The 125,921-nt window shown below is 34.5% G+C and overlaps 4 protein-coding genes, 2 long non-coding RNA genes and 3 pseudogenes across 7 annotated transcripts; 3 read left to right on the top strand and 6 right to left on the bottom strand.

Annotated features, from left to right (window-relative positions):
• Nucleotides 1-23,466: 23,466 nt before the first annotated feature.
• On the bottom strand, nt 23,467-26,712 carry LOC140011440 (uncharacterized). Its single transcript, XR_011818595.1, has 3 exons — nt 26,467-26,712; nt 24,420-24,497; nt 23,467-23,671 (listed from the first exon to the last, which is right to left on the bottom strand). It is a non-coding gene; the product is annotated as an uncharacterized lncRNA (long non-coding RNA).
• Nucleotides 26,713-30,247: 3,535 nt separating this feature from the next.
• On the top strand, nt 30,248-42,944 carry LOC140011059 (probable dolichyl-diphosphooligosaccharide--protein glycosyltransferase subunit 3B; annotated as a pseudogene).
• On the bottom strand, nt 42,408-46,349 carry LOC140011369 (putative late blight resistance protein homolog R1B-12). The gene has a single exon (XM_072060160.1). The coding sequence runs from the start codon at nt 46,347-46,349 to the stop codon at nt 42,408-42,410; it is 3,942 nt and encodes a 1,313-aa protein (XP_071916261.1).
• A 15,818-nt stretch (nt 46,350-62,167) lies between these two features.
• On the bottom strand, nt 62,168-65,413 carry LOC140011438 (uncharacterized). The gene is made up of 3 exons (XR_011818593.1): nt 65,168-65,413; nt 63,121-63,198; nt 62,168-62,372 (listed from the first exon to the last, which is right to left on the bottom strand). It is a non-coding gene; the product is annotated as an uncharacterized lncRNA (long non-coding RNA).
• A 3,535-nt stretch (nt 65,414-68,948) lies between these two features.
• Nucleotides 68,949-79,815, top strand: LOC140011164 (probable dolichyl-diphosphooligosaccharide--protein glycosyltransferase subunit 3B; annotated as a pseudogene).
• Nucleotides 76,575-77,113, bottom strand: LOC140011165 (large ribosomal subunit protein uL23-like). The gene has a single exon (XM_072059674.1). It carries the CDS (start codon nt 77,111-77,113, stop codon nt 76,652-76,654), a length of 462 nt encoding a protein of 153 aa, XP_071915775.1. The 3' UTR covers nt 76,575-76,651.
• Nucleotides 79,816-85,142: 5,327 nt separating the features above from the next.
• Nucleotides 85,143-90,469, bottom strand: LOC140011479 (putative late blight resistance protein homolog R1A-3). 2 transcript variants are annotated; one of them, XM_072060423.1, is made up of 3 exons: nt 86,346-90,469; nt 85,447-85,522; nt 85,143-85,318 (listed from the first exon to the last, which is right to left on the bottom strand). In XM_072060423.1, exon 1 carries the CDS (start codon nt 90,294-90,296, stop codon nt 86,478-86,480), a length of 3,819 nt encoding a protein of 1,272 aa, XP_071916524.1. In that variant the 5' UTR covers nt 90,297-90,469; the 3' UTR covers nt 85,143-85,318; nt 85,447-85,522; nt 86,346-86,477. The 2 variants fall into 2 exon arrangements, with proteins under 2 accessions (XP_071916524.1, XP_071916525.1); XM_072060424.1 differs by having other exon boundaries at nt 85,447-85,517.
• Nucleotides 90,470-100,467: 9,998 nt separating this feature from the next.
• Nucleotides 100,468-101,280, top strand: LOC140011368 (uncharacterized). The gene is made up of 2 exons (XM_072060159.1): nt 100,468-101,038; nt 101,102-101,280. The coding sequence occupies exons 1-2, from the start codon at nt 100,468-100,470 to the stop codon at nt 101,278-101,280; spliced, it is 750 nt and encodes a 249-aa protein (XP_071916260.1).
• A 16,492-nt stretch (nt 101,281-117,772) lies between these two features.
• Nucleotides 117,773-121,978, bottom strand: LOC140011367 (uncharacterized; annotated as a pseudogene).
• Nucleotides 121,979-125,921: the final 3,943 nt, after the last annotated feature.

Below are 125,921 nucleotides of genomic sequence, written 5' to 3'. Positions count from 1 at the left end.
AAGAGACATTCGGGAGGCCCCAATTTAAGAGACAGATTTTTGAGAACTGCCAACCGAAAGAGCTAGAGAAGCTTATTTGGACCTCTTTTAGGTTGTTGGGCCTTTTGCTATATCTAATCTTTTTTTTTTTGTATTTTTAGTATTTAGTACTTTAAAACTTATGATTTTGTACTCTTTTCTTTACAGTCAACTTGCCGCTCTTTCACTTGTGGCATAGGTCAATTGGCCAAACAACAAGATTCTTGTATGTTATATTTATTTTTGCTTTATTATTGTATGTTGAAGTTGCCAAAAACTCTTTCATCAATTTTCCAGATGACAACTCAAGATGGAGGCTATTTTTAGTCCTTGCTGGAGTTAATTTAATGCTACAGGGAATTGAGAAAAAGTCCATTGAGGGTTTTGTGGAGAAGATGAAACAAGATTATTGTATTCGTGAATTTTTGTCGCATTTCACTTGTGAAGAAGGTAAGTGATACTTTTAGAACTATAGGGGCGCTAAATGATATTACTAGAAATTCAGGAAGGATTTTTTTTTTAAAATATTCCACATTTGAACAACTTTAACAGTTGAAAATATTTGTGAAACGCAGACTAGTGATAAACAAAATGAGTGATTGGTTTTGACTTTATCAGTTCAAACATCTGAACCATCAATTCAATCATTTTAATGTAGGGAAAATTGCAAAAACTTCTCTTGAGGATTCTGACACTTGCATTGACCTCCCTTGTGATTTGAAAAATTGCACTGACCTCCCCTAACCTTACTAATTCTTTGCAAATTCAGTTCAAACGATTAAAATATTGTTTTAGGGACTGAAATGAGAAGTTTGTACTAGATTTGCTCTTTGTGCTACATGTCAAGTAGTATTAGCAAATGAATGACACAGTACTACAAATCAATTAACAATTAATAAACTTTAAGGAGGTGTAGTTTATGGGCAAATACGCATTACCTATTTAAAGTATCGGTTCTTTATGGGCATTTTACTCTCAAATATTTAATTTATGATAAATATATCAATGTTTGTAAGTAAAATTCAAAAAGTGTTACAGTAATATTCTTACAAAAAGGAAATCGCTAGGTTATCTATTTAATATAAATTAAACATTTCTAAAAAAGAAATGGCCCATAAAGTATTAATTCTTTATGGCTTTCATCCATTACATGAGTAAAGTGTTGGCTCTTTATGAGCATTTTATTTTGAATCATTTAATTTATGTTAAATACATAAATATTTGTACTAAAATTGAAAAAGTGTTACATTAATTAATATTTTTACGAAAGGGAAACTGGTAGATTTTGTATTTAACAAAAATTAAATATTTGAGAGTAAATACAAATTTAATTGCTCTGGCAAGAAGATTATCGCTCTGAGGGCTATCCATTCTAACAACATTTAATTGCAATATTTGGCTTAATTACAAGTTGCCCCTATAATAAGAAGTGAGTAGCAGATTATATCTATAATTTGAAAACTCACAAATTACCCCCCACAAACAAAATGGTCAAACATATGAGTTGGCATTTATATGTATGAAAGGTCTAAAAGACATTCATGTCCTCGGTTATATGATGAAATAAGTTTCTAACTCACAAGTTGCTCTGAAGTTTCTATTGAAGAGCATTGTAGTGTGTAAAAGCTAATGACATAAATTTAGTTGTAATAATTGAAATGAGATAAATTACTTTTATTAAATAAATGTTTTAGTTTTCATAAGAATTCGTGTTAATTAAAAATATTTCATCAGAAAATATCAGTTGATATTTGAACATTAACAGGAATTATTTAGAATGACAAACAATGAAAAACATATAAATATTCAATGTGATATTTATTAAGCTTTTCATGATTTTAATTTCAATGTGTAAAAGAATATGGTGAATCACCAAGCTCATAGTAATTAGATTAAGAAACAGACCCTGCTTTTGGCCCTCATGGGTTTCTTTTTAGTTAGCTTGGAGCATCTACCACTTTCTCGTCCCCTAGTTTGTCCAGCAGCTGCAAGTTTCCGAGGACAGAGAATATGCACTCAATCAAGAATTTTGTGTCCTTTTCCTGAGATTTTTAATTTGTTTGTAATTAATCTCTCTAGAGGACGGAAAGTTGGATTGGGACAGTTATTCACTAAAGCTGGAGAAGAAAAGAGTAAACAGCAAAGAAAAATGTTTAGGGAAAATTACTTTTGTTGGACTTCCAAAAATATTGCTAAGTTGAAGAATGAAAAGTTTGTACTTACTGCGAAACAAGAAAGATGAACATAAAAACAACATTGTGACAGGTTTTCAGATTGTTTCTTTCGGCTGATATATGCAGCTATTTCAAAGTGTCTCTTTCAAATTAAACAGGGACTCAATATAACAACCATCATGCAACATATAAAACTGCTGTGTTTGACATTTAACGTTTGTGCAACTTACTTGGACCGGTATAATGCTTTTAAATTCTTTTCCTAATTCTATCTCTGCTTAGTATTTACTGCATAACAAGTGTTCTATGCAAGTCACAGAGATTTTAACATATCAAACAGTTTAAGTTTATGGTTCTTTACTCAAAAATGAGAGAAGCAGTTAAAATTTCAGTATTAGTCAGACTGATTTATAGAAAAGTCACGAAAAATGTCTAACTAGCACATATGCTGGTTTGAAGGATCATATCAACGCTGTATTAGCAGCATTGGAGAAGATTTCAGAATTGAGATGATATATGACAAGTATTACTTTAACGCATGATAATTACAAACACTTTTTTAAAGCATTATTGATGTATATTCTAAAGAATGATTTTTGAAGCGATCAATAGAATTAGTATCGAAAATCCCTGAGAACAGGGTGAAGATCAAAGCAGTCGCGAAGCCAGAAAAAAAATCTTAGTGCGGGCAAAATAACACTAAAATTTTTTATCTACTCTTTTTCTAGTTTTTTAAGCAAAAAAAATAAATAAATTCACCAACAAGTACTAATAATACGTATATTCCATGAAAAACATAAAAAGACAAACTCAAAATTATTAATGTAATAATAATTTTATTTCAAAAACAAACTAAACTATTTACAATTACGAATTTTCATATTTTGATAATGGGTTATAACTTTCTCATTTTGAATTTAACGAAGTATATTTTTCTCAATATAAGTAACTAAACTAAATTTTGTGACCCATTCTTTCACATCTTTTCTAAAAAAACTCTGAGGACACACTTAAAATTATGTTAAAATTATATAAGTATTATAGGAATTTAAGGGGGGCAGTGGGGGCCCGTGCCCCCACCTTAAATCCGCCCCTGGATCAAAATGCTTTAAGAGGAGGAAAGCTGTGATTGCAAAGTGAACTACTGTAAAGAAACTAAACTTGTGGTTTTCCAAGGATTTCACGTTTTATGTTCCCCCTCCTCCCAAGTAGGGCTGCAAACGAGTTGAGTCGAGTCGAATTTTGGCCTAATTGAGTTGAGTCTTGACTTAGTTTTATTGAACTCGAACTCGAGTTCAAACTCAACGAACTGACAATTTAAAGTTCGAGCTCAAAAAAATAAAAATAATTATTTTATAACTCGAGTCGATCTTGACTCGAGCCGCTCTTCGTTTGCAGTCCTACTCCCAAGGCCGTTTTCGATATTTTTGTGCCTTTTTTGGCTGTAAACTATTACCTCAAAAAAACAAAGATATAAAAAATGGCTAGCAGTTCCATCAGGAAAGAAAGGTTTGGAAATTGGAATTACATTTGATATGCATTAGCAATTCGGCATTAGTACGAAATTAATGTTGCACCATCATGTCTCATTTTGTAATATGACACTTTAAATGTAGACTTTTTTACTTTGGACACTTCATTATTTGTATCTTAAAGTCCTGCCTGCTTCCAAATTTGAATAACTTCAATAACATTGGGGACAATAAGAAGTTCACTTACCTCCCCTAAACTTTTGAAAGTCTTACATGCGTCCATTATCTGGCATTTTTGTACGCCATGTTAACCCAAATCAATAAAGGATAAACAATTTCAAGGGAGAGAATAGAATTTTGTACCATAATGAACTTTTGTGTTGCAACAATTTGTTTTATGATGGATTTGGATTGAGGGATTTGATGAAAATTTGATATCCTCTCTAATTCTTCTAGGTCATTTGAATTACTTCGGAGGCCTTTGGTTTTAAAATCCACCATTTATTTTACTGCTTAAATGCATTCAATGAGTAGTGAATTCCAAAATCATATACAACCTAAGTAATCCAAAAAATTTAGAAGTGTTTGAGAAGATTTCAAATCTTTCTTCAAATCCCTCAATCCAAGCCAACAATTAAGAAATTTTTAATTGTATTAAAAGTTGCAGACCAAAAGCAAAAGACTAGATGTGACACCCTGTATTTTTTTACATTTATTTAGTTATATAAATTTGAGATGTTTCTGTTATTCTTGATTTTGATGATCACAAAACACTTTGAAATGTTTATCTAATTCTCTTCAAATATAAGTGTTTTGCTTTTTAGAGAATCAGGTACAAAGGTGTCAAGGAAAGAAAATCAACCAAAAGAAGAAGCAAAAACAGGGCACTCATGTCGGACGTCCGTAAGGAATATATCGGATGTCCGAAAGGATGAAGAACATCAAGAAGGAAACTCTGTCGGACGCTCGTGAGAAAGCATCGGACGTCCGGAAGGATCGGATGCACTCCTCGGACGCACATCGATCGTGTCGGACGTCCTAAAAATTTCGTAGAGCTTTGATAACTCTCTGACGACGTTCGGATGCAGAAGCTGTCAGACGATAAAATCCCATCGGATGTCGGAACAACAACTTGGCTGATTTTCGGACGATGGGATCGGACGATGACTAAGCTGTCGGATGTCCGACAGCTCCAACGGCTAGCTGACTCTTCATCTACCTTCTATCCGTTGGAAGCATTAATGAAGCCCATTTTTTGTTCCCTTTAAATACAAACGATTCTGAATCAGAGAATGACTTTTGCACACTTTGTTTACAAGATCTCAAGAGATATTTTGGCTAGAAAATAGTCTTCTAAGCAAGATTTGTTCTCCAAGTAGTGTGAAGTTCTTATAAGCACTTCTCTTGTGTTTGAAATTTTCAATAGTGTAGCTTTCTTGAGCGTTATCTGAGTGATAGTAAAACTACCTAGTTTGACTAAGTGAGACTTGGGGTAAGGAGGAAGTGATCCCTCCATTGTACATTGAGTTGATTATTTTTCATCAAAGAGAAGGTGCTCATCTTTGTGATTGGTCTTCAAGTTTGAAGAAAAACTTGGTAGACAATCGGTTTGATACTCTATCCTATTCCTTTTTGTTTAATAAAATTCTCATTGCCTATATACATTCTTATTTCTGATCAACACTGCTCCTTCTTTAAATTTACTTGGCTGATCACTACTTGAAAAGAAGGTAAATTTTTATTAAAGAAAAAGTGCATAAACTCAATAAAGAATTTTTAATTAACCTAATTCACCCCCCTCTTAGGTTGTCTTTGGACCTTACAATTGGTATCAGAGTTTGGTCTCCTAGAGATTAAGCTCAAACGGTTTGGAGTAAAGATGACAACCAATCATGCCATGTTTGTTGAGGGGCAATCTGTCACTAGACCTCCCATATTTACTGGTTCCAATTATGTTAGTTGGAAAGAAAGAATGATTATCTTTTTGCAATCCATTGATATTGAGCTATGATTTATTGTGAATGAAGGACCGTATGATGCTAACATTCTTGATGTAGATACATGTTTGTTTCGGCCAAAAATAAGAGCTGAGTTGAATGCTCAAGATAGAACCAATCTCACATTGAATGCCAAAGTCATGAATGTTCTTTATAGTGCCTTAGACTCAAATGAATCAATTAGAGTAAAAGGATGTAAATCTGCCAAAGAAATGTGGGATAAGTTAAGAGAAATTCATGAGGATAGTGACAACGTGAGAGAACAGAAAAAGTCTATCTTGGTCACAAAGTATGAATCATTTAAAATAGAACCTCTTGAGAATATTGACAAAATATATTGCAGGTTCAATGACTTGATCAAAGATCTCGATGTGTTGGGCAAAGAGTACACCTTGGGAGAGAAAAATAGGAAAATTCTCAATGCGTTGGGCAAAGAATGGGAAAGTAAAGTGACTGCAATAGAGGAGGCTAAGGATTTGAATTTTGTGCCTATTGAATCTCTCATTAACTCACTAACCTCCTATGAGTTGAAGTTGAAAATTAAAGTGCAGGAGGAAAAGGACGCGAGAGCAAAGAGAAACATAGCTCTGAAGGCAGCTCAAGATGAAGATGATCCAGCTCTGTTGGATGATGAAGACTCGGATGGTGATGACAACGATCTTACTCTCATCACAAAAAGTTTCAAGAGAATCTTGAATAAAAGGAAGTTTGGAAGGGGAGGACCTAGCAATCAATTCCAGAATCAGTCTTCAATCGCAAGGAACAAAGGAAAACAAGAATTCAACAAGAAACAATTGGACAAATACTACGAATGTGGACAGCCTGGACACTATGTAAACAAATGCTCCCTAAAGAAAAAGAAAGATGGAAAAGCTGATTGAAAGCCAAGGTTCAACAACTTCCAGATTATATGGAATGAATGTAACTCCGAAGGCGAAATTGAAGAAGAAGAAGAATCAGCTCAAATGGTTTTCATGACTATTGGAGATAATGAGAAAACTTCCATACACTCTCAATCTGAAAATGATTATGAAGATGATGATAATCTTGAATCCTTTGTTGAAAAATTGCACAATACCTTGAAGGAATCTTATGATAAAAACAAGCAGCTAAAACAGAAAATTGTCTTTCTCATTCAAAATAATACAAGTCTTTTTCAACAAAATAAACAACTAAAGACTGACAATGAGTGCCTTGTAAGAGCCGGACTTGATGTTCAAAATGAACTTGATAGAAAGACAAGTGTTTGTGAAATGCTGAAGAAAAGACATTATGATCTGAATAAAAGGATGGACAATTTGGATGAGACTTTAAAAGCTAGAAAACAAGATTATCTCAAAAAGATCATGTCAACCACTTTTCTTACTGCTCATGAAAGAACATTAGCACACAACAAAAATACACATGATTTTACAACATATAGAAGGAGTGGATTGAGATTTATCAAATCATTACATGTTAAAGACTCTTCCATTATGTGTAGTTTTTGCTGTCAAAGAGGGCATTTGAAAGGAGATTGTTATGTGAAAAGAAATCTGAACAGAGGAATGAGATACATGTGGTTAGTTAGACACAATTCTAACTATTGTGGATCCAAAAGTTAAAGGGTACCAAACACTCTCTCTTTTCAGGGAAAAGGCTCAAACAAGTTCAAATGGTTCATTGACAGTGGTTGTTCAAGACATATGATCGGTGATCCTTCTTTGTTCATAAAGCTAAAATCAAAATCAAGTGGAAAGGTGACATTTGATGCTGACGTGAAAGTTAAGACAATTGGAATAGGTAATGTTAGTAAGGATGGTGAAACTTTTGTTCATAATGTGCTTTTAGTTGATAACTTAGGTTATAACTTACTTAGTGTTAGTCAATTATGTGATAAAGACTTGAATGTGTTGTTTAAAAAGCATGAATGCATTGTTCTTGATTCTAAATATAATGTTGTGTTCAAAGGTAAGAGATTTAACGATATTTATATTGTTGTTCTTGATAAACTTGATTCATCTAACTTCCAATTTCTTAAAGCCTCAAATGAAGATCCTTGGTTGTGGCATAGGAGACTTTGTCATTTTAACATGGAATTACTAAAGAAAATCTCAAAAAAGGAGTTGGTTAGGGGCTTGCCAAAAATCAGTTTTGAAAAGGACAAAATTTGTGATGCATGTCAATTTGGGAAGCAAACAAAGATTTTCTTTAAACCAAAGAGGTGTGTATCTACTTCTAAACCTTTGGAACTCTTGCATCTTGATTTATTTGGTCCTACTCAAATTACTAGCTTGGGAGGTAAGAGATATTGTTTTGTGATTGTTGATGATTATTCTAGATATATTTGGGTGATATTCCTTACTCATAAAGATGATACTTTCAAGAATTTTACTTCATTGTTTGCTAAAGTGCAAAACTTGGACGGAATTCAAGTTTTGTGATTTTTCAGAATTTTGTGATCATAATGGCATAACAAATGAGTTTTTTATTGCAAGGATTCCACAGCAAAATGGTGTTGTAGAAATGAAAAATAGGACACTCCAAGAGGCTGCTAGAACTATGTTGAGTGAATGTAATTTGCCAAAATATCTTTGGGTTGAGGCGGTAAACACCGCATGTTATGTGATGAATAGAATTCTCTTGAGACCTATTTTGAATAAAATATCTTATGAACTGATTTTTTATAAGAACCTATGGTTGGATATTTCAAAGTTTTTGGTTGTAAATGTTTTATTTTGAATTTAAAGGAACATCTTGGTAAGTTTGACAAAAAATCTGATGAAGGAATATTTTTGGGGTACTGTGAGAACAAAAGAGGATATAGAATCTTCAATAGAAGAACTCTTGTGATAGAAAAAACTATACACATAACATTTGATGAAACTAATGATGATAATTCCAAAAGTTCGAGTGAGGATAATGATGTAGGTGTTCGTGAAGGAATGAAAAAGCTAACAATTGGAGATGAAGGAACCTCTAAACCGGAAGCAAAGGAAATGGAGGATAAAACTCATGAAGATCAAGAAAAGGAAGATGAAGACAAGAATGATGATTCATTCAAAGACCTTCCCAAAGCTTGGAAATTTAGCCAAAATCATCCAAGAGAGCTTATAATTGGTGATCCATCCGAGAAGGTAAAGATTCGTTCCTCATCTAAGAAATTGATAGACAATTTTGCTTTAGTCTCTCTTTTTGAACCTAAAAATATCAATGATACTTTAAAGGATGAAAACTGGATTTTGGCAATGCAAGAGGAACTTAATCAATTTGAGAGAAATAAGGTGTGGACACTTGTTGATAGACCTCAAAATCAACCTATCATTGGCACGAAGTGGATATTTAGAAATAAGTTGGATGATAAAAGTATAGTTGTAAGAAATAGAGTTAGATTAGTTGCTAAAGGATATGCACAAGAAGAAGGAATTGATTTTGATGAAACATTTGCTCCCGTAGCTAGATTAGAATCGATTAGAATGCTTCTTGCTTTTGCTTGCTTCAAAGGTTTCAAATTGTTTCAAATGGATGTTAAAAGTGTCTTCTTAAATGGTTTTATTGATCAAGAAGTATATGTGGATCAACCCCCCGGTTTTGAAAATACAAAATTTTCAAGTCATGTGTTTAAACTCTCAAAAGCATTATATGGACTAAAACAAGCTCCAAGAGCTTGGTATGAAAGATTGAGTGGTTTCTTGATTGAAAATGGTTTCAAAAGAGGTATTGTGGACACCACACTTTTTACTAAGCAAGTGTTAAATGATTTTCTTATTGTGCAAATATATGTAGATGATATTATTTTTGGTGCTACTAATGAGTATCTATGCAAGGATTTTTCCACCATTATGCAAAGTGAATTTGAAATGAGTTTGATGGGAGAATTAAATTTCTTCCTTGGACTTCAAATACATCAAGCACTAGAGGGAATTTTTATAAATCAAGCAAATACACCAAGGAATTGCTGAAAAGATTTGGCATGGAGGACTCAAAGCAAGTTGGAACTTCAATGTGCACTTCTACAAAATTTGACAAAGATGAAGAAGGTAAACATGTGGATGAAAAGCACTAAAGAGGTATGATTGGAAGCCTACTCTATTTAACCGCAAGTAGACCCGATATTATGTTTGCTGTTTGCTTGTGTGCTAGATTTCAATCTTGTCCAAAAGAATCACATTTGAACGCCGTTAAAAGGATTTTTAGGTATTTGAAAGGTACATTAGACTATGGTCTTTGGTATGCTAGATCTTGTGAATTTGCTCTATATGGATATTCGGATGCGGATTTTGGTGGTTATCATGTGGACAGAAAAAGTACTAGTGGAACTTGTCACTTTCTTGGCAATTGCTTAGTTTCTTGGTTTAGCAAAAAATAAAATGCAATCTCTTTGTCTGCAACCGAAGCGGAATATATTGCCGCTAGTGCATGTTGTGCTCAACTTTTATGAATGAAGCATACCTTGAATGATTTTGGATTATTATATGACTGCATGCCTATATTCTGTGATAATACTAGTACTATCAATTTGACCAAAAATTCAATTCAGCATTCTAGGACAAAACATATAGATATAAAACACCACTTTATTCGCGATCTTGTTCAAAAAGATGAAGTTTGTGTGAATTATGTTTGTTCCAAAGATCAAATTGCTGATATTTTTACAAAAGCTTTGCCATTGAATCAATTCATTCATCTAAGATCAAAATTAGGGATAATTGAAAAATCATCTTGAAAATTTTCTGTTCAAAGCTTTCGGACGTCCGAAAGCAGATGAACGGACGTCCGATAATGTTCTTCAGCTATTTTCCCAGAAAGCACCTATTCGGACAAAATTGTCGGACGCACAACTTCGTTCGGCCGTCCGACAGTACAACGATACACTTTTTAAAGTAACTTCCCTCCTCATTTGCTTTAGACTCTTCTTCTTCTCTTCTCACTCGGACGAAAACTGTCTCCCCTTTCACTCCTAATTCATGCTCTTCTGAAGCACTTATTCCAAAATTGACTCAACCAAAAACTTTTCCGGATCATTGCGAGTTCATTTTCCTGATCTTTTCACCAAATCTCATCACATTTCGACAGTTCCCAAATTTCCCTCAAAATCCTATTTTCTCATAACCATTCTGTTCAATCATCTTCAAGGCTAGTTTACCCCAAAATTCTTGTGTGATTCCCTCCCATACTACTGTGTGCATCATTAGCATCATATATCTCACGCATTTCACACAATGGTGAAACTAAGAGGAGGAAAAGTGTCTGTCGGACGCAAACACACACTCAGGGATGAAGATGCTGATTCTCCTAGGGCCAAAAGATCCTCCAAACGTGTCAAAAAGGGGGCAGTAAAGGCTCAAACTTCACAGCCTTCCGCTCAGCCTGAATCCGGACAGGGGATTACATCTCAACTGCCCTCCCAATCAACCACAGTCTCCCCATTCTTTGATGATGCTGCCAAAGAAAAACACTCCTGGATATCCCAAAAAGGTTTCATTCCTCAACGTACCATAAATCCCTCTGAATTTCGCAAGATAGGTTTAGAATCTATTCTGCATCTATTTGAATTCCAAAAATGGTCACATATCATTTCCATGCCTAACGTTTATTACCCTGAAATGCTATATCAATTCTTTGTCAATCTTAGGAAAGGCACTGACCACACTGAAATTATGTACAGGGTAAATAGGGTAGATTTAGTGTTTGATCCTGAGATTGTGAATGCTGTTTTAAACACTGCTATTGAACCAGAATGCAAAAGTAAAATTGCCAATTTCTTTTCTTATGAAGAGCATCCCACTGCTGATAATCACTTTGATAGTGCTAAGATGTTGTCTTATTTTCAAAAGAAGTTTTCTGCCCCTACTGATGCAAAACTAAATGACCTTGCTCCTGTGAATCTCATTGCTTTCTCAATCATTTCAAATTTGCTTGTGCCTACCGATGGTCATAGGACAGATGCCAATAAAATGGAGCTGTATCTTTTTTATTGTTTTCGAGAAAAAATTCGCATTGACTTTGGCTTTGTCATGTGCAAGTTTTTACTTCGCTTTACCACTGATTCTCGTATAAAACTGTCTTATGAAAAATTTCTTCAGAAAATTTTTGAGTTTTACAAAGTACCCATCCTTGGTGTTTGTCCCAAAGAAATGTTTTCTTCTACCTTTACTAAGGCTTATTTTGAGCGCAAGAATCTTGTCTTTAGGGATAATATGTGGGTTTATAAGGGGGCCACGTCTAATAAACCTAGATTTAAGGCTGCACATGATCCCCTTCACACTTCATCCTCTGTTGCACTGACTTCTATTCATCCTAAGAAAACTGCCACTAAGGTATCTTCTTCTTCAAATTCTGAAGTGGTGGAGCTCCTTCGAGATCTTAAACAACATGTTCTACTTCTTGAACATGGTCTCATGCTCACCATGTCATCTGAGCAACAAGCAGACTTTTTGGATAAAAAGAATCTTCTCTTTCCCCCACTTGTGGTTGAGGAAGTTCCTCATGGCAAAGAACCACGCTCTAATGATCCAAATTCATCTGCTCCTACTCCCGTGGCACCTCATGATCCTTCCACATCTAACAAAGGCAAGAAACCAGTTAGTAAAGATGCTGAAGATGATGAAGACACTGAGGAGGAGGATCTCTCTCAGTATCTGCTTACTCGAAGGACGCTTGGATCCACTTAGTTTACCATTTAGGATCACTAGCCCTATTAGGATCATTTGCATTCTGTTTGACTGTTTTCTATTTGCTGGATGTTTGATGGTTGCCTCGGATTTTTTTGTTGTTTTGTTTCTTTGATTCTGGTGCTTGTAATGTTCAAAACTGGATATGTGGATATAATGGTTGTGATATTTTGCTAAGAATGTTTAGTTCTTTTTCATGATATTGGTTCTTGTAATGTCTCTTTACCCTTTGACTTTTGTGATGACAAAAAGGGGGAGAGATATGAAAATATGAATATGGATATGTTGGTAAAATTGGCTGGACAATTGGTAAAATGTCGGTTGCTGGCTGATTGAATAAATTTGTGAAGTAGCCAAGTGAGGGGGAGTTCTTTTTCTTTCAATTTTGGTTGCTTAACTATTTTTGGATGATTGAATAAATCTGTGAAGTAGCCAAGTGAGGGGGAGTTTTTCATTTTTTGTTCTACGATTGATTGAGAAAGGGGGAGCCTATTTGTAATCATCAAATTTCATTTCAAACCACTGTTTTGTCATCATCAAAAAGGGGGAGAATGTTATTCTTGATTTTGATGATCACAAAGCATTTTGAAATGTTTATCTAATTCTCTTCAAATATAAGTGTTTTGCTTTTTAGAGAATTAGGTACAAAGGTGTTAAGGAAAGAAAATCAACCAAAAGAAGAAGCAAAAATAGGGCACTCATGTCAGACGTCCGTAAGGAATATATCGGACGTCCGAAAGGATGAAGAACATCAAGAAGGAAACTCTGTCGGACGCTCGTGAGGAAGCATCGGACGTCCGGAAGGATCGAACGCACATCGATCGTGTCGAATGTCCTAAAAATTTCGCAGAGCTTTGATAACTCTCTGACGACGTTCGGACGCAGAAGCTGTCGGACGATAAAATCACATCGGATGTGCGAACAATAACTTGGCTGATTTTCGGACGATGGGATCTGATGATGACTAAGCTATCGGACGTCCGACAGCCCCAACGGCTAGCTGACTTTTCATCTGCCTTCTATCCGTTGGAAGCATTAATGAAGCCCATTTTTTGTTCCCTTTAAATACAAACGATTCTGAATCAGAGAATGACTTTTGCACACTTTGTTTACAAGATTTCAAGAGATATTTTGGCTAGAAAATAGTCTCCTAAGCAAGATTTGTTTTCCAAGTAGTGTGAAGTTCTTATAAGCACTTCTCTTGTGTTTGAAATTTTCAATAGTGTAGTTTTCTTGAGGGTTATCTGAGTGATAGTAAAACTATCTAACTTAACTAAGTGAGGTTTGGGGCAAGGAGGAATTGATCCCTCCATTGTACATTGAGTTGATTATTTTTCATCAAAGAGAAGGTGCTCATCTTTGTGATTGGTCTTCAAGTTTGAAGAAAAACTTGGTAGACAATCGGTTTGATACTCTATCCTATTCCTTTTTGTTTAATAAAATTCTCATTGCCTATATACATTCTTATTTATGATCAACACTACTCTCTTCTTTAAATTTATTTGGCTGATCACTACTTGAAAAGAAGGTAAATTTTTATTAAAGAAAAAGTGCATAAACTCAATAAAGAATTTTTAATCAACCTAATTCACCCCCCTCTTAGGTTGTCTTTGGGCCTTACAGTTTCAAGTTTTAAATACAGATTTAATTTTAGCAAAAAATGATATTACTAGAACATTATTTTTTCTAATACCAAAGTTACCATAACTAGAGTGTATTATCAAAGAGTTCCCTCCTAGAATTATAAAAACTAGAGTAACGCAATCATTTGCTAATTGATGAAAAGACCAAATTACGTATGGTAATTGATAAACTTGATTTAATGAATTGCTATATATTAGGAAGAACTAATTCTTATGTTTAAAATTGGAGAAAGAAACTAATCATTAGAATTGCAATAAGTATGACTTGTTTATTAGACTTGGTCTTTTTTTGTTTAATTTTTCTTTTAAAGATTTTCATCATTCTTTGTAATTGATAAGTTGAAGGTTAAACAAACAATGAGTAATAAGTACGAGAGATTCCTAGAACTCAATTATTGAATTAATGTCAATCTTATCCAGAAAAGCAAGAATAAAATGCCGGCAAAGTTGAAGAGCTTTTTTGAAATTTATGTGCTATTGATTATGAGAAAATGGTGATGTTACAAGTTTCTTATTAAAAGCTTGGAAGTTTATACTAAAATATATATGGCTTGACGAGCGTGAATTAAAGCTTAGAAGAGAAAGTAACCATGGAAAATTGGAGAACAGCTTTTTTTTTTCCCTTGTGAAAGGTGCAGTAGAATCATTATCATTGCTAATTTTTGTTTGTTTAATATTTTCTTTTTGCATCGTATTACGAAGTTGTGGAAATAAGACTTGACTTGATTTTTTACAAATTACCTTTGAAGGTGAGAAATTGTTTAGTTAATATCACCAAAGACTAAAGATATAAGTATTTTACTGCGCCTTTCGTCATCAACAGGTCCCACTTGTCTGCTAGGAATATGTGAGATTTCCAAAAGTTGAGGAGAGACAAGTGACAGGTGTCAAACCTGTGCAATAATAATAATAAAACCTAACTACCACTAAAAGCAGTTAATAATCAATTCTAGGTACTGGAGCAGGGACTCTAGGTGTGTAATGGCTTACTTGATTCACCATGTTCTCGAAAAGTTTGCTTAATCCGATATACCAGAATTAATTAACTGATAAAATTCACTAACTAGTAGACAGTGGCGAGTAGGGTCGTCTCCTCAGGGACTGGAGAGAAATTTGTTTCCTTTCGAGTCAAGATAAATGGGAGGTTTTAGAATTAAATGCTAATGAACTAAATAAATCAAATGCGAAAAATAATTAAATGGCAGAAATAAATGGAGAAACTCTAGCCAAGGGTACACTTCAAAAATGGTTCATGCACTGATCATCAATTCACAAATAATTTCAACATTTATTAATAGATTGATTATAGCTGTCATACACGCGATAAACAACCAACTTTTTCTTACTTATTCGATAGTCAAGGTACGACCGTTAACTATTTCTTCAACCCAGAAACAATCCTAGGTACGACCATAGGATTTAATTTCTGGTTTGCATTAAAATTTGTAAAGGTCCAATCCTAACTAACAAACATGCTACGAGGGTTTGTTTAAATTAGATCGTATTTTTTCCTAACATAAACCCAATTATGCCAGTTGCTACCGGGATGAAAGTAATCGAACAATTACAGATTTAAGTACCTCCAATTAGCAAATGGCCTACGTGAATAATTAAATATTGCGCATCTATTCAATTATACACGATAGCTATAACAATAATTAAAAGCAGAAAACATACGAATACCAATAAATGGAGGAAACCGTTAAAATAATTTAGATCTCACAGTAATTGTTGAACCAAATCTTCAGTTGTCCCCTTGACTAGAAGTATAAAATTAGTTCTCCATTAATGGAGAACAAGCCATGCAAAAAATTGTTCCAAGCTTTTCCATCATTTTTCCTCCCAAAAGTCGGCTAAAAAGAAAAAGTAAAAGACAAGAGTAACTATCGCTTTTTTTTTTTTTCTGTAGCCAAAGAGATGATGAATTGATGTCTGCCAAATCTTTTCTCAATTACCTAATTGATTAGTTTCCTAATACCAATCCAACTCTTAAAAAGATTCCTATTACAAATCAATTTCCTCCAACTTTCCTTTTCTTTGAGAATGATCCCCAAAATAAGGAGAGTCCTAGCAGCTAACAAATTAGGAACTTGATTTGGATTGGGAGACTGTCCAATATCAATCCCGACTTTCTGGCCTTGAATGTAGGTTCCGAACGTACCATCATCAAATTAACTGGAAAATTACCACTTTTAATCACGTTTTGCTCCTTTTCCTACAACTAGCACCATTAACCAAATATAAGTAGAATCAATCAATTAAAATAATATTTGGCTAAAATCAAAGGGAAAAATAATTATAAATTTAGCAACAAATTATGACCTATCAACGAGTGAAATTGTCAATAACCTTAGTGGAGATTTCTGAAATTATCCCATAATATTACAAGCTACATGTTCAAGAAACAAAATTCAAATTATACACTACCATTATATCAAGTTCAGGTGGCATTCATTCATTGTTGTTACTATATGCACTATCATTATATGCAAAATTAACTTATGAAATTATCCTAAATCCATGCATGTTGCCATTGCTTTATGTGGAACAGTTATCATTGCTAAAATCAACGAAACCCATGCACGTTTTGACATAGCGTGATGGTCGGAAGAATATGTCTTTTTATTGGCATAATTAAACCAATGTTCCTAATAGTTGATGTTTCCTATTTCTAGTTTAGACGTATTCAAGTATAGCCAAGTTTCAGTAATTTAGTTGTTTAGGGTACGGAGTAATTATGTGGTAGTTTCTTGTTGCAGTAGTTTCTTAATTACTAAGTTATGTTAACTCTATATAGGGTATTTTAGCATTATACTGAGTTGAAAAGGGTGAGAAAAAAATTAAGGAGAGTTGGGGCTGTTGTAAAAGCAATTCTGCCTAGAATTTGTGCCAATCTCAATATGTGAATCAGATGTGCTTTATGCATTTATGGCTATTAAACTCCCCTTCTCCTACATATTTTTACATGTGGCAATATCCTCTTGTACGCATCTTTTATACACTAAAGTGGTATTAGAGCCCTGCCTTTTGATCTTGGGATGCTTGTAAACTTAAGATTACAAGGTTGATGTTGATAGATTTTGAAATGTGAATTTTTTGATGAGTCAGAGTACTCGAACATTAGAAAAAATTGGGCCACTAAATTACTAAATTAATATTGCGGTACTCCAGTTACTTGACTATTAGGAAAAAAATTGAACCTAATTGGATAGACGTTATCGTGTTATTTGTGTTTGACAGTGATTAGAGAAAAAAATCCTACCATAGTTGTTGATATTTAATTTGATAATGTGAAAGAGTTGAAAAAAATGTCGAAAAATTCTTGTCGACATTTTTTTTGTGATGGACTTGCAAAATTGAGAATCTTGATATCAATAATCAGCTAGTGAGGCTAATAAATTGAAAGTGAAGTGATTGGCAAGAATTGATTTATAATGAAAAAATATCTTAGAAGATTTTTTTTTGGTTGGCAATAGTATAGAGCTATATTCGTGAAAAGTTTGGTTTAAAGGAGGCAATGTAGACATAATTAAACCGAACTTCCTAATAATTGATGTTTTCTATTTCTAGTTTAGAAGTATTCAAGTATAGCCAAGTTTTGCCTAGAAACCTCAGTTTAATGGATAAGGTTAAGGCTCTAGAAATTAGAGACCTTAGGTTCAAATCACTCAGTCGCTTCTTCACTTCTTAAGTCCCACCTTTTCCCTACTGGAAAAATTAAAACAAAAGTATAGCCAAGTTTTACCAATTTAGGTATTCAGGCTATGAAGTAATTATATGGTACTTTCTTATTTTAGTAGAATTTTAATTTTCAAGTCATGTTGAGAATATATAAGATATTTCAATATTGTATCCAGTTGAGAAAATTAAGAGAAATACTAAAGAGAGTTGCAGTTGTTATAAAGGCAATTCTGCTAGAATTTATGCAAGTCTAAATATGAGAAACAGATATGCTTTATACGTTTATGGTTAATAAACTCCGCTTCTACCACATGTTTCTATATGTGTCCAACATGCTTAGGGGTGAGTATATTCGGTACATACCGAATTCATAATCGAATTCAAATTCAATTTGGTAATTAGAAATCAGGTTTTGGTAATTTGGTACAAAAGCAGTATTTATCGAATTCACCAAATTCTAAATGTTATGAAATAGGTAATGAGATTATAAATTTGATAATAACCAATTTCGCATTCAAATTCTGTAAAATGAAATAGGGTACTTTATTACCGCATTCGAATACCAAATTAGTTTATAAAATTATATAATATATAGATAAATGCTATTTAGTATTAGTACATACTATTAATATATTATTATATTATATAGGTAAATGCTATTAATAATAGTTAGTATATGGTATTATCATGTACTTATGATAATAATAATATATAGTGATGTACAATATACTATTTTAGTATTTGTTAATTGTTATATGACTATAATAATACAAATATACAATAATACATAACATAACTATAATACCTATTATTTTTACATGACTAGAATTAGATAATAATTAATAAGTAATGTATAATACTAAATATTAAACAATAAACATAATTAGTAATTAGAATTTAGGCTTTAAGCACAGACAAGACAACTACACAATAACATAAGTAAGTAAATAAGCTGTATTTGATTTAAAATAAATTATAAGTTTGTAACTTAGTAACTTATCACTAATTATTGTAAATTATAAGTTTGTAACTAATATAACTTATCACTAATCATTGTAATTTGTAAGTTTGTAACTAATATTACTTATTATTAATCATTGTAAATTATAAATTTGTAAATTTTTTTAATGAATTCGGTTAAACCGAATTCATTACCATTTCCGAATTCAAAATTGGAAATGAAATGAATTCGGTTATATCCAATTTGAATTTGAAAGCGGTTTAAATTTCTATAAATCAAATAACCGAATTTACCGAATTCAACTAACTGATTTACCGAATATGCATCGTTTGCTCACCCTAATGTAACATGCTTCCGTTGTGTGTTTTTATGTGCTGACACTTTCTAATTGGAGGAGTTATTTTTCCAACTACATTGTTATAAGTTAGATAACTCTGAGAAAAGGGTCAACATGGGTTTAAATAATTTCTTCTTCGATAGTATTGTAATACAGGGGTGGATCCACCGTCCATTTTTAGTTTGTTTATTGTGCGGCCCTACGACATTATATAGAAAAAGCCTTACAATGTGAACATTAATAGATTGGAATCTCAAGCTTCGATCCAATTGGAAGACATTAATAAAAATTCATAAGGTTTTTAATTCAACTTTCTAACCTTCCCTTCTTTTCTTTTCCTTTTGTAAGGCTTGAAAAGCCAACTTTAGAAAGAAAATCCTGTAAAGTTTTCCAGCTAAATATTTAATGAGCAAAATGAAACTAAAAGGAATTTTAAGGTGGGCAAGTGTAGTAAACCCTTTACAGCAATCAAAGACCATTTTAGGAACATCAGGTTCTAAGAATTTAAAATTCTAGAAAAAACAAAAAATGGATAGTCATAAACGTCTGACATGGTGTGATGGTTAAATGAATGTGTTTTTTTTTTTTTCAATCAGTACTATGTTTGCTAATTTACTCCTATGCTTACTCTTACACTGTGGGATAGATGGATCTCAGGGGTCTAGGTTGCCTTTGTCTTTTTTTTTGTTTTTTACCAAATATGATATTGGTTAATCTGTACCTATATTATGGAAAAGGAGTTATTAAAAAAGTGCACTCTACTGCTAGTCGTATACTACCGGGACTGGTGTACAAACAATTGTTAGAATAGGAGAGTTCAATTAATATAAAGTTGGCACAGGAGAACTAAAAGTTTGGGGAAGGGATAGTTTAAGTAAAAAATAATTGTTAAGATGACCATTCTTTGATGGATTTTGGTTTTTTTTTCCTTCTAAACTTTTTTGCCTAAAAAGCTGTTAGAATAGCAAGGGCTATTTAATATAAGATTGTCATTAGAGTATTCAACGTGGATCAAAGGGGTGTTTAAGTGAAAATATAATTTTTAGATATCAAATTTTTAGTTTTATAAATTTTTGGTACTTCATCTACTAAATTGTTTTTCAAATAATTGTTAGAGTAGTGAGGGTATTTTAATATAAAGTTGGCATATAAGGACTTTTAAAAAAAATTGGAGTGCAGGAAATGGGGTTTAAGTGCAAAATTAACTCCTAAATGGCAATTATCTTTATTGATCTAAGTTTTTTTTTTTAGATTTTTTTGTCTAAATTATGATTAGAATATTGAGGACCATGTAATATATGGGTGGCATAGAAGGACTAAAAAAGTATGAAGGTTTAAGTGCCAAAAAATTGTTAAGATAGACATTCTAATTTGCCAATTTATATTTTTTTCCTTCCAAAATCTTTTAGAACAAATAATCTTAAGTTGCGAGGGTAATACTTTCACTTTGCATGCTGCGATGGTGAATTTTTGCCACATCACTTGTGGGGAAGGTAAGTGATACTTTTAGAACTATAGGGGCGCTAAATGATATTACTATAAACATCAGGGAGGATTTTTTTTCCAAAGTATTCCACTTTTTGAACAACTTTAGCAGTTAAAAATAGGAAAAATCGTTCAAAACGTTCCTTATATTTATAAAATGACTTTTCATCCCTCACTTTTACAAGTGTATTTTTATGTCCCTTACAAATCTACATTGATCAAATTTGGTCCCTACCTGGGTTTTCAACTAGTTCTTGGTCGGAATTCATCACGTAACTTGTATGAGATCATTTTTTAAGGACAAAATTATCAAATTAAAATTTACATCATCCGATCTATAGTTCCTAACATTTCACAAAATAAATTGTTTCGTTCCTCACATTTCACAAAATAAATTTTTTAATCCCTCACATTTCACAAAATGAATTTTTTCATCCCTCATTGACCATGTGTACACATAGTTTTTTTTTAAATCCATGTATATATTTATTTGATTTCACTTGAACAGTACGAATAGTATGTATTATATCTCTATTTGATTTCACCTAAACAGATTAATTGTAATTGTATACATGCGGTTCAATAGACATATACCTGGGTTTAAATCTAACAATTTTATTTTAAACCCATATTTGTATATTTGATTTCACCATGTGAATCTATTCAATATGTATAGCCTTTCTCGTTTGGTAATAATTCATTTGTTGAATTGTGTAATAAGGTCATCTTGTTAATCGGTCCTAATTCGAATTCTATAGTCATACTAACAAATTGCAATTTAAATCTAAAATTTTTACTTGTCGCCTTTAAAACCAAAAGTTGAATTTATTGTCTTGTGATTGTCTTAAAATTTGAAAGTGTCAATTGACGTGCGCGGGGTATACTTATAACATTTAGCTCATCCACAATCAAGTTTTACATTTATAATTCCTAAATACCCCACACGCGATTTATCGCAAGTATACGAATCGTGAGCGAGTATAGGGTATTAAGGGTCGATCCCACAAGGAAGATTGCAATTACCAATGTTTTCAAACTCCTTTATTATTTAGACTACCACAAATATAAAATTTATGAAAATAATACTAGAAAGCTCCTAGAGATATGAAATTCCTTACTACTCTTGCAAATGAGATTACCGGTTAAGTGAATACTATTATCTTGGCTAGTTATGGCGTAATTTCCTATTGTATGTGAAACCTACTCTCGTAGTGAATCAACCATACTTGTAATTAAGCCATACCTACTCTCGTGGTTATAAATTAATTACAAGTTCATTTCTTCTATGAAATTACATGAAACAAGTCACTAAAACCACAAAGGTGCACCTCTACTCTCATGAGTGTACTCCCTAAGTTTATCACTTCTTTGAACTAGTGTTAAATTCCAATTTTCATTGCAAATTTAATACCTTTACATAATCACAATTAATGGCCAGTTAATTATGATTAGAAAATCAAAAGTGATAAATAACTTGCTCAAAATAATATCACCAAATAACCAAGTAAAGATCATAAACAAGATGTAGAAAGTTCATCCATACTCTAGGCATAAATTTTAACTAAACATGATAAAAACAAACACCAAACTTGTATTATAGTTAAACATGAATTCAAATACAAAAGAGAAAGTGATAGGAGAGAAGTCACCCTTGTCACTTGAGCTGCAAACTCTCCATCTTTGCTCCTCCAATTTTCCTCCAAATCTAACTACAAATACAAGAAGGATAAACTACTCTACCTATACTATACTAATGAACTAAGAAAAACTAGTGAATACTACATTTTTGGTGAGTTTTCCTAGCCTTACAAAGTTATCTTGAATCCTGCAAGTCCATGGCTATATATAGATGAATGCAATCAGGAAATGAGGCTTGAAACATCCCTTTTACAGCTGCTAATTGGTTGTCATACGTTCATCCATAGCTGTAAATTGTTGAAGTAGAAAACAGGTTGTACCAGCAGCTATTTCTGACCAGAATCTGGATACTTCAACTACTATTTTCTCTATGATGACGGCTGAATTAGCTCTTGTGCAAAACATAGAAGTTGTAGTCCATTGAAATAGCTGTCCAATACCTCAAGCATCATCCAATTTGGAGCTGTCTAGACCGAGATATGATAAAAATACCATTGACTGGTCAATTCCGCGTTTTCAGCTCTCAGCAGTAGACTTTTACTTCTGTATTTTGACATTTTGACCAAGAAAACAGCCGAATTGGACTTTGATGTCTTCATATAAAATGTAGATCTGTCTCTTAGCTTCGAAAATAGTTCAATAATCATCTCAATCCAATGCATGTAGCTCAAGATATAGCCAAAATACCAACAGATGCCAAAGCTGACTTTTGTTTGATTCTTTTGTTCTTAAATTGCATTTCTCAGCTTAGTTGAATTTCGGTATTTCAACTTTTGGACAATGAAAACGGCTGAATTAGATTCTGATGTCTTCATACCAAATTTAGATCTATCTCTTAGCTTCAAAATGGTATAAAGATCACCTCAATCTAATCTGTGTAGCTCCAGATATAGTTAAAATACCAAAATGTGTCAGAGTTGTCAAAGCTGACTTTTCTTGATTCAAATTGCATTTCTCCTTTTACACTTCATATTTTATTTTCACCATTTTAATCCATCTTCAATCATCCAAATATTTTCTCAATGCACTTCATTTGATGATTGAATTATTAAACCTACAAAATATGAAATTTTTATCATAAAAATCAATAGAAATGCAATTTTCACACTTTAACCACAAAATGCATATTTTCACTAGAATCTTAGTTAATTATTTATAAAATTAAATAAAACACACCAAAAATATTAATAAAGTACACTAAAAATACATAAAATATACTCTTATCATCAATCACTTACTTCTTTTTGTCATACTTTTTTTGACGCCCCCACTTCTCCCTAAGGCGAACCAAAGGGTATCCGCGGGACGCCTGCCTAGCTCTCGCCAGGACTCAAGCAATTCCATTCAAACTTATTATCGCTCTACCCAACACACATAAATAACTTAAATATAGAAAATGCGAAAGCGTTTAAACTTAACAATAGTCATCCATTATCCAGCCCGCACGTCGGGTGTTCAAAGTACATCTCAAATCCCAAATATACGTCAGGCCCAAAAGTTACATTTCAATTCCAAAAGTACAACCCCAACAAAGGGCATAGCCAAAATATAATAGAAATCCTAAACAAAAGCTCATCAGGAGAGTTTCTCCAGTACGCCTCCGGGTTCAAACCTGTTAAGGGAAACAAATCTATAGGGTGAGCGAAACGCTCGTGAGGCCAAGAACACACATGCATGCACATAGTTCAAGTAACAAGCTGAAGTAACAGTTCAAGTGATAACTTGCAAGTAATTAACAATGCCAACAAAATGTAAACAGAAACAATTCAAGGATATGGTAGCTCTCAGGAGCTAAGTTCCACTTGCTTTGCCAGTTCATTCGTATATCTTCCCGCGATGACTCTCTGTCAATCGGGTTGACATTTCCAAACCGTAGGTCACCACTTACTTCTCATCCGTCCACCATACACCGCTTCGGGCCCGCACGACATTTATGAGGCGATACTCCACGAGTATGCCAAGCAAGATCTCTCCAATAGATCAAGCTTATCATGTGAATCTCATGGCTCACCGAGATTCCCGACCAAGCCCATGCCGGCTCGAGTTTCAAGGTCGGCCTATGAGTTTGGGCGTCCCCCATGTGTCATGTAAGTGTCGAGGAGATTCACTCCAACGACGTATGCAGCCATAGCATACCATGTCATGTATTCAAGCATTTGACAGGTTTAAGCATGTATTCCAGGTCATGTAAATCAGGCAAACCATGTTAAGCATGAGTCATTTGTTTCAAATGAGAACGAGTGCGATAAAGTACACACTCGACTCCATTTTTGAAAACCAAGTAGGCTAAGCATGTAATCAGGTAAGCCAAGCATAAATCAAGTCCATAGAGTTCAAGTAGCCATACACTTGACACTCACCAAGATATGCAAGCAAGTAGGTTGGATTGAGAGTTCAAACTTCCACGGTAGGGTCCTCTTGGAGGTCCTCGTGCGTGCCTGAACATCGAATAGTAGACAATTACTATAGGTCCCCAAGTGGCGAGAAAGATTGAACACGAGTAAGGTTCGGAAATATTTTGAAAATTTCGTTTAAGCCTGTCTTTGAAGTTGGATTCTCAAAAGGGTGCAGGACTCGAGTAAAATTGAATTATTACTCTCGAAATCATTAGACGGAAACGAGTACGTGCGAATAAATCTCGAAACGAGTGACCAAAATTGAAAGTGGACTGGCCACGTCACAATCCGGCCGGAACCTGGCCGGATGTTCGGCCGGATTTCTGGCCGGATTTCTGGCAGTAGCCAACCTCATTTTTTTCAAATCCCAACTACAATCTGGCCGCCTATCCGGCCAGAAACTGGCCGGATTCAAGGCCGGATTCTAGAAAAATGCTTCCTGCGCGGATTTCTTTTGAATTTCCAGAATTCTCGATTTTTGGTCAAATATTTGAAAAATCATAACTTCTTTTCTACTAGTCAAAAATTGATAAACTTGGTACTGTTGGAATCATCTTTGAAAGTACTAAATGTTCTTAGAAGACACTATTCCATGAATCTAAATGGAAGGTATTCAAAAATGAGTTTAAAGTTGCTGTTCCAGATCACCCAGGATTGAGCCAGGGTTGGTTTTTCGCTAACTTTGGAAATTCGGAAGAATTCACTCGTTGCAAACCAGCCCTTGAAATTTATAGCTTAATTAGAGGTGCAAGTAAGGTTTAGGACAGAACAATAGGATCGAGAATCGGAGTTTCGAGTACCAAGATATGGTAGCTCAAAGTTGGGAAAAATTCAAGACTATTAAACAATTTCCAGATTTGGGTTTCCGACTTTGGACCTTTAGTTAAGTATCGAAACGGACTTGGATTGGTACCAAATTTTGCAGTATGGTACTCCTATATGAAGGGTATCTCTCTATCAAATTTTGTGGAAAAATACCTTCGGGAAGGTGGTTAACCAATCAACCAAAGTTTTGAAATTACTAAGGCAAAACTGCCTTTAGCTCCCTTTCTCTCGGTTTCCAAACATTCGGCTAAGGAAAAACCTCCAAACATGGTTCATTTGTGCAAGAAAGGTCTAAGGAACCTATATGGTACTTTTAGTAGGTGTTTAGCACCAAGAAATTCATTTAGTAAGACCACAACAAGTCTCACATCAAATCGGTCCAAATCTAAGGGTTTTCAAGAACAAGGCAGTCACCGTATTTTGATCATAACTTACTCAATTTAACTCGGATTTGAGCATGGTTGATAGTGTTAGAAAATAAATTCATAGGGTTATAATTTCACAGAAGAAATCATTTTAAGATTCAGCATTCAACTGGCTCGAAATTAAGCCTAAAGTTGCAGCATCATCAAATCATTTCAGCAGAACAGAGAAACAGGGCAGCCTTCTTAAAATGATTGGTTTGGCTCACAGACTTGGAACCAAAATGTGAATTTTATACCATTGTAAAGGTGTGGATGTCTAGTTTCAAATGCCACCAATGGCACTTGATTTCGATATCGGAGGACAAAGTTACGGCCGAAATACTATTGCTAGACAATGTTACACGAAAACAGTTTCCCAGTTTGATTAGTTTCACAAAGAAATTCATTTGCCCAACCAAACCTCAATATTTTCCAATGAAAATTTTTACACAACTAATACAACATATAAACATCATATTCAAGCCATTATATCATCAAAAATTGGCCTTAAAATAACCGAACAGGGCAGGGGCAAAATCAGAAATTTCTATCCCATGAATTCCTTGAGGTTTCTACGAATTAAACTCCATTAATCCACCATTTCTAACACTAAATCAGCAGTATATCCAACATCAATCATTTCATCAGCCAACAAACCAAGGGTGGGAGTTCATAGAGCCCACCATCAAAATTTCCAACAATACAAGCTACCCATGTGAAGATTCAAGCTCATATGTATAATTTAACCTCCATAAGACAAGTTTAAGGTATTGGATCATTACCTACTTTGATGGTTGTTCAAGTCAGAATTTTCGGCCCTTTGTAGCCTGAAGAAAACCGTGGAGAGCTCCTTTCTTTTGCAGCTAGATGGACTTCCCAAGTGTTGAGCTAAGTGTAGTTAAATTTTGGTTGAATTTGGTGAAGGTTTGAGCAAGATTTGGAGGTGAAATTTTGCAAAACTTGAAGGTGTTTTGCTTCAGCTGTTGTTCGGCCAGAATGAGAGGAAAAGAGGGATGTTTTGATCTGATTCCTTTGCGTATAAAGAAAGCTTACGTCTAATAGTTTAAGTGCACAAAAGTCATCCACCAATAGTGCGCATACGCGTGCGTTTTGTGCTCGATTTCTCTTAAGTTTGTTGCACTAGTGCACTAAACCTCTAGGGCACTTACATTCATATAAATATTATTCATTCTTAATTGTTCCAAAATAATGGTCCAAAGTCCCTCAATTAAGCGCGCACGTGAAAACACGTATTTCCAATTTATGCGCAATAAAATGAAACTTTCGAGAAATTCTTATAACGATCGTACTACCAACTATCACTTGAATTTTTAAACCTAAAATTGCCTATTTTAGGACCATTGTATATGTCTCAAAATTTTCCGGGCTAATTGTACTCTTAATTGGCAAAATTTTCCAAACGCTCACCTTTTCTCTAAACAAGCTCCTAAGAAAATAATTTTTGAAACGAGACACTTTAAAAATGTACGAAACTATAATACCATGTACTTAGGTCTAATGAGGATAGAAAATAATATTCGGGGCAAAAATCCAAATAGATAATTAATTGAGCCAAAATTAGGGGTTTTAAAAATAATAATTTTATGAGTCCTCACGTGAATTGAGTATTAATTCCTCCATTAACCTTTCTTAATCTATTATTGATCGTTCTTAATTCTCCAATATTAATACACTCCCGATTCAAGTATAGCCTAGAAAAACGTGCACCCGTCGTTCCGGACTAAACAAATTTTCGAAAAGCGAATTTTTCAACAAAACGCTTTAAAAATATAAAGAGGCGTCGTTCCATATAAATGGATTTAAAATGGTCGAAATAAATAATTCGAAGTAAATGAGTGAATAATCATTTAAATATTCCAGTAATATTCTATAAAAATAAGAAAATTTTCGGGTCCTCACACTTTTCCTTTGTTTATTTTTTTTGTCCAAATTTAATTCGATATAAACACTTGATAATGTTTATGATTAAATATCTTCTTTATTTTCAATTTTCGAGTAAAAGGAAATGAACATGAGTGAAAAACTAACAATTTTTTTATACCCCTGTATATATTTATTTAATTTCACCTAAACAGTACGTTCAGACGAAATCAAATAGAGATATATTACATTGCTATTCGTATCGTTCAAGTGAAATCAAATAAATATATACATGAGTTTAAAAAAAAGTTATTTATACACATGATCAATAAGGGATGAAAAAATTTATTTTGTAAAACATGAGGGATGAAAAAATTCATTTTATGAAATATAAGGGACGAAACAATTCATTTTGTAGAATGTGAGGGACTATGATCGGATTATGTAAATTTTGATTTGACAATTTAACCTTCGAAAATGATCACGTGACTAAACTAGTCGAAAACTTAAATAGGGTCTAAATTTGATCAATGTGAATTTATATGGAATGTAAAAGTACACTTTTAAAAGTGAAAATGAAAAAAATCATTTTGCAAAATACGAGGACGTTTTCAACGATTTTTCCTTAAAAATATTTTGAAACACGGACAAGTTATGAACAAAATGAGTGATTGGTTTTGACTTTATCAATTCAAACATCTGAACCTTCAATTCAATCATTTTAATGTATTTTGAGTTTGAAAAAGTTCTGATGTGTCAAAAATCATTACGAAAACCAAAACCTCTTGGAGTTCAGGACTCCTAAAGAAAAAATGGTCCAAAAAGAATAAAAGGTTCATTTTGACTCCTTGAAGAAAAAAATCAGAACTCAAACAAAAATTTGTCTAATACAATGTAAACCGGCCTCAACTGCCAGGAGAGCTTTGAGGTTTTAAACCTGTAATTAAGTTAAATATTTGAATATACTAATGAGCAAAATGGATGTAAATTTAGATTGGTAAAAAGAGGAACAATGATGAAGGATTCGTGGCAAATGGTATACAAGACGAGAATTTGTTCTACTGCTGGTTATTCTGGTAACCTCATCTTCTCTAACTTGCTCTCTTTTTGTGAACAAATCTCATCTTTTATGCCAGGGAGAAGGAGAATGCCAAACGGGATACCTGCAGTGACGGAGCCAAGATTTTTTTTCCAAGGGGCCAAAAATTTTTCTAACAAAATTATTTTAATATGCTATGTTCAAAATAATTTCCATCTATTTAAATATATCACATCTAAAAATATCAAATATTAACTTTAATTATGAAGGTATGTTTATTTTATAAATATGCAACATAGTCAAAACGAAAATTAAAACAAAAAATAAACTTTTCTTAAATATATGATAATATCACAACCAGCCAAATTGCACATTATGAGAAGATGCTCCAATATGTCACCTATGCAAAATATATATGCAATATAAATATAACTATTTTAATTAAAAAAGATAAAAAGTTATGTTAACACACACTAAAATTTCAACCTCTTTTCATAAAAGTAAATTGAGCTTTACGTTCCTGTTAGAAGTAAATTTATCTAGGATTGAATCAGTGCTAAATTTTTCAACAACTTTCTTTTCTATGTACACAATTAGGTAATCATTCAAGAAATTATCTTCCATCTTGTTTCGTAACCATCTTGATTATCAATACAGGAAGAGTGAGAAGTGAGAACGAGTCTAATCAATTGAACTAAATTGTCTATTTATATATGAGCCAATAAAGTAATTGCTTTTGTTTTAGTGTGAGAACCCCAAAAAATTATGTGGATGCCCTGAATTTATTTTATTTTAATTACTTTGATATTAGAAATATTATATATAACAAATAAATGGTTAAATTAAATGTCTAATTGAATCCCTATAAAATTGAGAATTTAGGAAATATCCTAAAATGGTATAGAAAAATTTTACGAATTAAATAAATTATGGCGTGCATATCGTAATTCATGTTATTTGCAAATATTACTAGACACGTAATATATACTGGAAGTTTGGTAAGTACATGTCTAATAAGTTTTTTTTTAAGCTAAATATGTCAAAATCGATTAGATCAACGTAAGAAATTTTCCCCGAAAATACAAACGAGGTTAGGAGCCCATGCATGAAATCATAAAATTTTAGGCCTTAGTGAGCAAATAAACTACAACTAAAAGACCAAACTAACCTTAAATATTAGACTAGTTACCATGCGGCCAAGACATAAACTATCAGAATTCAGAAACCCAAACCGAGAGAAGAATGCATTTGCTTGGAACCGAAGACTAAGCGGTGGAAGTGTAGGACTTAGCTGAGATTGGGGCGGTGAGTAGCTCTTAGTAAGACAGCTGTCAGGAAGGATTATACTACCAAGTCTGCTGGGTAAGCAGTGACCGAAAGAGAGCAGCTTAAAGAAACAAAATTGGCGGTGGCTGAGAGCAAAACAAAAGCTGTCTTCCTTTCTTGCTTTCTTTCTAAAACAGAATCGAGTGAGTGAGACGGAGTGTGAGGAAAAGAATTTGCGAGCTTCACCATCAGCTAACCAAGGAAATTATACAAACGAAGGCAAGGGAAGTGGGAAGTCGAGGGATAGGACCTGAGGAGTTGGAATAGCAATTCTAGCAGCCTGCGACAAGAAACCTTAGGGAAGAAAGGTAACCTTCTCACTGTAACTCGCTGATTAGATAGTATAATTAGCTAAACTTGAGCTGCAGGTAGAGCTAGCTAAGAACTTAGTTTCTGGTGCGAGAAATGTTATGCAGAAACTGTGAAAATTACAGAAACTGGAACTTATAACTGTTCTTAATATTTCTTAGGATGATAATGTTAAGAATCTGCAATAACTTCATGCTGACTCGGTAAAAATGAATGAATGAATACGCTGCATGTAGTGTTTGAGTAGAGAACTGAGCTTCGACCGAGGAAAGAAACCTGGTGCAGGCTGCTATGCATCAGAATTTGCAACCTTGCGCAGACCTGAGACTTAATCCAGTTTTCCTTTTGAATTCTGGTCATAAACCTCTATGCTTTGCTTAGGATAACCTGTAGTAGATTAAGTATCCTCTGCATGATTGATTGAGACAAAAAAACTGAGGAAGTGAAGGTAAGAAAATGTCAAACGATAAATTGTGGTCTTGCTGGAAACTTTGTGACTGCAACCGAGAGAGAAAAAGAAAGAAACTTTGGCGATCCTCTACAACTTTAGCTTCTAAACTAGTATAGTAAGCTGTAACATATCATAAGTCCCTTAACCTCAACAAGTAAAACAGAAACAAGCAGAAACTAAAGTGAGTATAGCAGAGCTAATGAACTCGATGGACTGCCGGTTGCTTGGCCTAGAGAATGAAGCAGAATGTGCTTCTGACCGTCCATTTTTTACTCTGAAAATGCGAGAACTGGGTGTCGATGTCTTCATAGGAAATGTAGGTCATGTCTTAGTTTCAAAACTATAAAATTTGCTTCGATCCGATAAGTGTAGTTTCAGTTGTGATCAAAACACCAGAGGATAACAAAGCTGCCATCTTTATTGTTTCTCATTGACTTTCTTTTATTTCCAGATGCATTCTGCTATGATGCTAGCCGAGAGCAAAACTTTCCACGATCTGTATAAGGCTACTTTCTAGCCTACTAAATGTAGTTAACTTGTCTAGTTGGAACATGAGATTGGAAGAAAGGATTTAGGGGAGACAATGAATGCTAAACTGTGTATATTGCTAAAACTTTTGATTTAACAGATAACATAGTAGTAAAATGAACCCCTATAATATTTTGGAACCCTAATGCAACTTATTATAGTTATATATACAAATTGGCTTCTAATCACTCAATCTTGTCTTCACGAATATTTTAAAGACTAAAATCTAAGGGGCTGGTGTAGTGGAATAAAATTTAATTTCCAAATAACCTAGAGTTTAATTAATTAAAAAGGAATCAATGGAGTCCTCCTAAGCCTTAATCTCAGAATCTTGAGTAGAAAATGATTTAATCCTAATGTAAATATTTTATAAATTATTAACTTGGAAAATACGTATATTTCTTGATGTAAGATAATAAAGTCAATAAGTCCCGAAATAAAATGTGGAATAAATATTGAGTATATTTTATATTTTAAAGTCAAACTTAATTTTAATAGTTTAAATAATAGAATAATAAATAATAGGTGAACATCTATAAATTATATATATATTTACTTTGGAATTATGAACTTGTCTCAAGAAGCAGCTACGAGCCAGGAAACAAACCCGAGACTCGAGAGTAATTTATTTGGGTATTTGGTGAGTGTTTCTAAATTTATGTGTTTAACTGTTTATGTGTACTTGAGTGAAATTATGTGATAAATGTATTTACTATGAAATATTGCTAAGTGATTCATTGTAAAGTATGTCTCAATTGTCCCTCGCCATCTAAGTCAGGAGTGTAATTTATCGCACTCGACTTAGTTGAGCTTGAAGGTTGATAATTGATCAAGTAATATTGTAAGTGTGCATGATTGTAAGCCGTGTGTGTACTTTATCACACTGGCTGAACTGGGCCCCAAAACCTTCTGTTCAACGGACTATTCGAGCCAGCAAAGGGCTTGGTCGGGTAGGACGGTAGCTTTGGGTAAATGTTTCGGTATACTCAAGTATTACTCTGAGATTGGGAGATTATTGAACTTATTATTAAATGTAGGGGATTGTTTATTGTTTTGGAGGACATAAGGAGATGAATTGGTGGAGTGTGTGCAATGATATTGAAATGAGTGTCTCTTGACACTGAAATGAATGTACAATGACATTGAAATGAAGGTGCAATGATATTGAAATTAGTGTATTTTGACACTGAAATGAACGCTCACTACAAGAAAATTGGTCATCAGTGACAACTTTTCTCTGTGACGAAAAAAAGTTGTCACAAAAGTGGATCCTTTATTGACGACTTTCTAACTCGTCACAAACCTCTAATGGGAGCCAACTCATTTGTGACGACTTAGAAAAGTCGTCACTAGTAAATTCCCGCCAAGATTTAGCAAGAGCGTGGGAGTATTTAGAACACACAATAGTGACGACATTAAGAACATTATCACTATTACTTGGCCTATTTACGGACGACTTTTTGTTGTCGTCACTGATCACTAAAAAAAAAGTTATTAGTGACAACATTTTGTAGTGATGACAATAAGTCGTCACAAAAGGAGTTTCTTTAGTCGCGACACCTAAAGTTGTCACAATTGCATCAAAGCAACTAAATGTTTAGTGACGACCCGTTATTTTCGTCACAAACTACACTGCAAGAAATATGGTCATTAGTGACAACATTTTTTAGTGACGACAAAAGTCGTCACAAAACGTGGCTATTTAGTGACGACAAGGAAAGTTGTCATTATTGCTCAAAGCAACTAAGTCTTCAGTGACGACCTTGAAAAAGTTGTCACTAAAATGATCTATATAGTGACAACTTCTAATATTGTCACTGTCACTCTACCGATTCGGATTTAGTGACAAGAATTAATTGTCACTGTTTAAAGTAATTATTTTTAAGTCACTTTCATTAATTCTACTGTGCCACCCTAACTTTTGCGATTTAGCCCCAAATGTTGTAAAAAATTCCATTAATTCCATTATGATACCTTAACTTTTACAATTTAGCCCCATATGTAGTACACCGATTTCTTTAATTCTATTATTACTCCCTAACTTTTGTAATTTAGCCCCATATGTAATTCACCAATTTCATTAATTCTACTATGGCACTCTAACTTTTGCAATTTAACCCCCATATGTAATACACCAATTTTATTATTTCTATTATGGCACCCTAGTTTTTACAATTTAGCCCCTATTTTTTTTATTAGGAAATTGCGAATGGTATCTTGATAAACTATGCATAAATATTTTATAATTTTCTCAAATTTAAGTAATAATTTGTTATAAACTCTAAAGATATATCTTTCATTACAATAGTTATAAGGCAGGCAGGTCTTTTTATCAATGGAATAAGAAATTTATGCCAGATTTATCCTTTGTACTACATGCCAAGTAGTATTAGCAAAGGAATAACAAAGTACTACAAAGTAATTAACAAAATAGCCTTCAGGGAGTGTAGTTTATGGGCAAATGAGCATTATCTATTCAAAGTACCAACTTTTTATGGGTATTTTACTCTCAAACATATAATTTATGATAAATTTATAAATGTTTGTAAGTAAAATTCAAAAAGTGTTACACTGATTTCTTACAAAACGAAAACTGGCAGGTTATCTTTTCAACATAAATTAAATTTTTTTAAAAAAAGAAATGGCCCATAAAGTACCAACTCTTTGTGGGTTTCCTCCATTACATGAACAAATATTCTGCTCTTTATGGGCATTTCACTCTGAATCATTTAATTTATGTTAAATACATAAATGTTTGTAAGTAAAATTCAAAAAGTGTTGCACTAATATTTTTATGAAAGGGAAACTGGTAGGTTTTGTATTTAACATAAATTAAATATGTGAAAGAAAAAAAAAAGAAATTACCCATAAATCTATGTCTTGCAAATCTAAACTAGTAAAATAGTTTCAAACAAAATTAAACATTAAAATAAACTGTAATTTATACACATTAAAATATCTGTAATTTATACACATTTTGCAACTACTACTTTGTGTTTTCTCTGTAATGAATTTTTTAACTATTGAGAACTTAAGTTTTGTCTTGCAAATCTATACTAGTACAATAGTTTTAAACAAAATTAAACATTAAAATAAATGTTTGAAAAAGAACAAAAGTACATTTATCACTTGCAGTAATGTAACAAAATTTTCTCAACCATTATCAATATTTTCACAAAAGTATTAAAAACTAGCAATTGACAATATTAAAAACTAGCAATTTAATTAGTGACGACTTTTCTTGTCATTATAATCTTGAATAAATTAGTGATAACATTATGTCATCACTAAATTTTCTTTGATTTTGACTTAACAATAATGTCTTATTAATAGCATTTGATTATTTTTAATGAAAGTCTGTTATAACCATAGAATTTGACTTTCGTTATTTTCAATTACATGATGTTATTTAGTGCTGCAATTATAAGAAATTAGTATAAAATATTAGCAAATTATAAAAGTACATTTTCAAATATATGAAATTAACAAATTTTGCCACCTATGTTGATGAAAATTTTTATGTTTTGCTAAAAAATAAAGAATAATACTATAGCATTAAAATCTATGGTTCAAACCATATTACAAATCTAGAAAAAAACATGATTTTTGGTATCACTACAAGAATTCTTTAAAAACAGCGGGAATTGAAAATTGGTGGAGGCATTCTTTAAAAAGCAAATTTCAAAATGAAAGAGTACAAGTCTACCACTTTTGGGCTAAGTTTGATACATTTCTAATTCTCACATTTTCACTCGCTGGTCTTCTCACTGTCTCTCTCGGTCTCTCTCTCACTTTGACCCCTCTCAATTTCTTTCTCACTACTGCTCGAGCATTCCTCCTTATTCACTACAAAAAATTATTTTTTTCGTGGCAAATTTTTCATGACAACCAACTTATTTGTCAGAAAAATCATACCTTTTATGACAATTCGTCAGGCAAATATCCTTCAAAAGGCATTGCTACTTTAAACATATTTTTCTACTTTTGCCCGCGTCAATTAATCAGGAAAAGTTTTCGTTTTCCCACCATTTTTTTCCCACCAGTTTTTTTCCTTTTCGACCAAAAAAGAATTTAGACGGACATTAACTTATAGTAGGTCGCAAAATGGCCTTCACAAAAGCCCCAATCTTCATCATCCTCTTCCTCATCACCCTCCTCCCGATCTCCACCAATTCTCAAGACCCCAGTTCGGATTTGCTCTTGCAGCTCGAATCCCTCCAATCCCAGTCCCCCAAAGGCGGCGTTATCCATCTCACTGATTCCCTCCTCAAACGGATTCTATCTATTCCAACTCATCGTCCCTGTACTTTCCTCGTCTTCTTCGACGCCCAACAACTCCACTCCAAACCCGAACTCTCCCTCCCTTCTCTCAAATCCGAGTTCTCCCTCGTCTCTAAATCCTTTTTAGCCAACAACCCTCCAACTTCTCACTCAAAACTCTTCTTCTTCGACATCGAATTTCAAGAATCCCAGTCCTTTTTCGCCCTTTTCGGAGTAAATTCTCTGCCCCACACCGATGTCAAGAAAGACTCCGTCCAGATAAATGCATCAGATTTCTCGAGGCTCGCCGAATCCATGGCTGAATTTGTCGAGGCCAAAACGAAACTGAGCATTGGGCCAATTGATCGCCCCTCTTTGATTTCTAAGAAGCAATTGATGTTTCTCATTGCTGTTATTCTGATTTCGGCTCCATTCTTGGTGAAAAAAGTGATTTATGGGAACACCCTTTTGCACAATAAGAGTATTTGGATGACCGGAGAGATTTTTGTCTACTTTTTCAGTGTCTCCGGTTCAATGCATAACATAATTAGGAAAATACCCATGTTTTTGGTTGATAGGAATGACCCTGGGAAGTTGGTTTTCTTTTATCAGGGGGTCCGGGATGCAATTGGGAGCTAAAGGGTTCGCGGTTGGGTTCTTGTACACTGTGATGGGATTGTTGCTGGCTTTTGTTACTCATGTTCTTGTCTATGTGAGGAATAGGAATGCTCAGAGGTTGGTGATGTTTATTTCCTCCTGGGCTGTTCAGATGATTTTTGTTGGCATTCTTGTCGCATTTCTGGTTTCTTAATTTTAGTTTGTTCTACCGTGTTAGTTTTTGTTAGTGTTTCAGATAAGGAAAATTGACGTTTTATTTTTGGTGTAAATTAACAATGTACCTTTTATTTTGCTTTTGTGCTCATATTCTGTATTTGCAACTGTTGCTAAAAAAATTGAATCATGTAATTGGCAGTGATTTATGTATCTTTTTGGTGTTGTCTTGGTGAAATGCTTGTAATAAGCATAGCAATCACTTGTTTTCTCGTTTTCTATGGTATCTGTTCTAGATCTTCTTTCACATGTAGATATGGCGTTGAGATAAGTTTCCGACTAAATGAGGAAAGGTGCAATTTTGAATGGTAAACCTGCGGCCAAATTGCAAATCACATGCCAAATTATGAACTAGAGCTATAAGTTGGCATTTGCAGTTGGTAGTGGGTGTTTCTTCAGGAGTTGGAAGAATTTGATTCACAATTCCATAACATTGTAAAAGGCTATACTACGTACTCAGTAATTAGACTAGAGAGGATGATGCTTGAGTGCTAGAGCTTAGTGCAAGAGGATACTGCTATATTATTTGTGATATAAGTAATTCTCAATCAACTTGCACAACGGTGATCTTTATGCTAGTTTTCTAGTTCGAGTAAGAATAAGTACTTTGTAAAATTTGTTTTGCTTGCTTTCCTGGAATTTAAGTTTCATGTCTTACATGGTAGTTTGTTCTCCATATAGCATTATTTTATACTATATAATCACAAACTTTTTGCTGGATGTAGGTTGGATTTTCTGTTAACGGAGTAATAATACTAACTTTTATGTGGGTTTTGAAGGCATTCCTTGAGGTAATACCTTTTCTTTTCACATGAATGGTTCCCATTTTTGGTGCCATTCTTGAAGTAAATTTCACTGTGAATGTTTTGCAATGTCCCGCCACTTGCCTAACTTACTAGTTTGATTGGAATACAATATTAAGGGGTGCTGGTTTTCTATGGAATTAATACACCATGACAAACAGCAAAAGTAATTTCAGAGATCTAGAACAAGAAAGTTGTTTTTTGCTTTTAAATGGCAAAGAAACATTCTAGTTATGTTGGTACACATTGCTCCTACTTGACACCTTATATCATGATCGACATTACTTTGGTTATCATACTTGACACCTTGTATCCTCTGTGGTGCATTAGTTTGGATTGTTTTGGTTTAGTTTAGTTTAGTTTATTTGAATGTTTTAGCTAAGCAAGTGAACTGAAGTTGCTTTTCCTTTAGTGTTGTGCTTATCGTCTTATCAACTGGTTATATTGTTCATAGCAGTACTTATATCAGTACTTGTTATAGTAGTGCTTGTTGCCTTATCAACTTGTTATATTATTCCTTTGAGGCTGAAGTTTAATAGCAGTACTTATTTCTTGAGCTAATTTGGTGCATTAGTTTGGGCCTGATTTTGATTTTCTTTGGGGCTGATTTTGAATGTCCAGCTTTAATTATTGAGGTTCTTATTGGATTGCAAATTTTAGCTAAGCAACCGAACTACAAGAGATATAGTGAAATTGGGAAATGGCAAGGTTTAGTGAAATTTTGTCTGATGTTAAAAATTAATAAGTAATGTATAATACTAAATATTAAACAATAAACATAATTAGTAATTAGAATTTAGGCTTTAAGCACAGACAAGACAACTACACAATAACATAAGTAAGTAAATAAGCTGTATTTGATTTAAAATAAATTATAAGTTTGTAACTTAGTAACTTATCACTAATTATTGTAAATTATAAGTTTGTAACTAATATAACTTATCACTAATCATTGTAATTTGTAAGTTTGTAACTAATATTACTTATTATTAATCATTGTAAATTATAAATTTGTAAATTTTTTTAATGAATTCGGTTAAACCGAATTCATTACCATTTCCGAATTCAAAATTGGAAATGAAATGAATTCGGTTATATCCAATTTGAATTTGAAAGCGGTTTAAATTTCTATAAATCAAATAACCGAATTTACCGAATTCAACTAACTGATTTACCGAATATGCATCGTTTGCTCACCCTAATGTAACATGCTTCCGTTGTGTGTTTTTATGTGCTGACACTTTCTAATTGGAGGAGTTATTTTTCCAACTACATTGTTATAAGTTAGATAACTCTGAGAAAAGGGTCAACATGGGTTTAAATAATTTCTTCTTCGATAGTATTGTAATACAGGGGTGGATCCACCGTCCATTTTTAGTTTGTTTATTGTGCGGCCCTACGACATTATATAGAAAAAGCCTTACAATGTGAACATTAATAGATTGGAATCTCAAGCTTCGATCCAATTGGAAGACATTAATAAAAATTCATAAGGTTTTTAATTCAACTTTCTAACCTTCCCTTCTTTTCTTTTCCTTTTGTAAGGCTTGAAAAGCCAACTTTAGAAAGAAAATCCTGTAAAGTTTTCCAGCTAAATATTTAATGAGCAAAATGAAACTAAAAGGAATTTTAAGGTGGGCAAGTGTAGTAAACCCTTTACAGCAATCAAAGACCATTTTAGGAACATCAGGTTCTAAGAATTTAAAATTCTAGAAAAAACAAAAAATGGATAGTCATAAACGTCTGACATGGTGTGATGGTTAAATGAATGTGTTTTTTTTTTTTTCAATCAGTACTATGTTTGCTAATTTACTCCTATGCTTACTCTTACACTGTGGGATAGATGGATCTCAGGGGTCTAGGTTGCCTTTGTCTTTTTTTTTGTTTTTTACCAAATATGATATTGGTTAATCTGTACCTATATTATGGAAAAGGAGTTATTAAAAAAGTGCACTCTACTGCTAGTCGTATACTACCGGGACTGGTGTACAAACAATTGTTAGAATAGGAGAGTTCAATTAATATAAAGTTGGCACAGGAGAACTAAAAGTTTGGGGAAGGGATAGTTTAAGTAAAAAATAATTGTTAAGATGACCATTCTTTGATGGATTTTGGTTTTTTTTTCCTTCTAAACTTTTTTGCCTAAAAAGCTGTTAGAATAGCAAGGGCTATTTAATATAAGATTGTCATTAGAGTATTCAACGTGGATCAAAGGGGTGTTTAAGTGAAAATATAATTTTTAGATATCAAATTTTTAGTTTTATAAATTTTTGGTACTTAATCTACTAAATTTTTTTTCGAATAATTGTTAGAGTAGGGAGGGTATTCTAATATAAAGTTGGCATAGAAGGACTTTAAAAAAAATTGGAGTGTAGGAAAGGGGGTTTAAGTGCAAAATTAACTCCTAAATGGCAATTATCTTTATTGATCTAAGTTTTTGTTTTTAGATTTTTTTGTCTAAATTATTATTAGAATATTGAGGACGATGTAATATATGGGTGGCATAGAAGGACTAAAAAGGTATGAAGGTTTAAGTGTCAAAAATTGTTAAGATAGAAGAGCTTTCAGGTTTTAAACCTGTAATTAAGTTAAATATTTGAATATACTAATGAGCAAAATGGATGTAAAATTAGGATAGATTGGAAAAAAAGAAACTATGATGAAGGATTCGTGGCAAATGGTATACAAGACGAGAATTTGTTCTACTGCTGGTCATTCTGGTAACCTCATCTTCTCCAACTTGATGTCTTTTTGTGAACAAAACTCATCTTTTATGCCAGGGAGAAGGAGAACATCAAATGGGATACATGCAGTGACGAAGCCAAGATTTTTTTTCCAGGCGGTCAAAAATTTTTTTAACAAAATTATTTTAATATACTATGTTCAAAATAATTTCTATCTATTTAAATATATGACATCTAAAAATAACAAATATTAACTTTAATTACAAAGGTATGTTTATTTTATAAATATGCAAAACGAAAATTAAGACAAAAAATAAACTTTTCTTAAATATCTTATAATATCACAAACAACCCAAGTTGCACATTATGAAAAAATGCCTCAATATGTCGCCTATGCAAAATAGATATATATATATATGTAATATAAATATAATATTTTAATTAAAAAGATAAAAGTTATGTTAACATACACTAAAATTTCAACCTCTTTTCTTAAAAGTAAATTGAGTTTTACATTCCTTTTAGAAGTAAATTTATCTATGATTGAATCAACGCTAAATTTTTCAACAACTTTTTTTTCTATGTACACAATTAGGCAATTATTCAAGAAATTATCTTCCATCTTGTTTCGTAACTATCTTGATTATCTTCATAATTGAAAATATCCGTTCTATAGTTACAGTTAATACAACAAAAGTGAGAACGAGTCTAATCAATTGGGCTAAATAGTATATTTACATATTAGCCAAAAGAGTAATTGCTTTTGTTTTAACCCATTGATAATTATGAATTGGGTCATTTATTATAATGTATCAAATTGGGTCAATTTACTATGGGTTATTGATTATATGTTTTCTTTTTTAAAAGTTAAATAACTAGCACAATAAAAAATAAATAACTTTCTTTTGAAGACAAAATTAATTCAAAGGTGGCTAAATCATATATATATATATATATATATATATATATTATAATATAAACTAAAATTATGAAAATTAGGGGGCTAACTTTGTTTTACACCCATATTTACACACTATGAATTAAAACTTTCAAAAAACGGCCTCGCTCATCACCCCTTGGATGCATGGCATTAACAATAATAGATTGTGCTCTCATGCCCTAGCTCAGCTTAGAGTAGTATAACTAGGTGAATATTTGACAAAAAAAAACTAGGTGAATATAAAGTTTTTCATTCAATATTTAAGCCCTTTGTAAGATTTAAAATTTGTTTTGAAAGATAAGATGTAAAGTTTTGTAACTAAGATTAAGCAAAATGAAAATAGAAAGAACTTTAAAGGTGCAAGTGGAGCAAACCCTAAAAGGTTAACGTAGAGTGATTTGATCATTAGAAGTCTTGCCTATGCCGTCTAGTCAATTATACAAGTTACATAGAGGAACTCTATTGTATATAGACAAGAAGAGACCTTTTTTTTTTTCGGCTAATCCTCCCATTTCTTCTCACAGGCATTTTACTTTCTACTGTCAAGTACATAATTCGAACTGCTTGTTAACTTCAATTGTCAGGTACATGATTCGAACCTTGAACTTGGTATGAAAAAGAATCTAAGAACCCTTTCTTGATCATTGGGACGAGATTTGATAAAGTAATTAAATGGCTATTAAAAGAACTAATTATGTTTTGTGAAGCTTCAGTAGTGGTCCATCCATGAGGACTCCGTGAGTTTGTAAACTGCATCTACACATGCGTATGTAGATTAACAAGTTTTGGTTTTTAATATAATGTTCTATTTTGTTAGTTGTGTAGGTTTCTTTTATGGAACCCAAGAAAGGGGAAAAAAGAAAAATAAGGAAAAAAAATAAATCACAGAAACAAATATATAGAGAATACAAAAAATTAAAAATTAAAAAACCAGAAGAAATAATATATATATACCCAGTAAGCTACAGCCCAAATTCAGAAAAGCAAAAATGAAACGACGGCCGAAAGAAAGAAAGTCGGAAAATAAAACAGAGGAAACGATATTTGGAATTTTGGATTACAATCATTTGGATAGAAGAAAGTTAAAGTCAGCTTTCACCTGGCATTCTGTACTTTTTAGGCTCACAAGTCATAGCATCCAAAAAAAATTTCATGTAATAGTTTCCTCATCAACGTTCATCTTAGATGAGTGCCAGCTAATGGTTTTCTCTATTTTCTAAATATTCTTCTATTAAATAAGTTACATGGTATAGAATATCACAATTAGATGTCAAGTTAAATGAAGAAGTACATAGATTGTTCAGCAAAAATGTCAAAATACACATGAATTAACACATCATTGGACTGATTCAACATATAAACAAATGAAAAAGAGACATGAATGGTTTGCCATCGTAAACTGTTGAGAGAAACATGAATCATTATATAATTGAACTGATTCAACATATGCAAATATAGTTTTATCTGACCTGATGAGTGGAATCCCACTGTACATTCACTCTCACAATTGCCAACTGCGTGATGAGAGGATATAGACTCTCTTTCTGAAGAAACCTCCTCTGCTTCTGAGGGAGTTGACTCTGCTTCTGTAGACTCTTCTTCTGAGGAAATGGATGTATCATCATAATTATCAATTTCGATCTCTAGAACCTCATTTCCCATATCTATCTGCTATTGTTGAATTTGCTTTACAGAATCTACAACAGACTCACGACACCTTGTCACCTGAATCATTTCAAGATTCTCACACTCCCCTAAACAGGAAGGGACCTTTTCCAGCTCCTCACACGAGTGCAAGACCAATTTCTCAAGGCGGGAAAAATTATCAGAAAATGCAGTCCAGTTGCGAAATTCCAACTCTGACAATTTTAAGACTCGGAGTTTAGGGAACTCCCCTTCTTTCATTACCCATTCTTCCCCAACAAAGCAGTCCTCAAGTAATTTAAGCACTTCAAGATTGGGCAACTTTCCAATTGTTGAAATTTCACTCCATGGCTGAAGATTACCTGAGAGAGCCAACTTTTTCAAATTCAACGGGAATTTAAATCCACATCCATGAAAACCAAACAAATGAAATGATTCTAGTTGACTCAAACCGTCAAACTCAAGAATCTTGTTGTAATTTCTGGTAGCTTCTCTTGATCTGTTGTAGCATTCCATACATTTTAACCTGCGAATGCTTGGTAACTTTCTCAGTATCTTTTGCAAGCTTTGAGGGGAGGGATCAATTGCAAGATCTAAGTTGTCTAAATGATCTAAATTTGGGGATACTTCAAGACTTCCGACTGGAAAAATAAAACCATCTGGGTCTACTCCAGGATGATTTAAAGCACGTAGATGACTCAATGTCTTAATGAACCAAATGGTACTTGGCAGCTCAATATCAAAATTCGCATCTTTTACGATAAGGGTTTCTAACCTTGAGAGGTTGGCTATGGCAGATGGGATGTATGTTATTCCTGTGAGCGCCAGGTATCTCAAGTGAACAAGCAATACTACTTCCACTGGAAAAGAATAACTAAAGTCCACATTCTCAAAATCCAACACTCTGAGAAGTTTAGGTAACAAAATACCCAAATCCTCCTCTTCATGTTTAAAATCATCTCCTCCAAACAAGATCAAAGAGCGTAAATTGGGAAAAATAAGCGTTAACTCCCAAATCTTCAATTCTCCGGTATTGTGAACACAAACTCGGTGGGGGTTGCTTGGTCCAGTAAGCCCAAGAGGGTTCCAAGTATGAATAGCATATAGAAAACTTTCTTCTTTGGCTTTTTTCACACAAAACTCGTGTACCAAATCATGAAGTAGACAGGCTTTGGCACCACCCACGGTTCTTTGTCCGACACCCATAACTAAACTTCTATTAACTAGAGCCATGAAGTAGTCATAAGCTGCTTCCTCTACTCTCTTTCCTTCAGCCTGTTGCACGAATCTTTCAGAGATCCAAAGCCGTAACAACCTTCGCACATTAATAACCTCATCTTCTTTAAATGCAGCAAAGTACAGAAGGCATGGCTTCAAATAATCTGGTAGATGACTATAACTCAGCTCAAGTGTCTTCATACAGTATTCATCCTCAAGGACAATAGAACTTAGACTTTTTGCAACTTCTTCCCAACTATCTTGTGCAGTAATAGCAAGAATTCCAGCAACAAGGACAACTGCGAGGGGTAAGCCCTGACAAAGTTTTGCTATTTGAGATCCAACTTCACTTAGTGCTGGAGGACAATCTTTCGTGCCAAATAGCTTTCTCTGCAGCAATGTCCAACTCTCTTCGTCAGTAAGATGACGGAGATGGTGAGGCTTGCTATTAGGTTCGAAATGCAAAGATAAATCCTGGCATCTGCTGGTGAAGAGAATTCTGCTTCCATTGGCATCATTCGGCAGTGATTTTTTCAACAAATTCCATGCCTCAACGTCCCACAAGTCATCCAAAAAAAGGAGATACCTACTTCTCAGCAAAACCTGCCTTAGCTTGTTAGCCAAATTATTTTCATCCTCCTTAAGATATTCATCTGGACTCCTAGAATCAACACTACACAAAAGTTGAACTAACAAACTGTGTTTGCTACACGTTTGAGAAACACGACACCAACCATGAACATGGAAATGTGACCTAACTGAAGGAGCATTATAAACTTTGTGGGCTAATGTGGTCTTACCAAGGCCTGGCATACCCACAATGGGAACAACATCCAATTGCTTTGATCCTCTCGTAAGCCGATGAGTAATAGTTTCCACCTCGTCGTCAAGACCTACCAGATCTTCGTCATGCATGGTGATAGTAAATTGTGATGGTATGTGAAGGGAAGTCTTGTTAACTCTTTGGGTTTGACCATTATGGATCTCAGGGGCCTCAATCTTCAAAAGATTGATATCTCTAGAAACGGCATCCAAAGAATCTTCACATTTATCACCAACAAGTGCCAAGTCAATCAGTAACTCTGCCTTGTATGCAGCCTCCATAACATGACTCCAGAAAGCTTGAAGTTTTCCATTCTGATAGCGCTGCTCCTTGATATTTTCCAGGAAAGATCTTAAGAATACGAGATCTTTTTGAATCATTTGGATTCTATCCTGTTGAAAACCAATTGAATCATCAGCCTCATCACACCTTGCTAGTTCCTTGAGATTTTCTAGGAAAGAATCCATACAGCCCAACTCATTAGGTCTTGGATAATTAAATGATGAATATGGTGATTTTAGTGGAAAATTGTGTGCAACCTCTGCCACCATATATTTGAGAACTTTGTGCAAATGAAACAACCCAAGATCTGTTTCCTCGGGCAAGCCTTCTTTGATTTCATTGACAAAAAGGGAGAAGGTCAAAATTCCTACATCAGATACCACAACTCCAATAAGATCCTTTATTTCATCACCTAGTTTCTCCTCCTGTTTAAGAAGGATAGCCAGGCATCTTATTTCCTCATGGAGTCTTAGTATTTGATCCTTGACTGGAACCTGAAAACTGGCATAAGATCCTAGTAGATCCATAAGACAATCACGAAGAGAACCAATAAACTGGCCTACCACTGGATCCTCATTCTTCTGAAGGGCTAAATCATATGATGATCTTGGTTGTTTCTTTGAAGCTGTCAGGACATGGACAAAAGTTTCTCGGACTTGGAGATCAAGAAGATTGATCTTCTCGTGTATCAGCTGATAAATTTCAGATTCCATTTGATTGACCACTCGTTCATTATGAAGCGGACATACAGAAATCAGGCTTCCAGCTGCAACTACAGTGTAAGTCAACAGATCTGTCAGTTGCGAACATTCAAGACCTTGCATTGTCACAAAGCCAATGAGATTCCTCAAGAGTTTTAGCCTATTTCTAATTGTATCCCTTAGCTCCCCAATACGTAAAACCCAAGCCAGAGCCTCTAAAAGGCACATAATAAGATCCATAACTAGTCGTGGATCTCCTGGTGGGTAATAGTCGATGAAGATGGCGGTGCATGATTTCTTGAGATCCGTCTCAAGAAACATTTCGATCTTTTCCCTGTATCTGGTAACCGCACTTTCAATGATGTCAAAATCTAAGTGATAACCAGATTGAATATATTGAAAATAAGCAGGCAGAAGATCAAGAATCATCCTGATAGCCACATCTTGAATTCTGAAGCAAATAATACTGCGTCTCAAACTTTCAGACATAATATTACACCTGCCCTCGTGATCATGCTCCAAAAGTGCTTCGTGGTTCCTCCTCCTCCTACACTTTTTGACATACAGAAAACATGTTTTCATTAATCTTACCTTCTCCTTCAGGTTCTTGAAGTGCCAGCCAAATAGGGTCTCTGTTTCAGGCTTGGCTAGAAAATCTAAAGCAAGATCAAAGCAGCTAGTGCTAGTGCTGGAGGAGATGTGATGCGACTGCAGATAATCATATAAAGCAAAATCAAAGCAATTGGCGTTACTGCTGGGGGGGATCTCCATCTTCAGGTTCTTGAAGTGCCAGCCAAATAGGGTCTCTGTTTCAGGCTTGGCTAGAAAATCTAAAGCAAGATCAAAGCAACTAGTGCTAGTGCTGGAGGAGACGTGATGCGACAGCAGATAATCATAAAAAGCAAAATCAAAGCAATTGGCGTTACTGCTGGAGGGGATCTCCATTATCATATCTTCTTTTCACTCTGATATTAGATTTTTATCTGGTTTAGCAGCTGCTCAATAAAATCAGTTCAGGATCCAAAACTTTCTCATCTAACAATAGCCAACAAACAATAGGCTGGACTTTTTTTTTCCCACTTTTTGTGTAAATATTGCAAGACACTATCTTGTTCACAGAAGATATGGTGCTTCAGAACTTTGCCAGCAACTTCAGTGTAGCGCCAAAGAAAGATACCTCCCAATCTGATGCATTATTGGTGGGCCATGCATGTACCAATTTGGCCGCTTTTTGTTATGACCAAATGCGTGTACCAAACTGGACACTTTTTGCAGTCACATCAGTAATTAGATTACAACATTCATGTAATGGTTTCTGCATTAATTTCAATATTGTTCTTAAACAATTGCTGGCTTATGGCTTTCAAGTTTTCAAACTAATTGTCTAATTTGAATCATATTGTAAATCAATCAAGAAATATTGTGGCTAGCGTGTAGCTCTAATTAAACGCTTATAGAGGTACAACTTATCTATAATATATTAAGAGCAAGAGTCTAAATTAGCGGATTAGTGCATTAGATCTCGTATTCCGATAATGCCCTCTGTATGCAATGTTGTTTTTTTAGCTCTGCATTATTTATGATAATTGTGGCTATTTATGTAATTCAATGTAACAGCAAGAATGAGTTTTTTCTTTAGAAATATAAAATATATTAAACTCAGATTTTGTTAACTTTGTTGGGCAATAGTTGGAAAGAAATTTTTTGTAAAGAAGTTTTAGAAATTTCCCGAATTTTCTTGAGCAATATTGTTAAAAGAAATTGTTCGGAAAGAAGTTTAACAAATTTCTTTGACAATATTTTTGGAAACTAAAGAAGATTAGCATATCAATTTCTTGTTCAACATGATTAATTGTTGCGATATTAAGAAAACTCTCCTGGAGAAACTTTTGGAAACTAAAGAAGAATAGCTAAAAACTTTTAAGGAATAAAATTATGAATGAAGGAAATACTTGAGGAAAGGGATAAAAATAAAAGGAGTAAATCTTATATATACTGACAATATATATCACTATTAGATCTTTGACAAAAATACAAAAATTGAATTTCAAATTCAAATTTTGCATTATTGTCATTCATCTAAGACTAATAGTGTATCACTATCGGTGTTGGACATATTAATCCATACAAAAAAATAAACACTGACAGTATATATTCTATCACTATTGGATCCATGACACATGTGTAAAAGTTGAATTTCAAATTTAAAGTTTGCATGATTGTTATTAATCGAAGCCTGATAATGTATACATCGTCAGTGTATGAAAATTTAATCCATGCAAAAAAAGTAAATCTTATATCTATTGATAGTGTATATACTTTCTAATAATTTTTTTAATTGTAATTCAAATTAATTCCAGTCATTTCAATATAATTACCACCTAATGTTATTAAAAAATAATTGGTAGCTTGCAAGAATTATTAATCAAGCTAATTCCTTTTGGAATATTTTTTCCTTAGTAATCTTGAAAGTAAATCATTTCATGCATTTAACACTAGAAATAATGATATATGGAGGTTAATATGCACGTGTTTAATTGTTTATTCAAGTTCAAACCAACTCTTCAGAAGAATAACAAACACTATTTCAAATCAACTAAATAAGGAGCTAATATCTGTTTAAGAAAAATCACAAGGAATACAGGAAAAAAAATCAATTTTAGCTAACAGGTTCCTTTCAAAATCAATAGGTGGCACTTAAGTTTGCCATTTCATGGGTTTTTATTAGTTTCTCAAATTAAAAAATATGTATTTCAATTGCCAAATTTGCTGTGTTATGATGTTCATTAAATTTGGCTCATTCTATGTGAAAATCTAAAGGAGTTTCAACCGTGATAGAAGTTTTTCTTTTGCCACACCTCTAAGTATGCATAATGCTTATATAAGTATCTAGCCTCTAACTGAGAATTAGCACTAATAAAAACAAGAAAGCTAAGAAAATATAGAGCAAACAATTTATGTGTTTATAAAATTATTAGTCAATTGGTTTGGTTAAATTTTTTTTTTCAGTTTTATATTTTTCCTGTTGATATAAATGTAGGATATCTACGCTTACCATCCATTTCGCTTTCTTGTTCTCTTTCCACAAAAGATAAAGTTAGACCACAGTTTCCAGTAACCAAGACAATGGATGCTACTTTATCAAAGGAACAAAGAAAGGTATAGATCATCTTGGTGTTGCTAACTTTATGACCACTTCCTGATAAAAATTTGTCAAACTTAGGATTCTCACCCATTTGGTCATACATTTGAGTCCATTATCCTATTTCTTCATCTCTTGGTTCCGCTTTCTTTTCCCTTTTAAGTTTGCATCTTGCTGCATACATTTAAGTTTGCATTCTACCAGAGTTCCAAAATAAAAGAAATGGGTTGAAATCAGGAAAGAGGTGGATTCATGGGGGTGTAATAAAGAGAACTTGTTGCAAATGGAAGACCTGATAAGATAGAAAAGGCAAGAAAAGGTCGTGCCAAACTCGTTGTCGGACTTTCTTGTGAAAGGATACTAATAGCAAGCTTGGACCGTCCATTAGTATATCAAGAGAGATTCGAGAGGCCCCAGGCCCCAATTTAAGAGACAGATTTTCGAGAAGTGCCAACCGAAAGAGCTAGAGAAGCTTATTTGGAACTCTTTTAGGTTGTTGAGCCTTTTGTTATATCTAGACTTTTTTGTATTTTTAGTATTTAGTGCTTTAAAACTTATGATTTTGTACTCTCTTCTTCATAGTGAACTTGCCGCTCTTTCACTTGTGGCATAGGTCAATTGGCCAAACAACATGATTCTCGTATGTTATATTTATTTTTACTTTATTATTGTAATTTGAAGTTGCCAAAAACTCTTTCATCAATTTCCCGGATGACAACTCAGGATAGAGGCTATTTTTAGTTCTTGCTGGTGTTAATTTAATGCTATAGGGAATTGAGAAAAAGTCCATTGAGGGTTTTGCAGAGAAGATGAAACAAGATTATTGTATTCGTGAATTTTTGTCACATTTCACTTGTGGGAAGGTATGTGATATTTTTAGAACTATAGGGGCGCTAAATGATATTACTAGAAACTTCAGGGGAGGAATTTTTTTAAAAAAAAGTATTCCACATTTTGAACAACTTTAGCAGTTAAAAATATTTTGAAACTTGGACCAGTGATGAACAGAATGAGTGATTGGTTTTGACTTTATCAGTTCAAACATCTGAACCATCAGTTCAATCATTTCAATGTAGGGAAAATACAGAAAGCTCCCCTGAGGTTTTTGACATTTGCGCTGACCTCCCTTGTGGGTTCGAAAAATTGCACTGACCTCCCCTGAACTTACTAATTCTTTCCAAATTCAATCCAAGCGATTAAAATATTGTTTTAGCGAGTGAAATGAGATGTTTGTACCAGATTTGCCCTTTGTGCTACATGTCAAGTAGTATTAGCAAATGAATGATAAAGTACTACAAATCAATTAACAATTAATAAACTTTAAGGGGTGTAGTTTATGGGCAAATAAACTTACCGGTTCTTTATGAGCATTTTACTCTCAAACATTTAATTTATGATAAATATATCAATGTTTGTAAGTAAAATTCAAAAAGTGTTACAGTAATATTCTTACAAAAAGGAAATCGGTAGGTTATCTATTTAATGTAAATTAAATATTTCTAAAAATAGAAATGGCCCATAAAGTATTAATTCTTTATGGCTTTCATCCATTACATGAGTAATGTATTGGCTCTTTATGGGCATTTTATTCTAAATCATTTAATTTATGTTAAATACATAAATGTTTGTAGCTAAAATTGAAAAAGTGTTAATTAATATTTTTACGGAAGGAAAATCAGTAGATTTTGTATTTAACAAAAATTAAATATTTGAGAGTAAATACAAATTTAATTGCTCTGGCAAGAAGATCATCGCTCTGAGGGCTATCCATTCTAACAACATTTAATTGCAATATTTGGCTTAATTACAAGTTGCCCCTATAATAAGAAGTGAGTAGCAGATTACATCTATAATTTGAAAACTCACAAATTAGCCCCCACAAACAAAATGGTCAAACATATGAGTTGGCATTTATATGTATGAAAGGTCTAAAAGAACATTCATGTCCTCGGTTATATGATGAAATAAGTTTCTAACTCACAAGTTGCTCTGAAGTTTCTATTGAAGAGCATTGTAGTGTGTAAAAGATAATGACATAAATTTAGTTGTAATAATTGAAATGAGATAAATTACTTTTATTAAATAAATGTTTTAGTTTTCATAAGAATTCGTGTTAGTTAAAAATATTTCATCAGAAAACATCAGTTGATATTTGAACATTAACAGGAATTATTCAGAATGACAAACAATGTAAAACATATAAATATTCAATGTGATATTTATTAAGCTTTTCATGATTTTAATTTCAATGTGTAAAAGAATATGGTGAATCACCAAGCTCATAGTAATTAGATTAAGAAACAGACCCTGCTTTTGGCCCTCATGGGTTTCTTTTTAGTTAGCTTGGAGCATCTACCACTCTCTCGTCCCCTAGTTTGTCCAGCAGCTGCAAGTGTCCGTGGACAGAGAACATGCACTCAATCAAGAATTTTGCGTCTTTTTCCTGAGATTTTTAATTTGTTTGTAATTAATCTCTCTAGAGGACGGAAAGTTGGATTGCTTAACAAAACTATACATGCAGTTTCTTTCATTTGTAATTTTCATTAGCTTGGGACAGTTATTCACTAAAGCTGGAGAAGAAAAGAGTAAACAGCAAAGGAAAATGTTTAGGGAAAATTACTTTCGTTGGACTTCCAAAAATATTGCTAAGTTGAAGAATGAAAAGTTTGTACTTACTGCGAAACAAGAAAGATGAACATAAAAACATTTTGACAGGTTTCAAGATTGTTTCTTTCGGCAGCTATTTCAAGGCGTCTCTTTCAAATGAAACAGGGACTCAATATAACAACCTTCATGCAACATATAAAACTGCTGTGTTTGACATTTGACGTTTGTGCAACTTACTTGGACCGGTATAATGCTTTTAAATTCTTTTCCTAATTCTGTCTCTGCATGGTATTTACTGCATAACAAGTGTTTTATATATGACAAGTATTGGAGAAGATTTCAGAATTGAGATGATATATGACAAGTATTACTTTAACGCATGATAATTACAAACACTTATTTTACAGCGTTATTGATGTATATTCTATAGAATGATTTTTTAAGCCATCAATGGAATTAGTATCGGAAATCCCTGAGAACAGGGTGAAGATCAAAGTGCTTTAAGAGGAGGAAAGCTGTGATTGCAAAGCGAACTACCGTAAAGATGCTAAACCTGTGGTTTTCCAAGGATTTCACGTTTTATGTTCCCCCTCCTCCCAAGGCCCTTTTTGATATTTTTGTGCCCTTTTTGGCTGTTAACTATTACCTCAAAAAAACAAAGATATAAAAAATGGCTAGCAGTTCCATCAAGAAAGAAAGGTTTGGAAATTGGAATTACATTTGATATGCATTAGAAATTCAGCATTAGTACGAAATTAATGTTGCACCATCATGTCTCACTTTGTAATATGACACTTTAAATGTAGACTTTTTACTTTGGACACTTCATTATTTGAATCTTAAAGTCTTGCCTGCTTCCAAATTTGAATAACTTCAATAACACTGGGGACAATAAGAAGTTCACTTACCTCCCCTAAACTTTTGAAAGTCTCACATGCGTCCATTATTTGGCATTTTTGTACGCCATGTCAACCCAAATCAATGAAGGATAAACAATTTCAAGAGAGAGAATAGAATTTTGTACCATAATGCCCTTTTGTGTTGCAACAATTTGTTTTATGATGGATTTGAGAGATTTGATGAAAATTTGATATCCTCTCAAATTCTTCTAGGTCATTTGAATTACTTCGGAGGCCTTTTGTTTTAAAATCCACCATTTATTTTACTGCTTGAATGCATTCAATGAGTAGTGAATTCCAAATTCATATACAACCTAAGTAATCCAAAATATTTAGAAGTGTTTGAGAAGATTTCAAATCTTTCTTCAAATCCCTCAATCCAAGCCAATAATTAAGAAATTTTTAATTGCATTAAAAGTTGGAGACCAAAAGCAAAAGACTAGATGTGACACCCTGTATTTTTTTTTACATTTATTTAGTTATATAAATTTAAGATGTTTCAAGTTTTAAATACAAATTTCATTTTTGCAAAAAAATGATATTACTAGTACATTGTTTTTCTAATACCATAGTTACCATAACTAGAGTGTATTATCAAAGAGTTCTCTCCTAGAATTATAAAAACCAGAGTAACGCAATCATTTGCTAATTGATGAAAATACCAAATTAAGTATAGGAATTGACAAACTTGATTTAATGAATTGCTATATATTCGGAAGAACTAATTCTTATGGTTAAAATTGGAGAAGGAAACTAGTCATTCGAATTGCAATAAGTATGACTTGTTTATTAGACTTGGTCTTTTTTTGTTTAATTTTTCTTTTAAAGATTTTCGTCATTCTTTGTAATTGATAAATTGAAGGTTAAACAAAAAATGAGTAATAAGTATGAGGGATTCCTAGAACTCAATTATTGAATTAATGTCAATCTTATCCAGAAAAGCAAGAATAAAATGCGGGCAAAGTTGAAGAGCTTTTTTGAAATTTATGTGCTATTGATTATGAGAAAATGGTGATGTTACAAGTTTCTTATTAAAAGCTTGGAAGTTTATACTAAAATATATAAGGCTTGATGAGTGTCAATTAAAGCTTAGAAGAGAATGTAACCATGGAAAATTAGAGAACAGCTTTTTTTCCCTTGTGAAAGGTGCTGTAGAATCAAGGGTGAGAATAATTTTTGTTTGTTTAATATTTTCTTTTTGCATCGTATTACAAAATTGTGGAAATAAGACTTGACTTGATTTTTTGCAAATTACCTTTGAAGGTGAGAAATTGTTTAGTTAATATCACCAAAGACTAAAGATATAAGTATTTTGCTGCGCCTTTCGACATCAATAGGTCCCAATTGTCTGCTAGAGTATGTGAGATTTCCAAAAGTTGAGGAGAGATAAGTGAAATTGTCTATAACCTTAGTGGAGATTTCTGAAATTATCCCATAATATTGCAAGCTACATGTTCAAGAAACAAAATTCAAATTATACACTACCATTATATCAAGTTTAGGTGGCATTCATTCATTGTTGTTAGTATATGCATTATCATTATATACAAAAATAACTTATGAAATTATCCTAAATCCATGCATGTTGCCATTGCTTTATGTGGAACAGTTATCATTGCTAAAATCAACAAAACCCATGCACGTTTTGACATAGTGTGATGGTCGGAAGAATATGTCTTTTTATTGGCATAATTAAACCAAACTTCCTAATACTAATAGTTGATGTTTCCTATTTCTAGTTTAGACGTATTCAAGTATAGCCAAGTTTCAGTAATTTAGTTGTTTGGGGTACGGAGTAATTATGTGGTAGTTTCTTGGTGCAGTAGTTTCTTAATTACTAAGTTATGTTAACTCTATATAGGGTATTTTAGCATTATACTGAGTTGAATAGGGCGAGAAAAAAATTAAAGAGAGTTGCAGTTGTTAGGTCTGATCCCAGGAAATTGACAAACAAGAATAATAGGGTTCTTGCTAACTCAATGATGACAATAACAAAACAAATAAATCAAACAGAGAAATATGAAATTTACGTGGTTTGATCCAATTGACCTACATCCACGGACGAAGGGGTAGCAGATTTACTATACCAGAAAGAGAGTACAAAAAACAGAGTACAAAATCCTAGGAAATAATTCCTGGACCCAAAAGGCACATAAAACTGAAAATACAAAAGAGCCTAAATAGCATTAAATGCTTAATGGCCCAAAAGCCCATGACTTGCTCTTTTGGTTTGATGTCAATCCAAAACTCCTCTCAGATTGAGACGTAGGCCCCCCAAAACTCTCTTGGACTGGTGCACATGGCAGTTTGGCTGGTGCCCTTAGCACACTTAAACTCACTTAACTTCACTATATTTATAACCACCAAAAAAAGATATTTCTTTATGAAAGTTTCGATGTAGGATACAAAGACACACTCAACAAATCTCCACCTTGACGTGTATCCAACATCGGTAAATAGTAGACAAATAGTAAACAAACTTCACCTTCTCCATAAAAATCTCAACGGATCTCAACGAACCACAAAAGTTCCAACGAAACCAACGAACCAAGATGCAAAAGGCTCAACAAGTCCCAACGGGTCATAACTCAGAAAAGGTTTAACAGATCCCAACGGGTTAAACAAACCACGAACATAATAATCTTACTCCACCTTCTTCTCAAAACCCTTAACGAGTTCCAATGGGTCAAATAACTCTTCTTCAAAACCCAACTGAACTCCAAAGAAAATTTTTTTCTTCACTCTATGTAGCAGCCAAAACCTATTATTGTCATCAAGAATCTGACCATGACCCAAAACTCGAAGCTCTGATACCAATTTATTAGGTCTGGTCCCAAGAAATTGACAAACGAGAATAATAGGGTTCTTGCCAACTCAATGATGACAATAACAAAACAAATAAATCAAACAGAGAAACACGAAATTTACGTGGTTCGATCCAATTGACCTACATCCACGGGCGAAAGAGTAGCAGATTTACTATAATAGAAAGAGAGTACAAAATCCTAAGAAATAATGCCTATATCTAAAAGGCACCTAAAACTGAATACACAAAAGAGCCTAAATAACACTAAATGCTTAATGGCCCAAAGGCTATGACTTGCTCTTTTGGTTTGATGCCAAACCAAAACTCCTCTCAGATTGGGACGCGGGCTCCCAAAACTCTCTTGGACTGATGCACATAGCACTTGGGCTAGTGCCCTTAGCACATTTAAACTCACTTAACTCCACTATATTTACAACCACCAAAAGGAAACATTTCTTTATAAAAGTTTCGATGTGAGATACAAAGACACACTCAACAGCGGTTGTTGTAAAAGCAATTCTGCCTAGAATTTGTGCCAATCTCAATATGTGAATCAGATGTGCTTTTATTTATTTATGGCTATTAAACTCCTCTTCTCCTACATATTTTTACATGTGCCAATATCCTCTTGTACGCATCTTTTCTAAAGTGGTATTAGAACCCTACCTTTTGATCTTGGGATGTTTGTAAACTTAAGATTACGAGGTTGATGTTGATAGATTTTGAAATTTGAATTTTTTGATGAGTCAGAGTACTCGAACATCGGAAAAAATTGGGCCACTAAATTAATCTTGGGGGTACTCGAGTTACTTGACAATTAGAAAAAAAATTGATCCTAATTGGATAGACATGTGAGAAGAAGCATCCTATCGTGTTATTTGTGTTAGACAGTGATTAGTGAAAAAGATCCTACCATAGTTGTTGATATTTAATTTGGTAATGTGAAAGAGTTGAAAAAAATTCTTGTCAACTTTTTTTTTTGTGATGGACTTGCAAAATTGAGAATCTTGAGATTCGTAATCATCTAGTGAGGCTAATAAATTGAAAGTGAAGTGATTGGCAAGAATTGATTTATAACGAAAAAATATCTTAGAAGATTTTTTTTTTTTTTGGTTGGCAATAGTATAGAGCTATATTTGTGAAAAGTTTGGTTTAAAGGAGGCAATGTTGACATAATTAAACCGAACTTCCTAATAGTTGATGTTTTCTACTTCTAGTTTAGAAGTATTCAAGTATAGCCAAGTTTTGTCTAAAAACCTCAGTTTAATGGATAAGGTTAGGGCTCTAGAAATTAGAGACCTTAGGTTTAAATCACTCTGCTTCTTTTTCACTTCTTAAGTTCTTCCTTTTCCCTACTAGAAAAAATTAAAAACAAAAGTATAGCCAAGTGTTACGAATTTAGATATTTAGGGTATGAAGTAATTATATGGTAGTTTCTTATTTAGTAGAATTTTAATTTTCAAGTCATGTTGACTATATATATGATATTTTAGTATTGTATTCAGTTGAGAACATTGAGAGGCAAACTAAAGAGAGTTGTGGTTGTTGTAAAGACAATTCGGCTAGAATTTATGCAAGTCTCAATATGAGAAACAGATATGCTTTATATGTTTATGTTTATTAAACTCCTCTTCTTCCACATATTTCTATACGGGTCCAATATGCTTCCACTGTGTTTTTTTGTGTACCAACACTTTTTTTCAATAGTATTGTAATACAGGGGTGGATCCACCGTCCATTTTTAGTTTGTTTGTTGTGCGACCCTACGACATTATAGAGAAAAGGCCTTATAATGTGAACATTAACAGATTAGAATCTCAAGCTTCGATCCAATTGGAAGACATTAATAAAAATTCATAAGGTTTTTAATTCAACTTTCTAACCTTCCCTTCTTTTCTTTTCCTTTTGTAAGGCTTGAAAAGCCAACTTTAGAAAGAAAAGCCTGTAAAGTTTTCTAGCTAAATATTTAAAGAGCAAAATGAAAATAAAAGGAACTTTAAGGTGGCCAAGTGTAGTAAACCCTTTACAACAATTAAAGACCATTTTAGGAACATCAGATTCTAAGAATTTAAAATTCTAGAAAAAACAAAAAAATGGATAGTCATAAACGTTTGACATGGTGTGATGGTTAAATGAATGTGCTTTTTTTGGGATAATTTCAGAAACCTCCCCTAAAATTTTCAACAATTTCATTGAGTTCCCCTAAAATTTAAAAAATTACACATACCTCCCTTGTCATTTAAAATGACAATACTATCCTTAATATTTTAACGGAATTCCCTTGTTTGTTATGCTTATATTTAGAATGACTTTAAAATTATTTTTCATTATTTTTGCTTCTTATTCCTTTTTATTTTTTCATTGTTTTTGCTTCTTATTCCTTTTTATTTTAATTTTTTGCCAATAAAATTATAAAATTATCACTATTATCTCTAGTTTCTATTGTAATCAAATGTCGAACTAATGATTTCTTTGATGAATTAACTTTATACGTAATCCGATGTTTTTTGCTAATCTTTGTTTTCTATTATTGGTATTAAAATTAATAATAAATTAAAAAGAAATTGTCCAAAATCACTACTAAATTATGATAATCCCACTACTCAAAAAATTCATAAATTCTAAATCAATTATTTCAACATTTTATTTTTAATCTTATAAATCTAAATCCATAATAAAATACCATCAAAAGTATCCTATTATAGTGATAAAATTATTATTATAGTTGTTTATCAAATAGTAGGTAACATGAAAAATTTGGCACATTTTCCTTATAATTACATTAAATAATCAGATAATTTTATAGGAAAGTAAATTAAAACACATTACACAAGAGCATCTATGGGTATTCATTTAAAAATTTGACCAAGTCAATATTATTTTAAAGTTTTGTTACTAAAACTATCAAATCAAGGGAGATATGTGTAATTTTTCAAACTTCAGGGAAGCTCAATGAAATTGTCAGAAATCTCAGGAGAGGTTTTTAAAATTATCCCTTTTTTTTTTCAATCAGTACTATGTTTGTTAATTTACTCCTATGCTTGCTTTTACACTGTGGGATAGATGGATCTCAGGGTCTAGGTTGTCTTTGTCCTTTTTGTTTTTTCACCAAATATGATATTGGTAAATCTGTACCTGTATTATGGAAAAGGAGTTATTGAAAGGTGCACTCTACTCCTAGTCGTATACTACCGGGACTAGTGGATCCAAAGGATCTAGGTTATGTTTAGGTCTTTTTTGTCCTTATTTTTTTCTTTTGTTGATACAATATTACCTAATCTACTCCCAATCCTGACCGAACACTATGTGAAGTAAGGTGTGGCCCAAAAAGTATAGTTGACCACCTTTTAAATTAAACGCAAAGTAGGGGATTAGATCCGCCAAACTGAAGGTTCTATGGGAAATGGGTGGCAAGAAGAGTGCTCTTGAGCAGCTTCTGGATTAAATGCACTACTAATGATACATGTCATTCTATTAGAGTGTGTAATAGTACCTTTAAACTCTTTATTAGTTTGTATTTTAGGTATCGAATCCCTGGATTTGCATTTAATTCAAAAGATTCTTTTTGCGCAAACAATTGTTGGAATAAGAGAGTTCAGTTAATATAAAGTTGGCACAGGAGAACTAAAAGGTGGGGGAAGGGATAGTTTAAGTAAAAAATAATTGTTAAGATGACCATTCTTTGATGGATTTTGGTTTTTTTTTCCTTCTAAACTTTTTTGCCTAAAAAGCTGTTAGAATAGCAAGGGCTATTTAATATAAGATTGTCATTAGAGTATTCAACGTGGATCAAAGGGGTGTTTAAGTGAAAATATAATTTTTAGATATCAAATTTTTAGTTTTATAAATTTTTGGTACTTCATCTACTAAATTGTTTTTCAAATAATTGTTAGAGTAGTGAGGGTATTTTAATATAAAGTTGGCATATAAGGACTTTTAAAAAAAATTGGAGTGCAGGAAATGGGGTTTAAGTGCAAAATTAACTCCTAAATGGCAATTATCTTTATTGATCTAAGTTTTTTTTTTTTAGATTTTTTTGTCTAAATTATGATTAGAATATTGAGGACCATGTAATATATGGGTGGCATAGAAGGACTAAAAAAGTATGAAGGTTTAAGTGCCAAAAAATTGTTAAGATAGACATTCTAATTTGCCAATTTATATTTTTTTCCTTCCAAAATCTTTTAGAACAAATAATCTTAAGTTGCGAGGGTAATACTTTCACTTTGCATGCTGCGATGGTGAATTTTTGCCACATCACTTGTGGGGAAGGTAAGTGATACTTTTAGAACTATAGGGGCGCTAAATGATATTACTATAAACATCAGGGAGGATTTTTTTTCCAAAGTATTCCACTTTTTGAACAACTTTAGCAGTTAAAAATAGGAAAAATCGTTCAAAACGTTCCTTATATTTATAAAATGACTTTTCATCCCTCACTTTTACAAGTGTATTTTTATGTCCCTTACAAATCTACATTGATCAAATTTGGTCCCTACCTGGGTTTTCAACTAGTTCTTGGTCGGAATTCATCACGTAACTTGTATGAGATCATTTTTTAAGGACAAAATTATCAAATTAAAATTTACATCATCCGATCTATAGTTCCTAACATTTCACAAAATAAATTGTTTCGTTCCTCACATTTCACAAAATAAATTTTTTAATCCCTCACATTTCACAAAATGAATTTTTTCATCCCTCATTGACCATGTGTACACATAGTTTTTTTTTAAATCCATGTATATATTTATTTGATTTCACTTGAACAGTACGAATAGTATGTATTATATCTCTATTTGATTTCACCTAAACAGATTAATTGTAATTGTATACATGCGGTTCAATAGACATATACCTGGGTTTAAATCTAACAATTTTATTTTAAACCCATATTTGTATATTTGATTTCACCATGTGAATCTATTCAATATGTATAGCCTTTCTCGTTTGGTAATAATTCATTTGTTGAATTGTGTAATAAGGTCATCTTGTTAATCGGTCCTAATTCGAATTCTATAGTCATACTAACAAATTGCAATTTAAATCTAAAATTTTTACTTGTCGCCTTTAAAACCAAAAGTTGAATTTATTGTCTTGTGATTGTCTTAAAATTTGAAAGTGTCAATTGACGTGCGCGGGGTATACATATAACATTTAGCTCATCCACAATCAAGTTTTACATTTATAATTCCTAAATACCCCACACGTGATTTATCGCAAGTATACGAATCGTGAGCGAGTATAGGGTATTAAGGGTCGATCCCACAAGGAAGATTGCAATTACCAATGTTTTCAAACTCCTTTATTATTTAGACTACCACAAATATAAAATTTATGAAAATAATACTAGAAAGCTCCTAGAGATATGAAATTCCTTACTACTCTTGCAAATGAGATTACCGGTTAAGTGAATACTATTATCTTGGCTAGTTATGGCGTAATTTCCTATTGTATGTGAAACCTACTCTCGTAGTGAATCAACCATACTTGTAATTAAGCCATACCTACTCTCGTGGTTATAAATTAATTACAAGTTCATTTCTTCTATGAAATTACATGAAACAAGTCACTAAAACCACAAAGGTGCACCTCTACTCTCATGAGTGTACTCCCTAAGTTTATCACTTCTTTGAACTAGTGTTAAATTCCAATTTTCATTGCAAATTTAATACCTTTACATAATCACAATTAATGGCCAGTTAATTATGATTAGAAAATCAAAAGTGATAAATAACTTGCTCAAAATAATATCACCAAATAACCAAGTAAAGATCATAAACAAGATGTAGAAAGTTCATCCATACTCTAGGCATAAATTTTAACTAAACATGATAAAAACAAACACCAAACTTGTATTATAGTTAAACATGAATTCAAATACAAAAGAGAAAGTGATAGGAGAGAAGTCACCCTTGTCACTTGAGCTGCAAACTCTCCATCTTTGCTCCTCCAATTTTCCTCCAAATCTAACTACAAATACAAGAAGGATAAACTACTCTACCTATACTATACTAATGAACTAAGAAAAACTAGTGAATACTACATTTTTGGTGAGTTTTCCTAGCCTTACAAAGTTATTTTGAATCCTGCAAGTCCATGGCTATATATAGATGAATGCAATCAGGAAATGAGGCTTGAAACATCCCTTTTACAGCTGCTAATTGGTTGTCATACGTTCATCCATAGCTGTAAATTGTTGAAGGAGAAAACAGGTTGTACCAGCAGCTATTTCTGACCAGAATCTGGATACTTCAACTACTATTTTCTCTATGATGACGGCTGAATTAGCTCTTGTGCAAAACATAGAAGTTGTAGTCCATTGAAATAGCTGTCCAATACCTCAAGCATCATCCAATTTGGAGCTGTCTAGACCGAGATATGATAAAAATACCATTGACTGGTCAATTCCGCGTTTTCAGCTCTCAGCAGTAGACTTTTACTTCTGTATTTTGACATTTTGACCAAGAAAACAGCCGAATTGGACTTTGATGTCTTCATATAAAATGTAGATCTGTCTCTTAGCTTCGAAAATAGTTCAATAATCATCTCAATCCAATGCATGTAGCTCAAGATATAGCCAAAATACCAACAGATGCCAAAGCTGACTTTTGTTTGATTCTTTTGTTCTTAAATTGCATTTCTCAGCTTAGTTGAATTTCGGTATTTCAACTTTTGGACAATGAAAACGGCTGAATTAGATTCTGATGTCTTCATACCAAATTTAGATCTATCTCTTAGCTTCAAAATGGTATAAAGATCACCTCAATCTAATCTGTGTAGCTCCAGATATAGTTAAAATACCAAAATGTGTCAGAGTTGTCAAAGCTGACTTTTCTTGATTCAAATTGCATTTCTCCTTTTACACTTCATATTTTATTTTCACCATTTTAATCCATCTTCAATCATCCAAATATTTTCTCAATGCACTTCATTTGATGATTGAATTATTAAACCTACAAAATATGAAATTTTTATCATAAAAATCAATAGAAATGCAATTTTCACACTTTAACCACAAAATGCATATTTTCACTAGAATCTTAGTTAATTATTTATAAAATTAAATAAAACACACCAAAAATATTAATAAAGTACACTAAAAATACATAAAATATACTCTTATCATCAATCACTTACTTCTTTTTGTCATACTTTTTTTGACGCCCCCACTTCTCCCTAAGGCGAACCAAAGGGTATCCGCGGGACGCCTGCCTAGCTCTCGCCAGGACTCAAGCAATTCCATTCAAACTTATTATCGCTCTACCCAACACACATAAATAACTTAAATATAGAAAATGCGAAAGCGTTTAAACTTAACAATAGTCATCCATTATCCAGCCCGCACGTCGGGTGTTCAAAGTACATCTCAAATCCCAAATATACGTCAGGCCCAAAAGTTACATTTCAATTCCAAAAGTACAACCCCAACAAAGGGCATAGCCAAAATATAATAGAAATCCTAAACAAAAGCTCATCAGGAGAGTTTCTCCAGTACGCCTCCGGGTTCAAACCTGTTAAGGGAAACAAATCTATAGGGTGAGCGAAACGCTCGTGAGGCCAAGAACACACATGCATGCACATAGTTCAAGTAACAAGCTGAAGTAACAGTTCAAGTGATAACTTGCAAGTAATTAACAATGCCAACAAAATGTAAACAGAAACAATTCAAGGATATGGTAGCTCTCAGGAGCTAAGTTCCACTTGCTTTGCCAGTTCATTCGTATATCTTCCCGCGATGACTCTCTGTCAATCGGGTTGACATTTCCAAACCGTAGGTCACCACTTACTTCTCATCCGTCCACCATACACCGCTTCGGGCCCGCACGACATTTATGAGGCGATACTCCACGAGTATGCCAAGCAAGATCTCTCCAATAGATCAAGCTTATCATGTGAATCTCATGGCTCACCGAGATTCCCGACCAAGCCCATGCCGGCTCGAGTTTCAAGGTCGGCCTATGAGTTTGGGCGTCCCCCATGTGTCATGTAAGTGTCGAGGAGATTCACTCCAACGACGTATGCAGCCATAGCATACCATGTCATGTATTCAAGCATTTGACAGGTTTAAGCATGTATTCCAGGTCATGTAAATCAGGCAAACCATGTTAAGCATGAGTCATTTGTTTCAAATGAGAACGAGTGCGATAAAGTACACACTCGACTCCATTTTTGAAAACCAAGTAGGCTAAGCATGTAATCAGGTAAGCCAAGCATAAATCAAGTCCATAGAGTTCAAGTAGCCATACACTTGACACTCACCAAGATATGCAAGCAAGTAGGTTGGATTGAGAGTTCAAACTTCCACGGTAGGGTCCTCTTGGAGGTCCTCGTGCGTGCCTGAACATCGAATAGTAGACAATTACTATAGGTCCCCAAGTGGCGAGAAAGATTGAACACGAGTAAGGTTCGGAAATATTTTGAAAATTTCGTTTAAGCCTGTCTTTGAAGTTGGATTCTCAAAAGGGTGCAGGACTCGAGTAAAATTGAATTATTACTCTCGAAATCATTAGACGGAAACGAGTACGTGCGAATAAATCTCGAAACGAGTGACCAAAATTGAAAGTGGACTGGCCACGTCACAATCCGGCCGGAACCTGGCCGGATGTTCGGCCGGATTTCTGGCCGGATTTCTGGCAGTAGCCAACCTCATTTTTTTCAAATCCCAACTACAATCTGGCCGCCTATCCGGCCAGAAACTGGCCGGATTCAAGGCCGGATTCTAGAAAAATGCTTCCTGCGCGGATTTCTTTTGAATTTCCAGAATTCTCGATTTTTGGTCAAATATTTGAAAAATCATAACTTCTTTTCTACTAGTCAAAAATTGATAAACTTGGTACTGTTGGAATCATCTTTGAAAGTACTAAATGTTCTTAGAAGACACTATTCCATGAATCTAAATGGAAGGTATTCAAAAATGAGTTTAAAGTTGCTGTTCCAGATCACCCAGGATTGAGCCAGGGTTGGTTTTTCGCTAACTTTGGAAATTCGGAAGAATTCACTCGTTGCAAACCAGCCCTTGAAATTTATAGCTTAATTAGAGGTGCAAGTAAGGTTTAGGACAGAACAATAGGATCGAGAATCGGAGTTTCGAGTACCAAGATATGGTAGCTCAAAGTTGGGAAAAATTCAAGACTATTAAACAATTTCCAGATTTGGGTTTCCGACTTTGGACCTTTAGTTAAGTATCGAAACGGACTTGGATTGGTACCAAATTTTGCAGTATGGTACTCCTATATGAAGGGTATCTCTCTATCAAATTTTGTGGAAAAATACCTTCGGGAAGGTGGTTAACCAATCAACCAAAGTTTTGAAATTACTAAGGCAAAACTGCCTTTAGCTCCCTTTCTCTCGGTTTCCAAACATTCGGCTAAGGAAAAACCTCCAAACATGGTTCATTTGTGCAAGAAAGGTCTAAGGAACCTATATGGTACTTTTAGTAGGTGTTTAGCACCAAGAAATTCATTTAGTAAGACCACAACAAGTCTCACATCAAATCGGTCCAAATCTAAGGGTTTTCAAGAACAAGGCAGTCACCGTATTTTGATCATAACTTACTCAATTTAACTCGGATTTGAGCATGGTTGATAGTGTTAGAAAATAAATTCATAGGGTTATAATTTCACAGAAGAAATCATTTTAAGATTCAGCATTCAACTGGCTCGAAATTAAGCCTAAAGTTGCAGCATCATCAAATCATTTCAGCAGAACAGAGAAACAGGGCAGCCTTCTTAAAATGATTGGTTTGGCTCACAGACTTGGAACCAAAATGTGAATTTTATACCATTGTAAAGGTGTGGATGTCTAGTTTCAAATGCCACCAATGGCACTTGATTTCGATATCGGAGGACAAAGTTACGGCCGAAATACTATTGCTAGACAATGTTACACGAAAACAGTTTCCCAGTTTGATTAGTTTCACAAAGAAATTCATTTGCCCAACCAAACCTCAATATTTTCCAATGAAAATTTTTACACAACTAATACAACATATAAACATCATATTCAAGCCATTATATCATCAAAAATTGGCCTTAAAATAACCGAACAGGGCAGGGGCAAAATCAGAAATTTCTATCCCATGAATTCCTTGAGGTTTCTACGAATTAAACTCCATTAATCCACCATTTCTAACACTAAATCAGCAGTATATCCAACATCAATCATTTCATCAGCCAACAAACCAAGGGTGGGAGTTCATAGAGCCCACCATCAAAATTTCCAACAATACAAGCTACCCATGTGAAGATTCAAGCTCATATGTATAATTTAACCTCCATAAGACAAGTTTAAGGTATTGGATCATTACCTACTTTGATGGTTGTTCAAGTCAGAATTTTCGGCCCTTTGTAGCCTGAAGAAAACCGTGGAGAGCTCCTTTCTTTTGCAGCTAGATGGACTTCCCAAGTGTTGAGCTAAGTGTAGTTAAATTTTGGTTGAATTTGGTGAAGGTTTGAGCAAGATTTGGAGGTGAAATTTTGCAAAACTTGAAGGTGTTTTGCTTCAGCTGTTGTTCGGCCAGAATGAGAGGAAAAGAGGGATGTTTTGATCTGATTCCTTTGCGTATAAAGAAAGCTTACGTCTAATAGTTTAAGTGCACAAAAGTCATCCACCAATAGTGCGCATACGCGTGCGTTTTGTGCTCGATTTCTCTTAAGTTTGTTGCACTAGTGCACTAAACCTCTAGGGCACTTACATTCATATAAATATTATTCATTCTTAATTGTTCCAAAATAATGGTCCAAAGTCCCTCAATTAAGCGCGCACGTGAAAACACGTATTTCCAATTTATGCGCAATAAAATGAAACTTTCGAGAAATTCTTATAACGATCGTACTACCAACTATCACTTGAATTTTTAAACCTAAAATTGCCTATTTTAGGACCATTGTATATGTCTCAAAATTTTCCGGGCTAATTGTACTCTTAATTGGCAAAATTTTCCAAACGCTCACCTTTTCTCTAAACAAGCTCCTAAGAAAATAATTTTTGAAACGAGACACTTTAAAAATGTACGAAACTATAATACCATGTACTTAGGTCTAATGAGGATAGAAAATAATATTCGGGGCAAAAATCCAAATAGATAATTAATTGAGCCAAAATTAGGGGTTTTAAAAATAATAATTTTATGAGTCCTCACGTGAATTGAGTATTAATTCCTCCATTAACCTTTCTTAATCTATTATTGATCGTTCTTAATTCTCCAATATTAATACACTCCCGATTCAAGTATAGCCTAGAAAAACGTGCACCCGTCGTTCCGGACTAAACAAATTTTCGAAAAGCGAATTTTTCAACAAAACGCTTTAAAAATATAAAGAGGCGTCGTTCCATATAAATGGATTTAAAATGGTCGAAATAAATAATTCGAAGTAAATGAGTGAATAATCATTTAAATATTCCAGTAATATTCTATAAAAATAAGAAAATTTTCGGGTCCTCACACTTTTCCTTTGTTTATTTTTTTTGTCCAAATTTAATTCGATATAAACACTTGATAATGTTTATGATTAAATATCTTCTTTATTTTCAATTTTCGAGTAAAAGGAAATGAACATGAGTGAAAAACTAACAATTTTTTTATACCCCTGTATATATTTATTTAATTTCACCTAAACAGTACGTTCAGACGAAATCAAATAGAGATATATTACATTGCTATTCGTATCGTTCAAGTGAAATCAAATAAATATATACATGAGTTTAAAAAAAAGTTATTTATACACATGATCAATAAGGGATGAAAAAATTTATTTTGTAAAACATGAGGGATGAAAAAATTCATTTTATGAAATATAAGGGACGAAACAATTCATTTTGTAGAATGTGAGGGACTATGATCGGATTATGTAAATTTTGATTTGACAATTTAACCTTCGAAAATGATCACGTGACTAAACTAGTCGAAAACTTAAATAGGGTCTAAATTTGATCAATGTGAATTTATATGGAATGTAAAAGTACACTTTTAAAAGTGAAAATGAAAAAAATCATTTTGCAAAATACGAGGACGTTTTCAACGATTTTTCCTTAAAAATATTTTGAAACACGGACAAGTTATGAACAAAATGAGTGATTGGTTTTGACTTTATCAATTCAAACATCTGAACCTTCAATTCAATCATTTTAATGTATTTTGAGTTTGAAAAAGTTCTGATGTGTCAAAAATCATTACGAAAACCAAAACCTCTTGGAGTTCAGGACTCCTAAAGAAAAAATGGTCCAAAAAGAATAAAAGGTTCATTTTGACTCCTTGAAGAAAAAAATCAGAACTCAAACAAAAATTTGTCTAATACAATGTAAACCGGCCTCAACTGCCAGGAGAGCTTTGAGGTTTTAAACCTGTAATTAAGTTAAATATTTGAATATACTAATGAGCAAAATGGATGTAAATTTAGATTGGTAAAAAGAGGAACAATGATGAAGGATTCGTGGCAAATGGTATACAAGACGAGAATTTGTTCTACTGCTGGTTATTCTGGTAACCTCATCTTCTCTAACTTGCTCTCTTTTTGTGAACAAATCTCATCTTTTATGCCAGGGAGAAGGAGAATGCCAAACGGGATACCTGCAGTGACGGAGCCAAGATTTTTTTTCCAAGGGGCCAAAAATTTTTCTAACAAAATTATTTTAATATGCTATGTTCAAAATAATTTCCATCTATTTAAATATATCACATCTAAAAATATCAAATATTAACTTTAATTATGAAGGTATGTTTATTTTATAAATATGCAACATAGTCAAAACGAAAATTAAAACAAAAAATAAACTTTTCTTAAATATATGATAATATCACAACCAGCCAAATTGCACATTATGAGAAGATGCTCCAATATGTCACCTATGCAAAATATATATGCAATATAAATATAACTATTTTAATTAAAAAAGATAAAAAGTTATGTTAACACACACTAAAATTTCAACCTCTTTTCATAAAAGTAAATTGAGCTTTACGTTCCTGTTAGAAGTAAATTTATCTAGGATTGAATCAGTGCTAAATTTTTCAACAACTTTCTTTTCTATGTACACAATTAGGTAATCATTCAAGAAATTATCTTCCATCTTGTTTCGTAACCATCTTGATTATCAATACAGGAAGAGTGAGAAGTGAGAACGAGTCTAATCAATTGAACTAAATTGTCTATTTATATATGAGCCAATAAAGTAATTGCTTTTGTTTTAGTGTGAGAACCCCAAAAAATTATGTGGATGCCCTGAATTTATTTTATTTTAATTACTTTGATATTAGAAATATTATATATAACAAATAAATGGTTAAATTAAATGTCTAATTGAATCCCTATAAAATTGAGAATTTAGGAAATATCCTAAAATGGTATAGAAAAATTTTACGAATTAAATAAATTATGGCGTGCATATCGTAATTCATGTTATTTGCAAATATTACTAGACACGTAATATATACTGGAAGTTTGGTAAGTACATGTCTAATAAGTTTTTTTTTAAGCTAAATATGTCAAAATCGATTAGATCAACGTAAGAAATTTTCCCCGAAAATACAAACGAGGTTAGGAGCCCATGCATGAAATCATAAAATTTTAGGCCTTAGTGAGCAAATAAACTACAACTAAAAGACCAAACTAACCTTAAATATTAGACTAGTTACCATGCGGCCAAGACATAAACTATCAGAATTCAGAAACCCAAACCGAGAGAAGAATGCATTTGCTTGGAACCGAAGACTAAGCGGTGGAAGTGTAGGACTTAGCTGAGATTGGGGCGGTGAGTAGCTCTTAGTAAGACAGCTGTCAGGAAGGATTATACTACCAAGTCTGCTGGGTAAGCAGTGACCGAAAGAGAGCAGCTTAAAGAAACAAAATTGGCGGTGGCTGAGAGCAAAACAAAAGCTGTCTTCCTTTCTTGCTTTCTTTCTAAAACAGAATCGAGTGAGTGAGACGGAGTGTGAGGAAAAGAATTTGCGAGCTTCACCATCAGCTAACCAAGGAAATTATACAAACGAAGGCAAGGGAAGTGGGAAGTCGAGGGATAGGACCTGAGGAGTTGGAATAGCAATTCTAGCAGCCTGCGACAAGAAACCTTAGGGAAGAAAGGTAACCTTCTCACTGTAACTCGCTGATTAGATAGTATAATTAGCTAAACTTGAGCTGCAGGTAGAGCTAGCTAAGAACTTAGTTTCTGGTGCGAGAAATGTTATGCAGAAACTGTGAAAATTACAGAAACTGGAACTTATAACTGTTCTTAATATTTCTTAGGATGATAATGTTAAGAATCTGCAATAACTTCATGCTGACTCGGTAAAAATGAATGAATGAATACGCTGCATGTAGTGTTTGAGTAGAGAACTGAGCTTCGACCGAGGAAAGAAACCTGGTGCAGGCTGCTATGCATCAGAATTTGCAACCTTGCGCAGACCTGAGACTTAATCCAGTTTTCCTTTTGAATTCTGGTCATAAACCTCTATGCTTTGCTTAGGATAACCTGTAGTAGATTAAGTATCCTCTGCATGATTGATTGAGACAAAAAAACTGAGGAAGTGAAGGTAAGAAAATGTCAAACGATAAATTGTGGTCTTGCTGGAAACTTTGTGACTGCAACCGAGAGAGAAAAAGAAAGAAACTTTGGCGATCCTCTACAACTTTAGCTTCTAAACTAGTATAGTAAGCTGTAACATATCATAAGTCCCTTAACCTCAACAAGTAAAACAGAAACAAGCAGAAACTAAAGTGAGTATAGCAGAGCTAATGAACTCGATGGACTGCCGGTTGCTTGGCCTAGAGAATGAAGCAGAATGTGCTTCTGACCGTCCATTTTTTACTCTGAAAATGCGAGAACTGGGTGTCGATGTCTTCATAGGAAATGTAGGTCATGTCTTAGTTTCAAAACTATAAAATTTGCTTCGATCCGATAAGTGTAGTTTCAGTTGTGATCAAAACACCAGAGGATAACAAAGCTGCCATCTTTATTGTTTCTCATTGACTTTCTTTTATTTCCAGATGCATTCTGCTATGATGCTAGCCGAGAGCAAAACTTTCCACGATCTGTATAAGGCTACTTTCTAGCCTACTAAATGTAGTTAACTTGTCTAGTTGGAACATGAGATTGGAAGAAAGGATTTAGGGGAGACAATGAATGCTAAACTGTGTATATTGCTAAAACTTTTGATTTAACAGATAAATGAACCCCTATAATATTTTGGAACCCTAATGCAACTTATTATAGTTATATATACAAATTGGCTTCTAATCACTCAATCTTGTCTTCACGAATATTTTAAAGACTAAAATCTAAGGGGCTGGTGTAGTGGAATAAAATTTAATTTCCAAATAACCTAGAGTTTAATTAATTAAAAAGGAATCAATGGAGTCCTCCTAAGCCTTAATCTCAGAATCTTGAGTAGAAAATGATTTAATCCTAATGTAAATATTTTATAAATTATTAACTTGGAAAATACGTATATTTCTTGATGTAAGATAATAAAGTCAATAAGTCCCGAAATAAAATGTGGAATAAATATTGAGTATATTTTATATTTTAAAGTCAAACTTAATTTTAATAGTTTAAATAATAGAATAATAAATAATAGGTGAACATCTATAAATTATATATATATTTACTTTGGAATTATGAACTTGTCTCAAGAAGCAGCTACGAGCCAGGAAACAAACCCGAGACTCGAGAGTAATTTATTTGGGTATTTGGTGAGTGTTTCTAAATTTATGTGTTTAACTGTTTATGTGTACTTGAGTGAAATTATGTGATAAATGTATTTACTATGAAATATTGCTAAGTGATTCATTGTAAAGTATGTCTCAATTGTCCCTCGCCATCTAAGTCAGGAGTGTAATTTATCGCACTCGACTTAGTTGAGCTTGAAGGTTGATAATTGATCAAGTAATATTGTAAGTGTGCATGATTGTAAGCCGTGTGTGTACTTTATCACACTGGCTGAACTGGGCCCCAAAACCTTCTGTTCAACGGACTATTCGAGCCAGCAAAGGGCTTGGTCGGGTAGGACGGTAGCTTTGGGTAAATGTTTCGGTATACTCAAGTATTACTCTGAGATTGGGAGATTATTGAACTTATTATTAAATGTAGGGGATTGTTTATTGTTTTGGAGGACATAAGGAGATGAATTGGTGGAGTGTGTGCAATGATATTGAAATGAGTGTCTCTTGACACTGAAATGAATGTACAATGACATTGAAATGAAGGTGCAATGATATTGAAATTAGTGTATTTTGACACTGAAATGAACGCTCACTACAAGAAAATTGGTCATCAGTGACAACTTTTCTCTGTGACGAAAAAAAGTTGTCACAAAAGTGGATCCTTTATTGACGACTTTCTAACTCGTCACAAACCTCTAATGGGAGCCAACTCATTTGTGACGACTTAGAAAAGTCGTCACTAGTAAATTCCCGCCAAGATTTAGCAAGAGCGTGGGAGTATTTAGAACACACAATAGTGACGACATTAAGAACATTATCACTATTACTTGGCCTATTTACGGACGACTTTTTGTTGTCGTCACTGATCACTAAAAAAAAAGTTATTAGTGACAACATTTTGTAGTGATGACAATAAGTCGTCACAAAAGGAGTTTCTTTAGTCGCGACACCTAAAGTTGTCACAATTGCATCAAAGCAACTAAATGTTTAGTGACGACCCGTTATTTTCGTCACAAACTACACTGCAAGAAATATGGTCATTAGTGACAACATTTTTTAGTGACGACAAAAGTCGTCACAAAACGTGGCTATTTAGTGACGACAAGGAAAGTTGTCATTATTGCTCAAAGCAACTAAGTCTTCAGTGACGACCTTGAAAAAGTTGTCACTAAAATGATCTATATAGTGACAACTTCTAATATTGTCACTGTCACTCTACCGATTCGGATTTAGTGACAAGAATTAATTGTCACTGTTTAAAGTAATTATTTTTAAGTCACTTTCATTAATTCTACTGTGCCACCCTAACTTTTGCGATTTAGCCCCAAATGTTGTAAAAAATTCCATTAATTCCATTATGATACCTTAACTTTTACAATTTAGCCCCATATGTAGTACACCGATTTCTTTAATTCTATTATTACTCCCTAACTTTTGTAATTTAGCCCCATATGTAATTCACCAATTTCATTAATTCTACTATGGCACTCTAACTTTTGCAATTTAACCCCCATATGTAATACACCAATTTTATTATTTCTATTATGGCACCCTAGTTTTTACAATTTAGCCCCTATTTTTTTTATTAGGAAATTGCGAATGGTATCTTGATAAACTATGCATAAATATTTTATAATTTTCTCAAATTTAAGTAATAATTTGTTATAAACTCTAAAGATATATCTTTCATTACAATAGTTATAAGGCAGGCAGGTCTTTTTATCAATGGAATAAGAAATTTATGCCAGATTTATCCTTTGTACTACATGCCAAGTAGTATTAGCAAAGGAATAACAAAGTACTACAAAGTAATTAACAAAATAGCCTTCAGGGAGTGTAGTTTATGGGCAAATGAGCATTATCTATTCAAAGTACCAACTTTTTATGGGTATTTTACTCTCAAACATATAATTTATGATAAATTTATAAATGTTTGTAAGTAAAATTCAAAAAGTGTTACACTGATTTCTTACAAAACGAAAACTGGCAGGTTATCTTTTCAACATAAATTAAATTTTTTTAAAAAAAGAAATGGCCCATAAAGTACCAACTCTTTGTGGGTTTCCTCCATTACATGAACAAATATTCTGCTCTTTATGGGCATTTCACTCTGAATCATTTAATTTATGTTAAATACATAAATGTTTGTAAGTAAAATTCAAAAAGTGTTGCACTAATATTTTTATGAAAGGGAAACTGGTAGGTTTTGTATTTAACATAAATTAAATATGTGAAAGAAAAAAAAAAGAAATTACCCATAAATCTATGTCTTGCAAATCTAAACTAGTAAAATAGTTTCAAACAAAATTAAACATTAAAATAAACTGTAATTTATACACATTAAAATATCTGTAATTTATACACATTTTGCAACTACTACTTTGTGTTTTCTCTGTAATGAATTTTTTAACTATTGAGAACTTAAGTTTTGTCTTGCAAATCTATACTAGTACAATAGTTTTAAACAAAATTAAACATTAAAATAAATGTTTGAAAAAGAACAAAAGTACATTTATCACTTGCAGTAATGTAACAAAATTTTCTCAACCATTATCAATATTTTCACAAAAGTATTAAAAACTAGCAATTGACAATATTAAAAACTAGCAATTTAATTAGTGACGACTTTTCTTGTCATTATAATCTTGAATAAATTAGTGATAACATTATGTCATCACTAAATTTTCTTTGATTTTGACTTAACAATAATGTCTTATTAATAGCATTTGATTATTTTTAATGAAAGTCTGTTATAACCATAGAATTTGACTTTCGTTATTTTCAATTACATGATGTTATTTAGTGCTGCAATTATAAGAAATTAGTATAAAATATTAGCAAATTATAAAAGTACATTTTCAAATATATGAAATTAACAAATTTTGCCACCTATGTTGATGAAAATTTTTATGTTTTGCTAAAAAATAAAGAATAATACTATAGCATTAAAATCTATGGTTCAAACCATATTACAAATCTAGAAAAAAACATGATTTTTGGTATCACTACAAGAATTCTTTAAAAACAGCGGGAATTGAAAATTGGTGGAGGCATTCTTTAAAAAGCAAATTTCAAAATGAAAGAGTACAAGTCTACCACTTTTGGGCTAAGTTTGATACATTTCTAATTCTCACATTTTCACTCGCTGGTCTTCTCACTGTCTCTCTCGGTCTCTCTCTCACTTTGACCCCTCTCAATTTCTTTCTCACTACTGCTCGAGCATTCCTCCTTATTCACTACAAAAAATTATTTTTTTCGTGGCAAATTTTTCATGACAACCAACTTATTTGTCAGAAAAATCATACCTTTTATGACAATTCGTCAGGCAAATATCCTTCAAAAGGCATTGCTACTTTAAACATATTTTTCTACTTTTGCCCGCGTCAATTAATCAGGAAAAGTTTTCGTTTTCCCACCATTTTTTTCCCACCAGTTTTTTTCCTTTTCGACCAAAAAAGAATTTAGACGGACATTAACTTATAGTAGGTCGCAAAATGGCCTTCACAAAAGCCCCAATCTTCATCATCCTCTTCCTCATCACCCTCCTCCCGATCTCCACCAATTCTCAAGACCCCAGTTCGGATTTGCTCTTGCAGCTCGAATCCCTCCAATCCCAGTCCCCCAAAGGCGGCGTTATCCATCTCACTGATTCCCTCCTCAAACGGATTCTATCTATTCCAACTCATCGTCCCTGTACTTTCCTCGTCTTCTTCGACGCCCAACAACTCCACTCCAAACCCGAACTCTCCCTCCCTTCTCTCAAATCCGAGTTCTCCCTCGTCTCTAAATCCTTTTTAGCCAACAACCCTCCAACTTCTCACTCAAAACTCTTCTTCTTCGACATCGAATTTCAAGAATCCCAGTCCTTTTTCGCCCTTTTCGGAGTAAATTCTCTGCCCCACACCGATGTCAAGAAAGACTCCGTCCAGATAAATGCATCAGATTTCTCGAGGCTCGCCGAATCCATGGCTGAATTTGTCGAGGCCAAAACGAAACTGAGCATTGGGCCAATTGATCGCCCCTCTTTGATTTCTAAGAAGCAATTGATGTTTCTCATTGCTGTTATTCTGATTTCGGCTCCATTCTTGGTGAAAAAAGTGATTTATGGGAACACCCTTTTGCACAATAAGAGTATTTGGATGACCGGAGAGATTTTTGTCTACTTTTTCAGTGTCTCCGGTTCAATGCATAACATAATTAGGAAAATACCCATGTTTTTGGTTGATAGGAATGACCCTGGGAAGTTGGTTTTCTTTTATCAGGGGGTCCGGGATGCAATTGGGAGCTAAAGGGTTCGCGGTTGGGTTCTTGTACACTGTGATGGGATTGTTGCTGGCTTTTGTTACTCATGTTCTTGTCTATGTGAGGAATAGGAATGCTCAGAGGTTGGTGATGTTTATTTCCTCCTGGGCTGTTCAGATGATTTTTGTTGGCATTCTTGTCGCATTTCTGGTTTCTTAATTTTAGTTTGTTCTACCGTGTTAGTTTTTGTTAGTGTTTCAGATAAGGAAAATTGACGTTTTATTTTTGGTGTAAATTAACAATGTACCTTTTATTTTGCTTTTGTGCTCATATTCTGTATTTGCAACTGTTGCTAAAAAAATTGAATCATGTAATTGGCAGTGATTTATGTATCTTTTTGGTGTTGTCTTGGTGAAATGCTTGTAATAAGCATAGCAATCACTTGTTTTCTCGTTTTCTATGGTATCTGTTCTAGATCTTCTTTCACATGTAGATATGGCGTTGAGATAAGTTTCCGACTAAATGAGGAAAGGTGCAATTTTGAATGGTAAACCTGCGGCCAAATTGCAAATCACATGCCAAATTATGAACTAGAGCTATAAGTTGGCATTTGCAGTTGGTAGTGGGTGTTTCTTCAGGAGTTGGAAGAATTTGATTCACAATTCCATAACATTGTAAAAGGCTATACTACGTACTCAGTAATTAGACTAGAGAGGATGATGCTTGAGTGCTAGAGCTTAGTGCAAGAGGATACTGCTATATTATTTGTGATATAAGTAATTCTCAATCAACTTGCACAACGGTGATCTTTATGCTAGTTTTCTAGTTCGAGTAAGAATAAGTACTTTGTAAAATTTGTTTTGCTTGCTTTCCTGGAATTTAAGTTTCATGTCTTACATGGTAGTTTGTTCTCCATATAGCATTATTTTATACTATATAATCACAAACTTTTTGCTGGATGTAGGTTGGATTTTCTGTTAACGGAGTAATAATACTAACTTTTATGTGGGTTTTGAAGGCATTCCTTGAGGTAATACCTTTTCTTTTCACATGAATGGTTCCCATTTTTGGTGCCATTCTTGAAGTAAATTTCACTGTGAATGTTTTGCAATGTCCCGCCACTTGCCTAACTTACTAGTTTGATTGGAATACAATATTAAGGGGTGCTGGTTTTCTATGGAATTAATACACCATGACAAACAGCAAAAGTAATTTCAGAGATCTAGAACAAGAAAGTTGTTTTTTGCTTTTAAATGGCAAAGAAACATTCTAGTTATGTTGGTACACATTGCTCCTACTTGACACCTTATATCATGATCGACATTACTTTGGTTATCATACTTGACACCTTGTATCCTCTGTGGTGCATTAGTTTGGATTGTTTTGGTTTAGTTTAGTTTAGTTTATTTGAATGTTTTAGCTAAGCAAGTGAACTGAAGTTGCTTTTCCTTTAGTGTTGTGCTTATCGTCTTATCAACTGGTTATATTGTTCATAGCAGTACTTATATCAGTACTTGTTATAGTAGTGCTTGTTGCCTTATCAACTTGTTATATTATTCCTTTGAGGCTGAAGTTTAATAGCAGTACTTATTTCTTGAGCTAATTTGGTGCATTAGTTTGGGCCTGATTTTGATTTTCTTTGGGGCTGATTTTGAATGTCCAGCTTTAATTATTGAGGTTCTTATTGGATTGCAAATTTTAGCTAAGCAACCGAACTACAAGAGATATAGTGAAATTGGGAAATGGCAAGGTTTAGTGAAATTTTGTCTGATGTTAAAAATTCCCCCTTGTGTTGAAATTTGGTATTTTTTTTTCACGACAAAACAGCCTAGCAAATTGTCACACTTAAAAGACAGTATCTTTTATCGGAACAAAACAATGACTAAATTCGTTTATATTATTCCAATCTTGTTTGCCACATCCAAAGCATCGTAGTCTGGAGTCAACCGAACATATGCTTTCTTTGTTCCATCAGGCCTGATCAAAGTGTTCACTTTCTTGATCTGTATGTCGTACATCTTCTTCACTGCATCTTTGATTTTCTTCTTATCAGCACGGATGTCAACTATGAATACCATGGTATTGTTATCTTCAATCTTTTTCATGGCAGATTCAGTAGTCAAAGGATATTTGAGAATCTGATAATGGTCCAACTTATTCCTAGGAGGAGCACTGATACGTGGGTACTTCGGGTTCCCGTCCTTTTTCAATGTCTTAGGACGATGGAAGGTAACTTTGGTCCGGATCTTCTTGGCTTTCTTCTTAAAAGTTGTCCCAGATTTGACAAATTTGGCAACCTTGGCTTCCTGAGCCTTTGTATCAAGCTTTTTTGTGGTGTCAGCTTTAGGAGCCATTGCTGGAAACTGCCTTACAAATCTTTTACCTGAGGGGAGGAGCCGAGTGTTGAGGGGAGGAGCTGAGTGTTGCTGAAGCGGCTCTGTGTTGAAATTTGGGACTTGGATTTGTTTTGTAAAGCTACCTCGAGTTATATGTGAAATTTAGGCCAAATACCACTTATCAAACTATCTATAGGGTGTTGTTGAACTTCATTATGATATTTGAATGCTTATATGATATTTTGACATTTCGTAATGCAATGGATGCATTCATTTGCAAATTATAAATCATTGTCATTTTTTTCCATTTATAGATATAATTGTTGTAGGAAAATTTTCAATTTTCATGGTGATTAAGAGTTATCATTGAATCAGAATTTTTCATTAATAACAATATATAGTTGCACTTAAATGTTCGCTTTTGTTTATATGCTGATTTTAAGTTTAAGGATGGAGTGTAATTACTTGTAAGATTTTTTTTTTGTTTATTGTACCAGTTGTCACTAGATTTGGTTCAAGAATGGCTAGCAGAGAATGCCAAGGAATCAATATTGGGACAGGACATGAGTATTAGTGGAATAGCAACTTATCAGCCATTTGATGGATTGATGGAGTTGAAAGTGGTAAGTACTTTGACATTACGTCTCATTTCTATCTGTTGTGCAGTTAATACTTGTTGAGTTGCGTAAAAACCTCTGAAGTTTATTGCATTTCCTGCTTCTACTGTGCAAATTTTTCTGAAGCAATTTCTGTTCTGAAGTGCTATTGACTCTATTAAAATTGAAGGAGAAACTTCCCATGCAGCAAGTAATTTGAATGAATGCCTTCTATCTGTTTTATGGTTAATACTTGCTGGGTTGCATAAGAATCTCTAAAGTTTATTGCATTTTCTGCTTCTACTGTGTTAATTTTTCTGAAGCAATATCCATTCTGAAGTGTTATTGACTCTGCTAAAATTGAAGTAGAAACTTCCCATGCGGCAAGTAATTCGATTGAATGGCTGCTTTGATGATGTATATTTAATTCATATGAAGTATCTTTTGGTAAGTGCTTTAGAATGAGTAGAATCTTGGTGAAGAATCTCCACTTGCGATACAGAATTGAGTGTGAAGTTAGTTGATATCCTGATTCTATCTAAACTAAAGACAGAAAAACAAGGGAAAGACATTCGAAATGAAGCAAATATGTCCTGCATGAGTCTAAATCATTCTGTCAATGCACAAAATCGTGTCATGAAGACAATCTTTGGCAGATGTCACAGCACAAATTAGTCATGTACGTTGTACTACTTCTTTGAACTACTGGAATTTGCAATGCGTTCCATTGGTAGCAGAGTACAGGCAAGAAAATGAAAAACTAGATTAAAAAAATTCCAAACGTATTTAAGACTCAGGGCTTGCTTTTGCCTGCCTAAAGTCTCAAAAATCTTGAAAATGATTACTGTTTCATGTTTTTTGGTAATCAATTTGTGGTTTTCAAACAATGAATTACAAGTTTGGACACTACAATTTGTTGTATGTGATTTGTCACTTGTAAATAATGGCTTTGACATTCTTGTGTATCCTAACCAAAGTACTGTGTCTGCATAATTATGATATTGACAAATGTGCTTAATGAACACTAGTTGCTAACTCACTTTAGTTAAAAGATGATAGTTTTGAATATGTTTCTGCTTCTTGTAGTAGCACTTTCTCTCCCCCTGCCACTGTTGGAGTCTTAAAAGTAATTATTCTGGCAATAAGTCCACAGGTTACTATTAACATGGACTCGGATAAAGTTTGACTTTTTGGCTCTAGGTGTAGCTCTTATAGCTTCCAGCTATTAGGATATCCAATTTGTCTCTTCAATTAGCCAACTTGCAATCATGTGTACGGTGCTTGGACTTGCTTTTTATCTTGTTGCTGTATATGCTGATTTCACTAGTCTTGTAGGCAGTAGTTGGATTCATGTCTCAAGTAATGGACAAATTAGTATCCTTCAAAAGTTCTTGGTAGGTGACAATATTAACTTGTAGTATCAAGCCTCAAAAGTGCTTGGTAGGTGATAAGGCTGCTTTTTCTTGTTTATTAGACCTTATGTATAGTTACATATTTTTAGATATATGAAATCCTATGACATTCAAAGCTTCAAAGACTACTTTTGGTCCAAAACACAGTGAAGTTTGCAAAGTTGTTTCTCATAAATGTGGAATCGTTTGTTGCTGTCCTTTGACATCTTAATATTAAAATAAAGAAGTGGAACAATTCTGCCCATATAATCCTTGGCTCTTAATGAATGTTATTAAACTTCCATCCTCTAGTAGACTCTGTTTCCGAACTACCCATATAATGTCTCTTTTTCTACTCTTTGTATAGCCACTATCTAGATGAGACTTAAAACAAATGATTCACTTTATTTTTTGGTGACTCCTTAACTAATTTTCCTTGTTTTAATTTTTCTATCATCTACTAATAACTTTACTATTTTATTGCAGATATATTGCTCATTTTAGAGGTTTGGAAGATTAGCAGTACGGCTTACGTGTCGACTCAAAAACTATGGTTATAGTGCTATCTTAAGTTTAGAAAATGTTTCGGTAGCACGGAAAATGTTTTGGGACTTGGAATTGTTTTTTAGTGTAGCCTTGACTTATATGGCAAAATTTGCTCTATTGAAACTTATCAAACTATTTGTAGTGTGATGTTCCACTTATTTATGACATTTGAATATTTAATATGTTATTATGGCATTTCCTATTGTAACGGGTGTCTACGTTTGTTATTTATTAAACATTGCTGATGTTTTCATTTTTTAGATATTATTGTAGTAGGAAAATCATCAAACTACACATTGCAAGGTGTTGTAAATGAGTAGCATTTCTCAAGCAGGCTGTCTTTATTGACAATTGTTGTTGTCACTCAATCAAAACTATCCATTGATAAGAAGTTGTTGTCACAGTTGATAAGGGGTTTATTGACAATAAAGTTGTCACTAATGAATATATACACTGACTATGTTGCTTCATGCATCATTGACAAGAAAGCATGTCGTCACTAAATTTGTAGCTTTTATTGACAACATATCTTGTCATAAAAAAGTTTCTATTCACTGACAACTTTAAAGTCGTCACTGTATACTTTTACCGACGGAGATTCAGTGACGACCCTGCGACAACCGAAATGTTGTCAATAAAAGTCATCAGTGACGACTTTTTGCTTTTTTGTGACGAAAAGTAGTTGTCATTGAAGACCAAAATTCTTGTAGTGGCTCAATGATATTGAAATGACTCCTAGGAGGAGTGCGTATCCTTTTGAAAGCGATTGTAAAGTGAAATGTGCACTACTTACTTAATTGTATTGATTTAAGTGTTGATTAAATGTTACTTGCTCGGCGAACCTCACTAAGCTTTAGTTCAACCCTTTAGTTTTGTTTTCCTTACAGAAGTTGGTGGTCGGGGAATGAACAAGGGATCTTAGAAAATTAACGTGAAGACTTTTGTGATTGTAAATCCTTTAGTTTCATATTATGGTTGAAACTTTTGTATTGAACTTGGTATTGTAAAAGATTTGAGCCTTTGGTTTTGGTTTATCAAAATGTTATCTCTGGAATTAATGTAAATGAGTGAGCCCTAACGAGAACTAGACAGGCAATCCGCAAACTTTTAGGGTATGCTCTAGGAGAAGGTGGGGTCGTCACATTTAGCCGATTGATAATTTTGAATTGGGTCATTTATTATAATATATCAAATTGGGTCAATTTACTATAGATTATTGATTATATGTTTACTCTTTTAAAAGTTAAATAACTAGAACAATAAAACAATAACTAACTCTTTTTGAAGAAAATATTAATTCAAAGGTGGCTAATTCATATATATATATATATAGCATAATATAAACTAAAATTATGAATATTAGGGGGCTAACAATGTTTTACACCCATATTACACATTGTGAATTAAAAAATTCAACACCCCTTGGATGCATGGCATTAACAATAGTAGATTGTGCTCTCATGCCCTAGTTCAGCTTAGAGCAATGTTAACTCGGTGAATATTTGACAAAAAAAACGGTGAATATAAGGTTTTTCATTCAATATTTAAGCCCTTTGTAAGATTTAGAATTTGTTTTGAAAGACAAGACGTAAAGTTTTGTAACTAAGATTAAGCAAAATGGAAATAGAAAGAACTTTAAGGGTGCAAAGTGGAATAAACCCTAAAAGGTTAATGTAGAGTGATTTGATCATTAGAAGTCTTGCCTTTGCTGTTTAGTCAATTATACAAGCTAAATAGAGGAACACTATTGTGCATAGACAAGAAGAGACTTTTTTTTTTAATCCTCTCATCCCTTCTCACATGCATTTTACTCTTTATTGTCAAGTACATGATTCGAATTGCTTTTTAACTCCAATTGTCAGGTACATAATTCGAACCTTGAACTTGGTATAAAAAAGAATCTAAGAACCCTTTCATGATCATTGGGATGAGATTTGATAGAGTAATTAAATGGCTATTAAAAGAACTAATTATGTTTTGTGATGCTTCAATGGTGGTCCATCCATGAGGTCTCCGTGAGTTTGTAAATTACGTATATACATGCGTATGTAAATTAATAAGTTTTGTTTTTTAATATAATGTTCTATTTTTTTTAAATTGTGTAGGTTTCTTTTAGGGAACCCAAGAAAGGGGGAAAAAGAAAATAAGGAAAAAAATAAATCATAGAAACAAATATATAGAGAATACAAAAAAAAAACTAAAACATAAAAAAAACGAGAAGAAATAATTAACCCAGTAAGCTACAGCCCAAATTCAGAAAAGCAAAAATGAAACAAAGGCCCAAACAAAGAAAGAAAGTCGAAAAATAAAGCAGAGGAAATGATATTTGGAATTTTGGATTACAATCATTTGGATAGAAGAGAGTTAAAGTCAGCTTTCACCTGGCACTCTGTACTTTTTAGGCTCACAAGTCATAGCAACAAAAAAACAAAAAAAATTTCATGTGCCGGTTTCCTCGTGAACGTTAATATTGGTCTTAAATGACTGGCAGCTAAACCACTAGGTCAATGGCTCAGTGGCCACCAGTGAGGGACTTAAGTCCCCCCTTGAATTGTAGGCGAGGGTTTAAATCTCAAAAAAAAATCTAAGAATTGTGTCATAGCACTTCCTTAGTCTAGTTAGGTCTGTATACCCACTAGCCCCTTACAACAGCCTCCTTAGGCTCCCCCGCCCCTCATAGATTAGGATAGAGTAGGTTCTACCGTTTGAAAAAAAAAAAAAAGACTGGCAGCTAATGGTTTTGTCTATTTTCTAAATATTCTTGTATTGAATATGTTACATGGTATAGAATATCACAAAATGAAGAAGTATATATATTGTTCAGCAAAAATGTCATCCAGCTTCTTTAATTTGTCATTTTTACCAGGTTGAACATTGAACAATTAATCACATTGATCAGAAAATAAAAGATGAAATAGCATAGAAAAAAGTTTAAGAAAAGTTACACCCTTTAGACTTTTGCTAAGTTGAAGAATGCAAAGAAATGCGAGTGGCTACTATATAGCCTCCTTTTATTGTATATGTTCGCCAAAATATTATACATGAAAATATAATCATGTTGATGCAAAATTTACCATTTTGTTCCTATGCACTTTCTCTATTGAAAAGTAACACAATTTAGATCTCTTTTTTCTTTTAGTCTATACTAAGTAATTGTTGCATGAGAGTTTTATTGAGGAAAAAACAGAAGTCAAAATCTTTGGTATTACTGAAAGGAAGAGAAAAGTGAATCTCGCATGTATGCTTGTTGTCTGCTGGTTTTAAGGATCATTTGATCATTTTAATCCATAGTAGCAATGAAGTAAGATTTCAAAAATATTCCAGTGATATTTTTAATCCATAGTAGCAATGAAGTAAGATTTAATCCATGGCGAATTTTTGTCACATATCACTTAAAGGGAAAGTAAGTGATATTTTTAGAACTTTAAGGGTACTAAATGATATTACAAGAAGCTTCAAGGGAGGGTTTTTTTAAAAAAAAAATATTCCAGTTTTTACAACTTTAGCAATTAAAAATGTTTTGAAACTTGGACTGGTGATGAACAAAATGAGTGATTGGTTTTGACTTTATAGTTCAAACATCTGGATCACCAATTCAATCATTTTAATGTATTTTGAACTTGAAAAAGTTTCGATGTATGGGAAATCATTACAAAAATCAAAATCTCTTGGAGTATAGGACTCCTAAAGATAAAATGGTCCAAAAAGAGTAAAAAGTTCATTTTGACTCCTTGAAGAAAAAAATTCATATAACTTAAAACAAAAATTTGTCTAATCCAATGCAAACCAGCCACAACTTCCAGAAGAACTTTGAGGTTCAAAACGTGTAATTAAAGTTAAATATTTCAATATACCAGTGAGTAAAATAGATGTGAAATTAGGATCGATTGGAAAAAAGAGAAACAATGGTGAAGGATTGGTGGCAAATGGTGTACAAGACGAGGATTTGTTCTACTGCTTGTTATTGTGGTAATCTCATCTTCTCCAACTTGCTCTCTTTTGTGAACATATCTCATCTTTTATGCCAGGGAGAGGGAGAATGCCAAAATGGGATGCATGGCATTAACAATAGTAGATCGTGCCCTCATGCCCTAGTTCAGCTAAGAGCAGTATTAACTATGTGAATATAAAGTTTTTTATTCAATGCCCTCATGCCCTCTATAGGATTTAGAATTTGCTTTGAAAGATAAGATGTAAAGTTTTGTAACTAAGGGTGCATTTCATAAAATTGAAATCTAAAATCTGAAAACTGAAATTTGAAATTTGAAATTTGAAATTTGAATTTATTAAGTTATTAAATTGTTAAATATTAAATCTAATACATTTGAGTGTATATTACATTCAGTGATAAGTAAATAGCTTATCACTTATTTTTTAGAGCAAGTTTTGCTTAGAAAATTTAGTGCCACTTGATTAATTCAAATGTTCAATTTTTAATTATCAAACGCATTTGAACATATTAAAATCTGAATCCATTAAATTTAAATACTGATTTAGGTTACAGACATGACCTAAGATTTTGAGAAGCAAAATGTAAATAGAAAGAACATTAAAGGTGCAAAGTGGAATAAAACCTAAAAGATTAACGTAGAATTATCTGATCATTCGAAGTGTTACCCTTCACGTCTAGTCAATTATACAAGCTACGTAGAGGAATTCTATTGTATATAGACAAGAGAAGACCTTTTTTTTTTTCAATTTTATCCTCCCATCCCTTCTCACACTCTTTTTTATCCGTACTGTCAGGTATAATATGTACTTCTTTTTAACTCCAATTGCCATATATTGATTTGAATTTGACAATTTGACAATGAAAAAGATTCTAAGAACCCTTTCTTGACCACTGTAATGAGATTTGATAAGGTAATTAAATGGCTATTAAATGAACTAAATATGTTTTTTGATGCTTCAATAGTAGTCCATCCATGAAGATTCCGTGAGTTTCTAAACTGCGTCAATACATGCTTATGTAAATTAATAAGTTTTTTTTTAATATAATGTTCTATTTTGTCAAATTTGTAGGTTTCTTTTGTGGAACCCAAGAAAGGGAAAAAAAGAAAAATAAGGAAAAAATAAATCACAGAAAAAAAATATAGAGAATACAAAAAAATAAAATAAAATAAAAGACTAAAACATAAAAAAGAAACGAGAAGAAATAATAAACCCAGTAAGCCAAAAGCCCAAAATCAGAAAGCAAAAACAAAACAAAGGCCCAAACAAAGAAAGAAGGTCGAAAAATAAAGCAGACGAAACGATATTTGGAATTTTGGATTACAATCATTTGGATGGAAGAAAGTTAAAGTCAGCTTTCACCTGGCATTCTGTACTTCTTAGGCTCACAACAGAAATTTTTTTTTTTTTTTTTCATGTAATGGCTTCCTCGTCAACGTTAATATTGGTCTTAAATGATTGGCAGCTAATGGTTTTGTCTATTTTCTAAATATCCTTGTATTAAATATGTAACATGTTATAGAATATCACAATTAGATGTCAAGTTAAATGAAGAAGAATATATATTGTTCAGCAAAAATATCATCCAGCTTCTTTAACTTGGAGAATATTTTACAAACAGATTGTGATGGATCATAAACACTATTAAACATCAAACCAGAAAAGAACATGGAGAACATTTTACAAACAGATTATGATGGATAATGTTGGCTTGATAGAATGCATGACTGTGCTTGCCCCTGCAATGACAAAGTAATACAGCTGCATCAGGTTCAAACCAAATAATTTGGTACAGATGAAGAAGGGACATGATCAGTTATTATATGTCATTGAACTGAATTAACATACACATACAATTATATCTAACCTGATGAGGGGAATGACCACACCAAATCAAGGAGAGACATAAATGTTTCAGTCTTCACCTTCTGAGGAAACCTGCTCTGGAAGAAGGAAAAATTGCAGTACTACATCAGTTGAATGAAGAGGTATACAGATTACCCAACAAAATTGGTCATCTGGTTTCTTTGATTTGTCATTTTGATCAGTTTGAGCAATTAACCACTTAAAATAGCAAAATAAAACATGAAACCACACACAAAAAAAAGTATAAGAAAAAATTGCTTCCTTTTTTATTTCCGAAAATATTGCCTATTAAAGAATGAAAATGTTTGTATTTCAGCATGTTGTAGTGAAGAAAAACACATATTAAGTCCTATGCCCTTCCTCTGTTGAAAAGTAACACAACCATAGTTTTTTTTTTTTTTTTTTTGGGTTTTTGTCTCCACTTAATATTTGTTGCAAAACTGTGATTGTAGGTTTCAACATATCAGTCAATTGAATTATGGTTTTTATTGAGGAAAAATAGAGTAAGTCACACTTTTCTGTATTACTCTTATTTACATGCACAAATTGGGAACAGATAAGTGTATCTGGTTTGAGCATCATATCAAGTTATGTAGCAACAAGGAAGAAGATTTCGGAAATTGGGACATAAAAATTACTCAACACTGAACCAGAAAATGACAAGAAGAAGATTTTAGAAACCAGAAAATGTGTTTCCTACTGCAATCAGAAATTTATCAGAAAGTTATGCAGCAGAAATTGCTTCAAAATACACATGAATTAACACATCATTGGACTGATTCAACATATAAACAAATGAAAAAGAGACATGAATGGTTTGCCGTCGTAAACTGTTGAGAGAAACATGAATCATTATATAATTGAACTGATTCAACATATGCAAATATAGTTTTATCTGACCTGATGAGTGGAATCCCACTGTACATTCACTCTCACAATTGTCAACTGCGTGATGAGAGGATATAGACTCTCTTTCTGAAGAAACCTCCTCTGCTTCTGAGCGAGTTGACTCTGCTTCTGTAGACCCTTCTTCTAAGGTATGGAATGAATTTCGATCTTTAGAACCTCATTTCCCATGTCCATCTGCTCTTGTTGAATTTGCTTTACAGAATCTCCAACAGACTTGGGACAATAGTTCACCACAATCATTTCAAGAGTCTCACACTCCCCTAAACAGGAAGGGACCTTTTCCAGCTTCTTACATCGGTGCAAGACCAATTTCTCAAGGTGGGAAAAATTATCAGAAAATGCAGTCCATTTGCGAAATTTCAAGCTTGACAATTTTAAGACTCGGAGTTTAGGGAACTCCCCCTCTTTCATTACCCATTCTTCCCCAGCAAAGCAGCGATCAAGTAATTTAAGCACTTCAAGATTGGGCAACTTTCCAATTGTTGAAATTTCACTCCATGGCTGACCATTATAGAAGAGAGTCAACTTTTTCAAATTCGACGGGAATTTGAATCCACATCCATGAAAACGAAACAAGTAAAGTGATTCCAGTTGACTCAAACTGTCAAACTCAAGAATCTCGTTGCAATATCTTCCGAGGCGTTCCATACATTTTAACCTGCGAATGCTTGGTAACTTTCTCAGTATCTTTTGCAAGCTTTGAGGGGAGTCATCAATTGTAAGGTCTAGGCTGTCTAAATGATCTAAATCTGGGGATACTTCAAGATTTTCAACTGGAAAAATAAAACCCATTGGCCAGACTCCATGATAATATAAAACACGTAGATGACTCAATGTCTTAATGTTCCAAATAGTACTTGGCAGCTCAATACCAAAACGCGGATGTTTTACGATAAGAGTTTCTAACCTTGAGAGATTGGCTATCGCAGATGGGATGTATGTTACTCCTTTGAGCGCCAGGTATCTCAAGTGAACAAGCAGTACTACTTCCATTGGAAAAGAATAATGAAAGACCAAATTCCCAAAATCCAACACTCTGAGAAGTTTAGGTAACAAAATACCCAAATCCTCTTCTTCATGTTCAATATGAACATGTCCAAACAAGATCAAAGAGCGTAAATTGGGACATATAAGCGTTAACTCCCAAATCTTCAATTCTCTGGTATTGGAGACACAAACTCGGTGGGGGTTGCTTGGTCCAGTAAGACAAAGAGGGTTCCAACTATGAATAGCATATAGAAAACTTTCTTCTTTGGCTTTTTTCACACAAAACTCATGTACCAAATCGTGAAGTAGACAGGCTTTGGCACCACCCACAGTTCTTTGTCCGACACCCATAACTAAACTTCTATTAACTAGAGCCATGAAGTAGTCATAAGCTGCTTCCTCTACTCTCTTTCCTTCAGCCTGTTGCACGAATCTTTCAGAGATCCAAAGCCGTAACAACCTTCGCACATTAATAACCTCGTCTTCTTTAAATGCAGCAAAGTACAGAAGGCATGGCTTCAAATAATCTGGTAAATGACTATAACTCAGCTCAAGTGCCTTCATGCAGTATTCATCCTCAAGGACAATAGAACTTAGACTTTTTGCAACTTCTTCCCAACTATCTTGTGCAGTAGTAGCAAGAATTCCAGCAACAAGGACAACTGCAAGGGGTAAGCCCTGACAAAGTTTTGCAATTTGAGATCCAACTTCACTTAGTGCTGGAGAACAATCTTTCGTGCCAAATAGCTTTCTCTGCAGCAATGTCCAACTCTCTTCGTCAGTAAGATGACGGAGATGGTGAGGCTTGCTATTAGGTTCGAAATGCAAAGATAAATCCTGGTATCTGCTGGTGAAGATAATTCTGCTTCCATTGGCATCATTCGGCAGTGATTTTTTCAACAAATTCCATGCCTCAACGTCCCATAAGTCATCCAAAAAAAGGAGATACCTACTTCTCAGCAAAACCTGCCTTAGCTTGTTAGCCAAATTATTTTCATCCTCCTTAAGATATTCATCTGGACTCCTAGAATCAACACTACACAAAAGTTGAACTAACAAACTGTGTTTGCTACACGTTTGAGAAACACGACACCAACCATGAACATGGAAATGTGACCTAACTGAAGGAGCATTATAAACTTTGTGGGCTAATGTGGTCTTACCAAGGCCTGGCATACCCACAATGGGAACAACATCCAATTGCTTTGATCCTCTCGTAAGCCGATGAGTAATAGTTTCCACCTCGTCGTCAAGACCTACCAGATCTTCGTCGTGCATGGCGGCAGCAAGTTGTGACGGTATGTGAAGGGAAGTCTTGTTAACTCTTTGGGTTTGACCATTATGGATCTCAGGGGCATCAATCTTCAAAAGATTGATATCTCTAGAAACAGCATCCAAAGAATCTTCACATTTATCACCAACAAGTGCCAAGTCAATCAGTAACTCTGCCTTGTAAGCAGCCTCCATAACATGACTCCAGAAAGCTTGAAGTTTTCCATTGTAATAGCGCTGCTCCTTGATATTTTCCAGGAAAGATCTTAAAAATACGAGATTTTTTTGGATCATTTGGATTCTATCCTTTTGAAAACCAATTGAATCATCAGCCTCATCACACCTTGCTAGTTCCTTGAGATTTTCTAGGAAAGAATCCATACAGCCCAACTCATTGGGTCTAGGATAATTAAATGATGAATATGGTGATTTTAGTGGATAATTGTGTCCAACCTCTGCCACCATATATTTGAGAACTTTGTGCAAATGAAACACCGCAAGATCTATTTCCTTAGGCAAGCCTTCTTTGATTTCATTGACAGAAAGGGAGAAGGTCAAAATTGCTACATCAGAGACCACAGCTCCAATAAGATCCTTCATTTCATCACCTAGTTTCTCCTCCTGTTTAAGAAGGATACCCAGGCATCTTATTTCCTCATGGAGTCTTAGTATTTGATCCTTGACTGGAACCTGAAAACTGGCATAAGATCCTAGTAGATCCATAAGATAATCACGAAGAGAACCAATAAACTGGCCTACCACTGGATCCTCATTCTTCTGAAGGGCTAAATCATATGATGATCTCGGTTGTTTCTTTGAAGCTGTCAGGACATGGACAAAAGTTTCTCGGACTTGGAGATCAAGAAGATTGATCTTCTCGTGTATCAGCTGACAAATTTCAGATTCCATTCGATTGAGCACTTGTTCATCAACATCACGGTAAAACTGACATATAGAAATCAGGCATCCAGCTGCAACTACGGTGTAAGTCAAGAGATCTGTCAGTTGCGAACATTCAAAACCTTGCATTGTCAGAAAGCCAATGAGATTCCTTAAGAGTTTTAGCCTGTGTCTAATTGTATCCCTTAGCTCCCCAACACGTAAAACCCAATCCAGAGTCTCTAAAAGGCACGTAATAAGATCCATAACCAGTCGTGGATCTCCTGGTGAGTAATAGTCGATGAAGATGGCGGTGCATGATTTTTTGAGATCCGTCTCAAGAAACATTTTTATCTTTTCCTCGGATCTGGTAATCGCACTTTCAGTGTTTTCAGAATATAAGCGGTAACCAGAATGAATATATTGAAAATAAGCAGACTGAAGATCAGGAATCATCCTGATGGCCACATCTTGAATTCTGAAGCAAATAATTCTACGTCTCAAATTTTCAGACATAATATTACACCTGTCCTCGTAATCATGCTCCAAAAGCGCTTCGTGGTTCCTCCTCCTCCTACACTTTTTGACATACAGGAAACAGGTTTTCATTAATCTTACCCTCTTCTCCACGTCCTTGAAGACGCAGCCAAACACGGGCTCTTTTTCAAGCTTGGCTAGGATATCTAAAGCAAGATCAAAGCAACTAGTGCTAGTGCTGGAGGAGAAGTGATGCGACTGCAAATAATCATATAAAGCAAAATCAAAGCAATTGGCGTTACTGCTGGAGGGGATCTCCGTTATCATATCTTCCTTTCACTCTGATATTAGATTTTTATCTGGTTTAGCAGCTACTCAATAAAATCAGTTCAGGATCCAAAACTTTCTCATCTAACAATAGCCAACAAACAATAGGCTGGACTTTTTTTTTCCCACCTTTTGTGTAAATATTGCAAAACACTATCTTGTTCACAGAAGATATGGTGCTTCAGAACTTTCCCAGCAACTTCAGTGCAGCGCCAAACAAATGGTGCTTTATTGGTGGGCCATGCGTGTACCAAATTGGTCTCTTTTTGCAGTCACATCAGCAATTAGCTTACAACATTCATGTAATGGTTTCTGCATTAATTTCAATGTTGCTCTTAAACAATTGCTGGCTGATGGCTTTCAAGTTTTCAAACTAATTGTCTAATTTGAATCATATTGTAAATCAAACTAATTATAGAGGTACAACTTTTCTATAACATATTAAGAGCAAGAGTTTAAATTAGCGGATTAGTGCATTAGATCTCATATTCCAATAATACCCTCGGTATGCGATGTTGTTTTTTTAGCTTTGCATTATTTATGATAATTGTGGTTATTTATGTAATTCAATGTAACAGCAAGAATGAGCTTTTACTTTAAAAATATAAAACATATTAAACTCGGATTTTGTTAACTTTCTTGAGCAATAGTTGGAAAGAAATTGTTTGTAAAGAAGTTTTAGAAATTTCTCTGGCAATCAATTAATTGTGAGCAAGTAAGCAGATTTCCTTAATTTCCTTGAGCAATAGTGCAAAAAAAAATGTTCCGAAAGTAGTTTAACAAATTTCTTTGACAGTACTTTTGGAAACTAAAGAAGATTAGCATATCAATTTCTTGTTCAACACGATTAATTGTTGTGATATTACGGAAACTATCCTGGAGGAACTTTTGGAAACTAAACAAGAATATCTAAAAACTTTTAATGAATAAAATTGTGAATGAAGGAAATACTTGAGGAAAGAGATTAAAATTAAATATTATACAAAAGAGTAAATCTTATATATACTGACAGTGTATAACCTATCATTGTTAGATCTATGATACATGTACAAAAGTTGAATTTCAAATTCAAATTTTGCATAATTGTCATTTAACAAAAATGAGTTCTTGTGGATGGATTTTAGAAGTTTACTGAAGCTATATTTAGAAGAAAATTTCTTGCCATGCTAAATCAACGTGAGAACTCAAAATCAATTGCCTACCTTGGAACCCAATTACACCAAGTAATGTGATTCTTGGAGCCCTATACTGTGAAGGCATAATAAAGAAATTAAACTCATGCCTTTAGGAAAAGCTCAATTTTCTAATTGCTTAAACTTTGTAGAACTTAACAAAAGATAGCGAAAATATTAACCTTGAGGTTTTATTTAGTAATAGAATGTTGTTGACATAAATTTCTTTATAGAAAAGCAATTGATTTGGAGCAAAACATTGGTATATTTATCAATCTAGCTATTTGTAACAAAAGTTTTCATTCTTTTATTTATTTTTTGTTAAAGGAAATCCAATACTAAATGTGACCTTTTCTTTCCTATTATGTCTTTCATTTATTTGTGAAATTAAAATAAATAAAAAAAAAGAAAATATGTATTTCAATTGCCAAATTTGCTATGTTAGGATTAGAGGTGGCAAAAAAGCCCAAAACTCAACAACCCACCCAACCCGCCCATTAATTTTAGAGGATGGGTTGGGTCAATTGGGTTATGGGTTTTATTGGGTTGGGTGAGAACAACCCAACTTATTCATTGGGCGGGTTGGGTTTTTTATTTGGGTACCCAATACCCAACTTGTTTAAAAGTAATTCAAAATAATAAATACAAGATTTAATACACATATGTCCAACTATTTACATTTGGACATGTGTTAATAATTCATTAATTAATTTGTATTCAAAATTCTCATATATATATTTTTTCAATCATGTTTTTTAATTTTTATTTAAAATAAAAAAAGAAATTTGAAATAAAAACTCATGCTTATTTTACTTTTATAATAGTAGTTAAACTTGCTCAACTTCTATAATAATTTATAATGCCTTTTAAAAGTATGTTGTTTTCCTCCTCTTTTTTTTTGTGGTAAAAATGTCAATAGTTCATGAATTCTCCTCTCATTTATTTCTTAAAAAGTTTGGGATTTTCCTTAATAATTTTTTGGGAACCAATACCAGTACTTTTTACAAGTATATAATATTTTCTGCTTTATATTAGAACTGTGGTAATTCTAAAATATTAATATGACCATAGTATCATGTATGATCCTAGATGATTCTAATTAATTAGGTGATGAATTATCTAACTGTATCAAATCAATAAAAAAATACCTTCTAATATATATTATATGTATATAGATCATGATATTAACTTCGAATAAATATAGTTGGCTATCATTTGTTTAAGTATTTTTTTTAAAAAAATTTGTGGTAAAGGAAAAGTGGCTATGGGAAAGGGAAGGATCCAATGGAGACACAAGGGAACAAGAAGAGGAAGAATCCACTTCGAACCTAGATTACTACACTAGCTAAACAAATTCCGACACAAAATCCTGTTTTCTAACAAGTGTGTGCACAAGTAACTAAACTTAATGGAAGAGGCAATTTCAACAAAATTAATTGAATCAATGGGTAAAGTTAGGACTCAACTTGCAGAATCAACGTCGAATCAAAATTTTTGAGAATATAAGGACTAAAGTACTAACTTATTTTCTATAATTTCAAAATTATTATACAACAAATTATATGTCTCTTACTTACATTTTCAAGTATAATATAATCTAGCATTCAATAATTTATATACATAGAATATTACAATTTACAATAAAACAAATATGAATAGTAAAAGTGTTAATAAGTTATGACAAAAATAAGTTTCAATCAATTAGTAATATTAAAAAAAGTACAAAGTAAACAATTTTTTTAGCTAATCTATTTAAATGTATAATTTATTATCTAAAATTCACAATACAAGCAATATAAAATATTATTCTATTTATGATGTGTTTCCAAGGAACTTAAGAAGTGAGTGTGTGTCTGTGTGTGTGAAAATACATTTATGTATGTGGAAAAAAAAATTGTGTGTTAAAATGTATGTGCAAAAGTTTATGTATTAAAATGTATTAATTAATTTGTTGGGTCATATTTGGGTCATGGGTTTGAGATAACCCAATATGACCCAACCCAAAATCAACCCAATCTAAAGTTGGGCGGATTGGGTATAACCCATTTAAGTGAAAATCCAATATTAACCCGCCCAACCCGCCCAATTGCCAAGTATAGTTAGGATGTTCATTTAATTTGGCTCATTCTAAGTGAAAATCTAAAGGAGTTTCAACCGTGATAGAAGTTTTAACCGTCCATTTGCTCCTTTTTTTGTAAAAACTGTATTGTTTTTAAAATACTTAAAAATTTGTAGGCAAACAGAGAGATTATCCAATCTTAGAAGTAATTGGATTGTTCTAGCTGAGAATCAACGAGGTTATGCCTACTTGTTACACAGGATTTTTTCCCTTTACCTTTTTTTTTTTTTTTTTGGTTAGATATAATATTCCCACTAGCAGTAACCACCAAATCAACTAGTTCACACTCAACTATATTGGCATATTTGAATATTCCTTTTGGAATAGAGGAAAAGAACAAGAAAATTCAAGGTTGTCATCTGGTTTATAGGCTATCTTGTTCTCTTTCCACAAAAGATAAAGTGCAGGAGTAATTTGGGCAAAAAAAAGACAAAAAGGCTAAATAAGTTAGACCACAGTTTAAAAAAAAAAAAAAAGTTAGTTAGACCACAGTTTCCGGCAACCAAGACAGTGGATATTACTTTATCAAAAGAACAAAGAAAGGTACAGATCATCCAGGCGTTCTTAACTTTACGACGACTTCTGATAAAAATTTGTCAAACTTAGGATTCCCACCCGTTTGGTCATAAATTTGAGTCCTCTATCCTATTTCTTCATCTCTTGGTTCCGCTTTCTTTTCCCTTTTTTTCCTGTAATATATATTAAAAAGCAATAGTACATCTTGCTGCATACATTTAAGTTTGCATTCTACCAGAGTTCCAAAATAAAAGAAATGGGTTGAAACCAGGAAAGAGGAGGATTCATGGGTTGTAATAAAGAGAACTTGTTGCAAATGGAAGACCTGATAAGATAGAAAAGGTAAGAAACGGTAGTTTAGATGTGTATTTGTGTCATATTGGAAAACTTTTTGTGATTAGTTTTTGATAGGATGCATTTTAGTGGGTATTTTGGGCATTATTGCACAATTAATTGACTAAATATTTTCGTTAATTGGGTGGATTCTACTGATATTTTGTTTTGGTGCTAATTGCAGGAATGGTTGCTGAAAAATGCTTAAATTCAACTTTTAGAAGATTCATCGGACGTGGGGCCCGTTTGAGAAGCTGAAGAAACCTAATTGTAATAGATTTTACTTTTATATATTTCTAGGGAGTCTGGCTGCAAATTGGAAAACAGGTAACAATTTTTCGGCTATTGTGGGGGATTGTATTTATCTCTCGCGCGGCTTAGGTTAGAAGGAGAGTCTTTTCCCTACTCTAAAAAAATTAGACTAGAGAGCCGCAGCTCTGCGGAAGAAGCAGACAATAGCCACTTTTGTTGACTCTGGGATGCTTGTCAATTTTGATTAGCCTTGACCCATGAAATCAAGCTATTGAAACAAAATCTCTCGTATGTCTCTTTTGTGAGGAAAGAAAGAAAGCAAAGTGCAGCCGCCATTGTGGACTTTGTGGGTTTTCTCTTTACTCAATTTTGACCAAAAATTGGGAGACTATCCGACGTATGCTTTAGAGGAAAATTGGCAGCAGTAAGAAATCTCGTGGTGTTTCCTCTCGGTGTCGACCGAAGCAGGGGTAAAATAGTTCTGAAAACTTTCACAAACTCCACACGCACGACCTGTCATCAAATCATGGGGAACTAAACCTCTAATTCTAGTCAAGGGGGCAACTGACGAATTGGTTCATCGAATACTGTGAGATCTAAGCCGTTATTAATTATTTCCTCCGTTTATTGGTATTTATATACTCCCTGCTCTTAATTGTTATAGTTCTTATGTATGATTGATTAGTGCGCAATAATTAATTATTCATAGAGACTATTTTGCTAAATAGGGGTAATTGAATCCGTAATTGTTCGTTACCTCTATCCCAGTAGCAGCTGGTATAATTGGATTTATGTCAGGGGAATATATGATCTAGCTTAAATAAACCCTCGTAGCGTGTTTATTGGTTAGGATTGGGCCTTTCTAATTATTAATGCAATCTGGAAATTAAATCCTACGGTCGTACCTAGGGTTGTTTTTGGGTTAGAGAAATAGCTAACGGTCGTACCTTAGCTATCGATAAATTAAGGAAGGGTTGGTTGTTTAGCGCATGCGAGACAACTATAACCAATCTATTAGTAAATGTTGGAATTACCTCTGAATCAATGATCAGTTGCATGAACCATTTCTGAAGTACACCCTTGGCTAGAGTTTCTCTTAGTTATTTCTTTCAATCGATTATTTTCTGCAGTTAATTTGTTTATTTGGCATTTGATACCAAAACCCCCCATTAATCTTGATTTGAAAAGAAACAAAATATCTTGCTAGTCCCTGAGGAGACGACCCTGCTTACCACTGTCTACTAGTTAGGGAATTCAGTTAAATAATTAATTCAGGTATATCGGATTAAGTAAACTCTTCGGGAACAGGGTGAATCAAGTAACCCATTGCACACCTAGAGTCCCTGCTCCAGTACTCGAATTGATTACTGACTGTTTCAGGTGGTAGTTAGGTTTTATTTATTATTATTGCACAGGTTCGGCACCTGTCAATTTTTGGCGCCGTTGCCGGGGACTGGCATCTGATTTATTTGTTTCTTTTTTAATTCAATTTTTTTTTTATTATTTTTTTTCCTTTATTTTTCTCTTGGTATTTTTGCTAGTTTATGCCCCGTTCGTCTCGCACAGGTGAGTTGATATACGATCTTGAGGTTGAGAAGGCAGCGCGTAGGCGAAAACAAGAAACCAAGAGACGAAAAGAAGGGCACTTATCTTTTGCAAACGAGTCAGTAGAAGACGAATTTAGCATGGCCAACACCCAGACATTAAGGGAGCTGGCTATCCCAGACCTGACTCATCAGCCCTTGTGCATCACGTTCCCAACTCTGGCTGAAAATACCTCTTTCGAGCTGAAATCGGGGTTGATTCAGCTCCTGCCTTCGTTCCATGGTCTTTCTGGTGAAGAACCCCACAAACATGTCAAGGAATTCGAAGTAGTTTGCTCCAGCATGAAACCTCCTGGGGTCACTGAGGAGCAAATAAGACTGAGAGCCTTCCCCTTCTCTCTCAAGGATGCAGCGAAGGATTGGCTATACTACCTACCTGCAGGTAGTATCACCACGTGGGCACAATTGAAGAAGAAATTCCTGGAGAAATTTTTCCCCGCATCCCGAGCTGCAAGTTTGAGGAAGGAGATTTGCAGCATCAAGCAGTACTCCGGGGAGTCATTGTACGATTTTTGGGAAAGGTTCAACAAGTTGTGCGCTAGATGCCCACAGCATCAGATTAGTGAACAACTGTTGATCCAGTACTTCTATGAGGGACTCCAGTCAACTGACAGGAGTATTATTGACGCTGCGAGTGGAGGAGCCCTGGCGAACAAGACACCGAGGGAAGCGTGGGACCTTATTGAAGCCATGGCAGAAAACTCTCAGCAGTTCGGTTTCCGTGAGAGCACTCCTACCCGTAGAGTCAATGAGGCAGAGACGTCATCCATCCAGCAGCAATTGTCAGAGTTGACGTCTGCTGTCAGGCAATTGGCAATGAGAGACACACCGCGAGCGAAGGTGTGTGGAATCTGTACTAGCATTGACCACTGCACGGATTCGTGCCCCATTCTGCAAGAGGACGGGGCGGAACAGGTAAATATGGCCGGAGGCGTGCCCGCGCCCCGCAGGCAGTATGACCCGTATTCCAACACATACAACCCCGGTTGGAGAGACCATCCCAATCTCAGTTATGGGAACAGGCAACAAGGTTCATTCCCGAATCGTCCACCAGGATTCCACCAGCCTTGGCAACCAAAATCTCAACCCTCATCCTCCAATTCAGGAAGCTCCCTGGAGGACCTAGTCAAGAACCTGGCCACAACTACTACCAACCTGGCCACGACTACTACACAGCTTCAACAGGAGATCAGATCCTTGGCCGCGAATACCGCGCAGCTCCAGCAGGACACCAAAGCTGACAAGAAGGACCAAGATGTTCGAATAAGTCAACTGGAAACTGCCATCAACCGCTTGGAGTCTCACGTTTATGGGAAACTGCCATCGCAACCCGAGGTAAATCCCAGAAATGTAAGTGCCATGACGCTGAGGAGTGGCAAGGAGTTGGAAGGGCCTAGAGTGAAAATTTCAAAAAGCAAAAGCGAGGAGGAGATAGAAAAGGAAATTGAGGAGGAAGGACGTGTTCGTGAGGATCCTAAGGTAACTTCCACCTCTCCACTCACTATTAGCTCTAACTTACCCCCTTTTCCTTGCCGGTTGGAAAAGACAAAGAAAGTTGAGAAGGAAAAAGAGCTCTTGGATGTGTTTCGGAAAGTGGAGATCAACATTCCCCTGTTGGATGCAATCAAGCAGATACCGAAGTATGCTAAATTTTTGAAGGACTTGTGCACCCACAAGAGGAAGCTAAGGGGAGATGAACGAGTGGCGGTGGGAGAAAACATGTCATCTATACTCCAGAGAAAACTCCCACCAAAATGTGGAGACCCAGGTATGTTCACCATTCCCTGCAAGATAGGAGGTACTCCAATTAGGAAAGCAATGTTGGATTTAGGGGCGTCAATCAATGTAATGCCTAAAACAATTTATACGTCCCTTAATCTTGGTCCATTAAAAGGCACATGCATTATAATCCAACTTGCAGACCGCACCAATGCTTACCCAGAAGGGTTAGTTGAAGATGTTTTGGTGCAGGTCAATGAGTTAGTTTTTCCTGCAGATTTCTATGTCCTAAACATGGGGGATGAAAGGGCACTAAATCCGTCTCCTATTTTGTTAGGTAGGCCATTTTTAAGCACTGCTAGGACGAAAATAGATGTAAATGAGGGTACTTTGTCGATGGAGTTCGATGGGGAAATTGTAAATTTTAATATTTTTGATGCGATGAAGTACCCAGATGAGTCTAACTCTGTTTATGCTTTAAGTGTTGTTGAGCCCCTTGTGCAGGAAATATTTGAATTGGAGGGGGTTGATGCACTAGCAGTGGCATTAGCCAAACATCTTGAGTTGGGAGCAACTCCTGATGTGGGACTGAGCGATGAGTTATATTGTGCAGTTGGAGCACTGCATTCGCTCCCACCAATCTCCCCGAGGTATGAGCTTACGTCTGTCTTCGTACCAGAAACTCAGACGAAATTGTTGCCTTCAATTGTGCAGGCACCTGAGTTGGAGCTCAAGCCTCTTCCGAAGCACCTGAAGTATGCATTTCTCGGAGATAATGAGACGTTACCAGTCATCATATCTGCACACTTATCACCAAGGCAAGAAGACAACCTGATTCGCCTTCTTCGAGATCATAAGGAGGCGATTGGGTGGAGTGTAGCAGATATCAAAGGAATTAGCCCCTCCTTATGCATGCATCGGATCCGACTTGAGGATGATGCAAAGCCAGTTAGACAAGGGCAACGGAGATTGAACCCACTAATGATGGAAGTGGTCAAGAAGGAGATACTTAAACTCCTAGAGGTGGGGATCATCTTCGCCATCTCAGATAGTCCTTGGGTGAGCCCCGTGCAAGTAGTCCCGAAAAAGGCGGGAGTAACTGTTGAGGAGAACCAAGAGGGTGAGATGGTCCCGGTGAGAAAACCTACAGGATGGCGCCAGTGCATTGATTACCGGCGTCTGAATGCTGTGACAAAGAAGGACCACTTCCCTTTACCTTTTATTGATCAGATGATAGAAAGGTTAGCTGGCCGTATCTATTATTGTTTTCTTGATGGTTTCTCTGGTTATTTTCAGATCGCAATAGCACCAGAGGATCAGGAGAAAACTACCTTCACCTGCCCCTTCGGTACATTTGCATATCGGAGGATGCCTTTCGGCCTCTGCAATGCCCCAACAACTTTTCAAAGGTGTATGGTAAGTATATTCTCTGAATATGTAGAAAAAATTATTGAGGTGTTTATGGATGATTTTAGTGTGTATGGAGATAGTTTTGATGAATGCCTTGATAATTTAGCTTTAATTTTGAAGAGGTGCATTGAGACAAATTTAGTGTTAAATTGGGAAAAGTGTCATTTCATGGTAGATCATGGCATTGTTTTAGGGCATGTAGTGTCGGCCAGAGGTATAGAGGTAGACAAGGCAAAAGTCGATATTATTTCTGCTTTACCTTACCCCGCAAGTGTGCGGGAGGTGCGCTCCTTTTTGGGTCATGCAGGGTTCTACAGGAGATTCATCAAAGATTTCTCCAAAATTGGAGCGCCCCTGTTCAAACTGTTGCAAAAAGATGTAGCATATGACTTCACCGAAGAGTGCAAAGTGGCATTTGACAGGCTACGGGAGTCATTGACATCACCACCTGTTATCCAACCTCCAGACTGGAGCCTCCCATTTGAGATAATGTGTGACGCGAGTGACTATGCAGTGGGAGCAGTGTTGGGGCAACGGATTGGCAGGGCGGCTCATGCAATCTATTATGCATCAAAGGCGTTGAATGGAGCCCAACTCAACTATTCTACAACAGAGAAAGAATTACTTGCTGTGATTTTTGCACTAGAAAAATTTAGACCATACTTGTTAGGTGCAAAAGTAATAGTTTTTTCTGATCATGCAGCCTTGAGATATTTGATGACAAAGAAGGATGCTAAACCAAGACTTATCAGATGGATCCTGCTCCTTCAAGAGTTCAATTTGGAGATTAAAGATTAGAGTGGGGCAGAAAACTTAGTTGCTGATCATTTGAGCCGCTTGCTTGCTCATAAGGAGGAGCCACCATTGAGGGAGGCATTTCCAGAGGAGCAACTACTTGCCATTAACTCGTCTACACCCTGGTATGCTGATATAGTAAATTTCTTGGTGACTAATCAAGTGCCTGCAGGGTGGCCAAAGGCTAAGAGAGACAAGTTGAAAAGTGATGCCAAATACTACATTTGGGACGACCCCTACCTTTGGAGACAATGCTCGGATCAAGTGCTAAGGAGATGTGTAAGTGCAGAGCTGTGGTTAGTGATAGAGGGACACATTTCTGCAACAAAACTATCACTGCCTTGTTTCGAAAATACGGTGTACTCCACAAGGTATCCACACCGTATCACCCGCAGGCGAACGGTCAGGCCGAAGTGTCGAACAGGGAAGTCAAGTTGATCTTGGAGAAGATGGTGCGCCCGGACAGGAAGGATTGGAGTTTAAAGCTAGAAGACGCGCTATGGGCGTACAGAACCGCGTATAAGACGCCGATTGGGATGTCTCCTTATAGACTTGTTTTCGGTAAGGCTTGCCATCTCCCCGTGGAGTTCGAACACAAGGCGTTTTGGTCAGTGAAGCAGTGTAACATGGGATTAGATGAAGCAGGGGTCCAAAGGAAATTGCAGCTACCAGAGTTAGAGGAGATAAGAAATGAAGCGTATGAGAATGCCACGATCTATAAAGAAAAGAGTAAAATCTTTCATGATCAGCAGGTTTCTAGGAAAACTTTTGTAGTGGGGCAAAAGGTCCTCTTGTATCACTCAAGGCTTAAACTTTTTCCCGGTAAGTTGCGTTCTCGTTAGATTGGTCCATTTGTCGTTTCTAATGTGTTCCATTATGGTGCAGTGGAGATCCAAAGTTTAAAAACGGAGAAAAAGTTCGTGGTGAATGGCCATCGTCTCAAACCTTATTATGAGGGGTTCTCTGTTGAAGAAGTGGAAGTTAAACACCTCTGTCAGGATCAAGCGCTTACCATTACACCAAAAGCTATAGCTTTTAGCGAAGGCGCAACTTTATTTCCTTAACCACAATGGCAGCGCAAAGCACCGTACCACGCTCGGCCAGCATGAGGGGCTGCACCCCTGGGTGCCACGGGCTGGGCGGTTAGTCCCTTCGAGCTGGGATCTGAGGGATGTTGCTGATTAGGCCAACAATCCCTCCCCCAGCAACAGCCAGGGAGACTCGAACCCGCGACCTCGCTCTGATACCACTTGTCAGGATCAAGCGCTTACCATTACACCAAAAGCTATAGCTTTTAGCGAAGGCGCAACTTTATTTCCTTAACCACAATGGCAGCGCAAAGCACCGTACCACGCTCGGCCAGCATGAGGGGCTGCACCCCTGGGTGCCACGGGCTGGGCGGTTAGTCCCTTCGAGCCGGGATCTGAGGGATGTTGCTGATTAGGCCAACAACCTCCAAGATCCACCTTATCATGCTTGAGGGTTCTGGCCGTGTCTAGCCAAAGACATTAAAGAAAGGCGCTACTTGGGAGGCAACCCAAGACTATTTGTTTTAGTTTTCGTGCATTTTTTTGAAGTTTTAGTTAAGTGTTAGTGTCAATTGATGGTTTGATGTTTTGTGGCAGGAGATTAGTGGTTAGGCGTGCCCACGCCAGGTGGTCACGCCTGAGGAAAAGGAATTTTCGCTCAGGTTCTGCGAACTCCATAGTAGTTAGACGTGCCCACGCCAGGTGGTCACGCCTGACGGAGGAAATTTTCGATCAGGTTCTGCGGACTCTATAGCAGTTAGACGTGCCCACGCCAGGTGGTCACGTTCGAGGGGAAGAAATTTTCGATCAGGTTCTGCGGACTCTATGGCAGTTGAGCGTGCCCACGTTAGGTGGTCACGTTAAAAAAAAAAAAAAAAAGAGAAAGGGGTGGCGAAAAGACGAAATTGCCCTTATTGAAAAAGAAGGAAAGAACCGTAGCCCTACTTCTTCTTTTCTTCCTTTTTTTTTCTTTCTTTCTTCTTCCTTTTCTTTCTTCTTCTTCCTTATTTTCTTTCTTTTCTTCTTTCCCCTCTTTTGCCTTGTCCGCCGCCGCCACCCTGCCAGCCGCCGGATCGCGCCATCAGCCCAGCGCGCCGCTCTCTGCGCGACTCAGCCCAGCGCGCCGCCCATCACGCCTGCTTCCTAGCTGCGCGCCACCACTTGCAGCGCCGCACGCCACCAGACGCGCGCGAGCTCCAGCAGCCTCGCGCGACCCCTCTGCTCGCCCGCCGCGCTGCCAGCCGCACGCCACCAGACCGCGCGCAACTCCAAGCGCGCCTCTACCTACAGGCCTCGCCACAGCCCAGCCTAGCCGCGAGCTCCTCCGCAGCAGCAACACAACACCAGGCCAGGCCCAGTAGCAGGCGCACAGCACGCCGCGCGCGCCTGCCCTCGCGCACCAGCGGACGCCTCCAGACCACCCCTGCTCCATACTTCACCAAATCCACCGCCTACTCCAAACCTCCGGTGATTTCTTTTTAAATTTCTGTCACTAAGTAGCTGAGGCCAGATTACTAGCTTTTCTTAGCTGATGCCAGATTTTAATTTCTTAGCTGAGGCCAGATTTCTTTTAATTTTGCTAACTGTTGACAGATATCTTGTGGTTGATTTGAGTGCTGTGATATCAACTATGGTTGGTTGGCGATTATTTGTTCAATTTTGGGGTAGAATCTGAAGTAATTGGGGGAATTCTTGTTGTTTTCACGTTTAATTAGTTTTTGGGTGAAGTTTTTATTGTTATTCTTCTGGATTGATTTTTGGGCTGTTTGGTTGCTATTTGTTTAATTGATGGTGTTTGGAGCTGTGTTTGGGGACCCCTTACTTTGTTGATTAACCACCGCTCCATTTTACCCAACTTCACCGTGACTTTGCCCTCTTTTCCAATCCCCAATGACTAAACCAAAAACCAAAGGCAAGAACAAGCCTTCCATTTCAACCCCTCAGCCTACGGTCCCCTTAGAGCGACCTGCCCCATCGACTGGGCCTGGAGGGCCCCGTACTCGCCTTGGGCGGAATAGGGAGGTTCATATCTCCTCTCCGGCCCATTTTGGCGGTCATTTGACCTTCACCCGGGCTGCCGACAAGGAGCGGTATGCCTCGGCTTGCACAAGGAAGATAATTTCTTGTAAATACATCCATGGCCCTACACTTGATATTCTAAACCTGAGGGATGAGGTCACGCAGCACTTGACTAACGTAGGCTGGACCCGCTATGCTTCTATCATTTTACCTGCTTTCACTGAACTGACGTGGGAATTCTATGCTACTTTTGAGTTGAATATTCCTGATGAATTTTCCGTCACCACTCCTGGGGTAGTGAGGTTTCGATTAATGGGTAGAGAGTTCATCCAATCTATAACTGAGTTTAATTTGGCTCTTGGGTTTATTGATATTCCTTACTCCCAGAGTGAGGAGTATATGCATAGTGTGTGCGAGTACTCGGAGCCATTTTTCTCTCATTACCTTGATTATTGGAGTGGTTTGTCAGTTGACCGACAATGCTATGACCCCAGTCAGTCTAAGGCTTCTTATCTTAAGAGCGCCGCCTACCGCTATTTACATAGATTCATGGCCTATAGTTTCTCAGGTAGGAAGGATAGCTCGGGTACTCTGACTAAGCCCGAGTTCTTTTTCGTGTGGTGCATGGTCACTCGGACTAAGGTCAATTTGGGTGGCTGGTTTGCCCTCCAGCTCCAAACTGTGCTAAGTAAGAAAAATAAGCCATTAATCTTAGGTTCATTTATCACTCAGTTGGCTGTAAATCTTGGGGTTTTGGACTTAAATAACCATAATTTGCATCGTGCTTGTACTATGGAACCCCTCGATTTGGTTTGTTTGGAGAAAATGGGTCTTGTGCGACAGGTTAATGGCGTTTTCCAGTTTGCTCCCCCGGGGCCAATCTCTGTTCCTCCGAAGCGCAGTGCTTCCAAATCCACTGCCCCGGAGGCTGGTGGTCCTTCCACGGATACACCTGGACCATCCTCTTCGGCACCCCCACCATCTTCCTCCATCGATAGCCAGCTTGCAGCTCTTCGGTTCCAGATGCAGCACATGGACACTCGTATGGATCGGATGGAGGGCCAAATGGCCGGCATGGCCCAGAATTTAGCACAATACCTCCACCACGTGGGTTTTCGCCCACCGTGCCCTCCACGACCTTAGTTCACCTCTGCCCCCCGCCGTATTAAGGGAAGTGTTGTTGCCTTTATCGCTTTACTTTCTTCTTTATCCGCTTCCATTGAGGACAATGAAAGGTTTAGGTGTGGGGGAGGGTTAATTATGCATTAGTGGTGCTTTGAGCTGTTTTATTTGCATTGTCCTTGCCTTAGTAGTTTTTTTTCCCTTTAAACTGTGATGAATACAATTGAGATGTGAGTATAAGCAGTAAGTTCATGCCGTGGGGTGTTCTATTTTCCTTAATATTGAATTGATTGCTGAATATGCTGGATTTGACATCAATTTGACCACTTGTGCGATTTTTGGGCCTAATTTTTCGTTTGTTTGAGTGGTTAGTGCACATGGTTTGTCATTCTAGAACTTGCTCGGTTATGCGTGTCAAGACCACATCTAAATGAGTTTAATGCATTGAAATGATAGGGCACCTAGGAATAAGCCATTTTTGGACTTTCTTAAAACCAACCCTTGGATTATTTACTATCATTAGGGAGCCAAGTTGAGCCTTAACCCCTATTCGTTCCTTGAGACCCCAGCTCTTAGCCGTGAAACCTCTTTTTAGACTTTCTTTTTGAACCTCGTGTGAAAAAGTGCTTTGATTTCATTGTACAGACTTTTGGAGTATTATTCGAAGGGCATTACACCCATTTATGTCTCAAAAAAAAATCCAAAAAAAAAAAAAGAGAGAGAGAAAGAGAAAAGAAAAAAAAGAGGGATGTGAAGAGAAGACAAAGTGCAGGAAACCAGCAAGTAAAGTTGACTTTTAGGGTGCTGGTTGGGAGTATTGAAAAAAAAAAAAAAAGCAAAAGAAAAAAGGGGTAAGAAGAAAACAAAAAAAAAAAAAAAAGGGAAAGAAAACGAGAGGGGAAGTAGATGAATGAAAAAGGAGAAAAGGCGAAGGGTGTGGCAAGTGCTTCACTTCACTTGTGTGATGGTTGAGATGCCTTTAAATTCCAGATGTGCAAGAATCTATGTAATGAATTTCTGGGCACTTTCTTTATACTTTTGCACCCTTTTGACTCCTTTTAATCCTACCTTCTCACCCTAACCCCATTACAACCTTGCAAAGTCCCTTGATTGCTGCACTTAAATTCATGAGTAGGTGGTGGAGATATGATATATGAGCAAGCTTATGGTAGTGTCATTCTATTGTGTTGATTTGAGAGCCATCTTATATACATTTCATATACACTTTGGAGTGAATGAGTGCACTTAGAACTGTGAGCATTGTTGATTTGGTATATTCTGATTTCGATGAGGTTATTGGGGAATTTGGGATGCCGTTTTTGGTATGAACTGCTGTGAGTAGCTTCGTATCTTGATTGTACTTCTGAGTTAATTATGCTTGAGGGCAAGCATAGTTCAGGTGTGGGGGAGATTGATAGGATGCATTTTAGTGGGTATTTTGGGCATTATTGCACAATTAATTGACTAAATATTTTCGTTAATTGGGTGGATTCTACTGATATTTTGTTTTGGTGCTAATTGCAGGAATGGTTGCTGAAAAGTGCTTAAATTCAACTTTTAGAAGATTCATCGGACGTGGGGCCCGTTTGAGAAGCTGAAGAAACCTAATTGTAATAGATTTTATTTTTATATATTTCTAGGGAGTCTGGCTGCAAATTGGAAAACAAGTAACAATTTTTCGGCTATTGTGGGGGATTGTATTTATCTCTCGCGCGGCTTAGGTTAGAAGGAGAGTCTTTTCCCTACTCTAAAAAAATTAGACTAGAGAGCCGCAGCTCTGCGGAAGAAGCAGACAATAGCCACTTTTGTTGACTCTGGGATGCTTGTCAATTTTGATTAGCCTTGACCCATGAAATCAAGCTATTGAAACAAAATCTCTCGTATGTCTCTTTTGTGAGGAAAGAAAGAAAGCAAAGTGCAGCCGCCATTGTGGACTTTGTGGGTTTTCTCTTTACTCAATTTTGACCAAAAATTGGGAGACTATCCGACGTATGCTTTAGAGGAAAATTGGCAGCAGTAAGAAATCTCGTGGTGTTTCCTCTCGGTGTCGACCGAAGCAGGGGTAAAATAGTTCTGAAAACTTTCACAAACTCCACACGCGCGACCTGTCATCAAATCATGGGGAACTAAACCTCTAATTCTAATCAAGGGGCAACTGACGAATTGGTTCATCGAATACTGTGAGATCTAAGCCGTTGTTAATTATTTCCTCCGTTTATTGGTATTTATATACTCCCTGCTCTTAATTGTTATAGTTCTTATGTATGATTGATTAGTGCGCAATAATTAATTATTCATAGAGACTATTTTGCTAAATAGGGGTAATTGAATCCGTAATTGTTCGTTACCTCTATCCCAGTAGCAGCTGGTATAATTGGGTTTATGTCAGGGGAATATATGATCTAGCTTAAATAAACCCTCGTAGCGTGTTTATTGGTTAGGATTGGGCCTTTCTAATTATTAATGCAATTTGGAAATTAAATCCTACGGTCGTACCTAGGGTTGTTTTTGGGTTAGAGAAATAGCTAACGGTCGTACCTTAGCTATCGATAAATTAAGGAAGGGTTGGTTGTTTAGCGCGTGCGAGACAACTATAACCAATCTATTAGTAAATGTTGGAATTACCTCTGAATCAATGATCAGTTGCATGAACCATTTCTGAAGTACACCCTTGGCTAGAGTTTCTCTTAGTTATTTCTTTCAATCGATTATTTTCTGCAGTTAATTTGTTTATTTGGCATTTGATACCAAAACCCCCCATTAATCTTGATTTGAAAAGAAACAAAATATCTTGCTAGTCCCTGATGAGACGACCCTGCTTACCACTGTCTACTAGTTAGGGAATTCAGTTAAATAATTAATTCAGGTATATCGGATTAAGTAAACTCTTCGGGAACAGGGTGAATCAAGTAACCCATTGCACACCTAGAGTCCCTGCTCCAGTACTCGAATTGATTACTGACTGTTTCAGGTGGTAGTTAGGTTTTATTTATTATTATTGCACAGGTTCGGCACCTGTCAGTTTTCTTTCTCCGATTGTGTTGTTTCTCGGCTTAGCGAGGCTACACAACAAAATAAACCAAATCCTCTAGCTAATTTGGACAACTCTTCTAGTCTTCTGCCCTCAACAAGAAAATACAGCTAATTGACCAAACCAAATCCAAACTCTACTGGGACTGAACGTCCAGCTTCAGATGATCTAAAAATGCAAAAGAAAAGATATTATTGCCAGCAAGTCTCCACTAACCAAACTCTTTGTTGGACTTTCTTGTGAAAAGATACTAATAGCAAGCTTGGACAATTAGTTAGGTTGCGTTTGATAAAATTGAAGTCTGAAATCTGAAATCTGAAGTTTGAATCCATTAAGTTATTAAGTTATTAAATATTAAATTTAATATATTTGAGTGTATATCACAATCAGTGAAAAGTGAATAACTTACTGCTTATTTTTTTGGAACAAGTTTTGTCTAGAAAATTTAGTGCCACTTAATTAATTCAGATGTTCAATTTTTAGTTATCAAACGCATCTAAATATATTAAAATTTGAATCCATTAAATTTAAGTACTAAATTAAATTATCGAACAGCTGGGCCTTAGTATATCAACAGAGATTCGGGAGGCCCTAGGCCCCAATTTAAGAGAGATATTTGAGAAGTGCCACCCAAAACAGCTAGTTAGTAGCTTATTTGGACCTTTTAGGTTGTTGAGCCTTTTGTTTTATTTAAGCTTTTTTGTGTTTTAGTATTTAGTACTCTAAAACTTATGATTTTGTACTCTCTTTTTTATAGTGAATTTGCTGCTCTTTCACTTGTGACATAGGTCAATTGTCCAAACAACATAATTCTTGTCTATTATATTTATTTTTGCTTTATTATTGTATTTAAAGTTGCCAAAAACACTTCCATCCATTTTCCGGATGACAACTCAAGATGGAGGCTATTTTCAGTTCATGCTGGAGTTAATTTAGTGCTATAGGGAATTCAGAAAAAGTCCATTGAGGGTTTTGTGGAAAAGATGAAACAAGATTACTATATTCGTGATTTCAACTTGTTGAGATCTGCTGAGACTTTTGTGATTTTGGCCGATTGGAATTTGTTGGGGCTTTTGTAGCTTTGACCCATTAGAATTCATTGTGGCTTTTATGATCTTGGTCTATTAGGATCCGTTGAAACTTTCGTACAGAAGGTAAAGCATGGTTGCTGCTTGTCGATGTTGGATATATAAGATAGATATTTGTTGTCTTTATTTTTGTAAAACATATCGAAAATTTTACAAAGATATCTATCCTTTTAGTGGTTATAAATATGATGGGTTTAAATGAGGTCAAATGCATCAAAGCACCAGTCAAGGACCCTAAGCCCCAATTCAAGAGAGAAGTTTTTGAAAGGTACCAAACAAAGAGAGCTAGTTAGTGGACTATTTGGACCTCTTAGGTTGTTGAGCCTTTTGTTATATTTAGATTCTCTTGTGTTTCTAGAATTTAGTGCTTTTAGACCTAGGATTTCTTTTCTTTAGTTTTTTACTCTCTTTTTTATAGTGAATTTGCTACTCTTTTGCCTGCGAATGTAGGTTTGTTGGTTGAGCCATGTAATTCTTATGTCTCTCTTCTATATTTATTTTTGCTTTATTATTGTCTTTCAGGATTGTCAAAAAACCTTTTCATCAATTTTCTAGGACCAGGCCTTACAGAAACTATTTTAGCTCTTGACTCTGTAAATTGAAATGGACAATACAATTCAGAAACCAGAGGAAAAGATGGTGAACTGAGAAAAAATTGCGCAAGAAGAACTTGAGAAATTGTGACAGCAATTTAGACCCACTTCCTCACTCAGTAACCCCAGTATTGATGCATCATTTATTCGTCCAACCCCCGTTTCAAACCAATTGTAACTTACTACTCTACCTGGCTGCCAACAATTAACAGTAACTAATTGTAACTAACTTACAGCAAAGTAGCTAACTTGTCTTGCGGAGTCAGCATTCAATTAACTCCAACTAATTGCTAAGTAAGTAACTAAGTCTTTCTGATACAGTAACGAAGTTAGCTTGCCAAGATCTTACAAAATCTCAATGATATTTTTGAGAACTTTTTTATTTTAGGATGAAAATATAATGTATTTTAGGGTATATCTCACTCAAGTGTTATTTCAATATATAAACTGAAGTATCCTACTTTTGGCTTCGAATCTTCTGTCCCCAAATTAGTCTCTATCCCTCTGTTCCTTCTTTATACAACTGCCACGTGTCTCTAACTTTTTGATAATTCAAACTCAAATAAACCGATAATAATCGATTGACAAGTTTACTCTAACCCCCGACTTGAATGTCAGATGATTTATTGAGTATAGGATATTAGGTGTCAATCTCACAGAAAAGATTGTCAATTACTGATAGTTTTCGAACTCCTTTATTGTTTAGATGATCACAAAATAAAGCACTTAAATTTACTCTACTAACATGTAAGAAAAGAAGTAAAATAACAACAAAAATGTGTCTAAAATTATGGAATCCCTAACTACTCTTGCAAGTGAAAACAAATCATCTATTAGTATCCGTCTTCTTGACTTTCTTGAAAGAGGACAATCTACATCTAATTACCTCAAGGATCTCTTGTTGAATAACTTTTGTATCCCTACATTCATTCCTAAATTGTGTTGCATTCCTTTCTTTCCAAATGCACTAAATAGCAGCTGCCAACAAAAACTCTTCCTTGTTTTAGCAAGAGATTTGCCTTTCAAATTAATTCCAATCCAATCAATCAAATTGCTCCTATTGGTACCATCATACAGCACATTTGGATTCGAAATAAATCCAAATACTATTAGTAATAGAGCAATCAAAAAACAAATGGCTATGGTCTTCAATGTCAGCTTTTTATCTTCAATAGTCTTTTCTTTTCGCTTCTCAATTTTGCTGAACATATTAGCTCTTGCTTATCTGGAGCCTGCAGCACAGGATTTGGATCAATACTTATGGTCTAAATATATTCCAACAAGATACTTACATAGTCAAGCTCAATTATTTCTGTGTTTCATTGTTTTCTTCCAGTGCCAACTTCCAAATAGTTAGCTTACTATAAAGATAAAACTCAGGAAGGGCTCAAAGACATGCAGACTTGAAAGTATTTAGCTAGAATTTAAAGTTACACTATTAAGATGTCAAATATATCGTTTAATGTTATTGAACTCAGCATAACAAAATTAGTTTCTTGCATTGAATCAATCTGAATAAAGCGAAATTTTCCAAGCTCATCTATTAGAGTGGACAAAAAATTAGAAGGGATTTGCAATTTTCACCCTCTAAATGTCATCTATTTTTGGTTTGCACCATCCTAACAAATTACTTGTAGCACTTAGCAGGAAAAAGATAAGATGAGCAGCAAAGAAAAAGTTTAGACAGTTTACTTTCATTAGACTTGTGAAAACATTGCTAAGTTGGAGAATGAAAAAGCTTGTTCCTGTGTAAAGATGAAACGTTTAAAAAAATAAAAGAGAGAGAGAGAGAGAGATAGATTTGATCATCTTTCTGGTTTTTTTTGGATAACATATTAATCAATTTATTTAAGGTAGACGGTATGCAATTTAATATTTTCATATAGTAATTAGGACAGAAAATCCCAATCACTTAACGTAAACTATAAGCAATTTAACAATTGTGTAAAAAAATTTTCTGGAATAACTTAGATTACTCATGTAAAATTCACTTCACTTTGTGCTCCATCTGGTTATAGCCTAGCTGAAGCCCAAAAAGCTGAGCCTCCACAGGGTAGCTCGGTCGGTTATGTAGTTCTTTTTTTAGGCATTGACCAGTGTTCGAATTTCGTGGTTACCGTGCTCGGAGGGGGTTGGGACGCCCTTTCCCGAGCCACAGGGGTATTAGTCAGGTCAAAATCCCGAATACCCCCTGTGTCGTCAAAAAAAAAAAAAGCCTAGAAAACGGTAACAAATGTAGTCAACCAACAAAAGTCAAAAACAACTTAAGCTCGTTAGCCAAATCATCAAAGTAAATATTACCGGTTGTAAACAATTGTTAATTGATTTTCTGGTCAATTTTAGGACAAATGCTTTTATCTGTTCCTTTAAAACCTTGGTGTAAAAATACATTGAAAACATCTTTTCCTTCTAGAATCTTTCTTTATATATTAGTCGACTTATTTAGCTATGATCCCCCGAATCCTCCTTCCAAAGCCTGTCCAATACGAAGACTACTTTTCTGACTCTCATCTAATCTTTCTTTATTTTCTTGCTTCTAAAAATTCTTTCTTTATTTCAAAATTACATTTAATTCAATGTTCAGTTATAAAAACTTAGGCTTGTATTACACAACATACTCTCTTTTTTTTCCCGCAATGATAATATTTGTATAACCTAATCTATTGTGTAAGAAACTAACAGATATATAGACCTGACTAAACCAAAGTGATGTTCTAACACTTCCTTTAAATTTTTTTCACTGCAAATAAAGTTAAAACGCCTGATCTACAGGCTAAAGAGGGACTTGGTCCCTTTTGGTGTATTACTAAACATACTCGTTTAACTTTTCATTCTCAGTCCAATGAATGGGGCATCAAACTACTACAAAATACATTTCACCTATCATTTTCTAGAAAATAATAGTGAAAAGATTTTCAGCATTAAAGAGCATCTACAAAACGGTTAATAATTGACTTACCATGACAGCACAAAAAGCATCTAAGTGGTTCCTTGTCTTCATGTAAATATATATATATATATATGATAACCTCTATTATTGATCATCCCATAAAAGTTCTCAATGGCTACTTTAATTTCTTCATCAAAAAGCGTTTATCATTTATGGCGCATACTATTGCTCTCTTTTTTAATTTACCCACTTCAACTGCATGGTGCAAGCAGACAAGAGTTGAGGTTTGAGCAGTATGTTTCACTTCAGAATAACGTGTTCCCACAATGTTTTGAAACTTGGACCATTAATTAAACCAGTAGAGTGACTTAGTCGAGATTCAATAAGTCAAACTGATTCAATCCCGGTTCGATGACATTTTATATAAATATACACACACATACATATATATATATATATATATATATATACACACACATACACATAAACACACACACTTGTGCCTAGAATAATTGTTTCAATTGTTCTAGACTGTTATTCCATAGACTAATTTAAGACATCACTTGATAAAAAAATTAAATATTTTAAAACACAAAAAAAAATTTTAAATTGTAAATTCAAACAAATAAATTTATCTCAATTGTACCTACTTGGTAAAACTCTTAAATTCCATACAAACCACAACCATATTCTAAAATTAAACAAAATGCATTGAGATTTTTGAAATTAAATAAAATCTAATAGAACTACAAAAGAAAACGACAATCTTTGAGTTTGAGACCGAGAAATATAGAGAGTTTGATTACTTTTTTATAAATTAGGGTTGGGAACAAAAGATTCTACTAATAAATTTTATTATGTTTAAAACTTTAGGTTCAATTTTTTTAAAAAAAAATGGGAAAAATAAAAAAATCACGGTTCACGATTCAATTCGAATTGAATGGTCTGATCGATTTTTAGCAATTTTGATCAATTTTTACTAAAAGTCAATATTAGTAATGAATTGGATCAAAGACTTGGCCGATTTGCAGTCTGATTAGTCGAATTGACAGGTCGATCCGATTTTCAAAACATTGGTTCCCAAGCTTTTAAAAGGGAGCCGATCCCTCCATCAGGTCCTACAAGGGATCCTCCACCACCTCCACTGATAGAGCCACATGGGCCACATGCTTTACCCCAGAGTAGCGTATTTCCTAGGCTTTCGAGAGGGGTGCCTGTCCCTCCATCAGTCCGCCAAAGAATCCACCGCCGCCACCACCATTAGGGCCACTTGTGAATCAAAAATCCTAAATAATCGGTATTCCGGTCCATGAAACATAATTGAGTTGATATAATAATAGTAACTAGTTGCTATCAATGCCTACTTGCCTAGATTGCATAACTAGGCGGTTGTTCAATTTGGGAAATGGGGCAGGGACGGTTGCAGGTGCAACCGTCCCTGCACGGTTAACGGTCCAGATTCTCCCTCAAAAAATTGTGCGGCTGAGATAACAAGTTGTAACTCGATTTCCGCGCTGTGTGTGGGGCCCACCACTATCTGTTGTGAAAATACATCCTGTGAAAAAAAAGTTACACGATATACAAAGAAAGTTATGCGCAGTTGATAATGACAAAACTTGACAGGGACGGTTGCATCTGCAACCGTCCCTGCCCCGAGTCCTTCAATTTGACTCTCCAAATAAAGTTTTTTGCTTATCTATTGTCATTAGCATTTTTATTTGCTAGTCAATATGTTTAAAAACTACGTGATTTTTCTTGCTGATGGTTGTGACCTTTTGCTTCTAATCATATACTATCACAAATTAGTTTCTTTTTATATAAAGTTTCGCGTAATCCATTAGCATGGGGTCAATCAAAGCCTCATCAACTCCCATTTAGTGACAATGTATTTGGCATAAATGTTGGCTGTGCATGTAAAATTTTTAAGTGATTATATATTTTGCCATGATGAACAATTTATGGCAAAGATTTTCTCCACTCAGTTTCTTCTCGTAAATAATGGTTCGTATTATTAACACATCCAAAAATTACAAGGGTAAGATAATTTTATATCTTGTTGGATAGTTTATTACCCAAAAAGGGGTCTAAAACAGCTGAACAATCCCTGAAAATAAACGCAATGTTTGCTTAATTTGATTTTAGCGGAATTCAGCTGCTTTAGTCATCCAAGGCAAATTTTGGATCTTTAAGAAGGTGAAGAGAGATTGCCCTGAACCATATGTCCTGCTCATCTGACTCTGAAAAATGTTAGCCCTTTGTATCTTTCACGTATTCTCCCTCCTATTTTTGTGAGTGGAGGAGAAATCACATCTTAATGGTATACTTCATGCATACTTTGATTCGGATATTTCACTTGTTAATGCTATGTTACAAGTATGTGATTAGCATAAGAAAAAGAGGACAAATTTCTTGTGGCGTAGCTTAGGCCGGCTTGCATCCACCAATTGTAATTCGAAATATGTTTTACTTCCACTATTTATATGATCATTCAGCTAAATAGATTCTAATAAATTTTTTAACCAAAAATGTCAAAAAAGACGGTTCAGTAGCCTGTATGAGGATTGAAGCCTATTACTTCATGCTGAAGGTTTAGTTCACAATCTAAGTGATCGAACACATCAAGTTATACAGGACATTATGATGATCCTTTATCTCCTCCTCAATTGGTGAAGGACAATAGGTTTTATTCATGAATCTAACCTTTATCCCTTAAATTAGTGAAGGACAGTAGGTTTCATTCACAAATGTAACGTGCTCAATAGTGTCATGCTCCTGCAACTTAACATTGAACTGAGCCCCATGTACTGAATAACAGTTGTTGTTTTTGTGTTTTGGGGCTTTTTGAAAATTTGTACAGAAAACAGAAGGACAACTCTCTTGTCAATGATTCTCAGGCAAATATAAAGTGATCCCCTGCCAATCCAAGCTCAATTGGAGGACATCTACATACTCCAATTTACCTAATCTTCTCCTAGCAGCATTTTCTTCAACAAACAATGCCAGAGTGCATTTGGAGTTGAATAGAATCCCGGACAAGCACCGTGTTCTATTAGAGTGAAGTTGCAAGAGGCTGTTTCAGCCGAAAATCTTTGTTTTCTTTCAGCTGATTGTCAGCAGATAAAAATGATTGAAGAAAGAAAGAGGCTAACTACACAAATACAATGATGCTTGAAAGGCACAAAGTTTTATGCAAGTAAATTTGTGAGATCCTGTTAAATAGATCCTACAACTAGCCAAAGTAACTCAAATAGTTTTGGTGTCTTAGAGGTTTGAGCCTCAGAGTTGCTGCTCATTGTCTTGTGCTTCACTATGTCCATTTGTTGATATGTATAAAACAAAATCAAAAGCGAACCTCATCAGTAGCATAAAAATGATGTATGGAAAAATTTCCTAGATAGCTATCATCTGGTGACAAATGAGAGTTACCAGAGTAACACGGGTATATAAAGTTTCAACAGCTACTAATTTAGGGGGAAAAAAAATCAAGTTGTAACAGCTATTAAAATATGACAGCTAAGTAGCATCAGCATGTTTCTTGCTACATGCTGAAGCTCATTTCAAGCTCTAGTCATTGAATACATGCAAGTCAAATCAGCGGCGGATACAGAAAAAATTCTCAATTGGGGCAAAAATAACACTAAAATTTTTTACCTACTCTTTTTCTAGTATTTTAAGCAAAAAAATATTCACCACTAAGTTGAGGTGAAAAGGCTTTTTCTAATTTACTTCAAATGAAAATTTGTGCTCCACATATCCTTTTAGAATTTTAGTTCATGAACTAATTTAAAGAACCACGTAATTCTTTCACATCTTCATAAGAAAACTTCAGAGACACACTTGAACTTATATCAAAATTTTATGGGTACTATAGGAATTTAAGGATCCCGAGTGCCCTTTCCTTAAATCCGCCACCAAGTCAAATAGAGCATTGTAATGACACTTTTTATCTCCTCGTCTGTCGCTTAATGAAGTAAAGGTGTTTCAAAAATGAAATCTTCCAATCAATTTCAAATTGCATGTTGATTTCTTTCTTCTTGCCATTTATGCATTTTGAAACAAAAAGATATGCCCATTATCTGGGATAGCGTCAGATGGATGTAAAATCCTCATTATACAGAGTCATCACCATCAAGGGATGAGGGGTCAGCAGTGAATACATATTAACTCTCTCTTGCATTTCATTTGGCAAATTTATTTCTCTCATTGTTGCTTAGCCTTTCTTTCACAATCTGCATGAATTTATAAGCATACAAAATATAGGGGGGGGGGGGTGAGTGCATTTTAAATTTTAAACATTACGAAGAAATTTTAAATTTTTTCAGACAACTAACACCCGGACTCACTTCTTATCATGTGTCCTAAGAGCACATAAATAAATAAATAAAACCCCAACTAACATGGTGATATACATTGTTCCTGTTTTTGCTTTAAAGTAAATATGTCTGCGTAGCTTCATCGCTTCTTAAGTAGGAGGAAGTTCAACAACTTCATAAAAATACAAAACAGACGCAACAGGGTATACTTTCTCCAATTTTAAAGTATGAACTGCTCAGTGATTTAATTATTCCTCAAGTTCAGCAAATATAACTACTCTATTTTTGCCCTTTGGTTCTAATAACCAGGGAATTCACAATTCTTTATTTTATTTTATTTTCACCAATCGATAACAGTTAGGGAATTCACAATTCTTGTCTTCGATTTCTTCCAAACTGCATTGGCCTCTAGTAATGCATCCACTGGGAAAACATTTAATAATAAGGTAGGATGCAACTTGCCATGTCTCAAGTGATCAAGGTAAGTCAGAGAACGCTTTTAATTCTTAGTGATAGCAAACCTACCAATACAAATACAATCACTAAGCAGAAATACCGCATAAATATATAGGTATAGTATAGGTGGCAAATAAACTCATTTAATTAAATTTACCCGTACCCGCCCATGAATAAATGAGTAAATGGATTACCCAATTATACTCATTTATTAAATGAGTATTTTTGAGTAACCCATCAAGCCCAATTAACTCATTTAAAATTGTCTTTTCCCAAGTCTCCTCTGTTCCCCCACCCATTTTTTTTTTAGATTTTTCATTTTATCATGATGTTAACTACTTTTGTTTTATTATTATTATTATTTGTTGGTTTTATCTTATCATTTTATTTTCTCTTTGTTTGTTAACTTGCTCATTTTTCAGCATTACCAATTTATGATAAGTTTTAACCTCTTTTCCTATCTTTCCAAAATGAAAATTTAAATTTATACATGAAAAAAATGTTAGGGGTTCAAAATTTTTGGTTTAAGTTTTTATGCTAACTTTTATAGTACTTAGTTCAAAATTTTATATTCTTATTATTCAATTATTAAATAGCATGTAATTTTGTAACATAAAGTACGGATAGGAAAAAAATTGATAATTCGGCTTATTGAACATTATAAGTAAATATTTAAAACTAATGATGTGTGTAAAGGGCGGTATAAATTGATAATTTAGTTTGCAAAAATGAATTTAAATGAGTTTACAAAAGTTAAAATAAATGGATTATAAATGGATAATTGGATTATCCAATTCATTTTTTGACTTACCCATTTATATCCATTTAATTAAATGGATATAAATAAGTTGATTCACTTATACCCATTACCCATTTTACCCAACCCAAATCCGCCCAAGTCACCAATTTTGACACCTTTAAGGTATACCTATATTTTTCCATTCCGTGGCTGGGTGAAACAACAATGATTCCCAAATGAAAACGCTGGAAAAGATTAAGCAACCAAAGGGATAAAAAAAAAAAAAAAATCCAATTACATTACAAGTCATGATGCTATCCTCGAAATAGAACGTCATAGCAACAGGGCAGGATCATCTTACACAAAGAGAACTAAGTAAAATTAAACTAGACTATCTTATTCTAAGCTTTTAAGGAGCCTAAACAACGTAGCTGCTTCTCTCATCCTTGAAAACTCTATACAAAAGGCTTGGACTTCAATAAATAGATCCTGAACTGCATTGCAAATGGGTTTGACAACATTTAGTAAAAATAGATCAATGAGAATAAATCAAGGTTTGAAAGATGAAAGCTGCCATATGCACCAGGTAGTTAACACTATATATTTAAAACAGATCAAGGTGCATAAAATTTGAATTGAACTTTCATATTCATCGAGCCATAACTGAAAATGGAAATGGAAACTTTGTGTGCCTTTGAAAATATTCGAATCACAACAACCTGTTACGGTCCAGAGTTACCTGGAAAACTAATTCCAAGTCATATGTTATTTCAGGTGACTGAAAATTTAGCTTGCAGGATCACTGCTTACCTGGTATTCTAACACCAATGAAATTTTTGCCTTTAAATAACCTTATACATTTGTTGACTAGTACGGAAAATAATTCTACTAAGATATCTAATGTAAATTTTGACTTATGCGCAAGGAAGCATAAGTTACTCAAGCGAGGAAATGTTCAGAAAGGAAAGAATTTCGACGTATAACAAAACCCCCTATAAATCAACAGATGAAATAAATTATCTTCCGTAGAGTTAAGTTTTATCCAAGAACTTTTTGACTCAGCAATGGTGTCATTAAAATTTGACCTGTTGCCGAAAGAACCACTAGACCATAATTAACTGAATTAATTATCTTTACAACCACATAAGGTTCCAGCATTGCTCCATCTAATCATTTGCCAATCCATTTCATGTTGACTAAGTAATGCAATTATTCTTATTAGTTATCCAATAATGTTAGTGACAAAGATGATTGGGCGATTAAGTTCATCTTCCACTGTCTAAAGGTTGTACATAAAAACAAAACATGCATAGTGTCCTGCTGATACAAAAAAAGTAGTCAAGAAATAATGACAATGAGTTAGAATAGGAGCAGAACCATCATTCAATACATACTTCATATGCAGGTACAGCTAATACTACAATACAGAGATGTAGTTAAAGGTTACAATAGCAAAAGAACACCAAGTTTAACTCTGCAAGTAGACACAGCTGAAGGTGAATCTATGTTCTGTAATCTGCCTCTTAATTTGGCAGATAATTTCATCGATTCTCCTAAACAGCGTGTGTGAACCAACCATTCATGATTTTCATTAGCATTCGTGAATCAACTTGTACATGAACCATCCATGACATGCACAGCTTAGTCCCCTCTTTCTTTGAGTGTTCATTATTGCGGTTTACTGAAAATGCTTATATGCCTGCGACTTTCCTCACATAAACAAAACTTTCATTCTGCACAACAGATTGATGACTGGACATCCTAGGTCTCGAATTGTCCACCATTGCAGGTATTGCAGATGAGGCTTTACTGAAAATCTATTTTGGACCATCGTAGTACCTACCAAGATGCTTTAATTTTCACGCAAAAAGAACACTCCATCTGATAGCTATTTCTTTGCACCTACTTGCTTATTTTCTATGAATCAACATTAAACGAGGCAACTGGCAACACCTATGAATACCAAGCCAGAATCATGATGAATAGGTCAAAATTTACGGGTTTCAAAACGGGGTTGAAAAAATGGGGAAGTACATCAAAGAGTAGAGAGGACTAAGAACCTTGGTGTTCTCACACGAAGATATACAGTTCGTTATATACAAGTGAATAAATTCAGTTGGTAGTTCGACAGCTGTAGTAAGCCTGTTAACCACTTCCATTGAATGAAGGCTCATATCCATACTGACAAGAACAGTAAAATACCTGCATTTCATAAAAAGAATTTGTTGTCGGAACACTAATAAGATTAAGTTTCTTATACTATAACGTAAAAAGATGAACATACTCTTCAATTTCAGGTGAATTTGCAGGCTTAATGAGAACTTCAACTGCTATGACAGGATTATTCTCCACAAGTTCCTGATGACCAAACAAAAGAACACTCACATTCAGGAAATTAACACATAGAACACATCGATATGCCTATAAAATAACATACTCGCAGCTTTCTTGGTGTCAGCCCACAGTGATATACGTTATAGTATAAGAAAGGATTTGTTACTATTAATTTGTCAACGATTTCTTATTCTCTAGAAGCAAAAACAGGCTCTGAAAAGAAGTCTTTCCCACAGTAATGAATAGGCCTCCACATCAGGTTCATGTGGTTATCTAAATTCACTAGACTCAGTATTTCATACAGCAGACAGTCCAATAATTCTTAGCACTCCGTATAAAAGTTAACTGAAAATACTCTCAGCTTTCTACTGTCACTGAATAAACAAGTCAAAAATGCACTTGATGTGCATACTGCATAGCTGAACAATCTTACACAGTGCATGATTATTTAAAATTGACCATTAATAGAGCACAAACAAAATCCTGAGAACAACAAATACAATGAGGAGAAGACATATGCATACTTACATTCACAAGCACAAAACTGAACGGGTTAGAACTAGGCTGCTGGGAAGAATACGCCTGGTGGAGAATTGCAAATCCAACTAGACGCTGTGTTGGTCTTAACACTTTACTCTGCAATAACAGGACATACAACCATTGATGATTGGAACTCCCCATATTAGGAGATTAAAAATGGCGAGAAAAAAATTTAACCTTCTTGTTTTCGTTTTTATCCACAAGCAAAAGAGAAGAAAAATATAGCCAAATATCATTCTTCTATCTTTGTTAACAATCCCTGACACCCATGTACTAACAGATATCTTTTATGGAGAATAAGTATATTGTTGAATTTTAAAACCATATTTGAATTATCTATCCGACTGAATAAGTCAACTTCCTTTCTCCCAAACTTTGAACTACTTATCCATTCACCAATTACTTGATTTCCTTCATAGCTGCAACAACATCCACTAAACAGATCATTTCGGGGCAAATTTTCATCCTGTAATTAAGGTTTCAAGGATTCCAGCTAGCTTCCCTCAAACCATTACCTCCGATACAGCCAGATCCTCAATGAAATCCTAGGTACCAGAATAGGAAATTCCCTCAAACCATTAACATCTTATCTTATTATTAACATCCTGAAGACGCCGCTCGCCAAAACAAGTAGGGAATGGAAATAAACATAATGGTAGCTCCTCCATTTTCCTTTTCATAGTGTACTAATCGCTGCCTGACAGTCTTGGCGATAACCGCCCACGAAAACAAAAGGATTTAATACTGATAATTTCAACAAGAAATCACCTGACTGCTGAAAAGGTATTGACCAAATAGAATCAACAGAGTTCAGACACAGATGCATTAATGCAGAACATAAAAGGGCGAAAAAAATCTAGTACATATCTTAAATGAAACAAGAATCTCATCTGACGTCTCAAATTGGCCAAGAATAATCTCTTACATAGTTCTACTGCACCGTAGCAATCACTTTTGAGGAAGAAGAACAGCATTGTGTAGGGAAAACAGAACAACAATCAAATTGCAAAATCAGCTTGGCAGAGATGTATTCATCCAACCCATTCGAATAAGTACCACCAAAGAGCTTGGAGGCTCGTATATACACGCTTATGAGAACAAAAAGGGCCACTGCAGCTCCTTAAGTGAAATCCCTAAACCATTTCTTCTACATGTACAAACAAAGTATAAACAAGCCAATCCTATCTTCAATGAAAGAATTGACGAAAATGGGCCTGCATGGATTTGTTTTGTCATGTACAAACTATCAAAAAATATGATACGCACGTCAGATTTTCTTTCTGTCTTCTATCTATTTCGCTTAACCAAGAAGTTACCAAATTGTACAACAAGAAGAAGACCGTTCTGGATCTTTATAAATCATTCAACTCATATTTCTGCATCCATTGACACAAATAGCTCTCTTCGCCAGCAGAAGTATATAAGGCCACGGAAATGTCAGCCAACTTCTTGCTGCTCAATCGAGCCCTCGGAATTCTCACTTGCCTTGGAGCTTGTTCAATCTCATTAACTCATCCACATTTTCAAAATCAATAGCATTTGGAAATCCGAGTGTCTTCTTGCGGGTGCTATCTGCAAAATGCCATCGCTTTGCAATCAAAGTCTGCATTTTTGTTTAAGAAATCCAAATCAAAATCAACCAATGCTCAAGACATGTTGAAGAAACCACTCAAATTTTAAATTAATTCAATTCATAGAGATGTATAAAAGCTTACCGCTTCTCTTATCGATTTTGACACAAAAAACAGCCTCTTCAAATCATCATGTTCAACACCACACAATATCCTAATCCGTAGGGCAAAAATAAATCCCAATCTTGAGTAATAACATTCAGCCCAAAAGGTAACCTTAAGATTAATTTCCTGATGTGACCATCCAAAAAAGCCCTCATCTTTCACCAGTAAAGCAAAACGTAATTAGTGACCGTAAATGCAAATGCCCCTAAGAAAGCGGCGTAACATTCACTTCAACTCTTAAACAATTAAAAAAGGGTTATTATCACTTTACCCCCTTAACGTTCGGTGTCACTATCAATTTCCTCCTTAACGTTATCTTTTAGTTACTTTACCTCCAAGACTAACGGTCAAATTTAACGGAGTTTGTTAATTAAAATTAGGGTTAATCACATTTTATCCCATTAAAGAATACCCCATTTCTCAGTTTACCCCCTAACCTTTAATTTTGTTCACTTAACCCCCTTTAGGACAAAATTGCCCTTGCATTATTTGACTTTTCATTTACCTTATTTTCCTTTCTTTTATTTCTTTTTCTCTTTCTTCTTTATTTAATTCTTCCTCTTTTCCACAAAAATTTTCACCTTAATGATTGAAATTAAAAAAGAGGAATTGCAGAGATCTATCTTTTCCTTAAATGATTAAAAAAAATTTCAAATCACTTTCCTAAAATACAATTTTTTTTAGCCTTTCAATTCTTTTAATTTTGGGTTTTCCTCTTTCCTTTCTAGTTTCTCATTTTATTCTCAAGAAAATATCTTAAGATGAAATTGTGACCTGATTAATAATTATCAATTGAAATTTGTGACACGTGGCATCATACAAAAAATCAAAATTAGTTTTTGATGTCTTTTAAACCTTCGCCCAGAAATATGCAATTACAAACTCAAAACAAAAATTTTTGTGGAAATCGAATTTTCTATTGGGAAGGATGATAGAGAGAAGAAAGAGAAAAAGAAATAAAAGAAAGGAAAACAATTTCATCTTATGATATTTTCTTGAGAATAAAATGAGAAACTAGAAAGGAAAGAGGAAAACCCAAAATTAAAAGAATTGAAAGGATAAAAAAATTGTATTTTAGGAAAGTGGTTTGAATATTTTTTTGATCATTTAAGAAGAAGATAGATCTCTGTAATTCCTCTTTTTTAATTTCAATCATTAAGGTGAAGATTTTTGTGGGAAAGAGGAAGAATTAAATAAAGAAGAAAGAGAAAAAGAAATAAAAGAAAGGAAAACAAGGTAAATGAAAAGTCAAAATAATGCAAGGGCAATTTTGTCCTAAAGGGGGTTAAGTGAGCAAAATTAAAGGTTAGGGAGTAAACTGAGAAATGAGGTATTCTTTAAGGGGATAAAATGTGATTAACCCTTAAAATTAAAAAGAAAAGTTTAGCCCATAAAGTTATTATCACTTTACCCTATAAACTATAGCCTCATTATTAATTTATCCCATATAATTATTTTTTATACAATTTATCCCACCATTAAACCAACTTAGTAAGTTAAAAAATTTTTAAAGAAAGTACCCTCCTCTTTGTATAATAAAAATAATAAAAAATTTAGAATGGCTCTTCTCCTCTTTAGTATAAAAAAAAAAGTCAATGTATTAATCTCTTTTTTCTTGGCAATCTTATTAATATTAAAAAAAATAGAAAGATCGGAAGAGGGAGGGAGAGGGGGGAGAGAGATAGATAGAGAGAGAGAGAGAGCTCAATTCTTTTTTTTAAAAATACAAATATGAAAGAATTAAATACTTTTATTATTTTAAAATTATTTTTGTGAGAACCTGAAACTTTTCTATTTTCTAGGTTTTATTATCTTTAATGGCATCTTTTCTGCATTTTCTTGATTAGGAAAAATTCTAGATAATTTTTGTGAGTAAATAGGATTTTTAGATGATTTTTTCTAGTGTCAAATAGTTTTTGAGAAATTAAGAGCGTATACCGGACGTGGGACCCGCTAGTGCAGAAAGTTCGGAAAAATTCGGTCAACTAGGTTAAGTTTTGGATACTGGAATTAAGTTATCGGGTGTTAAGAGATAATTAGAACGTGCTATTTGGGTTGGTGTGAGAGGAAACAAAAAGATAGGGATGCATTAAATAAAGTGACAAGTGTCACTTAGTGATTGGATGGACTTGAAGACCACTATTCACCTTTTTCCATTTGACCAAATAAATCACAAAAATTACCAAAATTTCACCATTTTCTTCTTCTCTAGTGGCCGGCCCTCTCTCTCAAGAAAGAAAGAAAGAAAGCTCTCCAAGTTTGCTTCAATCTTGCTCCAATCTACCAAATCAACCATTTACTCTTGTTTTTGTTCCATAGAAACCCTTAAGGGAGTGTTTGTGAGTTGTTTTGTGGAGTTATTTGGAAAGCTAAGAGGACTAGTTGCTCTTTCTGTAGTGTTGCTAAGGTAAGTTGAGAAGGACCCCTCTCCTCCCTCTTATGATGCTTAATTCATGATTAGTGGTGGTATAAGATGCAATTTTATGGATTATATCTTGATTTTGGTTGGATTGGTGAAGTTTTATAATTATTGGGGATTTTTCTGTTTTCATATGAATATGATTATGTGGTCATGTATGATGATTGGAAATGGTATTTAATGAATCTAGAAGGTGGAAAAAGTAGTTAATTGCAAGAAATTTCTGTTTTGGAAGAAAAATTGGAAAACTAGGGTTCATGTTTCTACATTCTGCCCGGTTTTGTAGCTCATAGTTAGAGGCCGATTTGGCCTTGGGTCAAAACATGAAAGTTTTAGGGAATAATATTTTAGAGGTGCCTGCAAAATTTCAGGTTAATCGGAGTAGCGTAGCTTGAGAAAAGACGGAATTACTCTTGCTGCCCTGGTTTTACCCGAATTTGGGAATTGCTTCTGTAATGGGTTATTTTGGTTGGGAATGCTTTGGAATTGGTTGTTGAGGTCTTCTGATGTATTGTAGCCCTGTTTCTTAGCTTTCGTATGGCTTTGGAATTACTGGATTTGGACTTAGGTAGGTTGACTTATGATGTTTGAACCAGAATGCGTTCTGTGAATCTGTTTTTCCGGTTCTGGTGTAGTATCTTGCATTTTTGACTTGGTTACACTCAAAACTGGGCTGAGTGACCTTCTGAAATATTGTTACCCTATCTCTTAGCTTCGAAACGGTGGATCTTGTACCTTCATTCGATAATCGTAGTGCCATTGGTACCAAAACCGCAAATTGACGTCAAAAACTGTTTTTTTTTCAGGTTAACGCTTAACTACATTTCCGGATTTTTCTGGTTTCCTCTAATGCTTATGTATGCTTATGGAGCTCTATTTTGGTGGTAACTGGATTTGGTTTATGACTTGTAAACGAGTCTTTGTGTTTATTTGAATAGTTTTAGGGCTTGACTTTCGTTTCCGGTCATTTTCCTAGCTAAATTTTGTACTTGAATAACTTTAAGCTTAGTGAACGGCTTTTGGAAATGAGATTATTTTTGTATGAGATATTGGGACTTGCTGCCGAAATTTTACTTGAAGGCTAGTTGGATTTACTTGTGACTTGAGCGAAGGGTTTTAGGTTGTTCATGGTTTTGATACCAACCGCTACCTTTTTTTCCAATTTCATTGTTATTTCTTTGCACTGGTAGCTAATGTGATCAGGCACACGACTTATAGTTAAGTCTTAGTTATGCATTTCGTGTACTGGATTCGTGAAAGTGGGAACCATAATTGTTTCACCTTGGTTATTTTAGGGTTTCTTGGTGACTAAAGCCCAAACTTTTGAGGTACCTGTACTGACACCGGTGAGTGTACCACTCCCCTCCATTGCTGTTTCATTTTATTTCGGCCCTGCA

The sequence above is a fragment of the Coffea arabica genome, chromosome 7e, assembly GCF_036785885.1.
Source record: "Coffea arabica cultivar ET-39 chromosome 7e, Coffea Arabica ET-39 HiFi, whole genome shotgun sequence".
Classification (NCBI taxonomy): domain Eukaryota; kingdom Viridiplantae; phylum Streptophyta; class Magnoliopsida; order Gentianales; family Rubiaceae; genus Coffea; species Coffea arabica.
The sequence above is the reverse complement of the archived record's forward strand: the minus strand, read 5'-3'. Positions and strand labels throughout refer to the sequence as shown.

What these genes read in the sequence shown, in the direction of transcription:
- LOC140011368 (XM_072060159.1), top strand. Translation starts at nt 100,468, where the DNA reads ATGCTCGGATCAAGTGCTAAGGAGATGTGTAAGTGCAGAGCTGTGGTT. An exon ending in AAGGCTTAAACTTTTTCCCG is followed by an intron (nt 101,039 to 101,101) that starts GTAAGTTGCGTT and finishes ATTATGGTGCAG; the next exon opens with TGGAGATCCAAAGTTTAAAA.
- LOC140011479 (XM_072060423.1), bottom strand. Translation starts at nt 90,296, where the DNA reads ATGATAACGGAGATCCCCTCCAGCAGTAACGCCAATTGCTTTGATTTT.
- LOC140011369 (XM_072060160.1), bottom strand. Translation starts at nt 46,349, where the DNA reads ATGGAGATCCCCTCCAGCAGTAACGCCAATTGCTTTGATTTTGCTTTT.
- LOC140011165 (XM_072059674.1), bottom strand. Translation starts at nt 77,113, where the DNA reads ATGGCTCCTAAAGCTGACACCACAAAAAAGCTTGATACAAAGGCTCAG.